Here is a 123101-nt window from a genome sequence, read left to right as displayed (position 1 = left end):
ATAACATTGGATTAGCTGTGAGTTAGGTTTACATCAACCACTTTTTATTTTACACACAGAGACTGATCATGTAGATCATATTCTGTTGTTTAATTAGTTAACCTGCATTTCCTCCTAGCAGGGATTTATTTTTACATGTTTGGGCCCTCACCAGTTTGCATCCCTGTATTTACATTGACTCGGTACTGGGACCCCCTGTATATAGCCCGTTATTGTTATTTTTGTGTTACTTTTTGTATTTTTATTACTTACATTTATTTGGTAAATATTTTCTTAACTCTTTCTTGAACTGCGCTGTTGGTTAAGGGCTTGTAAGTAAGCATTTCACTGTAAGGTCTACACGTTGTATTCGGCGCAGGTGACAAAGTTTGATTTGATACGGTGACAAGATCCTGTGCCCCATTGTTATGCCATTCATCCGCCACCATCCCCTCATGTTTCGGCATGATAATGCACAGCTCCATGTTGCAAGGCTCTGTACACAATTCCTGGAAGCTGAAAATATCCCAGTTCTTCCATGGCCTGCATACTCACCAGACATGCCACCCATTGAGCACGTTAAGGATGCTCTGGATCGACGGGTACGACAACATGTTCCAGTTCCCACCTATATCTAGCAACTTCACACAGCCATTGAAGAGGGACAACCTTCTACAGGCCACAATCAACAGCTTTATCAACTCTATGCAAAGGAGATGTGTCACGCTGCATGAGGCAAATGGTGGAGACACCAAATACTGACTGGTTTTCTGATCCACGCCCCTATCTTTTTTTAAGGTATCTGTGACCAACAGATGCATATCTGTATTCCCAGTCATGTGAAATCCATAGATTAGGGCCTAATGAAATATATTTCAATTGGCTGATTTCCTTATATGAACTGTAATTAGGTAAAATCTTTGAAATTGTTGTTACATTCATATTTTTGTTCAGTGTAGTATTCCATCATACATAACCTATTGTACTGGAGAATTGCTGACAATATTGCTGATTACTGTAATTATATTTTATTAGCTTTTCTAATGAATTTTGACTTCCTCTGCATTGACATAAAGTGAAATGTTTGCTTCTGTATCCCCAGAGCTCTGTGTAAATGCACTTCATATGTACAGGCCTAATTGCAATAGAAGAGGTGTATATAGAGTACCACAGTATGAGTCATAATACCCATAAAACCTAGCGGTCAAACAGGGAAATGGTTCCAATCGTTTTTCCACCGTTCACTTATCCCATAAGGGTTTTTTGAAACACGTAAAATAAGGGCTGTGTTTCGTGTTAGCTTACCCTGGTGTGACGTTTTGATAACTATGTAAATCTCTCTCGGACAAGGTGACTTTTATCAATATATTCTACTGTATCCCCCACAAATGAAATGCTAATTAGCTGCTAATATTGCTATCATAAATAACTACAAATGTCATGATGATCTGAATCGAGGAAAAGGTAAGAATTTCTGGATTAACTGTCTGTTATATACATTTAGTAATTAAGAAATATTGGGCAAGTTTTAAATTGACACAATACCTGTTAGCCAAGGTGTCATCTAGAGATGACGTGCAGGAGCTTGCAGGGATTTAGTACCAAGATGGTGCCGGAGAACAAGGACATTTTACATATTCCTAACCAATTGTGTTTTTTGTTTGCTTCTTTGCGTTGTTTGTAACTTATTTTTACTTATTTTGTACAAAATGTTTCTGCTACCATCTCTTATGACTGAAAATAACTTCTGGACATAAGAACTGCGATTACTCACCACGGACTGACAGAATTATTTTTTTTCTTTAACGGTTCAGACGAGCACCATGTGAACGAAATATAGTGCTTTCCCGGGAACAGGCCCAGATCCCCGTCATTTGTGTGAAGAGAAGGCGGAGAAAAAGGGGCCCGGAGGGCGGGTTGCCTTCTGAGAATTCGTAGGCGATTGAATAAACCCCCACTTCCTTCCATTCTGCTAGCAAAAGTGCAATCTTTGGAAAATTAAATCAATAACCTACTCGGAAGATTAAACTACCAACGGGACATTCAAAACTGTAATATCTTATGCTTCACGGAGTCGTGGCTGAACGACGACATTATCAACATACAGCTGGCTGGTTATACGCTGTATAGGCAGGATAGAACAGCGGCGTCTGGTAAGACAAGGGGCGGCGGACTATGTATTTTGTAAATAACAGCTGGTGCACGATATCTAAGGAAGTCTCGAGGTTTTGCTCGCCTGAGGTATAGTATCTCATGAGAAGCTGTAGACCACACTATCTACCCATAGAGTTTTCATCTGTATTTTTCGTAGCTGTCTACATACCACCATAGACTGATGCTGGCACTAGGACCGCACTGAATGAGGTGTATCCTGCCATAAGCAAACAGGAAAACACTCACCCAGAGGCGGCGCTACTAGTAGCCTGGGACTTTAATACAGGGAAACATAAATCTGTCTTACCAAATTTCTATCAGCATGTTAAATGTGCAACCAGTGGGGAAAAAACTCTGGACCATCTTTACTCCACACATAGAGACGCATACAAAGCCCTCGCTCGCCCTCCATTTGGCAAATCTGACCATAATTCTAAATTCTATCCTCTTGATTCCTGCTTACAAGCAAAAATTAAAGCAGGAAGAATCAGTGACTTGAAAAAGTGGTTAGATGAAGCAGATGCTAAACTACAGGACTGTTTTTCTAGCACAGACTGGAACATGTTCCGGGATTCCTCCGATGGCATTGCGGAGTACACCACATCAGTCATTGGCTTTATCAATAAGTGCATCGATGACGTCGTCCCCACAGTGACCGTACGTACATACCCCAACCAGGAGCCATGGATTACAGGCAACATCCGCACTGAGCTAAAGGCTAGAGCTGCCGCTTTCAAGGAGCAGGACTCTAACCAGGAAACTTATAAGAAATCCCACTATGCTCTCCGACGAACCATCAAACAGGCAAAGCGTCAATACAGGACTAAGATCGAACCGTACTACACCAGCTCTGATGCTCGTCGGATGTGGCAGGGCTTGCAAACCATTACAGACTACAAAGGGAAGCACAGCCGAGAGCTGCCCAGTGACACAAGCCTACCAGACAAGCTAAACTACTTCTATGCACGCTTCGAGGAAAATAACACTGAAACATGCTTGAGAGCACCAGACATTCCAGAAGACTGTGATTACGCTCTACGCAGCCGATCTGAATAAGACCTTTAAACAGGTCAACATTCACAAGGCCGCAGGGCCAGATGGATTACCAGGACGTGTACTGCGAGCATGCATTGACCAACTGGCAAGTGTCTTCACTGACATTTTCAATGCCTCCCTGTCTGAGTCTGTAATACCAACATGTTTTATGCAGACCACCATAGTCCTTGTGCCCAAGAACATTAAGGTAACCTGCCTAAATGACTACCGACCCGTTGCACTCACGTCTGTAGCCATGAAGTGCTTTGAAAGGCTGGTCATTGCTCACGTCAACACCATTATCCCAGATATCCTAGACCCTTGTTTGTCACATGCGCCGAATACAACAGGTGTAGACCTTACTGTGAAATTCATACTTACAAGCCCGTAACTCTATTTCTTGAACTGCATTGTTGGTTAAGATTATATTTACTAAATAAACTAAAGTAATTAAATAAAAAGTAACACAATAAAATAACAATAACGAGGCTATATAATGGGTGTACCGGTACCAAGTCAATGTACGGGTTAGTCGAGGTAATTTGTACATGTTGGTTGAGGTAAAGTGAATATGCGTAGATAATAAACAGTGAGTAGCAGCAGTGTAAACACAAAGGGGGCGGGGGAAGTCAATGTAAATAGTCCAGGTGGCCATTTGATTAATTGTTCAGCAATCTGATCGAACCCCAGGCTGTAGTGATGCCGCAACACTGTGATGCAGTGCCTTAGACTGCTGCGCCACTCGGTAGGCCAAATGTACATTTTTGAAAAGCATGAGTTAAAACACTGTCCAAGCTCTGTCCCACTCCCAAACTAATATCAACCAGGAATACACTGGGTATGACACCTCTCCTTCAGCTCTCCTCCTTTTCTTTCCTCTCTTTTCCTCTCCTCTCCCAGCTCATCCTTCACTTTAGGTCTTAACATGCCTGCCCCATCTGGGTTGTTGACATGCCTGGGTTGTTAACATGCCTGGGTTATTAACAAGCCTGCCCCATCTGGGTTGATAACATTTTACATTTACATTTAAGTCATTTAGCAGACGCTCTTATCCAGAGCGACTTACAAAATGGTGCATTCACCTTATGATATCCAGTGGAACAACCACTTTACAATAGTGCATCTAAATCTTTTAAGGGGGGGGGGGTTAGAAGGATTACTTTATCCTATCCTAGGTATTCCTTAAAGAGGTGGAGTTTCAGGTGTCTCCGGAAGGTGGTGATTGACTCCGCTGTCCTGGCGTCGTGAGGGAGCTTGTTCCACCATTGGGGTGCCAGAGCAGCGAACAGTTTTGACTGGGCTAAGCGGGAACTGTGCTTCCTCAGAGGTAGGGGGGCCAGCAGGCCAGTGGTGGATGAACGCAGTGCCCTTGTTTGGGTGTAGGGCCTGATCAGAGCCTGAAGGTATGCAGGTGCCGTTCCCTTCACAGCTCCGTAGGCAATCACCATGGTCTTGTAGCGGATGCGAGCTTCAACTGGAAGCCAGTGGAGAGAGCGGAGGAGCGGGGTGACGTGAGAGAACTTGGGAAGGTTGAACACCAGACGGGCTGCGGCGTTCTGGATGAGTTGTAGGGGTTTAATGGCACAGGCAGGGAGCCCAGCCAACAGCGAGTTGCAGTAATCCAGACGGGAGATGACAAGTGCCTGGATTAGGACCTGCGCCGCTTCCTGTGTGAGGCAGGGTCGTACTCTGCGAATGTTGTAGAGCATGAACCTACAGGATCGGGTCACCGCCTTGATGTTAGTGGAGAACGACAGGGTGTTGTCCAGGATCACGCTAACATGCCTGTGTTCTTAACATGCCTGCCCATCTGGTGGCGGGGCACTGGAACAACAACTGTGTTCCGGGCCAGACTAGGAGGTTTCTCTGGAATCCACAGGTAAATTGCGGGAAAGTCATTGGTTGGCCAGACTTCAGGTGGCCTGGGGATCAAATGCAGCTGGTTGGATGGCAGTGGTAGGAACAGTTGGCCAGGGGGTCTTGTTCTGCCCCGCCGGTCCGCACTCTGGGAGCAGCCCCCTTTAACTGGAGTTCAGGACCAGACACACTGTAATCTTAGAAATCAAGGCTCTTTACTAAAACTTTACAAATTTTAGTGAGTGAGAACTATAATAGTTTTAGTAAGTGAGACACTTACTGACTGGTGTGTTCCTCAGCAGCAGATGGCTTCTACAGGGGCTGGGTAGGGTGGTCTGGCTGGGAGCCTCTTCTACAGGGGCTGGGTAGGGTGGTCTGGCTGGGAGTCTCTTCTACATGGGCTGGGTAGGGTTGTCTGGCTGGGAGTCTCTTCTACAGGGGCTGGGCAGGGTGGTCTGGCTGGGAGTCTCTTCTACAGGGGCTGGGTAGGGTGGTCTGGCTGGGAGCCTCTTCTACAGGGTCTGGGCAGGGTGGTCTGGCTGGGAGTCTCTTCTAAAAACGGGGTCAGGTAGTGGGTTAGTGGGTTACTGCTCCTAGACAGAGGGGGCCTACAGGTAGTGGGTTAGTGTGTTACTGCTCCTAGACAGAGGGGTCTACAGGTAGTGGGTTAGTGTGTTACTGCTCCTAGACAGAGGGGGTCTACAGGTAGTGGGTTAGTGTGTTACTGCTCCTAGACAGAGGGGGTCTACAGGTAGTGGGTTAGTGGGTTACTGCTCCTAGACAGAGGGGGTCTACAGGTAGTGGGTTAGTGTGTTACTGCTCCTAGACAGAGGGGGTATACAGGTAGTGGGTTAGTGTGTGTTACTGCTCCTAGACAGAGGGGATCTACAGGTAGTGGGTTAGTGTGTTACTGCTCCTAGACAGAGGGGGTCTGCAGGTAGTGGGTTAGTGTGTGTTACTGCACCTAGACAGAGGGGGTCTACAGGTAGTGGGTTAGTGTGTGTTACTGCTCCTAGACAGAGGGGGTCTACAGGTAGTGGGTTAGTGTGTGTTACTGCTCCTAGACAGAGGGGGTCTACAGGTAGTGGGTTAGTGTGTTACTGCTCCTAGACAGAGGGGGTCTGCAGGTAGTGGGTTAGTGTGTGTTACTGCACCTAGACAGAGGGGGTCTACAGGTAGTGGGTTAGTGTGTGTTACTGCTCCTAGACAGAGGGGGTCTACAGGTAGTGGGTTAGTGTGTGTTACTGCTCCTAGACAGAGGGGGTCTGCAGGTAGTGGGTTAGTGTGTGTTACTGCACCTAGACAGAGGGGGTCTACAGGTAGTGGGTTAGTGTGTGTTACTGCACCTAGACAGAGGGGGTCTACAGGTAGTGGGTTAGTGTGTTACTGCTCCTAGACAGAGGGGGTCTGCAGGTAGTGGGTTAGTGTGTGTTACCGCTCCTAGACAGAGGGGGTCTACAGGTAGTGGGTTAGTGTGTGTTACCGCTCCTAGACAGAGAGGGGTCTACAAGTAGTGGGTTAGTGTGTGTTACTGCTCCTAGACAGAGGGGGTCTACAGGTAGTGGGTTAGTGTGTGTTACTGCTCCTAGACAGAGGGGGTCTACAGGTAGTGGGTTAGTGTGTGTTACTGCTCCTAGACAGAGGGGGTTTACAGGTACTGTCATTGAGATAATTCAAAACGAACTGATCTTTTTCAAGGTCAGTGTCGCAAAAAGAAGCATTCTTGCGTTCTAACTACCCGCTATTCAAAGTGCTCTGAACAAATTAAGGGAATCGTTCACAAACATTTGCCCATTCTAAGATCCAATGACAGTATTGGTAATGTGTTTTTCGGACCATCCCTTGGTCGTATTCTCGCGGGGCAGAAACCTCAGCGATCAACTGGTAAACTCTGATTTACCACCCCAAGATATCCTTGCACAATGTTTATTTGCGCCCCTACTAGATGGAAACTACATGTGTAATGGCTGTGCTCAATGCAATGGCACTTACAAATGTAGATCCTTCAAACACCCACAAACAGGGAAACAGATCCCAATCAAAGGTGTTATCACGTGCTCCACTAAGGGAGTTATTTATCTTATAACTTGTTCTTGTGGTAAAAATGATGTGGGTAAAACAAAGCAGAAATTAAAAGCGCGAATCTCAGAGCATCGTAGCACCATTAGGTGCAAAAACTCAACTTACCCAGTTGCGGCCCACTTTTTGGAAGCGAACCACTAGTTTTCGTCCCTACGTTATATCGGCATCGAACATTTCACCCTCCCTAGGAGAGGGGGTGACCTCGACAATTTATTGTTAAAACGAGAGGCTGCCTGCATCTTTAATTTAAAGACCCTTGCTCCCTTCAGTCTCAATGTAGACTTTGATCTGAAGCCATTCTTGTGAGTATTGTGATTTTGCTATTCATTGTAAATGTTTGTCGGCCTATGTAGCCAAATTGTTTCTATGATCGTATGCTATCATTCATGTTTTTTGTATGTTATTTTTATTTCTCCAAATTAACCAATGATATCAGGCCACACCCGGCCATGATTACAGACACCTGTGTGCGTCCTTTGACACTATATAAACTAGTGACCCGCAGTGTTTGTCATTATACCCTGATGAAGACAGCTTGTCTGTCGAAACGTTTGATATTAGGTTATTCAATTATTGCATCTGAGCTCCAGAGTGTGCGGCTCTCCTTTTCAAGTGTTCTACTCTGCTAGCCAGCACCTCGCCTAAACAGGTGTGCGTTTCTTTTGCCTCCCCTAACCCGGACGACGCTGGGCCAATTGTACGCCGACCCTATGGGACTCCCGGTCAAAGCCGGTTGTGACACAGCCTGGGATCGAGTAGACCGCTACGCCACTTGTGAGGCTGTCACGTCTGGGCTGCAGGGAGGAAATCAGGGAGGAAATCGAAGCAGTGAAAGAGGAGCGACGATACTACGAGGCTCTATATGCACCGAAAGGCAAGGCTGAGAGGCAGCCCCAAAAAATGTTTAGGGGGGGGGCACAAGGGGAGTTGGGCAGAGTCAGGTTGGAGTCCTGAGACAACTTCCCGTGCTTACTGTGGGGAGCAAGTGATGGAGCAGACACCGTACTTTGCGGTGAAGTGCACTGTGTCGTCAGGGCGCATTCAAAGGCCGGTGCGAACTGTGCCCTCACCCCGCAGTTATCGAGCGGAGTTGAGCATCCAGCCAGGGCGGGTTGTGCAGGCCGTGCGCTCCAGACCTCCAGTGCGCCTCCAAGACCCAGTGTACCCTGTGCCTGCTCCGTGCACTCTTCCTCCTGTGTGCCACCATAGCCCAGTACGTCCTGTTCCTGCTCCCCGCACTAGCCCGAAAGTGCGTGTTACTAGCCTGGCGCCTCCTATGCCAGTCCCACGTAGCAGACCTCCAGTGCGCCTCCAAGGCCCAGTGTTCCCTGTGCCTGCTCAGCGCACTCTTCCTCCAGTGCGCCTCCATAGCCCGGTAGGGCCGGTGCCTGCTTTGAGCACGCGGTCCGCAGTGCGTCTCCCCAGTCTGGTGAGATCAGTTCCAGCACCCCGTAGGAAGCCTCTAGTGATGGTCAACGGTCCGACGTCTCCAGCGATAATCCATGGCATGAAGCCTCCAGTGATGATCCATGGCCCGGAGCCTGTAGTGTTAATCCATGGCACGAAGCCTCCAGTGATGATCCATGGCCCGGAGCCTGTAGGGATGATCCAAGGCACGAAGCCTCCAGTGATGATCCATGGCCCGGAGCTTGTAGGGATGATCCATGGCACGAAGCCTCCAGTGATAATCCATGGCCTGGAGCCTCCAGTGATAATCCATGGCCCGGAGCCTCCAGTGATGATCCATGGCACAAAGCCTCCAGTGATTATCCATGACGCGGAACCAGTAATCAAATCAAATTTATTTTATATAGCCCTTCGTACATCAGCTGATATCTCAAAGTGCTGTACAGAAACCCAGCCTAAAACCCCAAACAGCAGGCAATGCATGTGAAAGAAGCACGGTGGCTAGGAAAAACTCCCTAGGAAAAACTCCCTAGAAAGGCCAAAAACCTAGAAAGAAACCTAGAGAGGAACCAGGCTATGAGGGGTGGCCAGTCCTCTTCTGGCTGTGCCGGGTGGATATTATAACAGAACATGGTCAAGATGTTAAAATGTTCATAAATGACCAGCATGGTCAAATAATAATAATCATAGTAGTTGTCGAGGGTGCAACAAGCACGTCCGGTGAACAGGTCAGGGTTCCATAGCCGCAGGCAGAACAGTTGAAACTGGAGCAGCAGCACGGCCAGGTGGACTGGGGACAGCAAGGAGTCATCATGCCAGGTAGTCCTGAGGCATGGTCCTAGGGCTCAGGTCCTCCGAGAGAAAGAAAGAAAGAGAGAAAGAGAGAATTAGAGAGAGCATATTTAAATTCACACAGGACACCGGATAAGACAAGAGAAATACTCCAGATGTAACAGACTGACCCTAGCCCCCCGACACAAACTACTGCAGCATAAATACTGGAGGCTGAAACAGAAGGGATCAGAAGACACTGTGGCCCCATCCGATGATACCCCCGGACAGGGCCAAACAGGCAGGATATAACCCCACCCACTTTGCCAAAGCACAGCCCCCACACCACTAGAGGGATGTCTCCAACCACCAACTTACCGTCCTAAGACAAGGCCGAGTATAGCCCACAAAGATCTCCGCCATGGCACAACCCAAGGGGGGGGGAGGCGCCAACCCAGACAGGATGACCACGTCAGTGACTCAACCCACTCAAGTGACGCACCCCTCCCATGGACGGCATGGAAGAACACCAGTAAGCCAGTGACTCAGCCCCTGTAATAGGGTTAGAGGCAGAGAATCCCAGTGGAGAGAGGGGAACCGGCAAGGCAGAGACAGCAAGGGCGGTTCGTTGCTCCAGCCTTTCCGTTCACCTTCACACTCCTGGGCCAGACTATACTTAATCATAGTACCTATTGAAGAGATAAGTCTTCAGTAAAGACGTAAAGGTTAAGACTGAGTCTGCGTCTCTCACATGGGTAGGCAGACCATTCCATAAAAATGGAGCTCTATAGGAGAAAGCCCTACCTCCAGCCGTTTGCTTAGAAATTCTAGGGACAATTAGGAGGCCTGCGTCTTGTGACCGTAGCGTACGTGTAGGTATGTACGGCAGGACCAAATTGGAAAGATAGGTAGGAGCAAGCCCATGTAATGCTTTGTAGGTTAGCAGTAAAACCTTGAAATCAGCCCTTGCCTTAACAGGAAGCCAGTGTAGGGAGGCTAGCACTGGAGTAATATGATCACATTTTGGGGTTCTAGTCAGGATTCTAGCAGCCGTATTTAGCACTAACTGAAGTTTGTTTAGTGCTTTATCCGGGTAGCCGGAAAGTAGAGCATTGCAGTAGTCCAGCCTAGAAGTAACAAAAGCATGGATTAATTTTTCTGCCTAATTTTTGGACAGAAAGTTTCAGATTTTTGCAATGTTACGTAGATGGAAAAAAGCTGTCCTTGAAACAGTCTTGATATGTTCTTCAAAAGAGAGATCAGGGTCCAGAGTAACGCCGAGGTCCTTCACAGTTATATTTGAGACGACTGTACAACCATCCAGATTAATTGTCAGATTCAACAGAAGATCTCTTTGTTTCTTGGGACCTAGAACAAGCATCTCTGTTTTGTCCGAGTTTAAAAGTAGAAAGTTTGCAGCCATCCACTTCTTTATGTCTGAAACACAGGCTTCTAGCGAGGGCAATTTTGGGGCTTCACCATGTTTCATTGAAATGTACAGCTGTGTGTCGTCCGCATAGCAGTGAAATTTAACATTATGTTTTCGAATGACATCCCCAAGAGGTAAAATATATAGTGAAAACAATAGTGGTCCTAAAACGGAACCTTGAGGAACACCGAAATTTACAATTGATTTGTCAGAGGACAAACCATTCACAGAGACAAACTGATATCTTTCCGACAGATAAGATCTAAACCAGGCCAGAACTTGTCCATGTAGACCAATTTGGGTTTCCAATCTCTCCAGAAGAATGTGGTGATCGATGGTATCAAAAGCAGCACTAAGATCTAGGAGCACGAGGACAGATGCAGAGCCTCGGTCTGACGTCATTAAAAGGTCGTTTACCACCTTCACAAGTGCAGTCTCAGTGCTATGATGGGGTCTAAAACCAGACTGAAGCGTTTCGTATACATTGTTTGTCTTCAGGAAGGCAGTGAGTTGCTGCGCAACAGCTTTTTCAAAATGTTTTGAGAGGAATGGAAGATTCGATATAGGCCGATTTTATTTTTTTATCATTTCTGGGTCAAGATTCGGCTTTTTCAAGAGAGGCTTTATTACTGCCACTTTTAGTGAGCTTGGTACACATCCGGTGGATAGAGAGCCGTTTATTATGTTCAACATAGGAGGGCCAAGCACAGGAAGCAGCTCTTTCAGTAGTTTAGTTGGAATAGGGTCCAGTATGCAGCTTGAGGGTTTAGAGGCCATGATTATTTTCATCATTGTGTCAAGAGATATAGTACTAAAACACTTTAGTGTCTCCCTTGATCCTAGGTCCTGGCAGAGTTGTGCAGACTCAGGACAACTGAGCTTTGGAGGAATACACAGATTTAAAGAGGAGTCCGTAATTTGCTCATCAACCAGTAGTGATGATCCATGGCACGGAGCCTGCAGTGAAGGTCCCCAGTCCGGAACCTACAGAGACGCTCTTCAGTCCGGAGCCTCCAGCGACGCTCTTCAGTCCGGAGCCTCTAGTGACGCTTCTCAGCCTGGAGCCTCCAGCGACGCCTCCCAGTCCGGAGCCTCCAGCGACGGTCTGCAGCCCCGAGCCTCCAGCGACGGCCTGCAGCCCCGAGCCTCCAGCGGCGGCCTGCAGCCCCGAGCCTCCAGCGGCGGCCTGCAGCCCCGAGCCTCCAGCGGCGGCCTGCAGCCCCGAGCCTTCAGCGGCGGCCTGCAGCCCCGAGCCTTCAGCGGCGGCCTGCAGCCCCGAGCCTTCAGCGGCGGCCTGCAGCCCCGAGTCTTCAGCGGCGGTCTTTAGCCCCAAGTTTTCAGCGGCGGTTGGTGGTCCGAAGCATCCGGCGAGGATCCATGGTCTGGTTCCTCCGGACATACAGAAGTGGGGGGATCAGCGGGGGTACCACGCCCGGAACAAAAGCCGCCGCCATAGACAGTTGTCACCCACCCTACCCTCCCTTTGTTGTTTTTTTAGGCGCGGTCGGAGTCCGCACCTTTGGGGGGGTACTGTCACGTCCTGACCATAGTGAGTGGTTATTTTCTATGGTGGAGTAGGTCAGGGCGTCACAGGGGGTGTTTGTCTGTTTTTGTATGTCTATGTTAAGTTTCTAGTTTTGCATTTCTATGTTGGTGTTTGGCATGACCTCCAATTAGAGGCAGCAGGTTGTCGTTGTCTCTAATTGGAGGTCCTATTTAAGTTGATGTTTGTTTCACATATGTTTGTGGGTGTATTTGATCCTCCTGCGTCATGGTTTGTTGTTTTGTGTATCTTTTGAAGTGTTTAATTGTTGCATTCGGTTTCACTGGTTAATTGGGGATAGAATCCCACTGGCGGGAAATTCAAAACAGCAAAAATCTAATAATTTCAATTTCTCAAACAATCAACTATTTTACACCATTTGAAAGATAAACATCTCCTTAACCTCTTACATCTAGACGTTCCGCTAGCGGAACACCTGCTCCAATATCCAATGATAGGCGTGGCGCGAATTACAAATACCTCAAAAATACAAAAACTTCAATTTTTCAAACATATGACTATTTCACAGCATTTTAAAGACAAGACTCTCCTTTATCTAACCACACTGTCCAATTTCAAAAAGGCTTTACAGCGAAAGCAAAACATTAGATTATGTCAGCAGAGTACCAAGCCAGAAATAATCAGACACCCATTTTTCAAGCTAGCATATAATGTCACAAAAAACAAAACCACAGCTAAATGCAGCACTAACCTTTGATGATCTTCATCAGATGACAACCCTAGGACATTATGTTATACAATGCATGCATGTTTTGTTCAATCAAGTTCATATTTATATCAAAAACCAGCTTTTTACATTAGCATGTGACGTTCAGAACTAGCATACCCCCCGCAAACTTCCGGTGAATTTACTAAATTACTCACGATAAACGTTCACAAAAAACATAACAATTATTTTAAGAATTATAGATACAGAACTCCTCTATGCACTCGATATGTCCGATTTTAAAATAGCTTTTCGGTGAAAGCACATTTTGCAATATTCTCAGTAGATAGCCCAGCCATCACGGCTAGCCATTTAGACACCGACCAAGTTTAGCCCTGATCAAACTCCGATTTACTATTACAAAAGTTTCATTACCTTTGTTGTCTTCGTCAGAATGCACTCCCAGGACTGCTACTTCAATAACAAATGTTGGTTTGGTCCAAAATAATCCATCGTTATATCCGAATAGTGGCGTTTTGTTCGTGTGTTCCAGACACTATCCGAAATGGTAAAGAAGGGTCGTGCGCATGGCGCAATTCGTGACAAAAAAAATCTAAATATTCCATTACCGTACTTCGAAGCATGTCAACCGCTGTTTAAAATCAATTTTTATGCCATTTTTCTTGTAGAAAAGCGATAATATTCCGACCGGGAATCTCCTTTTCGGCAAACAGAGGAAAAAAATCACAAAGACGGGGGCGGCCAGGTCACGCGCCTAAGCCCACAGTCCCTTGATCGGCCACTTGAGAAAGGCGATAATGTGTTTCAGCCTGGGGCTGGGATGACGACATTCAGGTTTTTCCCGGGCTCTGAGCGCCTATGGACGACGTAGGAAGTGTCACGTTAGAGCAGAGATCCTTAGTAAAAGATAGAGATGGCAAAGAAGTTCCAGAAATGGTCAGACAGGCCACTTCCTGTAAAGGAATCTCTCAGGTTTTGACCTGCCATTTGAGTTCTGTTATACTCACAGACACCATTCAAACAGTTTTAGAAACTTTAGGGTGTTTTCTATCCATATATAATAAGTATATGCATATTCTAGTTACTGGGTAGGATTAGTAACCAGATTAAATCGGGTACGTTTTTTATCCAGCCGTGAAAATACTGCCCCCTAGCCATAAGAGGTTAATCGAACCACATTGTCCGATTTCAAAGAGGCTTTACGGCATAAAGTTAGATTATGTTAGGAGAGTACATAGCCAAAAAAGTACACACATCCATTTTCAATTCAAGGACAGGCGTCACCAAACGCAGAAAACCAGCTAAAATTATGCACTAACCTTTGACAATCTTCATCAGATGACACTCCTAGGACATTATGTTAGACAATACATGCATTTTTTGTTCTATCAAGTTCATATTTATATCCAAAAACAGCATTTTACATCGGCGCGTGTCGTTGAGAAAATGTGTCTCCCCCAAAACTGCCAGTGAATTTACAAAAAATACTCATTATAAAACGTGGTTAAAGTATTAAACTGTTATTCAAAGGATTATAGATTAACATCTCCTGAATGCAACCGCATTGACAGATTTCAAAATAACTTTACTGGGAAAGCACACTTTGCAATAATCTGAGTACTCTGCTCAGAAAAATACACTGCGCAATACAGATAGCCGCCATGTTGGAATTATCTAAAATCATAATAACATTAGAAATATTCCCTTACCTTGAATAATCTTCATCAGAAGGCACTTCCAGGAATCTCAGGTCCACAACAATTTTTTTTTTTTTTCGATGAAATTCATAATTTATGTCCAAATAACTCCATGTTGTTCCGTGTTGTTAGCACGTTCGGTAGGCTACTCAAAATGTAGGGCGCAGGAGGGAAAAGTCACGACGAAAAGTGAAAAAAAAATCTATTTACGTTCGTTCAAACATGTCAAACGTTGTTTAGCATCAATCTTTAGGGCCATTTTTAACGTGAAACATCAGTAATATTTCAACCGGACCTTTCCTGTGTCTTGATAAACGTTTTGAAAAAGGTCTCATCTCACATAAACGCGCATGAACGCGCAATAATGAAGTGACGACATCCCAGGGACATCAACTTCCCTTCCTTCTCATCCGGTCTCTGTTCATCATAGACGCTTCAAACAACTTTATAAAGACTGTTGACATCTAGTGGAAGCCATAGGAAGTGCAAAATGAATCCTTTGTCACTGTGTGTTTTATTGGCAATGACTTGAAAATAGTACAGCCACAAGATTTTCATTTCCTGCTTGTATTTTTTCTCAGGTTTTTGCCTGCCATATGAGTTCTGTTATACTTAGAGACACCATTCAAACAGTTTTAGAAACTTCAGAGTGTTTTCTATCCAAATCTACTAATAATATGCATATTCTATTTTCTGGGCCAGAGTAGTAACCTGTTTAAATTGGGTACGTTTTTCATCCGGCTGTGAAAATACTGCCCCCTAGCCCCTAGAGGTTAAATAAATATGTGGAACTACGAAAACGCTGCATCTTGGTCCGCTCCTTCTAACAGCTGTGACAGAGGCCTATACTGAAGTCTTTTCAACCAGGTTTTGCCCACTGGGGGCGTGGTTTCATGGATGCCAAGGGAGGCCAGGCTTCCCCCAAAAAACTGACCAAGGGAAAAAAATACAATGTCTCGGTGTTTCATAATTTTCCTTCACTTTGCAAGAGGCTGAATGTACTGTATCTCACCGGAGAAAGCATCTGAGCGAGTGAAACAGCGCCCCACTGTCTCTATGTGTAGGCCATCTATCTGATGCTCCTCTGGTCAAAAATAGTATGACATTGTTGCCTCCCGTAGCATTGAATGCAAGGGAAACCAGATAGCATTTGGCCTCCCTTGATAAAACAAGTATAAAATAATAGTCAATCAGCGTTGAGCTAAACTGGGTGAGTTCAACTGAATGGTCCTGGCGGTCTCCAAAAAAGGGAAGCCAGTTTGGATATCGGTTCACTCCTATCACATGGCATTGAGAGCACATGTCATTGACAGACGCAACTTGAATTATTGCATCTCGTTGTGTTGTTGTCCCCAAGTGGCTAGCTAGCTAGCTAGCTAAAATTGGCCCTTTCCTAAATTAGCCACAGATGGAGATAGGGCTTTGGGCTTCTGGATTCTGATCTAACCATAAATTCATACATTGTGCCCCTGGCCTGAGAGGATGGAAGTTCAATATGTAGATATTGTAAATGTACTATGAGAAGGCTAATGTTAACTAGCTAACGTTGCCCATGAAAGGAAGTTAGGCTAGTAAGCAAGCATTTTAGCCAGGTAGCCGAGGACAACAGAAAATAAAAGCATGTACTGTACAACAGAGTCATAGACCGTTTCCTCAAAAATGAAAGAGAGGAGGACGGCATTGGCGTTTCTCTACAAGTAGGGTGAGTCAAAATTGTTTTTCTACTTGCAGGAATGCATACATACACACAAATAAAATAAAATGTTATTGGTTACATACACGTGATTAGCAGATGTTATTGCGGGTGTAGCGAAATGCTTGTGCATCTAGCTCCTACAGTGCAGTAATATCTAACAAGTAATATCTAACAAATTACACAACATTTACCCAATACACACACATCTAAGTAGGAATGAATTAAGACTATATACATATGGACGAGCGATATCAGAGCGGAACAGACTAAGATACAGTAGAATAGTATAGAATACAGTATATACATATGAGATGAGTAATGCAAGATATGTAAACATTATTAACTAAGATACTGTAGAATAGTATAGAAAACAGTATATACATATGAGATGAGTAATGCAAGATATATTAACATTATTAAGTGACTAAGATACTGTAAAATAGTATAGAATACAGTATATACATATGAGATGAGTAATTCCAGATATGTTAACATTATTAAAGTGACTAGGGTTCCATTTCATAAAGTGGCCAGTGATTTCTAGTCTATGCCTATAGGCAGCAGCCTCTAATGTGCTAGTGATGGCTGTTTAACAGTCTGATGGCCTTGAGATAGAAGCTGTTTTTCAGTCTCTCGGTCCCAGCTTTGATGCACCTGTACTGACCTCGCCTTCTGGATGATAACAGGGTGAACAGGCAGAGGCTCGGGTGGTTGATGTCCTTGATTATCTTTTTGGCCTTCCTGTGACATTGGGTGCTGTAGGTGTGCTGGAGGGAGGGTAGTTTGCCCCCGGTAATGTGTTGGGCAGACCGCACCACCCTCTGGAGAGCCCTGCGGTTGCGGGCTGTGTAGTTGCCGTACCAGGTGGTGATACAGCCCGACAGGATGCTTTCAATTGTGCATCTGTAAAAGTTTGTGAGGGTTTTAGGTGACAAGACAAATTTCTTTAGCCTCCTGAGATTGAAGAGGCTCTGTTGCGCCTTCTTCACCACACCATCTGTGTGGGTGGTCATTTCAGTTTGTCAGTGATGTGTACGCCAAGGATCTTGAACCTTTCCACCTTCTCCACTGCGGTCCCATCGATGTAGATAGGGGGGTACCCTCTGCTGTTTCCTAAAGTCCACGATCATCTCCTTTATTTTGTTGACGTTGAGTGAGAGGTTGTTTTCCAGACACCACAGTCCCAGAGCCCTCACCTCCTCCCTGTAGGCTGTCTCGTCATCATTGGTAATCAAGCCTACTACTACTACTATCAAGCCTACTACTGTTGTGTCATCTGCAAACTTGATGATTGAGTTGGAGGCGTGCTTGGCCACGCAGTCATGGGTAAACAGGGAGTACACAAGGCTGGGCGCGCACCGTTGTGGGGCCCCAGTGTTGAGGATCAGCGGAGTGAAGGTGATGTTTCCTACCTTCACCACCTGGGGGCGGCCCGTCAGGAAGTCCAGGACCCAGTTGCACAGGGCGGGGTTCAGACCCAGGGCCTCGAGCTTAATGATGAGCTTGGAGGGTACTATGGTGTTGAATGCTGAGCTGTAGTCAATGAACAGCATTCTTACATAGGTATTCCTCTTGTCCAGATGGGACAGGGCAGTGTGCAGAGTGATGGCGATTGCATCGTCTGTCGATCTATTGGGGCAGTAAGCAAATTGAAGTGGGTCTAGGGTGGCAGGTTAGGTAGAGGTGATATGATCCTTGACTAGTCTCTCAAAGCACTTCATGATGACAGAGATGAGTGCTACAGGGCGATAGTCATTAAGTTCAGTTACCTTTGACTTCTTGGGTACAGGAAGACTGGTGGACATCTTGAAGCATGTGGGGACAGCAGACTGGGATAGGGAGACACACACATACACACACACACAGAGAAATCAGAACCACGGACAGCCACATCATATTTAGCTTATGTTGATTGGACTAAATCGTTGTTGGTATCTTTTAGTTGTCAATGTATTAGAATAAGCAGAGGTGATTTGATGATGAAATGGTGCTGGAATAGTGGAGGCAGCTCCTGTTTTCTTTGCGACTTGCGCTAACTCTCTGTGGTTCTAAATCAATAGTTGTTTAGTGGTCTGAAAATGTGGGAAACAACTTGCTTGACCATGCTGTAGGTCATGTAACTGTTTTGTTGCATGCAATATGCTTTGACAACTTCACCAGACAGAGGTCGCTCTCCAGTTTTGTGATGAAACAAAGGTGTGGTTGATTTTATTCTTCATTGTGTCTTCTTATTGTCTCGGCCTTAGGCCCATCCTATATTTACAAAAGTATGTGGAAACCCCTTGAAATTAGTAGATTCAGCCACACTCGTTGCTAACAGGTGTGTCCGTGGAAACGCGTTCTCTGGAGTGCGTCACCATCTGGCAGTTCGACGGATGAATCTTGGTTTGGTGGATGCCAGGAGAACGCTACCTGCCCCAATGCAAAGTGGCAACTGTAAAGTTTGGTGGAGGAGGAATAATGGTCTGGGGCTGTTTTTCATGGTTTCAGCATGACATTGCCTCTGTGCACAAAGCGAGGTCCAAACAGACATGGTTTGTCGAGGTCGGTGTGGAAGAATTTGACTGGCCTGCACAGAGGCCTGACCTCAACCACATAGAACACCTTTGGGATGAATTGGAATGCCGACAGGTGTAATCTCCTAACATCAGTGCCCAACCTCACTAATGCTCTTGTGGCTGAATGGAAGCAAGTCCCCGCAGCAATTACATTTTAGTAATTTAGCAGACGCATACAGTAGCATACATTTTTTTTTTTTTTGGTACTGGCACCCCGTGGGAATCAAACCCACAACCCTGGCGTTGCACACACCATGCTCTACCACTGAGCCACAGGGAAGACCCCCCAAGCAATGTTCCAACATCTAGTAGACAGCCTTCCAGAAGAGTGGAGACTGCTTTTTTTGGAGCAAAGGGGGGACCAACTCCATATTAATGCCCATGATTTTGGAAGAGATGTTCGAAGAGCAGGTGTGCACATACTTTTGGTCATGTAGTGTATATATCACGGTCACAAGGCATAGGGTTATAGAGCAAACAAGGCAATTATCACAACACATAGGTTGTTGTAATATGGCTTTTTGGGGGGGCATCCCTACTGCTCTATAGTAACTGATCCGTCGTCAGCATTGTGAAATATATATTTTTTTATATAGAAAGGTTTTAATATAGAAAACTTATCTGAGAGCAGCGCTGGCTTTCTTTCGATCCTATCAGTATCGACACATGCTCCAAAGACGCACTTAGCAAACGCTCTCTCTCCGTGGTGTTTTGGAAAACGCATGTTACATCTTCGGCTGTTGTTGGAACGACGTGTTTAAAACACTCGTAAGCAAGTTCCGTCGCTATCGCGAAAGGGCCATGGTCTACCTGAAGGCCTATAATGATGAGAGGGATGCCAAGCTAAACTAAGCCTTGACACCAAACACATTGCATATGATCTAACAACAGACAGACAAATTGCCATTGCTTGTAGGCTAAGACGTTTTTCCTTATAGCCTACATGATACAAATCTATCCGTATTTTCCTAAATCTTCAAGAGTTCCTATCAAATTTCTTGTTCATTTCATTCCCAGTCCTCTAGAGGGAGTTTCATTGGAATGTCGAAAGGAGGGGCTATTCTCATGCATCCGCGGACAGATGTTACAACGAGCAGGGAAAGCGGTGTCCGCCGATATAGAGCGCAATCCGAGGCTCATAACCGGGGCAAATTAACCCAATTCCGTTATTTTGTGATGAGAGACTGCAACGAACAAAAATAATACCACGTTTTTACGTGTTTTATTTGGACACATCTGTCCGCAGTTGGCGTCGTGCAGGGTCCGCCTCACGACGTCGAGCGAAGAGTTGACAACAGCCGGGAAACAGGCTAGAGGAGACACTGTGGAATATCCAGCGCCAGGAAAGGAGAGAGCGGACACGGGGCTGGATGTAACCGGATTTACCCTCCCCAGCGGTTCGCCATGGGGGAGACCAAAATTATCTATCATTTGGACGACCAGGAAACTCCGTACCTGGTCAAGTTGCCCATCGCTGCCGACAGGGTTACTCTTGCCGACTTCAAAAATGCCCTCAATAAACCCAACTATACATTTTTCTTCAAATCTATGGACGATGATTTCGGGTAAGACCATTGTGCAAAGTAACTTACTTTGCTGCTCTTCCATATAAATATGGGGCGTAGAAGGGGTGTATTTATCTTTCCTGTTATTGATACTGTTCGGTAGATACTGAGATTTTACATTCTCGTACTCATTCTCTGCGCCCCGCCTCTCCTGTCAATGTCACTTGATAGCCTAGACTTTTAGAGCGCCTTTACGCATAGCTAAAATACAGTAAATAGCTTTCCCACCAGGGTTTTGAATAGGCTACAAATATGTAATCCGATCTGATCAAATGGGATAGATTGTAGTTTATTTCATATATCAAGAGCGTCCATTTTGGAAATGGAGGACCCGGGTTATTGGCATCACTGAGGATACTGGGTGGGGGGCAGTGGTGCGGTTGGAAGTCAGATTTTTTTTATGAGGGACGGAGTTGTTCCAAACCCTTGCTTTTCTGTTAATGCCACATAGGAAGTGTTTATGGTTTCCGAGGTCTCCCCTCCCACCCCCTAAAAAACACAGACTATGCTTTGGGGAGGCTAGAGGGAAAAACGGGTCAATCGACAGCTTTTAATGGTGAGTTACTAAAGCGCACGGCTTTGCGTTTTCTCGGAAGAGCGGCCGTCCGTTGTGATCATTTTCGAGCATAAAAAGGATTTTACGAAATAACGAAACTTTGTGCTTGGAATGTTCCTAAATTCGATAGTTTACAGGGCAACTCCATCATGCGCACGAGACAGTAGTCCTCGGTTGTCACTAGTTACCACAGCCACAAAGTCATAAACACCGCCTATTCTACAATTGATCTTGTTAAAATGTGATTGTAAACCTAACCTTAACCACAGTGCTAACCTTATGCATAAGCCTAACCTTAATACTAAAAAGCAGATTTTTGTTTTCATTAAGTTTTAAGAATTTTGACTTTGACTGTGCCATCTAGTGGAAATCCTAGTTCTCCCCACACTCTGATTTACTGAGGGTATTGTCTGAGTCTGAGTTTGTGGATTTTACTGTTCCGTGCTCTGTAGAGACTGATTTAACAGTAGTAAAAAAAAATGCTTGGAAGAGGATGAACTTGATATTGTCCATTCCCACTGCCTTAGTTTTTCTTGAAAATTGAGGCTCCATTCTTGAAAATGGAGACTGGAAAGGGACCATGGAGAAGGTTTCTCTTTTGTGATCAATATAAAATTAGGTTTAATCTCCTTGCCCTCATAAATTCAACCGACATTGCAATGTGTGTGTGAGAGAGACAGAGCTTAGCTTGAATGTGTTGGAGAAAGATAAAATACATTTTGTGATCTGTGCTTATGGCTACTTTGTAGCATCTAGAAAGTTAGACTTGGAAATATTGTGGACAGGGATTGGGATTACCCTATTCATGGTTGATACCAAGACACAGACATACACACAGGCTAGACAAAGTGTGGTCAGCAAGTGGTATGGTTTCATCCTACTTCTGCCCAGCAGTGTACAGTGCCTTCGGAAAGTATTCAGACCCCTTGACTTTTTCCACATTTTGTTACATTACAGCCTTATTCTAAAGTGGATTAAATAAATAAAAAATCCTCATCAATCTACACACAATACCCCATAATGACAAAGCAAAAACAGGTTTTAAGACTTTTTGGAAATGTAAAACAGATACCTTTCTTACATACCTTTTCCGACCCTTTGCTATGAGGCTCAAAATTGAGCTCAGGTGCATCCTGTTTCCATTGTTTCCATTGATCATCATTGAGATGTTTCTACAGCTTGATTGTAGTCCTCTTGTGGTAAATTCAATTGATTGGACATGATTTGGAAAGGCACACACCTGTCTATATAATGTTCCACAGTTGACATTGCATGTCAGAGCAAAAACCAAGCCATGACGTCGAAGGAATTGTCCGTAGAGCTCCGAGACCGGATTGTGTTGAGGCACAGATCTGGGGAAGGGTAAACGTTTCTGCAGCATTGAAGGTCCCCAAGAACACAGTGGCCTCCATCATTCTTAAATGGAACTAAGTTTGGAACCACCAAGACTCTTCCTAGAGCTGACCACCTGGCCAAACGCCAAACTGAGCAATCGGGGGAGAAGGGTCTTGGTCAAGGAGGTGACCAAGAACCCAATGGTCACTCTGACAGAGCTCCAGAGTTCCTCTGTGGAGATGGAAGAATCTTCCAGAGGGACGACCATCTCTGCAGCACTTCACTAATCAGGCCTTTATGGTAGAGTGGCTAGACGGAAGCAACTCCTCAGTAAAAGGCACATGACAGCCCGCTTGGAGTTAGCCAAAAGGCACCTAAAGTATTCAGACCATGAGAAACAAGATTGAACTCTTTGGCCTGAAATGCCAAGTGTCACGTCTGAAGGAAACCTGGAACCATTCCTACGATGAAGCATGGTGGTGGCAGCATCATGCTGTGGGGATGTTTTTCAGTGACAGGGACTGGGAGACTAGTCAGGATCGAGGGAAAGATGAATGGAGCAAAGTACAGAGAGATCCTTGATGAAAACCTGCTCCCGAGCAGTCAGAACCTCTGACTGGGGCAAAGGTTTACCTTCAAACAGGACAATGACCCAAAGCACACAGCCTAGACAATGCAGGACTGGCTTCGGGACAAGTCTCTAAATGTCCTTGAGGGGCCCAGCCAGAGCTCGGACTTGAACCTGATCGAACATCTCTGGAGAGACCTGAAAATAGCTGTACAGTAACGCTCCCGATCCAACCTGACAGAGCTCGAGAGGATCTTTAGAGAATAATGTGAGAAACTCCCCAAATACAGGTGTGCCAAGCATGTAGCGTCATACCCAAGAAGACTCAAGGCTGTAATCGCTGCCAAAGGTGCTTCAGCAAAGTACTGAGCAAAGGGTCTGAATACTTATGTAAATATAATATTTCAGTTTTTATTTTTATAAATTTGCTTTGTCATTATGGGGTATTGTGTGTAGATTGATGAGGGGGAAAAACTATTTGATCCATTTTAGAGTAAGGCTGTAACATAATAAAATGTGGAAAAAGTCAAGGGGTCTGATTACTTTCTGAATGCACTGTATGTGTATATCAATTAGAGGTCGACCGATTAATCGGAATGGCCGATTAATTAGGGACGATTTCAAGTTTTCATAACAATCGGTAATCGGTATTTTTGGCCATTGATTTGCCGAATTTTGAATTTAAATAAATTATTTTTTATTTTATTTTTTATTTAAAAATAAATAATTTTTTTACACCTTTATTTAACTAGGCAAGTCAGATTAAGAACACATTCTTATTTTCAATGACGGCCTGGGAACGGAGGTTAACTGCCTTGTTCAGGGGCAGAACAACAGATTTTTACCTTGTCACCTCGGGGATTCGTTTTTGCAACCTTCCGGTTACTAGTCCAACGCTCTATCCACCTGCCTTACATTGCACTCCACGAGGAGCCTGCATGCTAGGCTGACTACTTGTTACGTGAGGGCAGCAAGAAGCCAAGGTAAGTTGCTAGCTAGCATTAAACTTATCTTATAAAAAACTGTCAATCTTAACATAATCACTAGTTAACTACACATGGTTGATGATATTACTAGTTTATCTAACGTGTCCTGCGTTGCATATAATCGATGCGGTGCCTTTTAATTTCTCATCGAATCACAGCCAACTTCGACAAACGGGTAATGATTTAACAAGCACATTTGCGAAAAAAGCACTGTCGTTGCACCAATGTACCTAACCATAAACATCAATGCCTTTCTTTAAAATCAATACACAAGTATATATTTTTAAACCTGCATATTTAGTTAATATTGCCTGCTAAGATGAATTTGTGTCACTTCTCTTGCGTTCCGTGCAAGCAGTCAGGGTATATACAGCAGTTTGGGCCGCCTGGCTCATTGCGAACATTTATTCCTAACAAAGGCCGTAATTAATTTGCCAGAATTGTACATAATTATGACATATAACATTGAAGGTTGTGCAATGTAACAGGAATATTTAGACTTAGGGATGCCACCCGTTAGATAAAATACGGAACGGTCCCGTATTTCACTGAAATAATAAACGTTTCGTTTTCGAAATGATAGTTTCCGGATTCGACCATATTAATTACCCAAGGCTCGTATTTCTGTGTGTTATTATGTTATAATTAAGTCTATGATTTGATATTTGATAGAGCAGTCTGACTGAGCGATGGTAGGCAGCAGGCTCGCAGGCTCGTAACCATTCATTCAAACAGCACCTTCGTGCCTTTGCCAGCAGCACTTCGCAATTCTTCAAGCATTGCGCTGTTTATGACTTCAACCCCCGAGATTAGGCTGGTGTAATCGATGTGAAATGGCTAGCTAGTTAGTGGGTGCACGCTCATAGCGTTTCAAACGTCACTCGCTCTGAGACTTGGGAGTGGTTGTTCCCCTTGCTCTACATGGGTAACGCTGCTTCGAGGGTGGCTGTTGTCGATGTGTTCCTGGTTCGAGCCCAGGTAGGAGCGAGGAGAGGGACGGAAGCTATACTGTTACACTGGCAATACTAAAGTGCATATAAGAACATCCAATAGTCAAAGGTATATGAAATACAAATTGTATAGAGAGAAATAGTCCTATAATTCCTATAATAACTACAACCTAAAACTTCTTACCTAGGAATATTGAAGACTCATGTTAAAAGGAACCACCAGCTTTCATATGTTCTCATGTTCTGAGCAAGGAACTTAAACGTTCGCTTTTTTACATGGCACATATTGCACTTTTACTTTCTTCTCCAACACTTTGTTTTTGCATTATTTAAACCAAATTGAACATGTTTCATTATTTATTTGAGGCTAAATTGATAGTATTTATGTATTATATTAAGTTAAAATAAGTGTTCATTCAGTATTGTTGTAATTGTCATTATTACAAATAAATAAATAAAAATCGGCCGATTAATCGGTATCGGCCTTTTGCGGGTCCTCAAATAATCGGTATCGGCGGCGAAAAAAATCATAATCGGTCGACCTTTAATATCAATGTAACACCATGGAGGAGTAAAATAATAATGAAGTGGATGGCTCAGAAATAAAAATAATGCACATGTATATCAATGTAATACCATGGAGGAGTAAAATAACAATGAAGTGGATGGCTCAGAAATAAAAATAATGCACTTGAATTATTATACTCAGGTAAAAAGTAACCTTTTTACAGAATGGCATTAAAGAATTGCAGTTCCACATGTTTTTATTTATTTTTATTTCACCTTTATTTAACCAGGTAGGCTAGTTGAGAACAAGTTCTCATTTACAACTGCGACCTGGCCAAGATAAAGCATAGCAATTTGACACATACAACAACACAAAGTTACACATGGAATAAACAAAACATACAGTCAATAATACAGTAGAACAAAAGAAAACAAAAAGTTTATATACAGTGAGTGCAAATGAGGTAAGTTAAGGCAATAAATAGGCCATGGTGGCGAAGTAATTACAATATAGCAATTAAACACTGGAATGGTAGATGTGCAGAAGATGAATGTGCAAGTAGAGATACTGGGGTGCAAAGGAGCAAGATGATAAAAAAATAAATACAGTATGGGGATGGGGTAGGTAGATAGACTGGCTGTTTACAGATGGGCTATGTACAGGTGCAGTGATCTGTGAGCTGCTCTGTGGGAACATTGCTACTGCAACATGTTTACACAACCTTTTCACATGTGAGGAGCATAACACTATTTCACCCCCACATGTGAACTTACAATTCCACATTTGAAAGTTAGATTTTCACATGTCAATGTTTTTCACATGTGAACTTGTGATTTCACAGGTCAAACTACAATTCACGTTTGAGGTGAAAACAAGATGTTATTCTCCTCACATGAGAAAAGGTGGTGTTAACTCTATTTAATACATGTGAAAATATGGTTTCACGTTCAATTAAAGCTCAACATGTGAAAACAGCCATTTCACATTTGAAACCGCACATTTCAAGGTTTTTTTGTAAATGCAGGTCCTGCTTCTGCTGCAGACCTGTAGCTGATCAGGCAGAATTATTTGATGTGCTATTCCTCCCTTCCTTGCAGTAATCACTGATCTTACGGGCTTGAGCGGATTGGAAGCTATGGAGTGATATCCTTGCGCTCACCTATCCAATCGTTTTAGATTAGTGATTACTTTAAGGACTGAAGGATGCATTGGAGGATGGTATGTTAAATAAATACAAAAATGTATGTAAACAGAAGCCTGGTGTGGACCACTAGATCCTCACCATACCGCTCTAGACCCCCAACCAGGTACATCTATTTCTATAGTAGTGGATATTGTTTGTGTGTGTGTGTAGTGGAACAGAGTGCTCGCTCTCTCGCTCTGTCTCTCAGGAAGCTGACCTACTTTCCTCCCTTCTTCCTGTTTTATTTTCCTGTCTTCCCCTCTTCTCTGTCGACTTGAGACTATTTGCATATCAGATGTGTGCGCATGTACTGGGGAATAGGTTAGCTGTCTTTGTCTCTGTGTTTGTGTCTGGCCTCCTGTGGATTTTTAATCGTCTCTCGGTCCTATTTGTGTTGTTTATGGCTGGGAAGAAAAAAGGATGCCGACTCTGAACCTCAGAGATTATTACCCTCCCTTCCCCCCCTTTCACCTCTGTCCCTTCCCTCCTGCTCTCTTTTCCATCCTCCCTATTTTTCATAGCCCCTCCCTCCCTCCCTCCATCCGTGTGTGTCCAGAGCAGCATCCTTCTTATTTGTCCGTAGTAAATCTGATCAGGGAGTGCTTCACTGCTTTGCCACATCAGTGGAGTAGTCTGCACCTGCAGGCCTGGATAGATTAACCAGTCAAACAACCCATATCATGCTGTCCTGTGAGGCTTAGTTGGTAGAGCATGGCGCTTGCAAAGCCAGGATCGTATTTTCGATTCCTGCTGGGGCCACCCAATACAAAAAAGGATGCATGCACTACTGTAGGTCACTTTGGAACAAGGATGCATGCACTACTGTAGGTGTCTTTGGAACAAGGATGCATGCACTACTGTAGGTGTCTTTGGAACAAGGATGCATGCACTACTGTAAGTGTCTTTGGAACAAGGATGCATGCACTACTGTAGGTTTCTTTGGAATAAGGATGCATGCACTACTGTAGGTGTCTTTGGAACAAGGATGAATGCACTACTGTAGGTTTCTTTGGAACAAGGATGCATGCACTACTGTAGGTGTCTTTGGAACAATGATGCATGCACTACTGTAGGTGTCTTTGGAAAACAGTTGCTATATTATTATTATGTTTTAACCAACTCACAGCACAGGCAAAGAGGTACACATTGGTAATAGCTAAAAACTGCTTGATTCAGAATGACAAACAATCATCATTGCAATGAGGTTACAACAAAACATTTTGGGGAGAGAGTCCATAAAGTGCTAATGTAATAAACCACAACTTCATGTGTCCTCTCCTTGTCTTAGAATGCACGCCAATACATTACCTAATTTTAAGAAGTATGCTAGTGTTCATATTGACCACCCATGGGTTGTCAATGTGTCATTCACAGAATGACCCAGCAGAGTCGAGGTAAAAATGTATTGTAGATATTTTTTTTTAACCAGTTAGGCCAGTTCAGAACAAGTTCTCATTTACAACTGCGACCTGGCCAAGATAAAGCAAAGCAGTGCGACACAAAAAACAACACAGAGTTACACATGGAATAAACAAGCGTACAGTCAATAACACAATAGGAAAAAAAAGGAAGTCTATATACAGTGTGTGCAAATGGTGTGAGGAGGTAAGGCAATAAAATGGCCATAGTAGCAAGTAATTACAAGGAAAGGCAGCCAAAGGAGGAATTGGCTTTGGGGGTGACCAGTGAGATATACCTGCTGGAGCGTGTGCTACTGGTGGGTGCTGCTATGGTGACGAGCGAGCTGAGACAAGTCGGGGCTTTACCCAGCAAACACTTGTAGATGACCTGGAGCCAGTGGGTTTGACGACGAGTATGAAGCAAGGGCCAGCCAACAAGAGCGTACAGGTCGCAGTGGTGGGTAGTATATGGGGCTTTGGTGACAAAATGGATGGCACTATGATAGACTGCATCCAGTTTGCTGAGTAGAGTGTTGGAGGCTATTTTGTAAATGACATCGCTGAAGTCAAGGATCGGTAGGATGGTCAGTTTTACGAGGGTATGTTTGGCAGCATGAGTGAAGGAAGCTTTGTTTGTGAAATAGGAAGCCGATTCTAGATGTCATTTTGGATAGGAGATGCTTAATGTGAGTCTGGAAGGAGAGTTTACAATCTAGCCAGACACCTAGGTATTTGTAGTTGTCCACATATTCTAGGTCAGAACCGTCCAGAGTAGTGATGCTGGTCGGGCGGGAGGATGCAGGCAGCAATCGGTTGAAGAGCATGCACTTAGTTTTACTAGCATTTAAAAGCAGTCGGAGGCTGGGGGGGCAAGATGTTGGCCGGGGTAGGGGTAGCCATGTGGAAAGCATGGCCAACCGTGGAATAATGCTTATTGAAATTTTCGAATATCGTAGATCTATCGGTGGTGACAGTGTTTTTCCGATCCTCAGTGTAGTGGGCAGTTTGGAGGACGTGTTCTTATTCTCCATGGACTTTACAGTGTCCCAAAATGTTTTGGAATTAGTGCTACAGGAAGCAAATTTCTGTTTGAAAAAGCTAGCCTTAGCTTTCCTAACTGACTGAGTGTATTGGTTCCTGACTTCCCTGAAAGGATGCATATCGCGGAGGCTATTCGATGCTAATGCAGAACGCCACAGGATAGTTTTTGTGCTGGTCAAGGGCAGTCAAGTCTGGGGTGAACCAAGGGCTACATCTGTTCTTAGTTCTACATTTTTTGAATGGGGCATGCTTATTTAAAATGGTGAGGAAAGCACTTTTAAAGAACAACCAGGCATCCTCTACTGACGGGATGAGGTCAATATCCTTCCAGGATACTCGGGCCAGGTCGATTAGAAAGGCCTGAACAATGGTAAATCCTGTGCTGCTGGTGGATTAGTGCTCACTCAGTGCTAGAACAATGGTAAATCCTGTGCTGCTGGTGGATTATTGCTCACTCTGTGCTAGAACAATGGTAAATCCTGTGCTGCTGCTGGATTAGTGCTCACTCAGTGCTAGAACAATGGTAAATCCTGTGCTGCTGCTGGATTAGTGCTCACTCAGTGCTAGAACAATGGTAAATCCTGTGCTGCTGCTGGATTAGTGCTCACTCAGTGCTAGAACAATGGTAAATCCTGTGCTGCTGCTGGATTAGTGCTCACTCAGTGCTAGAACAATGGTAAATCCTGTGCTGCTGGTGGATTAGTGCTCACTCTGTGCTAGAACAATGGTAAATCCTGTGCTGCTGCTGGATTAGTGCTCACTCAGTGCTAGAACAATGGTAAATCCTGTGCTGCTGCTGGATTAGTGCTCACTCAGTGCTAGAACAATGGTAAATCCTGTGCTGCTGCTGGATTAGTGCTCACTCTGTGCTAGAACAATGGTAAATCCTGTGCTGCTGGATTAGTGCTCACTCAGTGCTAGAACAATGGTAAATCCTGTGCTGCTGCTGGATTAGTGCTCACTCAGTGCTAGAACAATGGTAAATCCTGTGCTGCTGGATTAGTGCTCACTCAGTGCTAGAACAATGGTAAATCCTGTGCTGCTGGATTAGTGCTCACTCAGTGCTAGAACAATGGTAAATCCTGTGCTGCTGGTGCTTCTGACCTCTTTTACAACGACATGGAGACCCTAAACCTCCCAGCTTGGCAGTGGGTTCAGAGGCTGAGTCAATGTCAATCACCACCACACTATGGAGAGTTAATATCCCTCACCGCTGCTGCTGTTAACTTGGAATCCCATGGACACACACATTAACGCACAGTTTGCTGTTCTGTTCTTATTCTGGAAATAGGAGAAAGGGAGCGAGTGAGTGTCAAAAAAGGTAGCATGAGATAGAGAGGAGAATATAGACCAGAGATAGAGGGGGAGAAACTGAGGGAGGGAGAATGAGATCACAGCTTGCTCAGGCCCGGGGGTCTCAGAGAAGTGAGTAAAAAGATTTTCGATGGGGGATAATCAGTTCTTAAGCATTTCATTTGCCTGCCCTGCGTGACTTAGGTAGCAGTCTGTGTGTGTATCCATTTGTATATCGAAAACCCTGCTGAGGCACTTTGTAGTTAATTAAAACACAACATTTCATGTCATTGTGTGGCCTCACAGCCCAAATAAGTTATTCACAGTGTTCAATTAACAGACACATCTCAACATCAGTTGTTCAGAGGAGACTGTATGAATCAGGCCTTCATGGTCGAATTGCTGAAAATAAACCACTATTAAAGGACACCAATAAGAAGAAGAGACTTGCGTGGGCCAAGAAACACAAGCAATGGACATTGAGATTTTTGGTTACAACCGCCGTGTCTTTGTGAGATGCAGAGTAGGTGAATGGATGGTCTCCGTATGTGTGGTTCCCACTGTGAAGCATGGAGGAGGTGGTGTGGGAGTGCTTTTCTGGTGACACTGTCTGTGATTTATTTAGAATTCAAGGCACGCTTAACCAGCATGTCTACCACAGCATTCTGCAGCGATACGCCATACCATCTGGTTTGCGATTAGTGGGACTATCATTTCGTTTTTCAACAGGACAATGACCCAACACACCTCCAGGCTGTATAAGGGCTATTTTACCAAGAAGGAGAGTGATGGAGTGCTGCATCAGATGACCTGGCCTCCACAATCACCTGACCTCAACCCAATTGATGTGGTTTGGGATGAATTGGACCGCAGAGTGAAGGAAAAGCAGCCAACAAGTGCTCAGTATATGTGGGAACTCCTTCAAGACTGTTGAAAAAGCATTCCAGGTGAAGCTGGTTGAGAGAATACCAAGAGTGCAAAGCTGTCATCAAGGCGAAGGGTGGCTACTTTGAAGAATCTAAAATATATTTTGATTTGTTCAACACTTTTTTTGCTTACTACATGATTCCATATGTGTTATTTCATAGTTTTGATGTCTTCACTATTATTCTATATTGTATAAAATAGCAAAAATATAGAAAAACCCTTGAATGAGTAGGTGTGTCCAAACTTTTGACTGGTACTTATCGCTCTCTCTCTCTCTATCTCTCTCTCTATCTATCTATCGCAGGTCTATGATTTTAAAGTTCTCCCTCTCTTTCTGTAGGACAGTGTGGTGGACTGTCAGCTCTCAGACCTTCGTGAGGACACTGTAGAAGCTGTCCCCGCGGTGACAAGGATAGGCAGAGACTGGACAACATGCTGATGCTGAAGAAAGGGCTGAGGGACAATCACACCCTCACAGGACACACCCTCACTGCCCAAGTGAGCACAATACAATAAGCCAGGGTAACAGAACACACACACAGGACAGGACAGAAAGTTGAACATTGACTGGCAGAGAATCATCTGTTTATCCTATTGTATGAATGTTGTCATGCCATGTTACCATCGAAGTTGGCTATACATAGGAGTTGGCTAAATGGCACCATCTGATAGTTGGCTAAATGGCACCATCTGATAGTTGGCTAAATGGCACCATCTGATAGTTGGCTATATGGCACCACACTAACATTTGGCTGATAGTCAGAACAGAAAGAGTGAAACTTCAATGTACTGGAGGACTACTCTAGAAATTGTTGGCGTTGTTACAAGATAGATAGAAAGGAGAATAGGATGTGGTTTGTTTGAGTAGCACCTGAATGCGAGGGCAAGGGGTTATGCATAGCAGAGGACCGAAATTGTTTTAGGTTGAGGCACTCCAGGTAGTATTTTTTTATTTCACCTTTATTTAACCAGGTAGGCTAGTTGAGAACAAGTTCTCATTTACAACTGCGACCTGGCCAAGATAAAGCATAGCAATTTGACACATACAACAACACAAAGTTACACATGGAATAAACAAAACATACAGTCAATAATACAGTAGAACAAAAGAAAACAAAAAGTCTATATACAGTGAGTGCAAATGAGGTAAGTTAAGGCAATAAATAGGCCATGGTGGTGAAGTAATTACAATATAGCAATTAAACACTGGAATGGTAGATGTGCAGAAGATGAATGTGCAAGTAGAGATACTGGGGTGCAAAGGAGCAAGATAAATAAATAAATACAGTATGGGGATGAGGTAGGTAGATAGATGGGCTGTTTACAGATGGGCTATGTACAGGTGCAGTGATCTGTGAGCTGCTCTGACAGCTGGTGCTTAAAGCTAGTGAGGGAGATATGAGTCTCCAGCTTCAGTGATTTTTGCAGTTCGTTCCAGTCATTGGCAGCACAGAACTGGAAGGAGAGACGACCAAAGGAGGAATTGGCTTTGGGGTTGACCAGTGAGATATACCTGCTGGAGTGCGTGCTGCTATGGTGACCAGTGAGCTGAGATAAGGCGGGGCTTTACCTAGCAGAGACTTGTAGATAACCTGTAGCAAGTGGGTTTGGCGATGAGTATGAAGCGAGGGCCAGCCAACGAGAGCGTACAGGTCGCAATGGTGGGTAGTGTATGGGGCTTTGGTGACAAAACGGATGGCACTGTGATAGACTGCATCCAGTTTGTTGAGTAGAGTGTTGGAGGCTATTTTATAGATGACCGAAGACGAGGATCGGTAGGATGGTCAGTTTTACGAGGGTATGTTTGGCAGCATGAGTGAAGGATGCTTTGTTGCGATATAGGAAGCCAAACCTAGATTTCATTTTGGATTGGAGATGCTTAATGTTAGTCTGGAAGGAGAGTTTACAGTCTAACCAGACACCCAGGTATTTGTAGTTGTCCACGTATTCTAAGTCAGAGCCGTCCAGAGTAGTGATGCTGGACGGGCGAGCAGGTGCGGGCAGTGATCGATTGAATATCATGCATTTAGTTTTACTTGCGTTTAAGAGCAGTTGAAGGCCACGGAAGGAGAGTTGTATGGCATTGAAGCTCGTATGGAGGTTAGTTAACACAGTGTCCAAAGAGGGGCCAGAAGTATACAGAATGGTGTCGTCTGCGTAGAGGTGGATCAGAGAATCACCAGCAGCAAGAGCAACATCATTGATGTATACAGAGAAGAGAGTCGGCCCGAGAATTGAACCCTGTGGCACACCCATAGAGACTGCCAGAGGTCCGGATAACAGGCCCTCCGATTTGACACACTGAACTCTATCAGAGAAGTAGTTGGTAAACCAGGCGAGGCAATCATTTGAGAAACCAAGGCTGTCGAGTCTGCCAATAAGAATGTGGTGCTTGACAGAGTCGAAAGCCTTGGCCAGGTTGATGAATACGGCTGCACAGTAATGTCTCTTATCGATGGCGGTTATGATGTCATTTAGGACCTTGAGTGTGGCTGAGGTGCACCCATGACCAGCTCTGAAACCAGATTGCATAGCGGAGAAGGTACGGTGGGATTCGAAATGGTCGGTAATCTGTTTGTTAACTTGGCTTTCGAAGACCTTAGAAAGACAGGGTAGGATAGATAAAGGTCTGTAGCAGTTTGGGTCTAGAGTGTCACCCCCTTTGAAGAGGGGGATGACCGCGGCAGCTTTCTAATCTTTGGGAATCTCAGATGACACAAAAGAGAGGTTGAACAGGCTAGTAATAGGGGTTGCAATGATTTCGGCAGATAATTTTAGAAAGAGAGGGTCCAGATTGTCTAGCCCGGCTGATTTGTAGGGGTCCAGATTTTGCAGCTCTTTCAGAACATCAGCTATCTGGATTTGGATGAAGTAGAAATGGTGGGGGCTTTGGCGGAGGGTGCCGGGCAGTTGACCGGGGTAGGGGTAGCCAGGTGGAAAGCATGGCCAGCCGTAGAGAAATGCTTATTGAAATTCTCAATTATAGTGGGTTTATCGGTGGTAACAGTGTTTCCTAGCCTCAGAGCAGTGGGCAGCTGGGAGGAGGTGCTCTTATTCTCCATGGACTTTACAGTGTTCCAGAACTTTTTTGAGTTAGTACTACAGGATGCAAATTTCTGTTTGAAAAAGCTAGCCCTAGCTTTTCTAACTGCCTGTGTATACAGTGAGGGGAAAAAAGTATTTGATCCCCTGCTGATTTTGTACGTTTGCCCACTGACAAAGAAATGATCAGTCTATAATTTTAATGGTAGGTTTATTTGAACAGTGAGAGACAGAATAACAAACAAAAAAATCCAGAAAAACGCATGTAAAAAATGTTATAAATTGATTTGCATTTTAATGAGGGAAATAAGTGTTTGACCCCTCTGCAAAACATGACTTAGTACTTGGTGGCAAAACCCTTGTTGGCAATCACAGAGGTCAGACGTTTCTTGTAGTTGGCCACCAGGTTTGCACACATCTCAGGAGGGATTTTGTCCTACTCCTCTTTGCAGATCTTCTCCAAGTCATTAAGGTTTCGAGGCTGACGTTTGGCAACTCGAACCTTCAGCAGCCCCACAGATTTTCTATGGGATTAAGGTCTGGAGACTGGCTAGGCCACTCCAGGACCTTAATGTGCTTCTTGTCATGCTGGAATACCCATCCACGACCCATTTTCAATGCCCTGGCTGAGGGAAGGAGGTTCTAACCCAAGATTTGACGGTACATGGCCCCGTCCATCGTCCCTTTGATGCGGTGAAGTTGGCCTGTCCCCTTAGCAGAAAAACACCCCCAAAGCATAATGTTTCCACCTCCATGTTTGACGGTGGGGATGTTGTTCTTGGGGTCATAGGCAGCATTCCTCCTCCTCCAAACACGGCGAGTTGAGTTGATGCCAAAGAGCTCCATTTTGGTCTCATCTGACCACAACACTTTCACCCAGTTGTCCTCTGAATCATTCAGATGTTCATTGGCAAACTTCAGACGGGCATGTATATGTGCTTTCTTGAGCAGGGGGACCTTGCGGGCGCTGCAGGATTTCAGTCCTTCATGGCGTAGTGTGTTACCATTTGTTTTCTTGGTGACTATGGTCCCAGCTGCCTTGAGATCATTGACAAGATCCTTCCATGTAGTTCTGGGCTGATTCCTCACCGTTCTCATGATCATTGCAACTCCACGAGGTGAGATCTTGCATGGAGCCCCAGGCCGAGGGAGATTGACAGTTCTTTTGTGTTTCTTGCATTTGCGAATAATCGCACCAACTGTTGTCACCTTCTCACCAAGCTGCTTGGCGATGGTCTTGTAGCCCATTCCAGCCTTGTGTAGGTCTACAATCTTGTCCCTGACATCCTTGGAGAGCTCTTTGGTCTTGGCCATGCTGGAGAGTTTGGAATCTGATTGATTGATTGCTTCTGTGGACAGGTGTCTTTTATACAGGTAACAAGCTGAGATTAGGAGCACTCCCTTTAACCTGTCTGGGCCAGTGGGATGCTTGCGTCCCACCCTAATCAACAGCCAGTGGAATCACGTCGCGCTAAATGCAAAACCTCATAAATGCTATAACTTCAATTTCTCAAACATATGACTATTTTACACCGTTTTATAGATACACCTCTCCTGAATCGAACCACGTTGTCCGATTTCAAAAAGGCTTTACAGCAAAAGCAAAACATTAGATTATGTCAGCAGAGTACCCAGCCAGAAATAATCACACAGCCATTTTCAAAGCAACTAGCATGCATCACAAATACCCAAAACACAGCTAAATGCAGCACTAACCTTTGACAACCTTCATCAGATGACACTCCTAGGACATCATGTTACACAACACATGCATTTTTTGTTCGATAAAGTTTATATTTATGTATAAAAACAGCATTTTACATCGGCGCATGACGTTCAGAAAATCTTTTCCCTCAAATGCTTCCGATGATCAGCGCTACAATTTACAAAATTACTATTCGAAAACCTTGTTAAAATGTAATATTGTCATTCAAACACTTATAGATTAACATGTCTTGAATGCCATCTCTTTGCCAGATTTAAAAATAACTTTACTGGGAAATCACACTTTGCAATAAACGACGTGGTATGCCCAGAAAAATAGTCTAGGCTATACATGTTTTGAGCCATCTTGGAACGATCAACCATCAACAATACTATTGTAAATAATCCCTTACCTTTGATTATCTTTATCAGAAGGCACTTCTAGGCATCCCAGGTCCATAACAAATGTAGTTTTGTTCAAAAAAGTTAATAATTTATGTCCCAATAGTGTTAGCGCGCTCCGAAGGCTAGTAAAAATGTACCGTGTGCGTCTGACTTGTCGTCAGGAATGAGCAAAAAAAATATATTTAAGTTCGTTCAAACGTTGTATAACAAATCTTTAGGGGCTTTTTCAACCAGGGCTTCAATAATATTCCATTGGGACGGTTGCATTGTCTTTCAAAACGTTTCGAAAAGGGAGAGTACCCATGGGCGCCGACGTCACAATGGTAATGGCCCATCCCCTGCGACCAAGGTAAACATCCTCTCTTTCAGTCAATTTTGATGGTAGGAGGCTCAAACCACTTTGTAAAGACTGGGGACATCTAGTGGAAGCCATAGGAAGTGCTAAATGAATTGCAAGCCCCTGTGTGTTTCAATGGCAAATGTTTGAAGTGATATCCACACATCAGATTTCAGTTTCCTGTCAGGATTTGTCTCAGGGTTTTGACTGCCATATGAGTTCTGTTATACTCACAGACACCATTCAAACAGTTTTAGAAACTTTAGGGTGTTTTCTATCCAAATCAAACAATTATATGCATATTCTAGTTACTGGGCAGGAGTAGTAACCAGATTAAATCGGGTACGTTTTTTTATCCGGCTGTGCAAATACTGCCCCCTAGCCCTAACAGGTTTTAAGAGTGTGCTCCTAATCTCAGCTCGTTACCTGTATAAAAGAACCCTGGTAGCCAGACATTTTTCTGATTGAGCGGGGGTCAAATACTTATTTCCCTCATTAAAATGCAAATCAATCTATAACATTTTTGACATGCGTTTTTCTGTTTTTTGTTGTTGTTGTTATTCTGTCTCTCACTGTTCAAATAAACCTACCATTAAAATTATAGACTGATCATTTCTTTGTCAGTGAGCAAACGTACAAAATCAGCAGGGGATCAAATACTTTTTTCCCTCACTGTATTTGTTCCTAACTTCCCTGAAAAGTTGCATATCACGGGGGCTATTCGATGCTAATGCAGATCAGGTTACTATTAGAGATGTCTACACTGATGCCCCATCTAAGAAATAGGGTACCATTTGGAACGTATCCCTAGCATTGAAATATTATAAACTATTGTTTCTTCTGTGCAGGCTGAACCTGGCATTGGCCTACACTGAGCTAACAAAAGAGTGTATGGCAGCCCCCGAAAGTACTCATCAATTTCATGCAAGAATTTCCTCTGTGTTGCCTTAGGAATAAATCTCTCTCTACTGCAGGAGCTGGGTCATGTCAGAGGTCTGACTGTCAAGCAGACTGAGAACCTGAGGAAGGCATCCCACGAGCAGATGGCTCAGTATATCCAAACACACGATGCAAATATTAAAGATTATACTCCATATTGATGTTGAATAAAATAGATTGACCACCGTGCTCACACTGGTTTAGGGAAGTTATAGAAATACATTATGCTTGATGCCATGCCAACTGATGCCTGTCCCCCTCCCCCACCCTCCAGGTCTAAGATGCTGCCCAGCGTCACTCCCCAGCCAGATCAATTTTGATGACAATATCCCTGAGATGAATATTGTATATACTGTAACGTTATGGCTATGATGGAGATAACTTGTACCTTTTTTTTTACAGGTTTGAATGAGACAATGTATTCCCCTAACCTTATTCTTTCAATAAAGTTCATATTTTATTAATATTATAGTACTTGTTTGTCTTTCTTTGTCAAATGTAAGACTAAATGCTATTTGTAATTAATTTTGGTGCAGATTTTTGTTTAATATACTATCCAGATAAAGTGTCTGATCAAGGAACATTACATAGAAAATGCGATCGCTCACTAAAACAGCTGTAACGTGTTCACAGTAAAGGTATTTCTATTCTGATTGCAGATGTTCAATCATTACAAAACAAGGAAGACTCAATAAGGTTTTCTCTATCTTCATTAGAATGTTGTGTAAATGGCAGTTGTTTGGGAAAAAAAGTATTGATTTTCATATAAGATACATATTTTCACAGGTGTTATTTCTTGACTGATTACAATTTTATTGATGGGGATGTCATATCATTTGAAAGGGCTGTTTCTCAGCTTTCAAATTATGTATCATGTTTTCAAATATGGTTTTACACCAACAAATGATGCACGCAGAGCTCATTAATGCACGCAGGGCTCATGATCCAGCAAGAAATGGATCATTTCGCTCAGGCTGTCACACTCTGTCACATTGGCCGCTGTCTCCAAACTTTCTGCTTTAGTTGAGTCGTTATCCACTTTAGAAGTAAGCAGTGCAAGATATTCATTTATCGGATATAATTGCAAGTCGAGGGCAGAGGTAATTTCCTGATAGTAGCGGCCAACTCTTTCTGTTGTTGGGTGTTGAGAGCCGACATAACTGTGAATGGACAGATTATGCTACCTGCTGGAAGTGAAATAGAGCTACTGTGTTGCTCCTTGTAATACAGTGAATGTCCCACAACTTAATATGGTGTTAGATGTTGACAATTATTTGAAAATGTGTCAGTTGACTCATAGTTATGTTGCATGCCACCGGAACCGGAAGTTCTGTTTTCAATACCTTTCAATATGAGACCTTGCGAGGATAATGTCACTGAAAAAGTCTCAGTGCCATTATCCTCGCAAGGTGAGGTATTGAAAATAGGTGTCAATAATTTTGACTCCTTCCGTTTTGATAGGAAAAATATTTATATTACTTGGTAAACAAAGTCTCTTTCTCTGAGCAATTGTATTAGTATAAAATAATAGAATTTACCAATATAGCTCAGTATTTGAATAGTTAATTTTATACATTCCTTTTTGCTCATCTTTAACAAATGTTTCAATAGTTTCGGAGCCCACTGTATACACTCACCGGCCAGTTTATTAAGTAAGCCCATCTAGTATTGGGTTGAACCCCCCTTTGACTCCAGAACAGTCTGAATTCTTCGGGGAATTCTTCAAGGTGTCGGAAACATTCCACAGCCCGTTCCATTTCATCCCAAAGATGCTCTATTGGGTTTGAGGTCTGGGGACTGCGTAGGCTACTCAAGAAAACTGAACTCTTTGTCATGTACTGATGATAGGTTGTGGAACCCGGGGTGGTCGTCTGCTGCAGATATTGGATCTGGCGCGCCTGGCACCGACGATCATGCCACGCTCAAAGTTGCTTAGGTCACTCGTTTTGCCCATTTGTAACGTTCAATTGAACAGTAACTGAATGCCTCAACGCCTGTCTGCCTGCTTTATATAGCAAGCCACGGCCACGTGACTCACTCTCTGTAGGAGTGAACCATTTTCGTGAACGGGGTTGTGTATCTGATAAACTGGCCACTGCGTGTATATATACCCACGTTATTGAGGTTGCCTTTAATGTTGTGATGTGTGTAACCCGGTGGATTTTGACTCCCTCCTTTCTCCCCTTAGGGTGGTGAAGGAGGAGATCTCAGACGACAATGCTAAACTTCCCTGTTTCAACGGCCGGGTCGTGTCATGGGTGAGCAACGGTTCTTCATGTTTATCACCGTCATCACCTGTGCCCTCTCTCAATTCCACCGCAGTTCAGTGTTTCTCTCTATCTCTCTCTCATTTCAACCACAGCCCAGTTTTCGTTCTCTCTCCATCTGTCTCTCAGTCTCTCTTTCTCCCTCTCTCTCTCCGTATATCTGTATGACCCCTCTGTATGCAGACGTCCCTCATCAGGAGGTCGAGAAGAGGCCTGTGTATGTTAACACTCCTAACACTTCTGAAATGCATCACACCGTGGTGTTACTGTGTGTAAAAGTTACACGATGGTATAACTCACAATTATTATCAGAATTGAGCTGTAAAACACTACTTGCGTGTGTGTCTACGTCACGTATGTGTGTGTGAGTGTGTGTGTGTGACTGTTTACTAGCTAGGCAACAGCTAACAAACTTGTTTAATTGGGTTTTGGTGGGATCTGTTTTGGCTTCAGATGGTTCACTCATTTGGGAGCTGTGTCGGTGTGTCTGTTCTGCTGTGTGTTGGCAACTGTGTGTGATGATGCTTTTGTGTGTGCATTTGAGAGCTGTGTGTGTAGTTGGTTGGTTTTTGTCATTCATTTGTGTACTCTCGGTTGTGCTCTAGAAACCAAAGTCCATCGCTGTCTGATAGGTGAGATGGAATGACTCAGCCAAGACCAGCTACAGTGCATTCAGAAAGTATTCAGACCTCTTGACTTTTTCCTCATTTTGTTATGTTACAGCCTTATTCTAAAATGGATTAAATACATTTTCCCCCCCTCAGCAATCTATACACAATACCCCATAATGACAAATCAAAAACAGGTTTTTCTAAATGTTTGCAAATGTATTAAAAATAAAAAAAACAGATACCTTATTTACAGGCTGGTAACTAACTTATCCTCTGCAGCAGAAGTACATTTGAGTATTCCTTTCCTGTGGCGGTCCTCATGAGAGCCAGTTTCTTCATAGCGCTTAATGGTTTTTGCGACTGCACTTGAAGAAACTTTCAAAGTTCTTGACATTTTCCGTATTGACTGACCTTCATGTCTTAAAGTAATGTACTGTCATTTCTCTTTGCTTATTTGAGCTGTTCTTGCCATAATATGGACTTGGTCTTTTACCAAATAGGGCTGTCTCCTGTATACCACCCCTACCTTGTCACAACACAACTGTTTGGCTCAAATGCATTAAGGAAAAAAATTCCACAAATGAACTTTTAACAAGGCACACCTGTTAATTGAAATGCATTCCAGGTGACTACCTCATGAAGCTGGTTGAGAGAATGCAAAGAGTGTGCAAAGCAGTTATCAAGACAAAGGGTGGCTACTTTGAAGATATCAGCAAATTCTAAAAACCTGTTTTTGCTTTGTCATTATGGGGTAGTGTGTAGATTGATGGGAGAGAAAAAAAACATTTCATCAAATGTCAAGTGCTCTGCACTGTAGCCTAGGCAGGCTGGGCTGAAACTCAAGGAATATGATTTCAAGAGAACACTTATGTAGAAAGAACGAGACTAGCTAAATTATTTATAAACTGCTAGAATGTATCTACTCCTCTCACATTCATGAGCTAACATACAGTGCATTCGGGAAGAATTCAGACCGCTTGACTTTTTCCAATTATTTTTTACATTATAGCCTTATTCTAAAATTGATTAAATATTTGTCTCTCAAATCTACACACAATACCCCATTATGACAAAGCGAAAAGTTTTAGCATTTTTTGCAAATGTATTAAAAACAGAAATACCTTATTTACATAAGTATTCAGACCCTTTGCTATGAGACTCGAAATTGAGCTCAGATGCACCCTGTTTCCATTGATCATCCTTGATGTTTCCACAACTTGACTTACCACCTGTGGTAAATTCAATTGATTGGACATGATTTGAAAAGGCACACACTTGTCTATATAAGGTAACACAGTTGACAGTGCATGCCAGAGCAAAAACCAAGCCATGAGGTCGAAGGAATTTTCCATAGAGCTCCAAGACAGGATTGTGTCAAAGCACAAATAATTCTGCAGCATTGAAGGTCCCCAAGAACACAGTGGCCTCCATAATTCTTAAATGGAAGAAGTTTGGAACTACCAAGACTTTTCCTAGAGCTGGCCGCCCGGCCAAACTGAGCAATCGGGGGAGACGGGCCTGATGGCAACTCTGACAGAGCTCCAGAGTTCCTCTGTGGAGATGGGAGATCTTTCCAGAAGGACAACCATCTCTGCAGCACTCCACCAATCAGGCCTTTATGGTAGCGTGGCCAGACAGAAGACACTCCTCAGTAAAAGGCACATGACAGCCCACTTGGAGTTTGCCAAAAAATCACCTAAAGGACTCTCAGACCATTAGAAACAAGATTATCTGGTCTGATGAAACCAAGATGGAACTCTTTGGCCTGAATGCCAAGCATCACGTCTGGAGGAAAACTGACACCATCCCTACGGTGAAGCATGGTTGTGGCAGCATCATGCTGTGGAGTTGTTTTTCAGTGGCAGGGACTGGTTGACTAGTCAGGATCGAGGCAAAGATGAACGGAGTATAATACAGAGAGATCCTTGATGAAAATCTGCTCCAGAGTGCTCAGGACCTCAGACTGGGGCGAAGGTTCACCTTGCAACAGGACAAAAACCCTAAGCACATGGCCAAGACAATGCAGGACTGGCTTCGGGACAAGTCTTTGAATGTCCTTGACTGGCCCAGCCATAGCCCGGACTTGAACCTGATCGAACATTTCTGGAGAGACCTGAAAATAGCTGTGCAGCAACATTCCCTGTCCAACCTGACAGAGCGTGTAGCCTCATACTCAAGAAGACTCAAGGCTGTAATCACTGTCAAAAGTGCTTCAACAAAGTACTGATTAGAGGGTCTGAATACTTGTTATATTTCAGTTTTTTTATTTTTACAAATCATCAAAAATCTATAAAAAACAGATTTTGTCATTATGGGGTAGATTGATGAGGTAAAAACATTTTTTATCAATTTTAGAACAAGGCTGTAACGTTACAAAATGTGAAAAAAGTGAATGGGTCGGAATACTTTCCGAATGCACTGTATATACAAAAGTATTAGTTCCTTCAAATTAGTGGATTCGGCTATTTCAGCCACACCCATTGCTGACAGGACGTATAAAATTTAGTACACAGGCATGCAATCTCCATAGACAAACATTGCCAGTAGAATGGCCTTACTGAAGAGCTCTGTGACTTTCAACGTGGCACCGTCATAGGATGCCACCTTTCCAACAAATCAGTTCGTAAAATTTCTACCCTACTAGAGCTGCCCCGGTCAATGTAAGTGCTGTAATTGTGAAGTGGAAGCGTTTAGGAGCAACAACAGCTCAGCCACAAAATGGTAGACCACACAAGCTCACAGGATGGGACCGCCAAGTGCTGAAGCACATAGCTCGTAAAAATAATTGTGTGTCCTTAGTTACAACACTCACTACAGAGTTCCAAACTGCCTCTGGAAACAACGTCGGCACCAGAACTGTTTGTCTGGATCTTCATGAAATGGGTTTCCATGGCCGAGCAGCCGCACACAAGCCTAAGATCACCATGCATAATGCCAAACGTTGGCTGGAGTGGTTTAAAGCTCGCCGCAGTTGGACTCTAGAGTAGTGTAAATGTGTTTTCTGAAGTGATGAATCACAGTTCAACATCTGTCAGTCAGTCGGACGAATCTGGATTTGGTGGATGCCAGGAGAACGCTACCTGCCCCAATGCATAATGCCAAATATAAAGTTTGTTGTAGGAGGAATAATGGTCTGGGGCTGTTTTTCATGGTTCGGGCTAGGCCCCTTAGTTCCAGTGAAGGGAAATCTTAACGCTACAGCATACAATGACATTCTAGACGATTCTGTGCTTTCAACTTTGTGGCAACAGTGGGGAAGGCCCTTTCCTGTTTCAGCATGCCAATGCCTCCTTGCTCAAAGCGAGGTCCATACAAAAATGGTTTGTCGAGATCGGTGTGGAAGAACTTGGCTGGCCTGCACAGAGCCTTCAACCCCATCGAACACCTTTGGGATGAGTTGGAACACCGATTGAGAGCTAGGCCTAATTGCCCAACATCAGTGCCCGACCTCACTAATTCTCTTGTGGCTGAACGGAAGCAAGTCCCCGCAGCAATGTTCCAACATCTAATGGAAAGCCTTCCCAGAAGAGTGGAGGCTGTTATAGCAGTAAGGGGGGGGGGCAACTCCATATTAATGCCCATGATTTTTGGATTGAGATGTTCGACGAGCAGGTGTCCACATACTTTTGGTCATGTAGTGTATTTGTCCTGGTCTACTGACTCCTTCCCTCTTTCTGCACTCTGCCTTTCCCCTGCCCCGGGGTGAAGTTTCCCCTAGGTACAGATCTAGAATCCGTTTGCCCTCCCCCAATCATAACCTTAACCATTAGTCGGAAAAATGCAAAACTGACGCAAGATCAGCGTCAGTGCTCTCAGGCTGAATTTTTGATCGAGCTCTGGTCATGACCATCACTGAGCTGGCTAGACTCCCTATTCACGACTGAACACTGTATTTTGGGTGTGTGGTTGGACCTCATTAGCTCCCCTTGTTGGCCATAAGAGAGAAGTGCAGATGCCACTCCCCTCGCTCTACTTCCTGTCCTCCCTTCTCTTCTCTTTTCCCTTCTCCTCTTTTCTGTATAAGTGAAGCAGTGAAGCATATCAGGGAGATATGCATTTCCCAAACTTTAGAACACTGGTGTTGGTCTGAAATGTACTCTAGGTCAGTGTTTCCCAACCCTGGTTCTTGAGTACCCCAACAGTACACATTTTCATTGTAGCCCTAGACAAATCAACCTCATTCACCTTATTGAGGGCTTGATGATTAGTTGACAAGTTGAATCAGGTGTGCTTGTCCAGGGTTACACCAAAAATGTGTAGTGTTGGGTGTACTCGAGGACCGGGGTTGGGAAACACTGCTCTAGATAAAGAAAACTATTACACAGTGGTTTCGGGAGATTTGTAAGGTTTTGCCTATTGAAAAAGTGGCGCTAGGATGAAAGGGAAAAATGTATACATCTGTACTAAAGTGAGGCAGCCAATGCTGGACCATTTGCCTAGAGATTTAGTTGGCCTGTTAGATAGGCAGAGAGGCTGTAGCTTGGGGCTTGAATGGGCAACCTTAAGGGGATACAGTACTGTTTATGCCGATATGTAAGCTTATTGCATGGTGAAATGTGAGGTGTGTATCTGAACAGAAACTACAGTGCCTTCAGAAAGTATTCACACCACTTGACTTTTTCCATGTTTTCTTGCGTTACAAAGTGGGATTAAAATTGATTCAATTGTCATTTTTGGTCAGCGATCTACACTAAATACCCTAATGTCAAAGTCAGGGGAGTGGGACAAGAAATTGGCCCTGGCATTTTATCCACACCTGCCCACATCACTGTGTGCGCCAACAACTCTAAAATGTTTTATGAGATTTGAGAACACAGTGGGATTGACCTTAGACCATTCCTCCTTACATAATATTTCCAGATCCTTGATATACTTCAACTGCAATAATGGACTGCCCTCTTCAATTCTAACCTGAGGTTTTCAATGGTGTTGAAGTCCGGAGACTGAGATGGCCATTGCAAAATATTGATTAACCATTTCTTTGTGGATTTTGATATGTGCTTGGGGTTATTGTCTTGCTGGAAGATCCACTTGCGGCCAAGTAATTTTTTTTAAACCTGTTAATTGAAATGCATTCCAGGTGACTACCTCATGAAGCTGCCTGAGAGAATGTCAAGTGTGTGCAAATCTGTCATCAAGGCAAAGGGTGGCTACCTTGATGAATCTAAAATCTAAAATATATTTTTGATTTAACACTTTTTTGGTTACTACAATACATGATTCCATGTGTTATTTCATAGTTTTGATGTCTTCACTATTATTCTGCAATGTAGAAAATAGTAAAAATAAAGAAAACCCCTTGAATGAGTAGGTGTGTCCAAACTTGACTGGTACTGTATAAAATAATAATTAGGCCCGCACATAGTATAAAGCTGCTCCCCAGTGCTTTATTCCTGCACTATGTTGATGGATGCTTAGGAGGCAGACCAGAAGAGACCAGAACACTTCTCCCTACTTCCCCAGCTGATTAGATTAGCTAACTGGAATCACAGGATGCTCCACAACACTCCTGAAATATCCTGGGCTTTACTGATTGAATCTGAGAAAAATGGGATGGAAGGATGGTTGGGGGACATTCCAAATAAACAAGGGAATATGTGTGTGTGTGTGTTTATCAATGGAGGACTGTATGTGTGTCTGTCTTGTGTCCACCTAGTCAATAAGCACATTTACAATTCCGACAGACTGTCACGCATACAAACTTATACTCAAAATCATGACTGACTTTGTTATTCACTATCTGTATGTGTCTCACTGTGTCTGTGTCTCAAAGGATTCCCATTTCCTCTTATAGTGCACTACTTTTGAATAAAGCCCTAGACAGAGAATAAAGTTAGTAGTATAATGACAAACATAGGACTCTGGTATAAAGTAGTGCAATATAATAGGGAATAGGGTTTTATTTGAGGTTTGTCTAAGCCCCCTTCACCTCTCTCTCTCACTATCATTATCTCACTCACTCATTCACTTTCTTTCTCTCAATTCAATATACTTTTTGGACATGGAAAGTTAAAGCACTTACAGTGTCAAAGTAAGCACAAGCAATAATAATAATTTCTCTGTCATTCTCGCTCTATCTCCCCAGTTAGTGTCAGCAGATGGTTCTCATGGGGGTTCCGATGGGGGTTCTATGTGTGCAGACAGCCAGGCAGAGCTGCCACCCCCTTTGGAGAGGACCGGCGGAATCGGAGACTCAAGACCCCCCTCTTTTCAGTCAGTATCTGCAAAGTGTGTGTCTGTGTATGCATGTGTGTGTGTGACTCTAGTTGATCCATCTGATCTAACCCCCCTCCCTCTAGTGTGGTGTGGAAGTGGCCTTGACTTAGCTATGGTGAGGTGTAGAGCTAAATACTGTGTGTGTCACTCTAGTTGATCCATCTGACCTAACCCCCCCTCCCTCTAGTGTGGTGTGGAAGTGGCCTTGACTTAACTATGGTGAGGTGTAGAGCTAAATACTGTGTGTGTGTGTGTGTGTGTGTGTGTGTGTGTGTGTGTGTGTGTGTGTGTGTGGTGTTTCTGTGTGTTTCTGTGTGTGTGTTTCTGTGTGTGTGTTTCTGTGTGTGTGTTTCTGTGTGTGATTTTGGTATTTTATTGAAATCATATCTAGTATCTGTATGTATGTGTCTCTCTCTGCCTACCCCCTGGGAACTCAGGGTCAATATTAAATCAGCCAGCTGGGAAGGTCTTTATCAGACACCCACAACATACACACACAAAGCGAGAACACCCCTTTCCCTTTGCTGGTCAGCACTGGTTACTGCAATTTTGCCCACTGTATCTCAAATGTACACCCACATATGCTCATCCTCATGCATTATACACACACATGAACATGTGTGTCCGTGTATGCATGTGCAAACACACACGTATGCATGCATGTACGTAACCACACACACATGGTGTGCACATGCATGCAGCAGTGACAGACAGACAGACAGACAGACAGACAGACAGACAGACAGACAGACAGACAGACACACACACACACACACACACACACACACACACACACACACACACACACACACACACACACACACACACACACACACACCACACACACACACACACACACACACAGACAGGTGCTCACGTTCTCTTTGTAGCTAGCTCCCGGAATGCTCTGGTGAGGCTGACACTAAAACATACTGACATTCTGATAGCAGCACTTGACACTTAAACAGTATGGGTCTGCAACAAAGACTTGTCTGGGTCTTGCTAGTGTGTCTGTCAGACAGTTGTGTGTAGGAGAAGGGAAAACAAATATACTGCTAAAAAAAATAAAGGGAACACTTAAACGACGAGATCCTAGATCTGAATGAAAGAAATAATCTTATTAAATACTTTTTTCTTTACATAGTTGAATGTGCTGACAACAAAATCACACAAAAATAATCAATGGAAATCCAATTTATCAACCCATGGAGGTCTGGGTTTGGAGTCACACTCAAAATTAAAGTGGAAAACCACACTAAAGGCTGGTCCAACTTTGATGTAATGTCCTTAAAACAAGTCAAAATGAGGCTCAGTAGTGTGTGGCCTCCACGTGCCTGTATGACCTCCCTACAACGCCTGGGCATGCTCCTGATGAGGTGGTGGACGGTCTCCTGAGGGATCTCCTCCCAGACCTGGACTAAAGCATCCGCCAACTCCTGGACAGTCTGTGGTGCAACATGGCGTTGGTGGATGGAGCGAGACATGATGTCCCAGATGTGCTCAATTGGATTCAGGTCTGGGGAATGGGTGGGCCAGTCCATAGCATCAATGCCTTCCTCTTGCAGGAACTGCTGACACACTCCAGCCACATGAGGTCTAGCATTGTCTTGCATTAGGAGGAAACCAGGGCCAACCGCACCAGCATATGTTCTCACAAGGGGTCTGAGGATCTCATCTCGGTACCTAATGGCAGTCAGGCTACCTCTGGCGAGCACATGGAGGGCTGTGCGGCCCCCCAAAGAAATGCCACCCCACACCATGACTGACCCACCGCCAAACCGGTCATGCTGGAGGATGTTGCAGGCAGCAGAACGTTCTCCACGGCATCTCCAGACTCTGTCACGTCTGCCACGTGCTCAGTGTGAACCTGCTTTCATCTGTGAAGAGCACAGGGTACCAGTGGCGAATTTGCCAATCTTGGTGTTCTCTGGCAAATGCCAAACGTCCTGCACGGTGTTGGGCTGTAAGCACAACCCCCAACTGTGGATGTCGGGCCCTCATACCACCCTCATGGAATCTGTTTCTGACCGTTTGAGCAGACACATGCACATTTGTGGCCTGCTGGAGGTCATTTTGCAGGGCTCTGGCAGTGCTTCTCCTGCTCCTCCTTGCACAAAGGCGGAGGTAGCGGTCCTGCTGCTGGGTTGTTGCCCTCCTACGGCCTCCTCCACGTCTCCTGATGTACTGGCCTGTCTCCTGGTAGCGCCTCCATGCTCTGGACACTACGCTGACAGACACAGCAAACCTTCTTGCCACAGCTCGCATTGATGTGCCATCCTGGATGAGCTGCACTACCTGAGCCACTTGTGTGGGTTGTAGACTCCGTCTCATGCTACCACTAGAGTGAAAGCACCGCCAGCATTCAAAAGTGACCAAAACGTCAGCCAGGAAGCATAGGAACTGAGAAGTGGTCTGTGGTCCCCACCTGCAGAACCACTCCTTTATTGGGAGTGTCTTGCTAATTGCCTATAATTTCCACCTGTTGTCTATTCCATTTGCACAACAGCATGTGAAATTTATTGTCAATCTGTGTTGCTTCCTAAGTGGACAGTTTGATTTCACAGAAGTGTGATTGACTTGGAGTTACATTGTGTTGTTTAAGTGTTCCCTTTATTTTTTTGAGCAGTGTATAATCCCTTCTCTTTGAATTCATTAATTTTCTTTCTCTTTCATCTCTTTCACTCCTCCTTTTACTTTTTTTTTCACCTGCCCATCAGTGCAAACGCTGCTGGCATTCAGGACAACCTGGACAACGAGACAGAGACTGAGTCGGTCGTGTTGCTAGAGAGAGAGAGGGAGCGGGAGAGAGACCGGGGCAGGGAGAGGGAGAGGGAGAGGCCGCGAAGGAAAGAAAAAGACACTCATGACCATGGTAAGTCTTAGTGTCTGTCCATCTGCCTTCATGTCACAGCCTTTCCCACTTATAGTCCATGGGCCAGCAGAAAAATTTGTCCAATTTGGTGTGGCAAAGGTTTGATGGTATTAAATTGTACCCCACAAGCCCCTGATCAAATTGATATATGATAACCGCTTTCTATGTTTTTAACACCTTTTATATATCTTGTTGAATGGGAGTCGATGCAATAGAATGTTGACAAGTTGGGAAGTTCACATGCTTGTTGAAAATGACTGAATCAAACAACAAAAGAACATTCTATTGGGTGAATCTCATCTTAAAAACCATGCGATTTGTAAAAATTGGTATCACATATAATGATTTAACTAGACTGACTCATCAGTGAAACAACAATGTTACAAGTAGCAGAACTACATACAGCTGAAGTCTGAAGTTTACATACACCTTTACATTTAAAGTCAGTTTTTCACAATTCCTGACATCTAATCCTAGTAAAGATTCCCTGGCTTAGGTCAGTTAGGATCACCACTTTATTTAGAGAATGTGAAATGTCAGAATAATAATAGAGAGAATGATTTATTTCGGCTTTTATTTCTTTCATCACATTCCCAGTGGGTCAGAAGTTTACATACACTCAATTAGTATTTGGTAGCATTGCCTTTAAATTGTTTAACTTGGGTCAAACATTTCAGGTAGCCTTCCAAAAGCTTCCCACAATAAGTTGGGTGAATTTTGGCCCATTCCTCCTGACAGAGCTGGTGTAACTGAGTCAGGTTTGTAGGCCTCCTTGCTTGCACACGCTTCTTCAGATCTCCCCAGAAATTTTCTATAGGATTGAGGTCAGGGCTTGGCCACTCCAATACCTTGACTTTGTTGTCCTTAAGCCATTTTAACAGAACTTTGGAAGTATGCTTGGTGTCATTGTCCATTTGGAAGACCCATTTGCGACCAAGCTTTAACTTCCTGACTGATGTCTTGAAATGTTGCTTCAATATATCCACATCATTTCCCTGCCTCATGATGCCATCTATTTTGTGAAGTGCACCAGTCCCTCCTGCAGCAAAGGACCCCCACAACATGATGCTGCCACCCCCGTGCTTCACGGATGGGATGGTGTTCTTCAGCTTGCAGGCCTCCCCCTTTTACCTCCAAACATAACAATGGTCATTATGGCCAAACAGTTCTATTTTTGTTTCATCAGACCAGAGGACATTTCTCCAAAAAGTACGATATTTGTCCCCATGTGCAGTTGCAAACCGTAGTCTGGCTTTTTTATGGTGGTTTTGGAGCAGTGGCTTCTTCCTTGCTGAACGGCCTTTCAGGTTATGTCAATATTGGACTTGTTTTATTGTGGATATAGATACTTTTGTACCTGTTTCCTCCAGCATCTTCACAAGGTCCTTTGCTGTTGTTCTGGGATTGATTTGCACTTTTTGCACCAAAGTACGTTCATCTCTAGGAGACAGAACGCTTCTCCTTCCTGAGCGGTATGACGGCTGCGTGGTCCTATGGTGTTTATACCTGCGTACTATTGATTGTACAGATGAACGTGGTACCTTCAGGCATTTGGAAATTGCTCCCAAGGATAAACCAGACTTGTGGAGGTCTATAATGTTTTTTCTGTGGTCTTGGCTGATTTTTTTTGATTTTCCCATGATGTCAAGCAAAGAGGCACTGAGTTTGAAGGTAGGCCTTGAAATACATCCACAGGTACACCTTCAATTGACTCAAATGATGTCAATTAGCCTATCAGAAGCTTCTAAAGCCATGACCAAATTTTCTGGAATTGTCCAAGCTGTTTAAAGGCACAGTCAACTTAGTGTATGTAGACTTCTGACCCACTGGAATTGTGATACAGTGAATTATAAGTGAAATTATCTGTCTGTAAACAATTGGTGGAGAAATTACTTGTGTCATGCACAAATTAGATGGCCTAACCAACTTGCTAAAACTATAGTTGGTTACTAAGAAATTTGTGGAGTGGTTGAAAAACGAGTTTTAATGACTCCAACCTAAGTGTATGTAAACTTCCGACTTCAACTGTATTTGTTTTAGGGAAATTGGTCATACTGGGAAATAATAGAGGCCAAGTCCCACTCATTTATAATTCAGGACCTTCCTTCTGTGATAAAGCAGAAACTGCCTAATCTTTTATGGGATCTATTGGGGGAAAATATTTATTGACGGTTTGTTTCCAAGTCAATAATTATCTGGGCACAAATTGTAATTTTCACGAGTTATCTCCTATTTGGAATAACAATTTTATTTTATCTGGCTCTATGTCCTTTACATTCCCTCATTGGTCTATTTTTAAGGATATTTTCAACCTGCAAGGGCTTCGTTCCTTTCAAGATCTGAAAGAGTCGTATTTTCTCCCAGGTTCTTCCTGTTTTTTTTTTTTAACTCTCAGACCGTAGAAAACCTACAGGGTACCATAGGACACCAAAAGCATGCTCCCACTCTTTATTTAAATAATGTAATACATCTACCTGTTATGGAGGTCAGGGAGAATTACCTAAAAATCAATCAAATTCAATGAAATGTATTTATAAAGCCCTTCTTACATCAGCTGAAGTCACAAAGTGCTGTACAGAAACCCAGCCTAAAACCCCAAACAGCAAGCAATGCAGGTGTAAAAGCACGGTGGCGAGGAAAAACTCCCTAGAAAGGCCAGAACCTAGGAATAAACCAAGAGAGGAACCAGGCTATGAGGGGTGGTGTCACGACTTCCGCCGAAGTCGGCTCCTCTCCTTGTTCGGGCTGCGTTCGGCGTTCGACGTCACCGGCCTTCTAGCCATCGCTGCTCCATTTTTCATTGTTCCATTTGTTTTGTCTTGTTCCCTGCACACCTGGTTTACATTCCCTAATTACACTGCTGTATATTCCTCTGTTCCCCCCATGTCTTTATGTGGAATTGTTTGGTGTTACGTGTTTTATGTGACGCGCCTGGCTGGTTTTCATGATCCGTGTTTATTTCACGAAGTATGTTTATTTGGTAAACTATAGCTTTTGTGACTGTTTTTGCGCTTTGCACTTTTGCCATTTTGCTGGAGATTTTGACGCAGTTGTGTCTGTCTGCTGTTTGCTTCTGCCTAAATAAAGTGTGCGCCTGTTCACAACTCTCTGCTCTCCTGCACCTGACTTCGCTACCAGTACGCACACCCGTGACAGGTGGCCAGTCCTCTTCTGGCTGTGCCGGGTGGAGATTATAACAGAACATGGCCAAGATGTTCAAAATGTTCATAGATGACCAGCAAGGTCAAATAATAATAATCACAGTGGTTGTCGAGGGTGCAACAGGTCAGCACCTCAGGAGGAAATGTCAGTTGGCTTTTCATAGCCGATCATTCAGAGTGTCTCTACCGCTCCTGCTGTCTCTAGAGAGTTGAAAACAGCAGGTCTGGGACAGGTAGCACGTCCGGTGAAGATGTGAGGGTTCTATAGCCGCAGGCAGAACAGTTGAAACTGGAGCAGCAGTACGGCCAGGTGGACTGGGGACAGCAAGGAGTCATCAGGCCAGGTAGTCCTGAGGCATGGTCCTAGGGCTCAGGTCCTCCGAGAGAGAGAGAGAGAAAGAAAGAAAGAAAGAAAGAAAGAAAGAAAGAAAGAAAGAAAGAAAGAAAGAAAGAAAGAAGAGAGAAAAAGAGAGAAAGAGAATTAGAGAGAGCATACTTAAATTTACACAGGACACCAGATAAGACAGGAGAAATACTCGAGATATAACAGACTGACCCTAGCCCTCCGACACATAAACTACTGCAGCATAAATACTGGAGGCTGAGACAGGAGGGGTCAGGAGACACTGTGGCCCCGTCCGACGATACCCCCGGACAGGGCCAAACAGGCAGGATATAACCCCACCCACTTTACCAAAGCACAGCCCCCACACCACTAGAGGGATATCTTCAATCACCAACTTACTATCCTGAGACAAGGCTGAGTATAGCCCACAAAGATCTCCGCCACGGCACAACCCAAGGGGGGGCGCCAACCCGGACAGGAAGATCACGTCTGTGACTCAACCCACTGAAGTGATGCACCCCTCCTAGGGACGGCATGGAAGAACACCAGTAAGCCAGTGACTCAGCCCCATTTTATTGAAATTATGCAATTGGTGATTAGAAAAAATCCAATCTTTTAGCAATTGAACTATTGCTGATGTCCTCGACAACCCTCAGCAGCCACTAACCAATACAATTCAGTAGGCCCTATACCAATGGTAAGCAACTCTGTTCCTGGAGTACCACAGGTACTGCTGGACTTTGTTCCAACTAGGCACCACACCTGACCAGCTGAGCTAATTGACAGAGAGGAAGAGGCCCAAATCGATAGAAAATCTGTCTTCCTCCAGCATTTGGCGTTTCTTTCAAGGAGTTTTTGTGTGGAGGTCAAAATGAATGGCTTATTTGCTATGTGAGGTTTATTTGATAAAATTGAAGTTTTGTAATGCTTAAGTTGATACGAGTGCACTGATATAAGTAGGACACGTGACATCCCGGCAACTTTGAGAAAAAACATTTCATATCGGAGTTGTCTCAAGATGGCTATGCATATTCATGGCATGAGGCTAGTAGCATAGCATCTCTCTCCATTGAATACAGGTGGTTGACGTCAACAACCCTCATCGAATATTTAAAAAAGGATTACAATAATGAGATGCAGGGGCGCAACTTTTGTTTGAGAAACGTGTGGTGGGGGGAGGGGCATTTTGTTTTTATCCAGTCGGATAAAAACTTCAAACAGCCTACCCGACCGCTCGGAGGCGTCCGCATGGTCCTAAAGCAAACCGTTGCCTAGTTTTGTATCATATTCCAATGATAAAACTGGGGGGACAAAAAATGCAATTTCAAAATGTTGGGGGGACATGTCCTCCCCGTCCCCAGTGAAAGTTGCGCCCCTGATGAGATGTATCTACCAATCCAAAGAAAGGATAAGCGGGAGCTAGACAGACCGCCATGCCGCTTTGTGGACAATGACTCCCATTGTTACAGCGGAGAGACGTGAATCTTGTCAGTATATCCATAATCTTTCATAATTGATCAGCTCAGTGATTGCCTAAATTCAACACAACTAGTCTTCCAGGTCAGTTATATCAAAAACATGAAGTGCCAGGTCTTCTCCTCCAATGCCCTGTACGCTTCTCTCTCACACTGAGAGGCAAAGAGAGAGGATGTCAGGAATAAAAAAATATACACTGCACACACATTTACTTTTTCCACCTTTTGTTACGTTACAGCCTTATTCTAAAATGAATTAAAAAGTTTCTCCCCCTCATCAATCAAGACACAATACCCCATAATGACAAAGCAAAATAAAACACTGAAATATCACATTTACATAAGTATTCAGACCCTTTACTCAGTACTTTGTTGAAGCACCTTTGGCCGAGATTACAGCCTCAAGTCTTCTTGGGTATGACGCTACAAGCTTGGCACACCTGTCGTTGTCCTGTTGGATGGTGAACCTTCACGCCAGTCAGAGGTCCTGAGCGTTCTAGAGCAGGTTTTCATCAAGGATCTCTCTGTACTTTGCTCCGTTCATCTTTCCCTCGATCCTGACTAGTCTTCCTGCCGCTGACAAACATCCCCACAGCATGATGCTGCCACCACCATGCTTCACTGTAGGGATGGTGCTAGGTTTCCTCAAGACGTGACGCTTGGCATTCAGGCCAAAGAGTTCAATTTTGGTTTCATCACACTAGATAATCTTGTTTCTGATGGTCTGAGAGTCCTTTAGGTGCCTTTTGGCAAACTCCAAGTGGGCTCTCGTGCATTTTACTGAGGAGTGGCTTCTGTCTCAGCCACTCTACCATAAAGGCCTGATTGGTAGAGTGCTGCAGAGATGGTTGTCCTTCTGGAAGGTTCTCCCATCTCCACGGAGGAACCCTGGAGCTCTGTCAGAGTTACCATCGGGTTCTTGGTCACCTCCCTGACCAAGGCCCTTCTCCCCCGATTGACCAGTTTGGCCGGGCGGCCAGCTCTAGGAAGAGTCTTGGTGGTTCCAAGCTTCTTCCATATAAGAATGATGGAGGCCACTGTGTTCTTTGGGGCCTTCAGTGCTGCAGAAATGTTTTGGTACCCTTCCCCAGATCTGTGCCTTGACACAATCCTGTCTCGGAGCTCTACGGACAATTCCTTCGACCTCATGGCTTGGATTTTGCTCTGACATGCACTGTTAACTGTGGGACCTTATATAGACAGGTGTGTGCCTTTCCAAATCATGTCCGAACAATTGGATTTTCTCCAGGTGGACTCCAATCAAGTTGTTGAAACATCTCAAGGATGATCAATGGAAACAGGATGCACCTGAGCTCAATTTCGAGTCTCATAGCAAAGGGTCTGAATAATTATGTAAATAAGACATTTCTAAAAACCTGTTTTCGCTTTGTCATTATGTTTTTTTATTTTTTATCCATTTTAGAAGAAGTCTGTTACGTAACAAAATGTGGAAAAAGTCAAGAGGTCTGAATACACTGTATATTCTGAACCTAGCTGGGCTAAGTCAAGCCAAGCTATACTGAAGTTGCCTGGTTACGCAACCACCGTAGTTGAACTGTGCTGAAAAGCACAGTGGGAAATGAAAATATCGGAACCAGCACAGTTCGGTTGGGTTGGCACATAGTATGAAAAGGCAATTATGAAGTATTCATAATGATTAGTATTCATCCTCTTATTAGGGCATACCATAGCAAAACATTTTTCTTACAAAAAACTGGTGTTTTGAAAATGAAAATTTGCATTCAGGTATTCCCTTCCCATTTGTGTTTTTTCTTCCAATTTGTTTCTACTGAACGCTACCCGGTTTACTTTTACTCTCTTCTGCTTGCCTGGCGCCCTCCTCAGGTGGCAGGTTGAATGGTCACACGCGTCCAGAGCGGGAGACGCGGCGACCGGAGCTGGCGGGGTACGAGAGCTCATCCACGCTGATGAGTTCTGAGCTGGAGACGACAAGCTTTTTCAACTCTGAAGACGATGACGCATCTAGTCGGTGAGCACCACACACACACACACACACACCACACACACACACACACACACACACACACACACACACACACACACACTGATGGATCAACAAAAAATTGCTTTTAATTATGTCAGTGAGGGGACTAAAGTGAAGGGACTAAATATCCCAAAACAACTACAGCCACAATGATAAGTGGAACATCCATTAAATATGAAGAGATCACCTCAAGGTTGTTCATTGCTGCCAGTGTTGGTTGCAATAGGCCTTGACGGGTTAGGACCAAAGGGAAGCGGTAAGGAGCGAATTGACTATCCATTCATTTACACTCACACTCACGTACACTGTATATACAAAAATATGTGGACACCCCTTCAAATTAGTGGATTCGTCTATTTCAGCCACACCCATTGCTGACAGGTACAAAAGCAAGCACACAGCCATGTGATCTCTATAGACAAATATTGACAGTAGAATGGCCTTACTGAAGAGCTCAGTTACTTTCAACGTGGCACCGTCATAGGATGCCACCTTTCCAACGAGTCAGTTCGTCAAATTTCTGCCTTGCTAGAGCTGCCCCAGTCAAATGTAGGTGCTGTTATTGTGAAGTGGAAATGTCTAGGAGCAACAACGGCTCAGCTGTGAATTGGTTGGCCACACAATCTCACAAAACAGGACCAGCGAGTGCTGAAGCGCATAGCGTGTAAATAAATCGTCTGTCCTCGGTTGCAACACTCACTACCGAATTCCAAACTGCCTCTGAAAGCAATGTCGGCACAAGAACTGTTCACTGCTTCATGAAATGTGTTCATTGGGATCACCATGTGCAATGCCAAGCGTCGACTGGACTCGGGAGTAGTAGAAACACGTTCTCTGGATTGATGAATCATGCTTCACCATCTGGCAGTCCGACGGATGAATCTGGGTTTGGCGGATGCCAGGAGAACACTACCTGCCCCAATGCATATTGCCAACTGTAAAGTTTGGTGGAGGAGAAATAATGATTTGGGCTAGGCCCCTTAGTTCCAGTGAAGGGAAATCTTAATGCTACAGCATACACTGACATTCTAGACGATTCTGTGCTTTCAACTTTGTGGTCACAGTTTGGGGAAGGCCCTTTCCTGTTTCAGCATGACTATGGCCCCTTGCATAAAGCGAGGTCCGTACAGAAATTGTTTGTCGAGATCGGTGTGGAAGAACTTAACTGGCCTGCACAGAACCCTGACCTCAACCCCATCGAACACCTGAATTGGAATGCCGACTGTGAGCCAGGCCTAATCGCCCAACATCAGTGCCCGACCTCACTAATGCTCTTGTGGCTGAATGAAAGCAAATCCCCGCAGCAATGTTCCAACATCTAGTGGAAAGCCTTCCCAGAAGAGTGGAGGCTGTTATAAAGCTGCAAAGGCGGGACCAACTCCATATTAATGCCCATGATTTTGGAATGAGATGTTTGATGAGCATGTGGCCGAATACTTTTGGTCATGTAGTGTACATTTACCCAAGACACTAAAAATGTGTCCTATCACATGAAAACATTACATAAACCACTTGACCAACTTACACATCCACTTGATGTACAGTGAGGGAAAAAAGTATTTGATCCCCTGCTGATTTTGTATGTTTGCCCACTGACAAAGAAATGATCAGTCTATAATTTTAATGGTAGGTTTATTTGAACAGTGAGAGACAGAATAACAACAAAAGAATCCAGAAAAACACATGTCAAAAATGTTATAAATTGATTTGCATTTTAATGAGGGAAATAAGTATTTGACCCCCTCTCAATCAGAAAGATTTCTGGCTCCCAAGTGTCTTTTATACAGGTAACGAGCTGAGATTAGGAGCACACTCTTAACCTGTTGGGGCTAGGGGGCAGTATTTTCACGGCTGGATAAAAAAACGTACCCGATTTAATCTGGTTACTAATCCTACCCAGTAACTAGAATATGCATATACTTATTATATATGGATAGAAAACACCCTAAAGTTTCTAAAACTGTTTGAATGGTGTCTGTGAGTATAACAGAACTCATTTGGCAGGCAAAACCCTGAGACAGATTCTGACAGGAAGTGGATATCTGATGTGTTGTATTACCTTTAAACCTATGCCATTGAAAAACACAGGGGCTGAGGAATATTTTGGCACTTCCTATTGCTTCCACTAGATGTCACCAGCCTTTACAAAGTGTTTTGAGTCTTTTACTGTGAGATCTGACCGAACAAGAGCCATGGAACGGTGATGGTCGATTAGACTCTGGCGCGCGAGTTCATGTTGGGTACCCTCGTTCCAATACGTTATAAAAGAGAATGCATTCGTCCACCTTGAATATTATTCATGTTCTGGTTAAAAAAGGCCCTAATGATTTATGCTATACAACGTTTGACATGTTTGAACGAACGTAAATATATTTTTTCCCCTCGTTCATGAAGTGAAGTCCGGCGGGCTTAGATCATGTGCTAACAAGACGTAGATTTTTGGACATAAATGATGAGCTTTTTTGAACAAAACTACATTCGTTATGGACCTGTGATACCTGGAAGTGACATCTGATGAAGAGAATCAAAGGTAATGGATTATTTACATAGTATTTTCGATTTTAGATCTCCCCAACATGGCGGCTAGTCTGTATCGCAACGCGTATTTTTCTGGGCGCAGTGCTCAGATTATTGCAAAGTGTGATTTCCCAGTAAGGTTATTTTTAAATCTGGCAAGTTGATTGCGTTCAAGAGATGTAAATCTATAATTCTTTAAATGACAATATAATATTTTACCAATGTTTTCTAATTTTAATTATTTAATTTGTGGTGCTGACTTGACTGCCGGTTATTGGAGGGAAACGATTTCCTCAACATCAATGCCATAGTAAAACGCTGTTTTTGGATATAAATATGAACTTGATAGAACTAAAAATGCATGCATTGTCTAACATAATGTCCTAGGAGTGTCATCTGATGGAGATTGTAAAAGGTTAGTGCATCATTTTAGCTGGTTTTATGGTTTTGGTGACCCTGTCTTTGAATTGACAAAACATTACACACAGCTATTGTCAATGTACTGTCCTAACATACTCTAACTTTATGCTTTCGCCGTAAAACCTTTTTGAAATCGGACAACGTGGTTAGATTAAGGACATGTTTATCTTTCAAAGGGTGTAAGATAGTTGTATGTTTGAAAAATTTGAATTTGGACATTTATTTGGTTTCAAATTTGCCGCTCTTGAAATGCACCTGCTGTTGATGGAGTGCACCACGGGGGGGACGCTAGCGTCCCACCTAGCCCATAGAGGTTAAAGGGAGTGCTCCTAATCTCAGTTTGTTACCTGTATAAAAGACACCTGTCCACAGAAGCAATCAATCAATCAGATTCCAAACTCTCCAGCATGGCCAAGACCAAAGAGCTCTCCAAGGATGTCAGGGACAAGATTGTAGACCTACACAAGGCTGGAATGGGCTACAAGACCATCGCCAAGCAGCTTGGTGAGAAGGTGACAACAGTTGGGACCATAGTCACTGTCTTGACGTTGGCCTCTTTGAGTACAGGGAGGACAGTTGACCCCCTCCCCCCTGGCACCATCCCCCAACCTACCTTCCCCGCCCAGTCCCTGTGTGAAGGAGTGGTAAAATTCCAGAGAAGAGTCTCTGGCCACATGGCCCATAGAGAGACACAGGAAATTCTTCCAACTCACAGAATTGGGGAACCGAGTGACATTTGTGTTCTGGAGAAGGTATGGAAGATTGGTGAAGAATCCAGCTACGAACTGGTCCGCTTGGTACAATTTTGTCATACTCAGAAGAGACAATATAGCCATATTACCATAAAACGGTTTATATAATAGCCTCAGCCTTGAGACTTGCATACACATGGTTGTATAGAATGTATTAATAAGGATAAAGCTATTTGTAATACATTGAGATGCTATGTACTGATGTTAATGTGATAGAATTATATTTCTGTACCAAGCTTAACTCAGTCATCGGCACGCCCCCAGGGACACAGACAGGACCAGGCGTCATGTGACATGTTCACTATAAAACTATACTCTGATCTACTTTCTTCAGACCCGGCCTCCACTCCATTGCGAGTTGGTCAATAGGTTTGACCATCCAAGTACTCTACTGAAAGTGAACTATACCACGTGGTTAACTTTTAGACTATCGATTCCAACAGAATAAGAACAAGTCTTTGATATTAATTATTAGTCTGCAGCTAAGTAAATTATATCATTGAACGCGAAGACCAATGAAACATCCATTCTATGACGACATTAATGAATGTCGCTTTGAAAGAACCATTCTAAGAGAGAGAGAGAGAGAGAGAGAGAGAGAGAGAGAGAGAGAGAGAGAGAGAGAGAGAGAGAGAGAGAGAGAGAGAGAGAGAGAGAGAGAGAGAGAGAGAGAGAGAGAGAGAGAGAGAGAGAGAGAGAGAGAGAGAGAGAGAGAACTCTCAAACAGAACGACGCTCCAACAAGGATCCCGACGACACACTGAGCGTAAATATATATTGATTGCAATTGTTCCCGAATGAGTGAGCGTTCAATTGTTAATATTAATGAACTCTGTGTACCTCCTCAGCTGAACAGTTTATGACCCATTGTTAACAAGACACCAGCCATGCCTGTTTTAGCCCACTAGGGCACATTACTCTACCAATTCTTTGTGACGATAATTACTGTTTGTATACTTTATGTGAATTAATTGGTTTAGTAAATAAATGATTTTAAGACAATTGATGTATGGATGACTCTTAGTAAAGACTGGGTTCGTGCAGATACAACAATTTACGACGTTTGGAATGAGACTGGACGCGAGGTAAAATACACCATTTAAACCAGAAGATAATCGGCCTATACTATAATAGAATATAATATATAATGTTATAATATAGGAAAGTTATATTAGGAAAATTATAACTTTGTAATCTGAATATTTTCCTTGGTGCCCCGATCTCCTAGTTAATTACAATTAAACGATGAATCAGTTTAATCGTGTGATAATAATTACAGGGAGTTAATTGATAAACATGTCTTCAGTTTAATGGTACCCCAAAGACACGGCAGTCACCAAGAAAACAATTGGTAACACACTACGCCGTGAAGGACTGAAATCCTGCAGCGCCCGCAAGGTCCCCCTGCTCAAGGAAGCACATATACATGCCCATCTGAAGTTTGCCAGTGAACATCTGAATGATTCAGAGGACAACTGGTTGAAAGTGTTGTGGTCAGATGAGACCAAAATGGAGTTCTTTGGCATCAACTCAACTCGCCGTGTCTGGAGGAGGAGGAATGCTGCCTATGACCCCAAGAACACCATCCCCACCGTCAAACATGGAGGTGGAAACATTATGCTTTGGGCGTGTTTTTCTGCTAAGGGGACATGACAACTTCACCACATCAAAGGGACGATGGACGGGGCCAAGTACCGTCAAATCTTGGGTGAGAACCTCCTTCCCTCAGCCAGGGCATTGAAAATTGGTCGTGCATGGGTATTCCAGCATGACAATGACCCAAAACACACGGCCAAGGCAACATAGGAGTTGCTCAAGAAGAAGCACATTAAGGTCCTGGAGTGGCCTAGCCAGTCTCCAGACCTTAATCCCATAGAAAATCTGTGGAGGGAGCAGAAGGTTCGAGTTGCCAAATGTCAGCCTCAAAACCTTAATGACTTGGAGAAGATCTGCAAAGAGGAGTGGGACAAAATCCCTCCTGAGATCTGTGCAAACCTGGTGGCCAACTACAAGAAACGTCTGACCTCTGTGATTGCCAACAAGGGTTTTGGCACCAAGTATTAAGTAATGTTTTGCAGAGGGGTCAAATACTTATTTCCCTCATTAAAATGCAAATCATTTTATAACATTTGACATGTGCTTTTCTGGATTTTTGGGTTGTTATTCTGTCTCTGTTGTTATTCTGTCACTGTTCAAATAAACCTACCATTAAAATGATAGACTGATCATTTCTTTGTCAGTGGGAAAACGTACAAAATCAGCAGGGGATCAAATAATTTTTTCCCTCACTGTATACACTATGTGATCGCTATCTACTCTTATTAAAGTGCCCACAAATCATATGCTCTAGAAAACCCATACAAAAGACTGTTGCTTTTCCCTTTAAGCTCAATGGCCACGTCTAAGATTGGCTCAAATGGATGGAGTCACATGTGGCCAATCAACCACTGGCATATGAGTGTGCATTGTGTGTCATGACACAACAGTGAGTTGTGTCACCGCTGAGATGTCATCACCCGCAGGTTCAGTGGCTCCACGGAGCAGAGCACTTCGTCGAGGCTCATGAGACGACATCGGCGGCGGCGGCGGAAACTCAAAGCGCCACGGATGGAGAGGGTAAGACACACACACACAATACAAATAGAAAGAAACACTCACACACAGACCACACAGATGCCAGTTTGCTGTTAGTGTTCAGTGGTCCTTGTGCATGTCTTTCTCTTTCAATCATTCCTCTACTCCTCCCTCTCTTTCTGTCCAGTCGTCCTCTTTCAGTAGCGTCACAGATTCCACCATGTCACTGAACATCATCACTGTCACTTTAAATATGGGTGAGTAGTACTGTTCATCTATATCTGTGTAATGTATATAACTTTACGTCTATATGATATTTTATATATCATTGGGGACTTATGGATTGACTTAAAGATTCAGAGACCACCCACTGGGCACAGAAGTCAATTCAACATCTAATTTTGATTTACATTTGGTTGAGTTGTCAACTAATGTGAATTCCACCTGAAATCAACAAAACAATTCACCATGTCATTGGATTTAGGTTAAAAGTTTGGTGAAAAAAATATGAAATGCCCTTACGTTGATGACTTTTTCCAAATCCAAATAGTTTTCCATGTTGTTTCAACGCCATCACATTGTTTTTTTGGGATGAAATGATGTGGAAACAACGTTGATTCAACCAGTAGATCAGAACTTCTCTGAGACGCTTTGTGTATACGAGCCCAGAGGCCAAAGACTCCCTTTTCAAAGAGTAATTCATATTTATCCTTCACTCTGGCTATTGGTTTACATCTGTAGGGAAGGTATCCTTTTTGTTGTTCAACACTCTTTCTTTCTCTTGTCATTACTCTTCCTTCCTCTTTTCCTCCTCCCTCCCTTCATGCAGAGAAGTATAACTTCCTGGGCATCAGTATTGTGGGTCAGAGTAATGAGAAAGGAGATGGAGGAATCTACATCGGCTCTATCATGAAGGGAGGGGCAGTGGCTGCCGATGGACGCATCGAGCCTGGAGACATGCTGCTGCAGGTATTTGTTGAGTGTTCGTGTTTAACAGTGGTGGAAAAAGTACCCAATTGTCATACTTGAGTAAAAGTAAAGATACCTTAATAGAAAATGACTTACGTAAAATTGAAAGTGATCCAGTAAAATACTACTTGAGTAAAAGTCTAAAAGTATTTGGTTTAAATATACTTAAGTATCAAAAGTTAATGTAATTGCTGAAATTATATTTAAGTAACACATATGGAATCATGTAGTTACCAAAAAAGTGTTAAACAAATCCAAATATATTTTATATTTGAGATTCTTCAAATTGCCACCCTTTGTCTTGTTGACAGCTTTGCACACTCTTGGCATTCTCTCAACCAGCTTCACCTGGAATGATTTTCCAACAGTCTTGAAGGAGTTCCTACATATGCTGAGCACTTGTTGGCTGCTTTTCCTTCACTCTGCAGTCTGACTCATCCCAAACCATCTCAATTTGCTTGAGGTCGGGGGATTGTGGAGGCCAGGTCATCTGATGCAGCACTCCATCACTCATTGTCTTGTTAAAAAACAAATGATAGTCCCACTAAGCCCAAACCAGATGGGATGACGTATCACTGCAGAATGCTGTGGTAGCCATGCTGGTTAAGTGTGCCTTGAATTCTAAATAAATCACTGACAGTGTCACTAGCAAAGCACCCCCACACCATCACACCTCCTCCTCCATGCTTCATGGTGGGAACTACACATGCGGAGATCGTCCGTTCACCAACACCGCATCTCACAAAGACACGGCGGTTGGAACAAAAAAATCTCCAATTTGGACTGCAGACCAAAGGAAACATTTCCACCGGTCTAATGTCTATTGCTCGTGTTTCTTGGCCAAAGCAAGTCTCTTATTCCTTTTGTCTTTTAAAAAAACGTCACTTTTACCCCTTTTTCGTGGTATCCAATTGGTAGTTACAGTCTTGTCTCATCGCTGCAACTCCGTTATGGACTCAGACGAGGTGAAGGTCGAGAGCCGTGCGTCCTCCGAAACACAACCCAACCAAGCCGCACTGCGTCTTGACACAATGTCCACTTAATCCGGAAGCCAGCCGCGCAAATGTGTCAGAGGAAACACCGCGCACCTGGTGACCGTTTCAGTGTGCATCTGCGTCCAGCCAGAACAGGAGTCACAAGTGCACGATGGGACAAGGACATCACTGTCAGCCAAACCCTCCCCTAACCCAGATGACGTTGGGCCAATTGTGCACCGCCCCATGGGTCTCCTGGTTGCAGCCGGCTGCGACAGAGCCTGGACTCGAACCCAGAATCTCTCATGCCACAGCCTTAGACCACTGCGCCACTCAGTAGCCCCCAAGTCTCTTCTTCTTATTGGTGTCCTTTAGTAGTGGTTTCTTTGCAGCAATTTGACCATGAAGGCCTGATTCTCACAGTCTCCTCTGAACAGTTGATGTTGAGATGTGTCTGTTACTTGAACTCTGTGAAGCATTTATTTGGGCTGTAATTTCTGAGGGTGGTAACTCTAATGAACTTATCCTCTGCAGCAGAGGTAAATCTGGGTCTTCCATTCCTGTGATGGTCCTCATAAGAGCCATTTTCATCATAGCGCTTGATGTTTTTTGCGACTGCACTTGAAGAAACTTTCAAAGTTCTTGAAATGTTTCATATTGACTGACCTTCATGTCTTAAGGTAATGATGAACTGTCATTTCTCTTTGCTTATTTGAGCTGTTCTTGCCATAATATGGACTTGGTATTTTACCAAATAGGGCTGTCTTCTGTATATACCCCCCCCACACCTTGTCACAACACAACTGATTGACTCAAATGCATTAAGAAGAAAATCCACAAATTAACTTTTAAGAAGGCACACCTATTTATTGAAATGCATTCCAGGTGCATTCCTCATGAAGCTGGTTGAGAGAATGCCAAGAGTGTGCAAAGCCGTCATCAAGGCAAAGGGTGGCTATTTGAAGAATCTCAAATATAAAATATATTTGGATTTGTTTACCACTTTTTGGGTTACTACATGATTCCATATGTGTTATTTCATAGTTTTGATGTCTTCACTATTATTCTACAATGTAGAAAATACAAAAAAATTAAGAAAAAGCCTTGAATGAGTAGGTTCTAAAACTTTTGACCGGTAGTATAATTTCAAATTCCTTTCTTGTTTTTTAAATTACGGATAGCCAGTGGCACACTCCAGCACTCAGACATAATTTACAAATTAAGTGAGTCCGCCAGATCAGTGGCAGTAGGGATGAGGAGGGATGTTCTCTTGATAAGTGTGTGAATTGTACTGTTTTCCTGTCCTGCTAAGAATTCAAAATCTAATGAGTACTTTTGGGTGTCAGGGAAAATGTATGGAGTAAAAAGTACTTTCTTTAGGAATGTAGTGAAGTAAAAGTTTACAAAAATATAAATAGTGAAGTACAGATAACCCAAAAAACGACTTAAGTCGTGCTTTAAAGTATTTTTAAGTGGCAAGAAAGTGAGAATAGGAGGAATGGTTTTGGGGTCTTTAATTGGACTTGGTTGGTAGGATTTCCTGATTTCTTTCTCTCCCTTTTCTACATCACCCCGTCTCTCATCCCCTCTTCTCCAGGTGAACGACATTAACTTTGAAAACATGAGCAATGATGATGCAGTAAGAGTACTGAGGGAGATTGTGCATAAGCCAGGGTAAGGAGCAGTCTCTCACACTGAAACCTACATGCTGATACGTGCTGAGGATCACACATTGCTGCTGGTTTGTGTGTGTGTATAAACTGTGTGTAAACTGAGTGTCTGCTGTGTGTAATTGTTGACAGCCCTATTACTCTGACTGTGGCTAAGTGCTGGGATCCTAACCCTCGGGGATTCTTCACACTGCCGAGAAGTGAGTACTCACACACAGCATCATGTAATTAGACGTAATGACTTTGTAAAAACTTCCTCAGATGGATATATTTTCCTCTTGGGAGGATCAAATGTCACCTCTAAGATTTGACATTTAATTTGCTTTTATGGGGGGGAAATCGATGTAAATGTGTTTTACCATGTTCCACAGAGACAAAACAACTCTTTCTCTGTGTAGGTGAGCCGATCCGTCCCATAGACCCTGCTGCCTGGGTGTCCCACACCGCAGCAATGACGGGGACGTACCCAGTGTATGGTATGAGCCCTTCTATGACCACCATCACCTCCACCAGCTCCTCCATCACAAGCTCCATCCCTGAGACCGAGCGTAAGTCACCCCTCCCTTTCCCTCTCCACCATCCCCAGCGGGCAAAAGTTGGCATGGGACAACCCAAGGACAGAAGTTTGTGGTCGAAATCTGGTTGTGACGACATCAAGACATCTGGTAGAAAATAACATAATTTGGGTTGTTTTCTGGTCGAAGCAACGTCCAAGATTACAACCAGGCAAACACGTATTTTTCTGGTCTCTAAAAAGACGTGTAGAAAAACGTGTCCTATTTTAGTCAGTATAACCTGACCCTGATGACAGAAAAGCCTGCCATCTTGGCAATACATTTTGCCTAGTGGGATGCTGCACGACTGCCACTTCTGCTTAATTCATTTCCCGCTTGCTGCTGAATGAATGAATGAAAGGCTCCTTTGGTGTTTCCCAGTGGGCAAGACTGGGTGAAATTATTATTATTACAACCAGAAACTGGTTGAAATAATGTTGTTAGGATGTCATTTCAACCAGTTTTTTTACAGTTTTGCCTGCTGGGTTGTTTCACTACTGCAGCTATCTGACTGTTGCTCTCTTTCCTTCTTTCCATCCCAGGGCTCGATGACTTTCATTTATCCATTCACAGCGACATGGCAGCAATCGCCAAAGCGATGGCCAATCCAGAGTCTGGCCTGGAGGTGCGAGACAGGATGTGGCTCAAGATCACAATCCCCTCTGCCTTCATAGGTATTCTTTCTCTCTTTACTCTGCTCTCTTCACTCTCTCTTCTGTCTGTATTGTCTCGCTTTCATAGGGACTATTGTTAAGGTCTCTCTCTCACCCTCTCCAACTGTCTCCGTCCCAGGTTCGGACGTGGTGGACTGGCTCTACCATTACGTGGAGGGCTTCACTGACCGCCGTGAGGCCAGGAAGTATGCTAGCAACCTGCTGAAGGCCGGCTATATCCGTCACACCGTCAACAAGATCACCTTCTCCGAGCAGTGCTACTACATTTTCGGAGACCTCTGTGGCAGTGAGTCTTATTATCTCTTTCTCTTCCACAAGATAGCTTCTTTATGACTCTTCACCTCTCCATCTTCGGAGACCTCTGTGGCAATGAGTCTTATTATCTCTTTCTCTTCCACAAGATAGCTTTCTTTATGACTCTTCTACCTCTCCTTTACTCTTTCTTCTTTAACACGTTTGTCCCTTTCCACTCCTTCCCCTTCTCCTCCACTCTCTCCCTTCCCCTCCTCCCATTTTCTCTCCTCTCCTCCCCTCTCTCTCAGATATGGCTAACCTCTCACTGGGAGACCACGATGGGTCGAGTGGGGCGTCAGACCAAGACACCCTTGCTCCCCTGCCCCACCCTGGGGCTGCCCCCTGGCCCCTGGCCTTCCCTTACCAGTACCCCATCCCACAGCCCTACAACCCACACCCTCTGCATGAGCCTCCCCAAAGCCAACCTGGAAGGGGGGGGAGTGCAGGCAGCCAGCACAGCGAAGGTGAGATGCTCCGCTACACATACACGCAAACTAACAGAGAGACACACACAGAAAGGCAAACCAAATGACTGGACTGACTTTTTCCACATTTTGTTACATTACAGCCTTATTCTAAAATGGATTCAATTGTTTTTCCTCATCAATCTACACACAATAAGGACCCCATAAGGACAAAGAAAATGTGTTTTTTAGAATTTTTTGCAAATGTATAAAAACTAAATAGAAAAATGGAAATATCACATTTACATAAGTTTTCAGACCCTTTACTCAGTACATTGTTGAAGCACCTTTGGCAGTGATTACAGCCTCGAGTCTTCTTGGGTATGACGCTACAAGCTTGGCACACCTGTATTTGGGAGTTTCTCCCATTTTTCTCTGCAGATCCTCTCAAGCTCTGTCAGGTTGGATGGTGAGCGTTGCTGCACAGCTATTTTCAGGTCTCTCCAGAGATGTTAGATCGGGTTCAAGTCTATGCTCTGGGTGGGCCACTCAAGGATATTCAGAGACTTGTCCCGAAGCCACTGGTGCGTTTTCTTGGCTGTGTACTTAGGGTCGTTGTCCTATTAGAAGGTGAACCTTCACCCCAGTCTGAGGTCCTAAGCATCTTTTCATCAAGGATCTCTCTGTACTTTGCTCAGTTCATCTTTCCCACAATCCTGTGTAGTCTCCCAGTCCCTGCCGCTGAAAAACTTTCCCACAGCATGATGCTGCCACCACCATGCTTCCGTAAGGATGGTGCCAGGTTTCCTGGTCTGAGAGTCTTTAGGTGCCATTTGGCAAACTCCAAGTGGTGTCATGACTCTCTCTCCTTGGTGAGGATCAAAGGTGCCAGATCACCTGGCAGTGGCTGACAGATAGTCAGACCCCCCTCTCTCCCACAGGTTAGGAGAGAGGCAGTTGTTGGGCCGGTTTTATGACTTAACAGCCAGTCATAAATAGTTTGCAGTATGGGAAGACTGAAATCTCTTTGTACAGATCTACTTTTTTTATGATGGTGTGTATAGTGGTCGGGAACCTGAACCTGAATAATCAACCTTGAGACCACTACGAGACCAGCCAATGTACAGCACGGGCTGAACGTGACAAATGGTTTAAACTCTACAGACCAGAAAACGTGAGACGGTAGTCCATACATTTGAAATGGTGAAACTCTCAATCTCTACACAAGAAGAAGAAACTCACTAGACCATAGCATTTACCAGTCTGCAGCTGGCATGTAAAGTAGTCTAGGACATTTGACCAAAGACACAAAGGGGAAGAAAGATCCCTCTATGACAGGTATCCCCAAACGGGGGTACGCCAAATAAAAATGTGATTCACATTTAAAAAAATAAAAAGTCAAATAAAAAAATATATATATAAACTCAGCAAAAAAGAAACGTCCTCTCACTGTCAACTGCGTTTATTTTCAGCAAACTTAACATGTGTAAATATTCAACAACTGAGACATAAACTGAACAGGTTCCACAGACATGTGACTAACAGGAATGGAATAATGTTTCCCTGAACAAAGGGGGTGGGGGCTGAAAATCAAAAGTAACAGTCAGTATCTGGTGTGGCCACCAGCTGCATTAAGTACTGCAGTGCACCAGATTTGCCAGTTCTTGCTGTGAAATGTTACCCCACTCTTCCACCAAGGCACCTGCCGTTTCCCGGACATTTCTAGGGGGAATGGCCCTAGCCCTCACCCTCCGATCCTACAGGTTCCAGACGTGCTCAATGGGTTTGAGATCCGGGCTCTTCACTGGCCAGGGCAGAACACTGACATTCCTGTCTTGCAGGAAATCACGCACAGAACGAGCAGTATGGCTGGTGGCATTGTCATGCTGGGAGGTCATGTCAGGATGAGCCTGCAGGAAGGGTACCACATGAGGGAAGAGGATGTCTTCCCTGTAACGCACAGCGTTGAGATTGCCTGCAATGACGACAAGCTTAGTCCGATGATGCTGTGACACACCACCCCAGACCATGACGGCCCCTCCACCTCCAAATCAATCCCGCTCCAGAGTACAGGCCTCGGTGTAACACTCATTCCTTTGACGATAAATGTGACCATCACCCCTGGTGAGACAAAACTGCGATTCGTCAGTGAAGAGCACTTTTTGCCAGTCAGACCCATTGTAATTTATTACATAAATGCCTTGTATCATAGGATGCTGTACTTACTATGAAGTCAGATCTCTTTGTAATTTATTACATTACATATATGCCTTGTATCATAGGATGCTGTACCAACTATAAAGTCAGACAACTTTGGTAATTTATTACATAAATGCGTTGTATCATAGGACGCTGTACTTACTATAAAGTCAGACAGCTTTGGTAATTTATTACATAAATGCCTTGTATCATAGGATGCTGTACGGGACAATCTGTTTCCAATTCCTGTTCACGCGCACCAAAATCGTAGGGACCTTCAGAGTGACACATGGAATGAATAGCACTACTTCTTCATTTCTCAAAAGAAAAACATCGACCAATTTCTAAAGACTGTTGACATCTAGTGGAAGCCATAGGAACTGCAACCAGGTTCCTCATAAATAGGGTTTCCCATAGAAAACCATTGGGAAATCCTATGACCTCAAATTTCTTTTTCCCTGGATGGTTTGTCCTTGGGGTTTCACCTGCTAAATCAGTTCTGTTATACTCACAGACATTATCTTAACAGTTTTAGAAACTTTAGAGTGTCTTCTATCCAAATCTAATTATATGCATATCCTAGCTTCTGGGCCTGAGTAACAGGCAGTTTACTTTGGGCACGCTTTTCATCCGGATGTCAAAATACTGCCCCCTAGCCTTAAGAAGTTCAGAAGCCACTGCTAGATTTTTGGATAGGGCTCTGCTCAGAGTATCTTTGCCTTGGCAAATCGCGCTGTTAAGACACTGATGCCCTTTGCATCCACGTACCTATGTGAGAGTGGATTCTCGGCCCTCACTAGCATGAAAACTAAATACAGGCACAGACTGTGTGTGGAAAATGATTTAAGACTGAGACTCTCTCCAATTCAACCCAACATTGCAGAGTTGTGTGCATCCTTTTAAGCACACCCTTCTCATTAACCTGTGGTGAGTTATTCACAATTTTTGATGAACAAATAAGGTTTTATATATAAGATAGAATTATTATATTATTATTATTTGTGCCCTGGTCCTATAAGAGCTCTTCGTCACTTCCCACGAGCTGGGTTGTGACAGAAAATCACACTCATTCTTATGTTTAATAACTGTATTGTATAGTGTGTGTGTGACAGGCTTACACTGATGGCAATAAACTGTGTGTGTGGCAGGCTTACACTGATGGCAAAAAACAACATTTGAGAGTGTGCTGACCCTGGTGCTAGAGGGGTTACGCAGCTGGAGGTTGAATGTTTGGGGTACGGGACTATAAAACGTTTGGGAACCACGGCTCTATGACAACCATTGGTATATCTGATGTATCTGTCTAAAAAACACTCCACTACCAGAGAAGCTCTACAAAGGACATAGTGACCTTTAGTGGACAAACCAGAGTTTTACATCCCTCGACAACTTCACCATAGGACCCATCTAGTTCAACAGAGATAGACAGCTACGCATAAATATATATTGCATTTCTAATCCGAATGAGCGGTGGTTAGGGTGCTAAGTATTTGTATTTTGGTGAGCGTAGCTTCCAAATGTAACAACGATAGTTGACTCTCTTTGTCTCTCTCTTTCCCTCTCTTTCCTATCCCTCCATATTTTATAACCAAACAGCCATGCTTTTGTTAGTCCACTAGGGACCTGTTTTCATTGTATTACGTTAGTAATCAGTAACCGATACCGTGTGTGTGTTTATGTATTCTGTGTTATTATTTAGTTAGTTAGTAAATAAATAAATAAATAAATAAGCCAATTTGTGTATTGCTGATTCATCAATAAGGTTAGGGTTCTTGCAGATATCAAGGAGTATGCGATGTTCAGAATGAGACTGATATGAGGTAGTAATGATTAATAAGTGACTGTTATTGATGTAAAAGATATCTGTATATCTTTAGAGTTTAAGTCGGGAGATAGTAACTCGTTAAACATCTTTTCCCGTGGTGCCCCAAACTCATTAGGAATGAATTGTTACATGATTAATTTAATCGGATAACAATTAAACATAGTTAGTTGATAAAATAAATAACAGTCATCCGATTAGTGATAGTCACTTTTGCTGAGGAGTTGCTTCCGTCTGGCCACTCTACCATAAAGACCTGATTGTTGAAGTGCTGCAGAGATGGTTGTCCTTCTGGAAGGTTCTCCAATCTCCACAGACGAACTCTGGAGCTCTGTCAGAGTGACCATTGGGTTCTTGGTCACCTCCCTGACCAAGGCCCTTCGCCCCCGACTGCTAAGTTTGGCCAGGCGGCCAGCTGTAGGAAGAGTCTTGGTGGTTCCAAACTTCTTCCATTTAAGAATGATGGAGGCCACTGTGTTCTTGGGGACCTTCAATGCTGCAGAGATTTGTTGGAACCCTTCCCCAGATCTGTGCCTCGACACAATCCTGTCTTGGAGCTCTACGGACAATTCCTTCGACCTCATGGCTTGTTTTTTTTTAAACTGTGGGACCTTATATAGCCAGGTTTGTGCCTTTCCAAATCATGTCCAATCAATTGAATTTACCACAGGTGGACTCCAAGTTGTAGAAACATCTGAAGGATGATCAATGGAAAGTGGATGCATCTGAGCTCAATATCGAGTCTCATAGCAAAGGATCTGAATACTTATGTAAATAAGGTATTTCTGTTTTTTTAATTTGCAAACATTTCTAAAAAACGTTTTTCGCTTTGTCATTATGGGGTACTGTGTGTACATTGATGAAGAACAAGTAAAGGGGTCTGAATACTTTCCGAATAAAGTGTACACACCTTAATAGTCTGTGTAGACTATACACCTTTAACTCTCAACCTTTCTCTCTTTCTCTCTCTCCTTTGCAGAGAGTCGTAGCAGCGGGTCCAACTGCAGTGGCAGTAAAAAGGAAGAGGCTGCTGGGGGGGCAGGCGGTGGTGCTGGTGGTGGCGAGTCCAAGTCCACAGGGAGCGGCAGCGAATCAGAGCTGAGGAAGGAAAATGCCCCCAGTGATCGCTCAGTGGTGGTTCCCCCTAACGAGCATAGCATGCACAGCCTGATCAGCTTGGCCCACAGTGTCCACAGCACCCATTCCCACAGCAGTAGCCTGGTGTACGGACCCCCCGGCCTGCCAGCCCAGCCACCATCCTCCCTCCCCATCACGGCCCCCCCTGGGTCGCCCCCGGGCCGAGACCTAGCCTCCATGCCCCCCGAACTCACCGCCTCACGACAATCGTTCCGCATGGCCATGGGCAACCCCAGTGAGTTCTTCGTCGATGTCATGTGATGTGTGATCCAGAGGGCGGATCCTCACTGCAGGTGTTCAGGACGTCCTGGTATGGAGAGGAAGGAGGTGGTGGAGTAGGAGGAAAGGAGGTAGAGGCTAAGAGAAAGACAGGTGGTGCTGAGAGGAATATGGTTGTAACTGCATAGCTCTCCTTCTGTCTGTCTGTCGCCAGTGTTGTGGCGCCTGTACTTTCTTCAGTGAAGAAAATCGGTGTGGATGCAGCTCTCTCTCCTTGATCCCCATTAAATAGACAATTTTTTTCATATGTTCTTTTCCACATCAGTTTCAGTGTGTGTGTGTGCCTGTGTGTGTATATGAGTGAGTGAATATGTTGTTGGAATTGAATGTTTTCTTTTTGGCATTTTCTCCCTTTTCCTCTACATGTGTCCCATTCAACTATGATCGAATCTCTGTGGACCCTCCATTGCAAACCCTCTTTAAAAATCAACACAGTCCATACTAGATTGGAGAAGGCTCAGAAAGAGAGAGAGCGATAGAGAGAGACTGTGGACCATAGAGATCCTATTAAATTACTATTCTAAAAAAATTGTATTATAATTCCTAATTTTATACTGTGGACAGGGTTGTGTTCATTAGGGCATGCAACGGTTAAAAAACATTTAGCAACAGGAAACAAAAATTAGCCTTTCTTATTGGAGAAATAGGTCAGGTAATCCCTCCCTGTTTGTCTATTTTCTTCCATTTGGTGCCTAATGAACATGTCCCAGGTCCCATCAATGTGTTAAGGATGTTGGTGTTACTCTTTGTGAGTGTTCTCTGAGCTGACTCAAATTAACGTCCGAAATAAAACATAGAAAATGAAACTGTCTGAGTTATTTTTGTATCTTTCTATGTTGAGTTTCTTCACAAAAGTTATATGTAGACAGGGAGAGAGATGGAGAAGGGTAGAGAGCATAGATGAAAAGGTAATAAGAGGGATTAAATTACTTCTCATTGCTGTACACTCAGTAGCAGTCATGTTAATTGTGATCATAATCTCAGATAACGCTCTAACCAATCAGTGCAATTAATACTGGAAGATGAAGAGTATACGAGCTGAACCTTGCACCAATATATTACACGACACCAGGGTTAGAGTCAATTCCTTTTCAATTCTGAAAGTAAACTGAAATCAAATCTCCTCTGAGGAAAAAATGGGAATGGGAATTTCAATTTACTTCCTGACTTGACCCCAACACCCCAACCCTGCATGACACAGGGACATTTTGTGACATCCAGCATTTTAGTAAAGGAAAGTTGAGAAGCATGTTGCCCCAATCTCTTTCCATCTCTTTCTCCATATCTCTCTTGGTACATTGCAATATGTTATCGTCTTTTTCATCATCAACATCCATTTTGAGCCCTATTCTTACATGCTGACTAGACCAGGCACGCGCATGCGTGCACCATCGTACGCATGTTGATTTTGTCCCCCCACACCAGATGCGATCAGGACACACAGGTTGAAATATCAAAACAAACTCTGAACCAACTATATTCATTTGGGGACAGGTCGAAACACATGAAACATTGATGGCCATTTAGCTAGCTAGCCTTCTGTTGCTAGCTAATTTGTCCTGGGATATAAACATTGGGTTGTTATTTTAACTGAAATGTACAATGTCCTTTTTCCTGGATCTTTGTAGAATTTTGACCCATTTTGAGTCACAAAATCGTGTGTTCTCAAGTAATCCACAGATGAAAGGGGAAACCTAGTTAGTTCCTAGTAATTATTATTAAAAAAAAATGTTTTTATCTTGATCTCTCCTCCTTCAGTCTTCTTCTATGGACTTTATATGGCGGTTGGCAACCAACTTTAAGATGCATACCACCACCAACTGGACTGGAGTGTGGATCTCAGTTCATCTTTCAATCACCCACGTGGGTATATGCAACTAAAAACCAATGAGGAGATGGGAGAGATGGGTCTAGCAGCACGTCACGCTTCAAAAATAGAACTAATGCCTCGATCACATGTCAAAATATAACACCTAGATCACACCAACATTGTCTTTTCATTTTGGTACACCAGAAGTACATTCATTTCAAATGGAATGATGCGTTTGCCTTGCATCATTGCATTGCCATGGCAGTTGCAGTGCATTCTGTGTGGCGCATATGTTGGATTTATTGAATGTATGCGTCAAACTGTATGCACAGACGGCTTGACAGAAATGGTAGCAGAAGATGAATGTTTAACTTTTGTTGCATACATAACCAGGATAGTAACACTTGCTTATGGAAATTGGATAATTTAAGGAGAATTATATTTAGCTCAAACTTACATTTTGGGAGAAATTCAATGGCACTAACCTTTTAAAAAACAAGATTCCTATCCTGAATTTGGATGTAATTCTTGATCCATACATTTGGCACTGAATAAAGCCAATTTATCATCTGATCATATCCTGTGATATCTTTATTCTGTATCAGCGTAACCCATTTTACACCCCTGGCTCACATCACTTATTAGCAGTTCAGCACATCAGCATTTCTCCTACTGTTACACAAAATCTAAATAAACTTTACCATCAAGGTAGACATTGAACGTCTATGACCAAAGCTAAAACTCTATAACTAGCAACATGCTAACCATAAGTGCTACTACTAGCAGCAGTGAATCTAGGTATAAACAAAAACATTGGGCTACCATGATATCCTGCAAGTTATATTGGCTAATAAAGTTTAGGCAGTTCATCAAAAATAAAGACATACCTTGAAATAAACAAGGACATTAATCCGATTGGTATTTGACAATTTATTTCTGCAAAACATCCAATATTCTGTTGATGGAGTTGTTGTAGTCCCTGATCATGACTCTCAGCTCATTACATTACACATAAGAGTCACTGGACGAAGGCATCTTCTGTATCGGGGAGTTTTTTTGAGCCCAGACGCTCTGCCTGAATATTAACGCGCATCGCTTGCGTTACTGTTTTGGAAGCAAAAGGATCTTATCTTTCAAATCAGAAGGAAACAATTAACTAAGTATTAAATTGATACACACCTTTATAGGGTTGAGATTAGTGTTCCCACATGGCCATATCTCCATATTACAGCGCCTGTTTACGGAAGACAGACGGAACACAGAGGGACCACCCGTGCTAATTAGCTATCTAGCATGCTCTGAATACCTGTGTAAATAGAAGAAGGCCTTTATGTTTATAGAACCGTATCACAATTGAGAATCAATTCACGTTTAGATGGAGTATTTGGCAGTTTTGGCTGCCCAAGCCAGTCTACCACTGAAAATAACATAATAATAACACTTTCCTAATTACTCAGTGATGGACAGCTAAACCCACCATATTTTATGACAAATAACTTATATACTGTATGTCCTCTACCATTAGCAACTGTAATTTCATTTCTAGGGTAAATTAAATTAAATAGATTGAGAACAGAACTACCGCAACGTTACTTTTGTACCTGCCGGCGGGGTGCAAGTATCACAGCCTTGTGACGGAAGTAACAGCTGGCAAGGAGGGCACAATATCTGTCTTATCTCCATGTTTCTGGTTTGTAATGGTCAACAAATCTATTTCATGTTTCTGTCAATTTAAATTATTTATGCTATAGATTCTAAATTTATGAAAATGAACCATGCGTCAACATCACAACATTGCGCAACCACCCTATTTTGTCTTACAATATTAATCAGACTAAAATGCATTACATAATAGCTATATTATGCCTTCCCTGTAGCTCAGTTGGTAGAGCATGGTGTTTGCAACACCAGGGTTGTGGGTTCGATTCCCACGGGGGGCCAGCACAGAAAAAAAATCTATGAAGTGTATGCATTCACTACTGTAAGTTGCTCTGGATAAGAGCGTCTGCTAAATGACTAAAAATGTAAATGTTAAAAAATATATTAACCACAATTTTCTCATCTCACTTCCATGGGAATGTAGTAGATGTTTTTCACAATTTTCAATAACTATTCATGATTAGCCCTACCAATCAGGTGCTCCAGCTGTCCATGTCATGCGTGCTCCTCATGTCTTGATAGAATAAACATTTTTATTCTTATCATGCTTATCACATTTCCATGGCTTGACACAAGGTAATTGACCCCCAGAATCATAAAGATATGTTTTAACCACTAACCTGTTGATAAAAGCTTGTGATAAGCTGATCCATCATGTCAATTGATTAAGGCATAATTCTAATGATGTCATATGTAATTTTCAAACATTCTGTCCCTTTGATATTTTGCTAACATTAGAAAAGCAACATGAACTAGAGGATGGCATGTGCTTAAATATTTTTTACATTTTATTCCATGTCATCAATTAACATTATGTTACTTTTGTCCCACCCGTCTCTTCTGTAACTTCTCCCAGACTAACACCCAAGCCTAGCTAGTATGATACTTGAAACCTACGCTTTTATTTACAGATGGGTTAAGAAAATGAAATATTTTTAGAACCTCAAACTAAACATAACTCTACAACCCGAAAAACCATTCACAGGGTCCTTTTATTTACTTACATCGCTCAAAACCACTTTTTGTTGATAACTCGGCGAAACATGGTCTGTCTGGGCTGTTTTTTTGCAGGGAGCTTGTCCTCTGAATTAGAGGTGTGCTGACTTCACTATGGCTGTGTTCGAATACTAACTGCACTGACCGTACTATTTGTGATGTGAATTGAGTATATAGTATGCTTATTGGTCATAGTATGGATATAGTTAGTATGTCAAAAGTTCCCGGATGTCATGCTGAATTTGCCAAAATATGAAGTATACATGCAGTGGACACTATTCCCATACCTTAGGGCCCGTAATGCAATTCTTCAGAAAATGGGCGTGGCTTCACATTGTTTCCAGATTCTTCAGAAAATGGTGGAAAATATGCAGTGGAAGTCCAATGAGAGCGGATACAGATTCATTACTTTAACTATGACAAAAAATGTTGAGCAATGTAATAAAGTAATGACTTTTCAAATAAGTTAACTTACACGTTATATTGGCTGACAATTTGTTAGCTACACTGTCCTTACGAACCACATAGCATATCATTACAGCAGTATGTACCGGTATGTTGTTAGCTAGCTACCTAATGTTAGTTGGCTACTTATACATCAAATTGCCAGTATATGAACTATAGGCTAACTAACTACACAATGTTTATTGACTTGATTATTCCCGTCATTCTTAGCTTAGCTATATGGTATAGTCATTGTGCACTCTCAATGGACATTGCGAAACACTCTGAATTTACAAACGGACAATCTGACAATTCTCTGAATTTACGAGCGCACTCTGGCACTCCAGATTGAATTTAAGAACACACCCGAAGTCGTAAAATGTCTAACTAGTAATTTGTTATGCTAACTAGCTAGCAAGAGCATCAACTTCCGGTAGATATGCGAAGAGCTAGTACGCTCAACTAAAAGCATACTGTTCATTAACAGTATACTAAACTGAACTAATAGCATATAGTATGTAGTACACAGTATGTTAGTATGCGTATTCAAACACAACGTATGTCTTCTTCTTCTTTGGGATTGGGTTGGCGGATCGCATCCAACTTAAAGGTGCATACACTGCCACCTACTGTACTAGGTAGGCCTGTCCTGTGTCTAAAAAGAAAAACTTGCACCACCAATTAACCCTACACCTATTTACCACTATTTCATACAAATAAAATCACCGCCCCATTAACTCTTCTGCAGTAAAATCTCATAGACTCAGGTACAGTACTTCTCTGCAGCTGGAACCTACGCTCATTAAAAACACACTACCTCATTCCACTACTTTGACTCTATCTGCTCCTGGCCCATGCCAACGGCCTGGGAGGACGGGACACCGTCACTCAACACACCCTATAACTCTTCTGAAGTCAAATCTCATATACCCAAATACATCTCTGCTGCCACAACAAAATCTGTTCTCTGTGATTTACATCCATTTGTACGGTACAGTTGATAACCATTGCTATGAACGCTAAGAAGCCAACCTTACTGACGCATAACTCACTTGTTGCCCTATCCCTCTGTGCTGGCACAAATCTACTACTCACTGGGATCCTCTCAGGATTCCTCACCCTTGACCCTTCCTCCTCCACTTTCTTCACTGCCTCAGCATATGACACCCTCTGCACTATTCTGACTCTAGCCACATCAACCTGCCTCTCACACCGGACACTTCTAATCCCTAGCAACATGAGCACCCATACAATTGACACACACAACTGTATCCACCGAAACTACACAATCCTCTGTCCCATGCCCTCCTGCACACTTCCCACATCTTGGAATCTCCCTCCTACACACTGCTGCAACATGACCCTAAATGTTGCACCTGAAACAGTGTAGTGGATTCTGTACCAAAGCTCTAACAGGATAACTGATATATCCTAACATGACTCAAAACTCAAAAGGGCTGACAATGACTCGCTCCCCACCGGGTCTGCGTCACACCAAACGGCGGCGTCACAAACGGCAGGAATTTTCAACTTCAATTGCTCCACACAACGCTACCCCAGAAATTCCTCCTTTCAATGGTGCCCTGTTCCTAAGAGCAAAGCAAGAAACAGATCTTGACCCAAGTCGTGTGGCATGGAATGCCTGCTCCCTATTGTCAGAAGAAACACAAACAAATATCACAAGTACACTAGAGGTTACCTTCACGGATTCAACTGCCCCCAACCCCTTTCTCACCCACCCTGAAACCACAAATGGATCCGCCAAAAGGTAAGGGTCCACTTTCTCCAAAAAAGTCACTCCTACTGGTTCAGATTCTAATATAAGATAATGTTCTAGACACATTAAATGACAACATTGCAAGAGCATTGATGTGTCCAGTTTTCTGTGGGTAATGAGAATATTCCATCAACATTCCAAACATAATATAATAATATTCTAGACACATTTCATGGAATAGTTGCAAGAACATTTGTGTAATTTTTTTATATATAGTCAGGCCCTGTCCAGAAGAAACACTAACACCTCCTCCCTAGGCTCTTGTGTGGATCAGAAAAAAATTGATAGGTGTAAGCAATAGGGTGAATGCACTTTGAAGTAAATCTCAGCTCTGTTAAAGGTACACTCAAGAAAAACCTTTATTGATCGTAGTGATTCAGGAGTATAATTAAAACAGGTTAATATGTCCCACCAACATTAGACAACTATACAGAAAGCCCTTAAATTGTTGAAATAAGTCAATCAAATCAATGATGAAAGAATAGTCAAATGAACTGGTAACTGACAAAGACATGGTGGTGTAGCAGGAAGATCTGAATGCCATAAACCAAGAGGTTGTGAGTTCAAATCCCAGGTGATGAAATGCTGAATAATAGTTACTGTATAAATGAACATACGTGATGTAATCAGGTGTGTCAAATATGTAAGTTGAAAAGCACTGTGTGTGAGTATTCCTAACCTTGCCAAGAGACAAAAAGAGCTCTGAATGGATCAGCGGTTCACCAATCAGGACCTTGATGGGCTTGGCAACAGTAACAAGGTGTAATTATATTTAGGGGGGGAGAGACGTTTATTTGGGACCTATACAGGATTATTAAAGGCCCAGTGCACTACTTTTGTGAATATATATATATATTTGTTAAGGTTTTTAAATAAATAAGTATTCTCAGCACCCCTACTTCGCCTAACCCTCAGAAAACTGGACACATTAATGTTCTAGCAACTTCCCATGAAACATGTCTAGAATATTACTATATTATATTGTTGAGAACATTACATTTACATTTAGCAGATGCTCTTATCCAGAGCGACTTACAGTATTGAATACATACATTTCATTTCATGCATTTAAAAAAAAAACAATTGTACTGGCCCCCCGTGGGAATCGAACCCACAACCCTGGCGTTGCACACACCATGCTCTACCAACTGAGCCACAGGGAAGACTGGCAATCATGTTCTGTGAATGTTAGATGTGATGTTGATGGAATAGTCTCCTAACCCTCAGAAAACTGGACACTAATGTTCTTGCAACTTCCCATGAAACATGTCTGGAATATTACTATATTATATTGTGAGAACATGGCAACCATGTTCTGTGAATGTTAGATGTGATGTTGATGGAATATTCTCCTAACCCTCAGAAAACTGGACACATTAATTTTCTAACACAGAACCCAAACCAGCTGCGTGCGTGCGCCATCGTGCGCTATCGCGCATAAATGTATTTTGTCCCCCTACACCAAACGCGATCACGACACGCAGGTTAAAATATCAAAACAAACTCTGAACCAATGACATTAATTAGGGGACAGGTTGAAAAAGCATTAAACATGTATGGCAATTTAGCTAGTCAGCTTGCACTTCCTAGCTAATTTGTCCTATTTAGCTAGTGTCACGTCCTGACCAGTATAAGGGGTTATTTGTTATTGTAGTTTGGTCAGGACGTGGCAGGGGTGTGTTTGTTTAGAGTGTTTTGGGGTTTGTTGGGCTATGTTCTGTTTTAAGAGGGGTGTTTGTTTAGAGTGTTTCGGGGTTTGTTGGGCTATGTTCTGTTTTGGAGAGGGGTGTTTGTTTAGAGTGTTTCGGGGTTTGTTGGGCTATGTTCTAGTATGTCTATTTCTATGTGGTGTTTGTTGGGTTGACCTTCAATTGGAAGCAGCTGCTCCTAGTTGCTTCTAATTGAAGGTCCTATTTAAGAGGGGTGTTTTTTGTATGGGATTTTGTGGGGATTGGTTTCTTGTTTAGCTGTGTGCCTGACAAGACTGTTATCGTCGTTATTTTTGTATACGTGTGTTTTGTTTCTGTTTTCCTTCTTTCTGCCAAATAAAAGAAGATGAGTATACACATTCCCGCTGCATTTTGGTCTAATCCCTACGACACCTGTGACAGCTAGCTTGCTGTTGCTAGCTAATTTGTCCTGGAATATAAACATTGAGTTGTTATTTTACCTGAAACGCACAAGTTCCTCTACTCCGACAATTAATCCACACATAAAACGGCCAACCGAATCGTTTCTAGTCATCGCTCCTCCTTCCAGGCTTTTTCATCTTTGAACTTATATGGTGATCACTTCTACACTTTCATAGTATTACCACGACCACCGGCAAAACAGTTCGTCTTTCAATCACCCACATGGGTATAACCAATGAGGAGATGGCACGTGGGTACCTGCTTCTATAAACCAATGAGGAGATGGGAGAGGCAGGACTTCCAGCGCGATCTGCATCAGAAATAGAAAGGAGTTCTATTTTAGCCCTTGGCATCTGCGCGCGCGAGCAGTGTGGGTGCAATAATTGAATAACATGGAATTCTACATTTATTTTGCGAGACTTGTCCGGTCTGGTCAGCATGTAACAACATCACATAACAACGTCCCATAAAGTGTGTCTAGAACATTAGAGTATATTCTGAGAACATGGCAAGCATGTTCTATGTATGTTTGGTGGAACGTTGATTGAATATTCTCCTAACTCTCACATGCATGTTCCTGGCAACGTCCCGTAAAAAGCGTCTAGAACATTAATGTTGTTGTCACGACTTCTGCCGAAGTCGATGCCCCTCCTTGCTCGGGTGGTGCTCGGCGGTCGACGTCACCGGTCTTCTAGCCATCATTGATCAGTTTTTCATTTTCTATTGGTTTTGTCTTGTCTTCCTACATACCTGTTTCCAATCCCATTAATTACATGTTGTGTATTTAACCCTCTGTTTCCCCTCATGTCCTTGTCGGTGATTGTTTGTGATGTTATGTACGTGTGTATTTTGTATCGGTGTGCGACGGGTTATTTTTACCCATGTTATTTTGTGCTTTGGTTTTGAAGTTTGTTTTTTGTTATGAAATACTCCAGTTTAACCAATTTGGTTTCTCCTGCGCCTGACTTCCCTGTCACCTACATACACGATTATGACAGAATCACGACCCAAATATTGAAGTCAGCAGGAGAAGATACCCCGGACAGAGAGGTGGAGGAGCGCATCCAGGAGAATGCGGAGAAGTTACACCATCTATGCGCCGCCATGGATTGCGTTGTCCAGAATAAGGACCGCTGGGAGAGACAGGCAATTCATCCAGCGCCTCCACCAGCCCAACCGGGGTCTCTCCGAAGCGCCCCGTGTCAACCTGAACCCGGTGGCATCAGTCTAGCCATGCCTCAGGGTTACAACGGAAGAGCTGCCAACTGCCAGGGTTTCCTGCTCCAATTAGAACTTTATCTGGCCACGGTCCACCCAGTTCCAACTGACCGGGAAAAGAGTTTCGCCCTCGTCTCGTGCCTCACTGGGAGAGCCCTGGAGTGGGCCAGCGCTGTGTGTGGAGAAGGAGATGCGGCGTTGGACCAGTATGAGGAGTTCACCTGCCGTTTTCGGGCAGTTTTCGACCACCCGAGGGCAGAGCGGTGGGTGAGCGCCTCTACCATCTGAGGCAGGAGATGAGGAGCATCCAGGAATTTGCCCTGGAGTTCAGGACCCTGGCAGCCGGTATGGGATGGAATCACAGGGCCCTGATCGACCATTACTGCTGCAGTCTGCGTGAGGACGTCCATCGGGAACTGGCCTGCAGAGACACCACCCTCACCTTCGACCAGCTGGTGGATCTGTCCATCCGGCTGGACAACCTGCTGGCTGCTCATGGACGTCCAGATCGGGGTCTGGTGGTTCCATCCTCCCGCACCCCCTCTCCTCTTCCCATGGAACTGGGAAGGAGGGTGCACAGGGAGACTGGAGGGGGTTCCCGCTCGTGCACCATCGGTGGCCACAGAGGTCACACTGCTGGTCGGTGCCGGGTAGGTTCCTCTGGTAATTGAGGTAGCAGGCAGGGCGCTCTGGCGCCACCCCAGGTGAGTAGGCATCATTCTCATCCAGAGCCCTCTGTTGCACTTATATTTGTGTCTGTTACTTTTCCTGAATTTTTTTCTCCGGTTCCCAGCATAAGGCGCTAGTAGATTCAGGCGCGGCTGGGAATTTAATTGATCAAGCTCTTGCTCATAGTTTAGGGATTCCCATTGTACCCGTGGATGTGCCTTTCCCCGTTCACACCTTAGATAGTCGACCATTAGGGTCAGGGTTGATCAAGGAGGCCATAGCTCCTTTGAGTATGGTGACGCAGGGGGGTCACAAGGAAAAAATGTGTCTTTTCCTTATTGACACTCCTGCGTATCCCGTGGTGCTGGGTCTACCTTGGTTAACTAGTCATAACCCCACTTTTTCTTGGCCACAGAGGGCTCTCACGGGGTGGTCGCGAGAGTGCTCAGGTAGGTGTGTAGAGGTTTCCGTTGGTGCTACTATGGTGGAAAGTCCAGACCAGGTCTCCACCGTGCGCATTCCCCTCGAATATGCCGATTTGGCTCTCTCCTTCTGTAAAAGGAAGGCGACTCAATTACCACCCCATCGACAGGGGGATTGTGCGATAAATCTCATGGTAGACGCTGCACTTCCCAAAAGTCACGTGTATCCCCTGTCGCAAGTGGAGACGGTGGCTATGGAGACATATATCGCCGAATCCCTGCATCAGAGGTACATTAGGTCCTCCATTTCACCCGTCTCCTCGAGTTTCTTTTTTGTGAAGAAGAAGGATGGAGGTCTGCGCCTGTGCATTGATTATCGAGGTCTAAATAAAATCACGGTGGGATACAGTTACCCACTACCTCTGATCGCCACGGCGATTGAGTTAATGCACGGGGCGTGCTTCTTCACTAAACTGGATCTCAGGAGTGCATACAACTTGGTGCGTATCCGAGAGGGGGATGAGTGGAAGACAGCATTTAGTACCACCTCAGGGCATTATGAGTACCTCGTCATGCCGTACGGGTTGAAGAATGCTCCATCAGTCTTCCAATCTTTTGTATACAAGATTTTCAGGGACCTGCACGGCAGGGTGTAGTGATGTATATCGATGACATTCTGATATACTCCGCTACACGCACTGAGCATGTGTCCCTGGTGCGTAGAGTACTTGGTCGCCTGTTGGATCATGACCTGTATGTCAAGGCTGAGAAATGCCTGTTCTTTCAACAGTCCGTCTCCTTCTTAGAGTATCGCCTATCTACGTCAGGTGTGGAGATGGAGAGTGACCGCATTGCAGTCGTGTGTAATTTGCCGATTCCAACCACAGTGAAGGAGGTGCAGCGATTGTTAGGGTTTGCCAATTACTACCGGAGGTTTATCAGGGGTTTTGGTCAGGTAGCTGCTCCCATTACCTTACTATTGAAGGGGGGTCCGGTGCGGTTGCAGTGGTCGGCTAGGGCGGACAGGGCTTTAAGGAAACTGAAGGCTCTGTTTACCTCGGTTCCTGTGTTGGCTCATCCGGATCCATCTTTTGTAATGCATAGTGGAGGTGGACGCGTCTGAGGCTGGGATAGGAGCTGTGCTCTCTCAGCGCTCGGATACACCATCTAAGCTCCGCCCCTGTGCCTTCTTTTCTAAGAAGCTCAGCCCGGCGGAGCGAAACTATGATGTGGGGGACCGGGAGCTGTTGGCTGTCGTCAAGGCTTTGAAGGTGTGGAGACATTGGCTTGAGGGGGCTAAACACCCTTTTCTCATCTGGACTGACCACCGCAATCTGGAGTACATCCGGGAAGCGAGGAGACTAAATCCTCACCAGGCAAGGTGGGCCATGTTTTTCACCCGTTTTGTGTTTACCCTCTCTTACAGACCAGGTTCCCAGAACGTTAAGGCAGACGCATTGTCCTGGCTGTATGACACAGAGGAGCGGGCCATGGATCCCACTCTCATAATTCCAGCCTCTTGTTTGGTGGCACCGGTAGTGTGGGAGCTGGACGCGGACATTGAACGGGCGTCACGTGCAGAGCCCGTTCCCCATGAGTGTCCAGCTGGGCGCCGGTATGTTCCGTCTGCTGCCCGCGACCGATTGATCTACTGGGCTCACACGTCACCCTCCTCTGGTCATCCTGGAATTGATTGGACGATGCGCTGTCTTAGTGGGAGGTACTGGTGGCCCACTTTAGCTAAAGACGTGAGGGTTTATGTTTCCTCCTGCTCAGTGTGCGCTCAGTGCAAGGCTCCTAGACACCTACCCAGGGGTAAGTTACAACCGTTACCCGTTCCACAACGGCCGTGGTCGCACTTGTCGGTGGATTTTATAACCGATCTTCCACCTTCACAAGGTAACACCAGGATCCTGGTCATTGTCTCATCCTTTGCCCGGTCTCCCTACGGCCCTACAAACGGCGGAGGCTCTGTTTACACACGTCTTTCGGCACTACGGGGTGCCTGAGGATATAGTGTCTGATCGGGGTCCCCAGTTCACTTCAAGGGTCTGGAAGGCGTCCAAGGAACGTCTGGGGGTCTCCGTCAGCCTTACCTCGGGTTTTCACCCTGAGAGTAACAGGCAGGTGGAGAGAGTTAACCAGGATGTGGGTAGGTTTCTGAGGTCTTATTGCCAGGACCGGCCGGGATAGTGGGCGGAGTTTGTGCCCTGGGCAGAGATGGCTCAGAACTCGCTCCGCCACTCCGCCACTCCTCCACTAACCTCTCTCCCTTTCAGTGTGTGTTGGAGTATCAGCCGGTTTTGGCCCCTTGGCATCAGAGTCAGACCGAGGCTCCTGCGGTGGACGACTGGTTCCGGCGTGCGGAGGAAACCTGGGACACCGCTCATGGCCGTCTTCAGCACGCCTTGCGGTGCCAGAAAGTTGGCGCAGACCGTCACCGCAGTGAGGCCCCGGTGTTCGCACCGGGGGACAGGGTCTGGCTCTCGACCAGAAACCTGCCCCTCCGCCTGCCCTGCCGGAAGCTGGGTCCGCGGTTTGTGGGGCCGTTTAAAATCCTGAGAAGAGTGAACGAGGTATGTTATAGGTTAATGCTTCCCCCCCAATACTGCATTAACCCCTCGTTCCATGTGTCTCTCCTCAGGCCGGTGGTGGCTGGCCCGCTCCAGGAGTCTGAGGTGCGGGAGGTTCCTCCACCCCCTCTGGACATTGAGGGGGCCCCGGCGTACTCCGTTCGATACATCCTAGATTCAAGACGTCGGGCGATGAGCTTTCAGTACCTCGTGGACTGGGAGGGGTACGGTCCGGAGGAGAGATGCTGGGTTCCGATGGAGGATGTGTTAGATACTTCCCTGCTGCGAGAGTTCCATCGTCTCCATCCGGATCGCCCTGCACCTCGTCCTCCGGGTCGTCCCTGAGGCCGGTGTCGACGCGCTGCTGGAGCCGGGCGTCGGGGGGGGGGGGGGGGGTCGATGCCCCTCCTTGCTCGGGTGGTGCTCGGCGGTCGACGTCACCGGTCTTCTAGCCATCATTGATCAGTTTTTCATTTTCCATTGGTTTTGTCTTGTCTTCCTACACACCTGTTTCCAATCCCATTAATTACATGTTGTGTATTTAACCCTCTGTTTCCCATCATGTCCTTGTCGGTGATTGTTTGTGATGTTATGTACGTGTGTATTTTGTATCGGTGTGCGACGGGTTATTTTTACCCATGTTATTTTGTGCTTTGGTTTTGGAGTTTGTTTTTTGTTATTAAATACTCCTGTTTAACCAATTTGGTTTCTCTTGCGCCTGACTTCCCTGCCACCTACATACACGATTATGACAGTTGTATATTCATTTTTTACCCATTTATTTCTACAATAGTAAAGAAACTTTGGGTCCTTGAAAAGCACTATATAAGTCCCATGTATTATTATTAACATTGTAACCATGTTTTAATTAAGTTCTGCTTGACATGAAGGTATTTGATAACATAGATAGAATCTTCCCCTAAATAATGGTAAACTGGACACTCAAACATTAGGGTAACATCACAAAATGTTCTCTCTCCCTAGAATTGTTAGCTGGGAACACTGGTGGTGTCAGTGGACTTGGAGCATACATTGACTGTGGGCAATGAACCGGTTTTTAACCTCAGCTTCATGGTGAATCGACTCTTCCTCTGTTGGTAGCCATCATAATTGTTTGGTACAGTGTGCCCCACATATGTCTGAAGCACTTGGGGTTTCCTTGACTCAGTCTACCCACTGCATCCTCACAAAGCGGTCATCTCTTCACATTTTGGCCAAACAGGCATGTCGATAAACAGTGGTTGTAGTGCACTGCTGGCGTGCATATTTTGACTTTGCAGATAGCTAGCTGTGAGCCTGTTCTCTTCTTGACGTCAAAGCCGCAGTGGTAGGTAGAATATATGAGTTGGTATATGATATAGTTGATATATGGTATAGATGGGTTGATTGTTTAGCAACAAAACCGAGGCGTGCGCAACTCTGGGGCAAAACAGAAGGGGCTGACTTAGATTGTTGACAAAGTGTAAACTGTATTTCGTCTCGAATGTTTATTGAAAACATACATAGACTTGTACAATGAGCACTTGTCTCATCCATTACCGAAAAAACAGGCTTCTGTCACGGTTGTCGTAGGATGAAGCAGACCAAAGTGCAGCGTGATTATCGTTCCACATATTTTATTGAATTGTGAAACTATGCAATACATACAAAATAAACTGAATGAACAAAAACAACAAACCGTGACGAAGAGTATACATACACTTACTCAAAATCAATCTCCCACAAACCCAGGTGGGAAAAAAACCTACTAAAGTATGATCTCCAATTGGAGCCAACGATGACCAGCTGCCTCTAATTGGAGATCATCCCAAACAAAACCCAACATAGAAATACAAAACTAGAACATAACATAGATAATCTAAACTAGAAAAAAAACCTGTCACACCCTGACCTACTCTATAGAAAATAACAGTGACAGTACCCCCCCCAAAGGTGCGGACTCCGAACGCCCCTAAAACAACAACAAAAAAAAGAAAAAAAGGGAGGGTTAGGGTGGGTGACTAATGTCTATGGCGGCTCTGGTGCAGTACGAAGAACCTTCTCCTCCCGCGGATCCTCCAGCAGAGGAGGCGGCTCCGGTTCGGGGCGTAACACCTGCTCCGCCCGCTGATCCCTCTGCTTTTGTGCCACCGGACCGTGGATTGTCGGAGGAACCGGACCGTGGATCGTCGCCGGAGGCTCCGGACTCCGGGGCCGCCTCAGGAGGTTCCGGACTCCGGGGCCGTCGCTGCAGGCTCCATGCCATGGATTGTCACTGCAGGCTCCGCGCCATGGATCACCACTGGAGGCTCCGTGCCATGGATCATCCCTACAGGCTCTTGGCCATGGATCATCCCTACAGGCTTCTTGCCATAGATTATCACTGGAGGCTCCGGGCCATGGATTATCACTGGAGGCTTCGTGCCATGGATCATCACTACAGGCTCCGGGCCATGGATCATCACTGGAGGCTTCGTGCCATGGATCGTCACTGGAGGCTTCTTACATGGAGCCGGAACAGGTCTCACCGGACAAGGGAACGTCGCTGGAGGCTCCGGACTGGGGGACATCGCCGGAAGCTCTGGACTGGGAAGGCGCACTGGAGGCTTGATGCGTGGGGCTGGCACAGGTGGCCCAGACTGGTAACACACACCTCAGGGCAAGTGTGAGGAGCAGGAACTGGGCATACCAGGATGGATAGACTCACTGGAGGCCGGGTACGTGGAGCAGGCACAGGATATACTGGGCCGTGGAGGCGCACTGGAGGTCTCGAGCGTAGAGCTGGCACAACCCGTCTGGCTGGATGCTTACTTTCGCCCGGGCAATTGCGGGGCGCTGGCACAGGACGCACTGGGCTGTGAATACGCACTGGCGACACAGTGCGCAGAGCCGGCACAGGATATCCTGGACCGAGAATGCGAACTGGAGACCAGGAGCGCTGAGCTGGCACCACCCTTCCTGGCTGAATGCTCAACCTAGCTCGGCAAATACGGGGCGCGGGCACAGATCGCACCGGGCTGTGAATGCGCACTGGCGACACAGTGCGCATCACCACATAACACGGTGCTTGCTTAGTCACTCGCTCCCCACGGTAAGCACGGGGAGTTGGCTCAGGTCTCCACCCTGACTCTGCCAATCTCCCCGTGTGCCCCCCCAAAAAATGTTTTGGGGCAATTTGCCACAAATTTGCAGCAAGCTCATATTTTCACATCCACATTTGTTTTGTGGCAAACTGTTGCAGTACATTTGTGGCAACTAGTGAACTTCTGACAAATAATTCTGTCAAACTTGTGGCAAACATTCTTGTCATGTGTGGTAGTGCAAAACAAAGAGACAGACAAGGCAATTCCACACTCACAGGTAGCTTGGGGAATCTTCATGTCCCAAAATAATGTTCTCACAAAAAATAAGGCAAATACTCAAAATCAACAACTGGCCCTTTATGGCAGTAACTGAACGTAAACTTAAAACACTGGGGAAGATAATATTTTACCCCAGGGCAGAGAGAGAGCCTCAAACCTTCAGCATTGGGTACTTACTGGTCCAATGTTTGCGAGGAGTGTCCTCCTCACGGCTCTCTCGCTCCCTTGTCTGAATGCCAACGCCTCCCCATGTTCTGCTGCCCTAATTGCAGCCAGCTGTACAAGATGTGCAGCTGCAGTCAAGTCTCCCTATGCTTCCGGGTTTGGAGCGAGTAGTCGCACTTCGCTTCGCTCCGCAGGTAATATTACATTTCATTACATTACAACGGTTTGATTTGTTTGATCTGAGCAATTTTTTTTTTAGCTAGCTACATAGCCGTCTTTGTATCAAAGATAATTGTGTAGTTTAGAGTAATTAGAGTAATTATCGAGGTTAGCTAGCCAGCTATTTTCGTCCTCCTAACGTAGTCAACACTGTTAGCTAGCCAACTAGCCAACTTCTACCGACTAGCAGCACTGTAGAAACTATTACATTACAACGGAACGACTTGATTAGTGGAGTGTTAGCTAGCTACATAGATACAAAGACAGCAAAGACAACTAAGATAATTGTGTAATTTAGAGTAATTATCGAGGTTAGCTAGCCAGCCGCGACGCGACACCGTTGTCCAGACTCCAGCCTTAGTCAACACACCTAGTCATCATCAAACCCACTGCTAGCTAGCCAACCTTTACTGACTAGCAGCACTGTAGAAACTAATACATTACAACGGAATTGATTTGACTAGTGCAGTGTTAGCTAGCTACATAGTTGTCTTTGTCATAGTTTGATAATTGTGTAGTTTAGAGTAATTATCGAGGTTAGCTAGCCAGCTAGTTTCGTCCCCCGCGACTCCATTTTTCCAAACCTAGCCAACTATTACCGACGAGCAGCATTGTAGAAACTAAATACATTACAAAGGAACGTTTTGATTAGTGCTATGTTAGCTAGCTACATAGTTGCTTTTGTATCATGATAAGGTGTAGTACTGAAACTATCGAGGTTACCTAGCCAGCTACACGTTCAAACAAAGTCAACAACGCAGCCACTGCTAGCTAGCCTACTTCACCAGCCAGCAGTACTGTATCATTTGTCATTTTGGTCAATAAGATTTTTGCAACGTAAGCTTAACTTTCTGAACATTCGAGACGTGTAGTCCACTTGTCATTCCAATCTCCTTTGCATTAGCATAGCCTCTTCTGTAGCCTGTCAACTATGTGTCTGTCTATCCCCGTTCTCTCCCCTCTGCACAGGCCATACAAACGCTTCGCTTTCTCCCCTGACCCATCTGTCTATCTCCTCATTTGAATTCCATGCTGTCAGTTACCAGCCCTTTCAAGCTTAACATCCTTATCATTTATCGCCCTCCAGGTTCCCTTGGAGAGTTCAATGAGCTTGACGCCTTGATAAGTTCCTTTCCTGAGGATGGCTCACCTCTCACAGTTGTGGGTGACTTTAACCTCCCCACATCTACCTTTGACTCATTCCTCTCTGCCTCCTTTCCACTCCTCTCCTCTTTTGACCTCACCCTCTCACCTTCCCCCCCTACTCACAAGGCAGGCAATACGCTTGACCTCATCTTTACTAGATGCTGTTCTTCCACTAATCTCATTGCAACTCCCCTCCAAGTCTCCGACCACTACCTTGTATCCTTTTCCCTCTCGCTCTCATCCAACACTTCTCACTCTGCCCCTACTCGGATGGTAATGCGCCGTCCCAACCTTCGCTCTCTCTCCCCCGCTACTCTCTCCTCTTCCATCCTATCATCTCTTCCCTCTGCTCAAACCTTCTCCAACCTATCTCCTGATTCTGCCTCCTCAACCCTCCTCTCCTCCCTTTCTGCATCCGTTGACTCTCTATGTCCCATATCCTCCAGGCCGGCTCGGTCCTCCCCTCCTGCTCCGTGGCTCGACGACTCATTGCGAGCTCACAGAACAGGGCTCCGGGCAGCCGAGCGGAAATGGAGGAAAACTCGCCTCCCTGCGGATCTGGCATCCTTTCACTCCCTCATCTCTACATTTTCCTCTTCCGTCTCTGCTGCTAAAGCCACTTTCTACCACTAAATTCCAAGCATCTGCCTCTAACCCTAGGAAGCTCTTTGCCACCTTCTCCTCCCTCCTGAATCCTCCTCCCCCCCTCCCTCTCTGCGGATGACTTCGTCAACCATTTTGAAAAGAAGGTCGACGACATCCGATCCTCGTTTGCTAAGTCAAACGACACCGCTGGTCCTGCTCACTCTGCCCTACCCTGTGCTTTGACCTCTTTCTCCCCTCTCTCTCCAGATGAAATCTCGCGTCTTGTGACGGCCGGCCGCCCAACAACCTGCCCGCTTGACCCTATCCCCTCCTCTCTTCTCCAGACCATTTCCGGAGACCTTCTCCCTTACCTCACCCCGCTCATCAACTCATCCTTGACCGCTGGCTACGTCCCTTCCGTCTTCAAGAGAGCGAGAGTTGCACCCCTTCTGAAAAAACCTACACTCGATCCGTCCGATGTCAACAACTACAGACCAGTATCCCTTCTTTCTTTTCTCTCCAAAAGTCTTGAACGTGCCGTCCTTGGCCAGCTCTCCTGCTATCTCTCTCAGAATGACCTTCTTGATCCAAATCAGTCAGGTTTCAAGACTGGTCATTCAACTGAGACTGCTCTTCTCTGCGTCACGGAGGCTCTCCGCACTGCTAAAGCTAACTCTCTCTCCTCTGCTCTCATCCTTCTAGACCTATCTGCTGCCTTTGATACTGTGAACCATCAGATCCTCCTCTCCACCCTCTCCGAGTTGGGCATCTCCGGCGCAGCCCACGCTTGGATTGGGTCCTACCTGACAGGTCGCTCCTACCAGGTGGCGTGGCGAGAATCTGTCTCGCACCACGTGCTCTCACCACTGGTGTCCCCCAGGGCTCTGTTCTAGGCCCTCTCCTATTCTCGCTATACACCAAGTCACTTGGCTCTGTCATATCCTCACATGGTCTCTCCTATCATTGCTATGCAGACGACACACAATTAATCTTCTCCTTTCCCCCTTCTGATAACCAGGTGGCGAATCGCATCTCTGCATGTCTGGCAGACATATCAGTGTGGATGACGGATCACCACCTCAAGCTGAACCTCGGCAAGACGGAGCTGCTCTTCCTCCCGGGGAAGGACTGCCCGTTCCATGATTTCGCCATCACGGTTGACAACTCCCTTGTGTCCTCCTCCCAGAGTGCTAAGAACCTTGGCGTGACCCTGGACAACACCCTGTCGTTCTCCACTAACATCAAGGCGGTGACCCGATCCTGTAGGTTCATGCTCTACAACATTCGCAGAGTACGACCCTGCCTCACACAGGAAGCGGCGCAGGTCCTAATCCAGGCACTTGTCATCTCCCGTCTGGATTACTGCAACTCGCTGTTGGCTGGGCTCCCTGCCTGTGCCATTAAACCCCTACAACTCATCCAGAACGCCGCAGCCCGTCTGGTGTTCAACCTTCCCAAGTTCTCTCACGTCACCCCGCTCCTCCGCTCTCTCCACTGGCTTCCAGTTGAAGCTCGCATCCGCTACAAGACCATGGTGCTTGCCTACGGAGCTGTGAGGGGAACGGCACCTCCGTACCTTCAGGCTCTGATCAGGCCCTACACCCAAACAAGGGCACTGCGTTCATCCACCTCTGGCCTGCTCGCCTCCCTACCTCTGAGGAAGCACAGTTCCCGCTCAGCCCAGTCAAAACTGTTCGCTGCTCTGGCACCCCAATGGTGGAACAAGCTTCCTCACGACGCCAGGACAGCGGAGTCAATCACCACCTTCCGGAGACACCTGAAACCCCACCTCTTTAAGGAATACCTAGGATAGGATAAAGTAATCCTTCTAACCCCCCCCCCCCTTAAAAGATTTAGATGCACTATTGTAAAGTGGTTGTTCCACTGGATATCATAAGGTGAATGCACCAATTTGTAAGTCACTGCTAAATGACTTAAATGTAAATGTAAATGTAGAGAAGCCACCTTGTAATGAGTGGTTTAGCCACCAGATGAAGTCATAAGCAGGCCTTTCCCACCCCTACACCCCTCAGGTGCCCTCATCTGTTTGCTACAAACTCAGTATGAATATGGAAATTAGATCAGGTTTTTGGTTAGTGTATTAAAAATTGAAATGTATCTACATAAACATTACTTTACAGAGAACAACACTAAACATACTAAATGTAGTAAATATACTAAACAACATGTATTCATTGTCTTTAACAGATAAAAAAATAAATCAATACAACTTGAAATCAAAAGCATGGTATTGAAGAAAATAGCAAAGACTGGATATTTCCCAAATAAATAGTTTATGTAGTCTTTTATGTAGCTACAACATTTACATGGGAGAAATGTGAACACTATGGGGATGTTGACCTTAGGATGTTACAAGGGACAGCTGCACAAGTGATAAGTGAGCCATAGATTAACCAATGGAAGTTTAAATGACACTTAACAAAGTTGTAGTAATTAAAACAACAAAAACTAAATCAAACCCAGTTCAGAAATATTGCCTTTTTGGGTGATCTTTGGAGATGGCAGCCCTGTGGAAATCCTTCGTCCAAAGCTTGTTGAATGCATGCACTGAAACAATCAGAAAACAAAAACAAAATGAGGATACTGAAAACTATTTCTATTTTGGCATCTTAAAAAGGTTGAAATTGAGTTATGCCTGATATGGCAATTTATATTCTTTTAATTATTGTTAATCTAAAAAATACTGGGTTAAAAATAACCCAATTTGAGAAATTTCAACAACCCAGCGCTGGGTCAATATTGGCCGAACACAGCATTGGATTATTTCAACCCAGAGGGTTTGGGGTGTGCTTCTAACCCAGCGCCTTGGATTGAGCGCTTGACCCAACTGCTGGGTAAATTAGACGATATAGTTGTAACATAAACCCAGCACATTGGGTTGGGGGGTTGACCCAGCAGCTGGGTAATTTATGTAATCCTTGGGTTATTTTCAGTGTCATCCTAATTTAAATTTTGATTGCATATTTTCTCCTTTTCTACCATGCCACCCCCTCCCTTTCCAACACAAACACAATCAAGATACAATGTTGAACTTCAAATCATTGATATTGCCATCACTTCAGAACATACATCACATCAGAAAAGGAAAAATAATATAAATGTTTTGGTCCCGCTTTAAATGACGTTCAACTAATAAACGCTTCATAAGGCCTTCATAAGCGCTACAAAAAGTATAATTAACTGGATGTCAAGCTTTATAAAGGGTTCATGAATGTGGCATAACTGTGTGACAATCACCAATGTCAAATGTGGCATAACCCACAATGTTGAAAATGATATAAACATGTGCTTTATAGAGGGTGAAATTTTGGGTCGAAGGACTATGCTCTAAAGTGAAGTCATGTTAGTCACAATTCACCTAATCTGGTTACAATAAATTCAGACCCCTTTGGTAATAAATTACATAAAAATAAATGCCTTGTATCATAGGACGCTGTACTGACTATAAAGTCAGAAACGTTTGGTAATTTATTACATAAATGCCTTGTATCATAGGATGCTGTACTTACTATAAAGTCAGATCCCTTTGGTAATAAATTATATATACATCAATGCCTTTAATCATTGTACACTGTACTTACTATAATATCAGACCCCTTTGGTAATATATTACATATAAATAAAAGCCTTGTGTCAAAGGACGCTGTACTGACTATAAAGTCAGACCCCTTTGGTTATTTATTACATAAATGCCTTGTATCATAGGACGCTGTACTTACTATAACGTCAGACAGCTTTGGTAATTAATGACATATACATAAATGCCTTGTATTGTAGGACGCTGCACTTACTATAAAGCCAGACACGATTGGTAATTTATTACATAAATGCCTTGTATCATAGGACGCTTTAATTACTATAAAGTCAGACACCTTTGGTAATATATTACAAATACATAAATGCCTTGTATCATAGGACGCTGTACTTACTATAAAGCCAGACACGATTGGTAATTTATTACATAAATGCCTTGTATCATAGGACGCTTTAATTACTATAAAGTCAGACCCCTTTGGTAATATAATACATATACATAAATGCCTTGTATCATAGGATGCTGAACTTACTATAAAGTCAGATCCCTTTGGTAATATATTATATATACATAAATGCCTTTAATGATAGTACACTGGACTTACTATAAAGTCAGACACCTTTAGTAATTTATTACATAAATGCCTTGTATCATTTGACATTGTAATTACTATAAAGTCACACACCTTTAGTAATTTATTACATAACTGCCTTGTATCATAGGACGCTGTACTTACTATAAAGTCAGGCATGTTTGGCAATTTATTACATACATGCCTTGTATCTGTCACGGTTGTCGTCTGGAATGGAGGACCAAAACGCAGCAGGAATGTGGATGCTCATCTTGTATATTTATTTAAATAACAAGAACACCAAAAACAACAAAACGAAACGAACTCACGAACAACAAAACAGTCTTGTCAGGCACACTCAGCAAAACAAGAAACAATCTCCCACAAACACTTAACCAAACACATACCCATATATAGGACTCTCAATCAGAGGCAACGAGAAAGCACCTGCCTCCAATTGAGAGTCCAACCCCCCATTAACCTAAACATAGAAATACCACCAACTAGACTAAACATAGAAATACATAAACAAGGAACAGTGCCCAAAAACCCCGGAATACATAAATCAAATACCCTTCTCCAAAAACACCACGCCGAACCACATAAAACAAATACCCTCTGCCACGTCCTGACCAAACAACATTAACAAATAACCCTTATACTGGTCAGGACGTGACAGTATCATAGGACGCTGTACTTACTATAAAGTCAGATCCCTTTGGTAATATATTATATATACATCAATGCCTTTAAACATAGTACACTGTACTTACTATAAAGTCAGACACCTTTAGAAATGTATTACATAAATGCCTTGTATCATAGTACGCTGTACTTACTATAAAGTCAGACCCCTTTGGTAATTTAGGACGCTGAAATTACTGTAAAGTCAGACCCCTTTGGTAATATGTTACATAAATGCCTTGTATCATAGGATGCTGTACTTACTGTAAAGCTTTGGTAATTTATTACATAAATGCCTTGTATCATTGGACGCTGTAATTACTATAAAGTCACACACCTTTAGTAATTTATTACATAAATGCCTTGTATCATAGGATGCTGTACTTACTGTAAAGCTTTGGTAATTTATTACATAAATGCTTTGTATCATAGGACGCTGTACTGACTATAAAGTCAGACCCCTTTGGTAATTTATGACATAAATGCCTTGTATCATAGGACGCTGTACTTACTATAAAGTCGGACCCCTTTGGTAATTTATTACATAAATGCCTTGTATCATAGGACTCTGTACTTACTATAAAGTCAGACACCTTTAGTAATTTATTACAAATACATAAATGCTTTGTATCATAGGACGCTGTACTAACTATATAGTCAGACCCCTTTGGTAATTTATGACATATACATACATGCCTTGTATCATAGGACGCTGTACTTACTATAAAGTCAGATCCCTTTGGTAATATATTACATATACATAAATACCTTGTATCATAGGATGCTGTTCTTACTATAATGTCAGACCCCTTTGGTAATTTATTACATATATGCCTTGTATCATAGGATGCTGTACTAACTATATAGTCAGACCCCTTTTGTAATTTATTATATAAAGGCCTTGTATCATAGGACGCTGATCTTACTATAATGCCAGACCCCTTTGGTAATTTATTACATATATGCCTTGTATCATAGGATGCTGTACTAACTATATAGTCAGACCCCTTTGGTAATTTATTACATAAATTCCTTGGATCATAGGACGCTTTACTTACTATAAAGTCAGACAGCTTTGGTAATATATTACATATACATAAATGCCTCGTATCATAGGATGCTGAACTTACTATGAAGTCAGACCCCTTTGGTTATTTATTACATAAATGCCTTGTATCATAGGATGCTGTTCTTACTATGAAGTCAGACCCCTTTGGTAATTTATTACATAAATGCCTCGTATCATAAGACTCTGTGCTTACTATAAAGTCAGATATCTTTGGTAATATATTACATATACATAAATGTCTTGTATTGTAGGATGCTGAACTTACTATAAAGTCAGATCCCTTTGGTAATATATTATATATACATAAATGCCTTGTATCATAGGACGCTGTACTTACTGTGAAGTCAGATCCCTTTGGTAATGTATTACACATACATAAATGCCTTGTATTGTAGGACGCTGCACTTACTATAAAGTCAGACACCTTTGGTAATATATTACATATACATGAATGCCTTTAATCATTGTACACTGTACTTACTATATAGTCAGACAGCTTTAGTAATTTATTACATAAATGCCTTGTATCATAGGACGCTGTACTTACTATAAAGTTAGACCCCTTTGGTAATTTATTACATAAATGCCTTGTATTATAGGATGCTGTACTTACTATAAAGTCAAACCCCTTTGGTTATTTATTACATATACATAAATACCTTGTATCATAGGACTCTGTTCTTACTATAAAGCCAGACACCTTTGGTAATTTATTACATAAATGCCTTGTATTATAGGAAGCTGTCCTTACTATAAAGTCAAACCCCTTTGGTAATATATTACATATACATAAATGCCTTCTATCATAGGACGCTGTACTTACTATAATGCCAGACCCCTTTGGAAATGTATTACATAAATGCCTTGTATCATAGGACGCTGTACTTACTATAAAGTCAGACACCTTTGGTAATATATTACATATACATGAATGCCTTTAATCATTGTACACTGTACTTACTATATAGTCAGACAGCTTTAGTAATTTATTACATAAATGCCTTGTATCATAGGACGCTGTACTTACTGTAACGTCAGACAGCTTTGGTAATTTTTTACATAAGTGCCTTGTATCATAGGACGCTGTACTTACTATAAAGTCAGACCCCTTTGGTCATTTATTACATAAATGCCTCGTATCATAAGACTCTGTGCTTACTATAAAGTCAGATATCTTTGGTAATATATTACATATACATAAATGTCTTGTATTGTAGGATGCTGAACTTACTATAAAGTCAGATCCCTTTGGTAATATATTATATATACATAAATGCCTTGTATCATAGGACGCTGTACTTACTGTGAAGTCAGATCCCTTTGGTAATGTATTACACATACATAAATGCCTTGTATTGTAGGACGCTGCACTTACTATAAAGTCAGACACCTTTGGTAATATATTACATATACATGAATGCCTTTAATCATTGTACACTGTACTTACTATATAGTCAGACAGCTTTAGTAATTTATTACATAAATGCCTTGTATCATAGGACGCTGTACTTACTATAAAGTTAGACCCCTTTGGTAATTTATTACATAAATGCCTTGTATTATAGGATGCTGTACTTACTATAAAGTCAAACCCCTTTGGTTATTTATTACATATACATAAATACCTTGTATCATAGGACTCTGTTCTTACTATAAAGCCAGACACCTTTGGTAATTTATTACATAAATGCCTTGTATTATAGGAAGCTGTCCTTACTATAAAGTCAAACCCCTTTGGTAATATATTACATATACATAAATGCCTTCTATCATAGGACGCTGTACTTACTATAATGCCAGACCCCTTTGGAAATGTATTACATAAATGCCTTGTATCATAGGACGCTGTACTTACTATAAAGTCAGACACCTTTGGTAATATATTACATATACATGAATGCCTTTAATCATTGTACACTGTACTTACTATATAGTCAGACAGCTTTAGTAATTTATTACATAAATGCCTTGTATCATAGGACGCTGTACTTACTGTAACGTCAGACAGCTTTGGTAATTTTTTACATAAGTGCCTTGTATCATAGGACGCTGTACTTACTATAAAGTCAGACCCCTTTGGTCATTTATTACATAAATGCCTCGTATCATAAGACTCTGTGCTTACTATAAAGTCAGATATCTTTGGTAATATATTACATATACATAAATGTCTTGTATTGTAGGATGCTGAACTTACTATAAAGTCAGATCCCTTTGGTAATATATTATATATACATAAATGCCTTGTATCATAGGACGCTGTACTTACTGTGAAGTCAGATCCCTTTGGTAATGTATTACACATACATAAATGCCTTGTATTGTAGGACGCTGCACTTACTATAAAGTCAGACACCTTTGGTAATATATTACATATACATGAATGCCTTTAATCATTGTACACTGTACTTACTATATAGTCAGACAGCTTTAGTAATTTATTACATAAATGCCTTGTATCATAGGACGCTGTACTTACTATAAAGTTAGACCCCTTTGGTAATTTATTACATAAATGCCTTGTATTATAGGATGCTGTACTTACTATAAAGTCAAACCCCTTTGGTTATTTATTACATATACATAAATACCTTGTATCATAGGACTCTGTTCTTACTATAAAGCCAGACACCTTTGGTAATTTATTACATAAATGCCTTGTATTATAGGAAGCTGTCCTTACTATAAAGTCAAACCCCTTTGGTAATATATTACATATACATAAATGCCTTCTATCATAGGACGCTGTACTTACTATAATGCCAGACCCCTTTGGAAATGTATTACATAAATGCCTTGTATCATAGGACGCTGTACTTACTATAAAGTCAGACACCTTTGGTAATATATTACATATACATGAATGCCTTTAATCATTGTACACTGTACTTACTATATAGTCAGACAGCTTTAGTAATTTATTACATAAATGCCTTGTATCATAGGACGCTGTACTTACTGTAACGTCAGACAGCTTTGGTAATTTTTTACATAAGTGCCTTGTATCATAGGACGCTGTACTTACTATAAAGTCAGACCCCTTTGGTCATTTCTTAAATAAATGCCTTGTATCATAGGATGTTGTACTTGATATATTTTAAACAGGTCACATGATTTTAAAGAAATTCTAGAAAAACTCCTGGCCCTAGGGAGGATGAAAACCCAGTCAAACTGCAGAAACCTTGTACTTGTTAAAATGAATTATATTTTAAAACTTTCCTTTACACAGACACTTCAATTGGACAGTAGAACCCACTAGGCTGTCACGCTCTGACCTAGGAGAGCTGTGTTTTCTCTGTTTAGCTAGGCCAGGGTGTGATAGGTGGGTGGACATTCTATGTTTTTTGTTCTATGTTTTGGCCGGGTATGGTTTCCAATCAGAGGCAGGTGTCTATCGTTGTCTCTGATTGGAAGCCATACTTAGGCAGCCTGTTTTTCCTTTGGTTTTTGTGGGTAGTTGTTTTCCATTTAGTTGTGAGTACCTGACAGAAACTGTCTGCTGTCATTTTTGTTTAATTTGTAAGTGTTCATTCTTTCATTAAACATCAAGATTAACATATTCCACGCTGCACCTTGGTCTACTCACTTTGATGCCTGTGACATAGGCTGAGCTTGCTTTATGCAGGTTTGCGTCGTATTGGCCGATGCAACTGCAATTAAAAAGCAATCCAGTCTATTTATGTAATCAGTATTGTGTTTGATTTATTTCAGTGAATAATTTCAGGAGTGATGTGTTATCATGTTTACTAAATAAATACCGGAGGACAGTGGAGTTACTCGATGATGTGCTTTGTGCCCGGCCTGCGATTTCCATGAATTTGATTGGTCAAGACATAGAACAGAACGCACCGAACCTGCATCTTGCCGATATAAAGGACTGAGATGACAAATCAAGTCTCGAGTTACACAGTTCAAGTCCAATATTTTTTATTGCACCTTTATTTAACCACGTAGGCTAGTTGAGAACAAGTTCTCATTTAACACTGCAACCTGGCCAAGATAAAGCAAAGCAGTGTGACACAAACAACAACACAGTTAGACATGGAATAAACAAAACACAAAGTCAATAACACAATAGAAAAAAGTATATTTACAGTGTGTGTAAATGAGGTAAGATAAGGGAGGTAAGGCAATAAATAGGCCATAGTGGCGAAATAATTACAATTTAGCAATTTAACACTGGAGTGATAGTATTCTGCCCTTGAATTGCGTTCCCATGCAAAACTAGACAGATAGCTAACAACTAAGTCTTCAATAAAACTCCCAAGGCGTGACTTTTCTTGAATGAATATTGAAAATGTTTATGTTGTGAAACTGCAAAATACAGAAAATAATATACTTTAGTATTCAATTCAAATTGACATACTGTAGCTGTACATTATACATTTCAAGTTGAAGTTGCATGAAAATACAAAACACGTGCCGAGGGCACCATGCATCTGGCATGACGTCAAACCATGTAGCTAATTGTTACTCATATGGTAATTGGCTAACTTCTTTCATTATTCTAATAATGTACAACCATCTCTGTAGAATAACAAAGCATATTACACTAGAAACAGTAACAAAACTTCAGTATTGTATGTTTTACAATTCGTTTGCATGACGCACGAGCAAAGTAATACAGCTGACGGCATACATGAAAAGCATTGCAATTTGTGTGAGTAAATACAACCAACCAACATTGATATGTAAGCAACTCTATCAATAACAAGATTATCATCACTAGCTAAATGCTTGAATCGAACTTAAAAACAAATATTTTCCGAGGATGAAGCGTGGCAAGAAATAGCTACACTGAAATACCTGCACCGTAGCATTGTTTTTAGCTGCTTCTATGCGTGCCGAACAAATTCTTTACTTCCTGTTTGCATACAGTCTAAGTACCAGAAAGCTCCACTAGGGGGCAAATAACACCATGGAACACAATGAAAATCCATCTTAACCATTGTAACAAAATTATCTGTTATTCTCTGTTACCTAACAAACAGGATGGCAGCACAGATAGAGACTGAAGTGATAGATGTGCAGAAGATGAATGTGCAAGTAGAGATACTGGGGTGCAAAGGAGCAAAAAAAGTAAATAACAGTATGGGGATGAGGTAGTTGGATGGGCTAAAGGGCTATGCACATGTGAAGTGATCTGTGAGCTGCTCTGACAGCTGGTGCTTAAAGTTAGTGAGGGAGATATGAGTCTCCAGCTTCAGTGATTTTTGCAATTCGTTCCAGTCATTGGCAGCAGGGAACTGGAAGGAAAAGCGGACAAAGCAGGAAATTGGCTTTGGGGGTGACCAGTGAAATATACCTGCTAGAGTGCATGCTACGGGTGGGTGCTGCGATGGTGACCAGTGAGCTGAGATAAGGCGGGGCTTTACCTAGCAAAGACTTATAGATGACCTGGAGCCAGTGGGTTTGGCGACGAATACGAAGCGATGGCTAGCAAACGAGAGCATACAGGTCGCAGTGGTGGGTAGTACAGTTGTGGCCAAAAGTTTTGAGAATGACACAAATATTAATTTTCACAAAGTCTGCTGCCTCAGTTTGTGTGATGGCAATTTGCATATACTCCAGAATGTTATGAAGAGTGATCAGATGAATTGCAATTAATTGCAAAGTCCCTCTTTGCCATGCAAATGAACTGAATCCCCCAAAAACATTTCCACTGCATTTCAGCCCTGCCACAAAAGGACCAGCTGACATTAGGTCAGTGATTCTCTCGTTAACACAGGTGTGAGTGTTGACGAGGACAAGGCTGGAGATCACTCTGTCATGCTGATTGAGTTTGAATAACCTCTACGGGCTAAGGGGCAGTATTGAGAATTTTGAAAAAAATATGTGCCCATTTTTAACTGCCTCCTACACCAACTCAGAAGCTAGGATATGCATATTATTAACAGATTTGGATAGAAAACGCTCTGAATTTTCTAAAACAGTTTGAATGGTGTCTATAAGTATAACAAAACTCATATGGCAGGCAAAAACCTGAGAAAAATACAACCAGGAAATGAGAATTTTGTGGCTGTACTATTTTCGAGTCATTGCTAATAGATCACACAGTGACAAAGGATTCATTTTGCACTTCCTACGGCTTCCACTAGATGTCAACGATCTTTATAAAGTTGTTTGAAGCGTCTATGATGAACAGAGACCGAATTAGAATGCAGGGAAGTTGACGTCCCTGGGATGTCGTCACTTCATTATTGTGCGCACCTGCGCGTGCATGTGAGGCGAGACATTTTTCAAAAACGTTTTTCAAGACACAGGAGAGGTCGGGTTGAAATATTACTGATGTTTCACGTTAAAAATGGCCCTAAAGATTGATGCTAAACAACGTTTGACATGTTTGAACGAACGTAAATAGATTTTTTTTTAAACTTTTCGTAGTGACTTCACCCCCCCCCCCCCCCCCCCCGCCCTACATTTTGAAGAGCCTAACAACATGGAACAACTTGGAGTTATTTTGACATAAATTATGAACTTTGTCGAAAGAAACCACATTTGTTGTGGACCTGGGAATCCTGGAAGTGCCTTCTGATGAAGATAATCAAAGGTAAGGTTTTATTACAATAGTATTATTGATATTAGATGGTGCTAACCTGTATATCCTAGCCTATTGTTCTTAGCATAGCACCCCGTTTATTGCAAAGTGTGATTTCCCAGTAAAGTTATTTTGAAATCTGGCAATGCGGTAGCATTTACGAGATGTTAATCTATAATTCGTTGAATGACAATATTATAATTTACCAATGTTTTCGAATAGTAATTTTGTAAATTGTAACGCTGATTCACCGGAAGCATTTGAGGGAGAAAAAAAATTCTGAATTTCACCGCTACTGTAAAATGCTGTTTTTGGATATAAATATGAACTTGATGGAACAAAAAATGCATGTATTGTATAACATAATGTCCTAGGAGTGTCATCTGATGAAGATTGTCAAAGGTTAGTGCATAATTTTAGCTGGTTATCTGCTTTTGGTGACGCCTGTCTTTGAATTGACAAAACATTACACACAGCTATTTTCAATGTACTCTCCTAACTTTATGCTTTCGCCTTAAAGCCTCTTTGAAATCGGACAATGTGGTTGGATTTAGGAGATGTTTATCTTTCAAATGGTGAAAAATAGTTGATTGTTTGAGAAATTGAAATTATTAGATTCTTGCAGTTTTGAATTTCCCGCCATGGTCTCTTGACAATAAATCCCAATACCGGGATCAGGTCCTCAACAGGATAACAGACTGGAAGCTTCAAAAGGAGGGTGGTGCTTGGAATCATTGTTCTTCTTCTATCAACCGTGGTATCCCTGCAAGGAAACATGTGCCGTCATCATTGCTTTGCACAAAAAGGGCTTCACAGGCAAGGATATTGCTGCCAGTAAGACTGCACCTAAATCAACCATTCATCGGATCATCAAGAACTTCAAGGAGAGCAGTTCAATTGTTGTGAAGAAGGCTTCAGGGCACCCAAGAAAGTCCAGCAAGCGCCAGGACCGTCTCCTAAAGTTGATTCAGCTGCGGGATCGGGGCACCACCAGTACAGAGCTTGCTCAGGAATGGCAGCAGGCAGGTAGGTGTGAATGCATCTGCACGCACAGTGAGGCAAAGACTTTTGGATGATGGCCTGGTGTCAAGAAGGGCAGCAAAGAAGCCACTTCTCTCCAGGAAAAACATCAGGGACAGACTGACGTTCTGCAAAAGGTACAGGGATTGGACTGCTGAGGGCTGGGGTAAAGTCATTTTCTCTGATGAATCCCCTTTCCGATTGTTTGGGGCATCCAGAAAAATGCTTGTACGGAGAAGACAAGGTGAGCGCTACCATCAGTCCTGTGTCATGCCAACAGTAAAGCATCCTGAGACCATTCATGTGTGGGGTTGCTTCTCAGCCAAGGGAGTGGGCTCACTCACAATTTTGCCTAAGAACACAGCCATGAATAAAAAATGGTACCAACACATCCTCTGAGAGCAACTTCTCCCAACCATCCAAGAACAGTTTGGTGACGAACAATGCCTTTTCCAGCATGATGGAGCAGCTTGCCATAAGGCAAAAGTGATAACTAAGTGGCTCGGGGAACAAAACATCGATATTTTGGGTCCATGTGTCACATCCTGACCAGTCAAAGGGGTTATTTGTCATTGTAGTATGGTCAGGGTGTGGCAGGGGGTTTTTGTTTTGGGTGTTTTTGTTCTATATTTCTATGTATATTCTAGTTCTATGTTTGTTTTTGGCAATGACCTCCAATTACATTTTTTTATTTCTTTTTAAAAAAATTGTCATTTAGCGGACACTCTTATCCAGAGCGACTTACAGTAGTGAACGCATACATTTAATTTCATACATTTTTTTTCTAAGCTGGCCCCCCCGTGGGAATTGAACCCACAACCCTGGCGTTGCAAACACCATGCGTTGCAAACACCATGCTCTACCAACTGAGCTACAGGGAAGGCAGCTAGTTGTTGTTGTCTCTAATTGGAGGCCATATTTAGCAGTGTTCGTTTCACTTGTGTTTTGTGGGTGGTTGCTTTCTGTATAGTTGGGTTATCTTACAGAACTGTTGGTTGAGGTGGAGAGGCAAACCGGCTTGGGGGGGCATAAGGGGAGTGTTGCTAGGTCAGGGGGGAACCCTGACCCAACTTCCCGGGCTATTCGGAGGGAGCCGTGGAGCAAACCGGAGCCGAGAAGGGAGTCGAGCGCCGAGTTTGACACAAGATTCCGGAAGGAGGTACTGGCAGAGAGGGCACGACTGAGCAGGCGTGCGGAGGGGCGAGCGATGCATTACGGGGTGATGCGCACTATTTCGCCCATCCGCACGCACAGTCCGGTGCGGTCGGTACGGGCTCCGCAGCATTGCCGTGCTAGAAATGGCACTCAGCCAGGAAGGAGTGTGCCTGCTCAGCGCATCTGGCCGCCAGTCCGTCTCCTCGGTCCAGCTTACCCTCCGCCTGCTCTACACACGGCAGCCCTCACTCTCCACTACAGCCCAGTTCGCCCTGTGCCAGCGCTCCGCCCGTGCCGGGCTACAGTCACCATTCAGCCAGGACGGAGTGTGCCAGCTATAAGCTCCAGACCTCCAGAGCGCCTGTCCAGTCCAGTACGTCCTGTTCCTACTCCCCGCACTCGCCCTGAGGTACGTGTCACCAGTCTGGCACCTCCTATGCCAGCCCCACGCATCAGGCCTCCAGTGCGCATTCCCAGTCCAGAGCTTCCGGTGACAGTTCCCCGTCCAGAGCCTCCGGCGACAGTTCCCCGTCCAGAGTTTCCGGCGACAGTTCCCTGTCCAGAGCTTCCGGCGACAGTTCCCTGTCCAGAGCTTCCGGCGTCAGTTCCCCGTCCAGAGCTTCCGGCGACAGATCCCCCTCCAGAACCTACTGAGACGGCCTACAGTCCGGAGCCTACAGAGACGGCCTACAGTCCGGAGCCTACAGAGACGGCCTACAGTCCGGGGCCTCCAGCGACGCCTCTCAGCCCGGGGCCTCCAGCGATGCCGCGCAGCCCAGAGTCTGCTGAATGGGAGCTACGGCCAGAGCCAGAGCCACCTCCGTGGTGGGAGGATTGGAAAAGGGGGTGTAGCACAGGAACTGTCGTTGACGATGGCCACCCTCCCTTCCCTCCCTTTAGGTTTGGGGTTGTTTTTGTGGGTTTTGTTTTGAGGTGCATTCGGGGTCTGCACCTTTGGGGGGGGTACTGTCACATCCTGACCAGTAAAAGGGGTTATTTGTCATTGTAGTATGGTCAGGGCGTGGCAGGGGGTGTTTGTTTTGGGTGTTTTTATGTTTTGGGGGTTTTGTTCTATGTTTTATATTTCTATGTTTATTCTAGTTCTATGTTGGTTTTTGGCAATGACCTCCAATTAGAGGCAGCTGGTTGTTGTTGTCTCTAATTGGAGGCCATATTTAGTAGTGTTCGTTTCACTTGTGTTTGGTGGGTGGTTGCTTTCTGTATAGTTGGGTTACCTTACAGAACTGTTGGTTGTCGTTTATTGTTTTTGTTTAAGTGTTCACCTTAGTAAGTAAATAAAGAAGATGATCACTATACCCGCTGCGTTTTGGTCCTATCCTTATGACGATTATGACACCATGGCCAGGAAACTCCCCAGACTTTAATCCCATTGAGAACTTGTGGTCAATCCTCAAGAGGCGGGTGGAAAAACAAAAACCCACAACTCCAAGCATTGATTATGCAAGAATGGGCTCCCATCAGTCAGGATGTGGCCCAGAAGTTAATTGACAGCATGCCAGGGCGGATTGCAGAGGTCTTGAAAAAGAAGGGTCAACACTGCAAATATTGACTCTTTGCATCAACTTCATGTAATTGTCAATAAAAGCCTTTGACACTTATGAAATGCTTGTAATTATACTTCAGTATTCCATAGTAACATCTGACAAAAATATCTGAAGACATTGAAGCAGCAAACTTTGTGGAAATTAATATCTGTGTCATTCTCAAAACTTTTGGCCACGACTGTATATGGGGCTTTGGTGACAAACGAATGGCACTGTGATAGACTGCATTCATTTTGCTGAGTAGAGTGTTGGAGGCTATTTTATAAATTACATTGTAAATTACATTGTATGGTATTGAAGCTCATCAAGTTAGTCACAAGTCATTGATGCTGAAGTTGAGTGGCAAGTGTTTTTTCTTTTTGCCAAGTCAAGTCTCAAGTCGCAAAATTTGCAACCTGAGTAGTACTTGAGTCCAAGTCACGTGACTGGAGTCCACATCTCTGGTAAATGCACAATATTGTTTTAATGCAGATCTTAGAATATTTGCATAAAGATCTGTCTCAAATTGGATGGAAACCTTCCTAATGTCTTGGAGTGTGCAGTTTGGCATAACAGATTCTGAAATGCTGTTCCTTTCATTCAAGGTTTACAAAATGCCATCATCTAATTTCCCCATCAATCTCCCTATGCATATCCACTATTTAAAATTACAGGCTGCAAGTCAATTTACTTTCTGGTCTCATTGAAGCTGGGTCGGAATGTCTTCCTGCCCATCTAGACTGGTGTTTGGAGGACTACTTGTTACGCGGAGAGGAACAGGGGAACCCAAGAACAGACTCAGGTGAGGAGCCTTCGATGAAGTAACCAAGGTATTTATTGAAACACAGGGGGAAGATGGAGTGCAGGTCAGGGGGAGCTCGGGTGGGTTGCAGGAAACCAGGTGCGGAGGCTGAGGATGGAGCGAGAGGGGTTGGGACAGGGTAAGCAGGTCCAGCGGGGAATCCAAGGGAGTAGTAGAGTGGGGAATCCAGGACAGAGTAGCAGGATGACGAGACGTGGGACTGGAGACAGGGACCAGAGTCAGAGCGGGCAGAACTGTAGCAGAGAGGAAAACAGCATCAGGCAAGGAAAACAGGCACAACAGGATCTAAATAGTAACAAACGACTAGAACCGTAGACTGACTGAGCAGAGATTACGATCTGGCGTGGAAGTGGCAGGGCTGAGGATTTGTAGAGGTCTTGATTATGGAACAGGTTGCAGCTGGTGGGGATCTGTTCTGACTCCAGCACACCTGTCCCTGCGCACGCACACACACACACACACACACACCACACACACACACACACACACACACACACACACACACACACACACACACACACACACAGCGAGAGAGGGAGAGAGTAGTGGCAGGTCAAGGAGACACAGGATGAGCAGCAGAGGACGTTGCAGGAGCAGATGTGACACCACTGGCACAAGCCTTAAAGCAACGTCCCCTTGCGTATCTGGAGAGAAGAATGTTTAGTGAATAACTTTATTATTATTAAAAATACAACTTTGAAGAGAAGATTTTGGGCCTACTTTTCTCTGGGCTGGCGAAGCAAAGTTTTGTCCTTGAAGACCTCTATCCAGTTATCAGTGAGTTTCACCGAGCAGTCTGGGTTTAAAATGTAGAAGTCCTGGGCAATCTGTAGTAAAGCAGACATTTATTTATTTATTTTATATATATATATATATATATATATTTTTTTTGGACAAACAAAAACATACATTGACAAAAACAATAGTCAACTTAACATGTCCATACAGTACCAGTCAAAAGTTTGGACATGGCCTCCCGAGGGGTGCAGTGGTCTAAGGCACTGCATTGCAGTGCTAGCTGTGCCACTAGAGATTCTGGGTTCAAGTCCAGGCTTTGTCGCCGCGACCGGGAGACCCATGGGGCGGTGCATAATTGGCCCAGCGTCGTCTGTGTTAGGGGAGGGTTTGGCCGGCAGGGACGTCCTTGTCCCATTACACTAGCAACTCCTATGGTGGCCCGGGAGCAGTGCATGCTGACACGGTCGCCAGATGTATGGTGCTTCCTCTGACACATTGGTGCCGCTGGCTTCTGGGTTAAGTGCGGCTTGGTTGGGTTGTGTTTCCTATCTTGTCATATTAGCATTGACATGAAATCATTCAAAACACCTCAAAACAAGACATGGTATCAATAACGAGCTGAAACGAGCTACTTTCGGAAAATATTCAGACCCCTTGACTTTTTCCACAAATGTTGTGACGTTACAGCCTTATTGCAAAATTAATTAAATAGTTTTTTTCCCGTCATCAATCTACACACAATACCCCATAATGACAAAGCTAAATATAAGCACATTTATAAAAAAATTAAATGGAAATATCACATTTACATAAGTATTCAGACCCTTTACTCAGCACTTTGTTGAAGCACCTTTGGCATTGATTACAGCTTCAAATCTTCTTGGGCATGACGGCACAAGCTTGGCACACTTGTATTTGGGGAGTTTCTCCCATTCTTCTCTGCAAATCCTCTCAAGCACTGTCAGGTTGGATGGGGAGCATCACTTTTTATCCAGAGATGTTCAATTGGATTCAAGTCCGGACTGGGCTGGGCTACTGATAAGGGAGTTTATCTGTTTAAAGTAATGATACGAGAATCTGAATGACATTAAGAGTAATGACTAAAGTATTTCACCCTAATAGTTACAGAAGCTTAGACAATGTGTTGACATGATACTAGAATATTGTGAGACAGTGGGAACATTGTGTTTGTGTGTGATAAAGAGGAACTGACAACAGACATGTTTTGGTACTGTAAGACCAAGGACAGGAGATAAAGTTCCTCCACCCAGGGAGGAACAGATGCGCTTGTAGACTTGTAGGCGCTTGTAGGAGTTATATAAAAGGCTGTGCGCATTATATGACTTTAGAACGTTCTCGTGAATAAACAGCCAACCTTTTGCATAAGCTGAGTCTTTGCCTAATTATTATTAAACCCAGGGTCTTACAAACCTCGGGGATTGGTCAAAGCTTAAGTAATTGTTAATTATCGTCATTGGGATTGAAAATTCTCGTGACAGCTACTCAAGGACATTCAGAGACTTGTCCCGAAGCCAGTCCTGCGTTGTCTTGGCTGTATGCTTAAGGTTTTTGTCCTGTTAGAAGGTGAACTGTCGCCCCAGTCTGAGGTCCTGAGCGTTCTGGAGTAGGTTTTTATCAAGCAATTCTCGGTACTTTGCTCCGTACATATTTCCCTCGATCCTGACTAGTCTCCAAGTCCCTGCCGCTGAAAAACATCCCCACAGCATGATGCGGCCACCCCCATGCTTCACCGTAGGGATGGTGCCAGGTTTCCTCCAGACGTGACGCTTGGCATTCAGGCCAAAGAGTTCAATCTTGGTATCATCAGACCAGAGAATCTTGTTAGTTATTGTCTGAGAGTCCTTTAGGTGTCAAGCGGGCTGTCATGTGCCTTTTACTGAGGAGTGGCTTCCGTCTGGTCACTCTACCATGAAGGCCTGATTGGTGGCGTGCTGCAGAGATGGTTATCCTTCTGGAAGTTTTTCCCATCTCCACAGAGGAACTCTGGATACAGCCGGGAAGATATTAGAGCGGCGGTAACTCACCAGAACTACCAGCATTAATGTTTACATATCTTGTATTACTCATCTTATATGTATATACTGTATTCTATACTATTCTACTGTATCTTAGTCCATATCGCTCTGACATCGCTCGTCCGTATATCTATCTATCTATCTATCTATCTATCTATCTATCTATCTATCTATCTATCTATCTATCTATCTATCTATCTATCTATCTATCTATCTATCTATCTATCTATCTATCTATCTATCTATCTATCTATCTATCTATCTATCTATCTATCTATCTATCTATCTATCTATATAAAACAGTGCAGTAACATCTAACAAGTAATATCTAACAAATTACACAACACTGTATATATATATATATATATATATATATATATATATATATATATATATATATATATATATATATATAGATAGTCTTCACTCATTTCTACTTAGATTTGTGTGTATTGGGTATATGTTGTGTAATTTGTTAGATATTACTTGTTAGATGTTACTGCACTGTTAGAGCTAGAAGCACAAGCATTTCGCTACACCTGCAATAACATCTGCTAAACACATGTATGTGACCAATAAAATTTGATTTGATTTGGAGCTCTGTCACAGTGACCATCGGGTCCTCGGTCACCTCCCTGACCAAGGCCCTTCTCCCCTGATTGCTCAGTTTGCCCGGGCTTCCAGCTCTAGGAAGAGTCTTGGTGGTTTCAAACTTCTTCCATTTAAGAATGATGGAGGCCACTGTGTTCTTGCGGATGTTCAATGCTACAAAATTGTTTTGGAACCCTCCCCCACATCTGTGCCTCGACACAATCCTGTCTCAGAGCTCTACTGTAAGGGCTGTTGTCGGAAGAAGACCAAGGTGCAGCGGAGTTAGTGCTCATCTTGACATTTAATTCAAACAAAGAGAACACTATACAAAAAAACATGAAAACCGACAGCCAAACAGTACTGACAGGAAACACACTGAACAGAAACAATTACCCACAAAACCCAAAGGAAAAAATGCTCCTTATGTGTGACTCCCAATCAGCAACAACGACCTTCAGCTGTGCCTGATTGGGAGCCACACACGGCCCAAAACAAAGAAATACAAAAACATAGAAAAAGGAACATAGAACGCCCACCCAATGTAACACCCTGGCCTAACCAAAATAAAGAACAAAAACCCCTCTCTATGGCCAGGGCGTTACAGTACCCCCCCCCCCCCCAAGGTGCGGACTCCGGCCGCAAAACCTGACACTGAAGGGTCGGGGTGGACCTTCTTACGGCGGCGGCTCAGGTGCGGGACGTGGCCTCTGTTCCACCCTTGGCGTCGCCCTCTTAGGTGGTGGCTCCTGACTGGCGGGCGGCTCTGGCGGCTCATGACTGGCGGGCGGTTCTAGCGGCTCATGACTGGCGGGCAGCTCTGGCGGCTCCGGACTGGCGGGCAGCTCTGGCGGCTCCGGACTGGTGGGCAGCTCTGGTGGCTCCGGACTGGCGGGCAGCTCTGGCGGCTCCGGACTGGCGAGACCCACTGGAGGCTTAGTCCTAGGAGGCGGCACAGGACGGACCAGGATGGGGAGACCCACTGGACGCCTAGTCCTGGGAGGTGGCACAGGACAGACCAGGATGGGGAGACCCACTGGAGACCTGGTCCGTGGAGCAGGCACAGGACTGACCAGGATGGGGAGACCCACTGGAGACCTGGTCCGTGGAGCAGGCACAGGACTGACCAGGATGGGGAGACCCACTGGAGACCTGGTCCGAGGAGGAGGCACAGGATAAACCGGGCTGTGGGGGAGCACTGGAGTTCTGGTATGGACGCTCTTTACCCACACTCCAGGCTGAATGCCCACTTTGGCCCGGCACGGGCGGAGAGCAGGCATTGGGCGAACTGGACCCTCCCAGCGCTCTGGAGACACAGTGCGCAATGCCGGCGCAGGATAACCTGGACCGAGGAGGCGCACTGGAGACCAGACGCGCTGAGCTGGCATCATCTGCCCTGGCTCGATGCCTGCACTCGCATGGCACTTGCGGGGGGCTGGTATGTAGCGCACCGGGCTTTGAATGCGCACTGGGGACACCGTGCGCTCCACAGCATAACACGGTGTCTTACCAGTACCACGCTGCTTCCGGTAAGCACGGGGAGTTGGCTCAGGTCTACCGCCGGACTCCGCCAATCTCCCTGTGTGCCCCAAAAAAAGGCTGCCTCTCGTGTCTGCTGCGCTCCCTTTCCTCATACCAGCGCCTCTCAGCTCTCGCCGCCTCGTTCTCCCACTGCGGGCGGCGATAATCCCCAGCTTGAGCCCATGGTCCACCTTCGTCCAGTAATTCCTCCCATCTCCAGGAATCCTGAACGATCCTCTCCATTTTCTCCAAAGTCCATGAGTCCTTCTCCTGGTGCCTCTCCTTCCTCCGCTGCTTGGTCCGTTTTTGGTGGGTAATTCTGTAAGGGCTGTCGTCGGAAGAAGACCAAGGTGCAGCGGAGTTAGTGTTCATCTTGACATTTAATTCAAACAAAGAGAACACTATACAAAAAAAACATGAAAACCGACAGCCAAACAGTACTGACAGGAAACACACTGAACAGAAACAATTACCCACAAAACCCAAAGGAAAAACATGCTCCTTATGTGTGACTCCCAATCAGCAACAACGACCTTCAGCTGTGCCTGATTGGGAGCCACACACGGCCCAAAACAAAGAAATACAAAAACATAGAAAAAGGAACATAGAACGCCCACCCAATGTAACACCCTGGCCTAACCAAAATAAAGAACAAAAACCCCTCTCTATGGCCAGGGCGTTACATCTACGGACAATTCCTTCGACATCATGGCTTGGTTTTTCATCTGACATGCATTTCTTCTTCTTCCATGATATCATGGCGGTCCGCAAACAAACGTTTAAAGTGCATGCCAAATCAAATCAAATTGTATTTGTCACACGTGCCAAATACAACAGTTGTAGACCTTACAGTGAAATGCTTACTTACAAGCCCTTAACCAGCAATGCAGTTCAAGAGATGGAGTGAAGAAAATATTTACTAAATAAACTTTCCAAGTAAACAAATGTTATGAAATCAAAAGTAACAAGACAATTACGTAACAAAACAAGGCTAAATACGGGGGGGGGGGGGGGGGGGGGGGGGTGTAATGGTCCGGGTGGCCATTTGATTAATTGTTTAGCAGTCTTATGGCTACGGGGTAGAAGCTGTTAAAGAGCCTTTTGGTCCTAGACTTGGTGCTCCGGTACCGCTTGCCGTGCACTAGCAAATAAATATAGTCTATGACTTGGGTGACTGGAGCCTTTGACATTTTTTTGGGCCTTCCTCTGACACCACCTAGTATATAGGTCCTGGATGTCAGGAAGCTTGGCCCCAGTGATGTAGTGGGCCGTACGCATTACCCTCTGTAGTGCCTTACGGTCAGATGCCGAGCAGTTGCCAAACCGATGGTGCAGCTGTAGAACTTTTTGAGGATCTGGGGACCATTGCCAAATCTTTTCAGTGTCCTGAGGGGGAAAATGTGTTGTTGTGTTGTTGTCCCACTTCACAATAGTCTTGATGTATAGGCTGTCTCATCGTTGTCAGTGATCAGGCCTACCACAGTTGTGTCGTCAGCAAACTTAATGATGGTGTTGGAGTCGTGCTTGGCCACACAGTCTTGGGTGAACAGGGAGTACAGGAGGGGACTAAGCACACACCCCCCAGTGTTGAGGATCAGTGTGGCAGATGTGTTGTTGCCTACCCTTATCACCTGGGGTGGACCGTCAGGAAGTCTAGGATCCAGTTGCGGAAGGAGGTGTTTAGTCTCAGGGTCCTTAGCTTAGTGATGAGCTGTGTGGCTACAATGGTGTTGAACGCTGAGCTGTAGTCAATGAACAGAATTCTCACATACATTACTGTTCAAATGTTTGGGGTCATTTGGAAATGTCCTTGTTTTTGAAAGAAAAGCAAATTGTTTGCCTATTAAAATGACATCAAATTGATTAGAAATACAGTGTAGACATTGTTAATGTTGTAAATGACTATTGTAGCTGGAAACGGCTTATTTATTTTATGGAATATCTACATACGCATACAGAGGCCCATTATCAGCAACCATCACTCCTGTGTTCCAATGGCACGTTGTGTTAGTTAATCCAAGTTGATCATTTTAAAAGGCTAATTGATCATTAGAAAATCCTTTTGCAATTATGTTAGCACAGCTGAAAACTGGCCTGCAGTAGACTAATTAAGTATCAGGAGCATCAGCATTTTATGGGTGCAATTACAGGCTCAAAATGGCCAGAAACAAATAACTTTCTTCTGAAATTCGTCAGTCTATTCTTGTTCTGAGAAATGATGGCTATTCCATGCGAGAAATTGCCAAGAAATTGAAGATCTCGTACAACGCAGTGTTCTACTCCCTTCACAGAACAGCGCAAACTGGCTCTAACCAGAATAGAAAGAGGAGTGGGAGGCCCCGGTGCACAACTGAGCAAGAGGACAAGCACATTAGAGTATCTAGTTTGAGAAACAGATGGCTCACAAGTCCTCAACTGGCAGTTCCATTAAATAGTACCCGCAAAACACTACTTGCCTAGAGAGTTTTCAGCTATACTTTTTGTGGCTGTTTATTTACCACCACAGACAGATGCTGGCACTAAGACCGCACTCTGTCAGCTGTATAAGGAAATGGGCAAACAGGAAATCACTCACCCAGAGGCGGCGCTCCTAGTGGCCGGAGACTTTAATGCAGGGAAACTTAAATCAGTTCTACCAAATTTATGTCAACATGATAAATGTGCAACCAGAGAGAAAAAAATTCTAGATCCCCTGTACTCCACACAGAAACGCGTACAAAGCTCTCCCTCGCCCTCCATTTGGTAAATCCGACCACAACCCTATACCCCTGATTCCTGCTTACAAGCTAAAATTAAAGCAGGAAGCAACAGTGACTCGGTCTATAAAAAAGTGGTCAGATGAAGCAGATGCTAAACTACAGGACTGTTTAGCTATCACAGACTGGAACATGCTTTTTTTGTCCTATCCTCAGTTAGCCTCATCCTGCAAAGGAATGACCTGATCCTCCCCCAAGCCACGTCAGAGTTGAGGAAGTCAGTGACCAGACTAGAAGCACTAAATCTTAGGGCAAAGGCAGGAGGCATGCTGGAGAAAATCCAGACCATGCTTGCTCAGCAGCAGGGTGACGAGAGGAGATTCCAGGTGTGTTAGGATAAGACCTTGTTAGGATGTAAGAGAAATCGATGATTAAAATTGATGATTAAGACAGATTCTCAGTGTGAAAATCAATGTTGTTTAACACTTTTTTGGTTACTACATGAATCCATATGTGTTATTTCATAGTTTTGATGTCTTCACTATTATTCTACAATGTAGAAAATAGTAGAAATAAAGAAAAACCCTTGAATGAGTAGGTATGTCCAAACTTTTGACTGGTACTGTATATAGGAAACATTGATTGTGTGTGTGTGTGTTTGAGTTTGAGAGACAGTAAGCTAGCCTAATTCTTGAAACATGTACCCTGCAATATGGAAGTGACGATTTTATTGATTGATCAAAGATCCTTGTATTTTTGTTTATTTTGTATTTGACAATACAATACATTTTGCCTATCCCTCCTCAACACTCATTCAAATGTTACACCTAACATTACACCTCTCAACTGCCTTTTTCAATTCTTGATTCTGTTTTTTTGCAGGAATCTTCTAGTTTGGATGGAATGATGGAGGAGGGAACAAAGGGAAGGAGTATATATGTTCTCCAGCCTGCTGACTAATACATGTAAATAGCTTATGCTTTGCTGTCTCTCTCTCTCCATTCCTGAAAGTTCCTGAAACATGTCAATGACCTGATGCATGGCCTCTACAGCAGTGCTTGGCCACCCACTCAGTTACTAGTGTCATGACGTTGGCCTCTTTTGGTACAGGGAGGACAGTTGACCCCCCCCCTCCCGTTTGCACCACCACCCAACCTACCTTCCCCCAATCCACCCTGTGTGTAAAGGGTCGTAAAAACTCTAAAATTCCAGGAGAGTCTCTGGCCACATGGCCCATAGAGAGACACAGGAAATTCTTCCAACTCATAGAATTGGAGAGCCAAGCGACATTTTGTGTTCTGGAGAAGGTATGGAAGATTGGTGAAGAATCCAGATACGAACTGATCCGCTTGGTACAATTTGGTGATACTCAGAAGAGACAATATAGCCATATTACCATAAAACTGTTTATATAATAGACTCAGTTTAAGACTTGCATCATATGGGTGTATGGAATGTATTAATAATGTATTAATAAGGATAAAGCTTTTGTAAGACATTGAGATGCTATGTACTGATGTAATGTGATAGAATTGTATTTCTGTAACCAAATCTAACTCAGTCATAGGCACGCCCCCAGGGACCCATACAGGACCAGGCGTCATTTTGACAAGCTGTTCTATGGGCACTATAAAACACCTCCTGATTTACATTTCCCCAGACCAGGCCTACACTCCGTTGGCTAATAGGTTTTACCTTCCAATTCCTCTACTGAAAGTGAAACATACCACGTGGTTAACTTTTAGACTATCGATACTGACAGAATAAGAACAAGTCTTTGATATTAATTATTAGTCTGCAGCTAAGTAAATTATATCATTGAACGCGAAGACCAACGAAACAACCATTCGATGACGACATTAACGAATGTCGCTCTGAAAGATCCATTCTAACCGAGAGAGAGAGAGAGAGAGAACGCGGACAAAACTTCCCAACAGAACCGAACTCTCCAACAAAGAACGACGACACACTGAGCGTAAATATATATTGATTGCAATTGTTCCCGAATGAGTGAGCCTTCAATTGTCAATTGTTAATATTAATGAACTCTGTGTAACTTCTGAGCCTGACCGTTTATGATCCATTGTTCAACAGGCCGACCTGCCTGTTTAGCCCACAAGGGCACATTCCGATACCAATCCTTTGTGACGATAATTACTGTTTGTATGTTTTTCTGTTAATTACTTAGTGTAGTAAATAAATGATTTTAAGACAATTGATGTATGGATGATTTTACTAAAGACTGGGTTCGTGCAGATACAACAATTTATGACGTTTGGGATGAGACTGGACTAGAGGTAAATACACCATTGAAACTAGAAGATAATCGGCCTATACTGTAATAGAATATAATATTATAGTACAGGAAAGTTATATTAGGAAAATTATAGCTTTGTAATCTGAATATTCTCCGTGGTGCCCCGATCTCCTAGTTAATTACAATTAAACGATTAATCAGTTTAATCGCGTGATAATAATCACAGGGAGCTAATTGATAAACATATCTTCCGTTTAATGGTACCCCCAAAGACACGACACTAGTGATCTATTCTGTCACATCCCAGGGAAAGGAGAGCACAGAACCACCCCTCCCTAAATCCATAGTAATTGACAGCAAGTTGTGTGCAAAATGTCGTTTTTTTCTGTTTGATACTCTGATCTTCAATGTGTATTGATTCCTACTATCCAGCTTTGTACTAGTTATGCGGATGTAAGTAAGTAAGTAGCCAAGGCTTGTGCGAGCCGGAACAGCTCATAGGGAAGGAGCCTATCTCCTGTTTCTGTAGCGTGAGGCAGCTTTATGTACAACTACACCCCCTGTACAGGATGCTAGTCATCTCCTTAATGCTGAGTGCCAGACAGAGAAGCATCAGGTCCCATTTTTACAGTCTTTTTAATAACTCGGCCGGGGACTGAACTCACAACCTTCCAATCTCAGGGCGGACACTCCAACCACAACCTCAATCTATGCTGATGATCATAAACTTTTTGTCTCTGCATCTCACTGAGACTGGATTCCCCAAGAGACATGCTATTCAGCTGCCCATGATTGCCTGATCTTTTACTCTTAGAAAAAAGGTGGTATCTAGAACCTAAAAGGTTTCATCGACTGTCCAATATGAAATCCCTTTGAATAACCCTTTTTGGTTCCAGGTAGAACCACAAAGGGTTCTACCAAGAACCAAAAAGGGTTTACCTATGGGGACAGTAGAATAACCCTTTTTGAAACCTTTTTTCTAAGAGTGTAGTGTACTAAAGTAAGTGGATCCAATTGAAATAGCATCGCTTCTCATAATATGTTTGTAAAGCAGGTGCAAAATCCTTGTGTCCTGATTCAACAAACACCTCCCTTGGTGAGTCATGTAAAGTTTATCCCATTTCTCTCTTGCTCATTCTCCCTGTCACTCACTCAAACTCACACACATGTGCAGTTGCAGAGAAGACGAACAGATTTGCCAATTACACCCATTTAAAAAAATGTTTGTTGCAGGAATTATATGACAGACATATAACTTTTGAACAAGATAATATTTTGTTTCTTTTTTTTGCCTCTTTACACATACTTACATTTTTGCATTTAGCTTTCTTTTTTTAAGACTGCCAGGCTGTCCTCAATTGGGGGAAGCTCTGTCCGGGACAATGTCCTCAGGATTATGGAGCGGTGTGTATATAAAAAGTTGTTTGAATATTACAACATGTATTAGGATTAAGTAGAACTTTACTATTTAGAGTTAAAAATGGTCATTATCCAACTACTGTCTAATTTTGAGATCCTCTTTCTTAAAATGTTTCAGATTTCATTACCAATGAATTAATGTCCGACTTCAATATGAAGGGACAGAGGAGCAAACATGCCTTTGCTACCACTTTTAGTAGATTCTGACTGTTCAAGATATTTTACTGTGCGTTATTGTTCTGTCGTATCCTGCATGTTCACCTTTTGCCAAAAGTTAATTTATGTACTTCTCTTTTTATTCTTACAGTAAGTGTCATGAAAAGCCAGAAAACTCAGGAGGTTGATGTGTTGCGGGACCTCTGGAAAGTCCTGAAATATTCCCGACCGGTGTGGTGGAGGACGCAAAGTATTTATATGAGCAAGTTGCTCTTTTTTGAAGCTATAACTGCCACACAATTCTTCAACTAGTACCATGAAAATACTTTTAGCCAGCTGAGTCCACAAAGCTTCTTCAGGAATGTTCTTTTCTAGTTTTCTTTCAAATCTCAAATTGATAAAGTTGTAATGCCCTGATTCTCTTCACTGCAGATCTGACCAATCACACCACTCTTTAAGAGGGCCACTACGCTACAGATCGATCGCCTTCTGTGGTCAGAGGTCCTTGATGAGGATCTACCCCATCACACCACTTGTATTAATCATTAATAAAATAAAACAAGGGGGCTTTATATACTCTGTCTCCCAATCTTTCTATGAATGTAATTATGAGTGAGTGAATTATGAAAGAATTACTGAATGCAGATGTGCGAAGAATTGTGATTTATATATGTTTTAACCATTGCTTGATCTATTTTAAATGTAAGAATATGTTGCAGATTAACTTTAAGTGGTGACTATGTAAACAAATAGAAAAGTAATGAACAACGTTTTCAATATCCAATGTTATCCTGTGCAATAACTTTTACAGTACACTCTTAGGACAATTACAGGTAACATCTGCACTGAGCTAAAGGCTAGAGCTACCGCTTTCAAGCAGCGGGACTCTAACCAGGAAGCATATAAGAAATCCCGCTATGCCCTCCGATGAACCATCAAACAGGCAAAGCGTCAATACAGGACTTAGATTGAATCGTACTACACCGGCTCTGACGCTCGTCGGATGTGGCAGGGCTTGCAAACCGTTACAGACTAGAAGCACAGCCGAGAGCTGCCCAGAGACAATGGCCTACCAGATGAGCTAAACTACTTCTATGCTCGCTTCGAGACAAATAACACTGAAACATGCATGAGAGCACTAGCTGTTCCGGAAGACTATGTGATCACGCTCTCTGCAGCCAATGTGAGTAAGACCTTTAAGCAGGTCAACATTCACAAGGCCGCAGGGCCAGACGGATTACCAGGATGTGTACTGCGAGCATGCGCTGACCAACTGACCGTTTTCAACGTCTCCCTGTCCGAGTCTGTAATACCAATATGTTTTATGTAGACCACCATAGACCCTGTGCCCAAGAACACTAAGGTAACCTGCCTAAATGACTACCGACCCATAGCACTCACGTATGTAGCCATGAAGTGCTTTGAAAGGCTGGTAATGGCTCACATCAACACCATTATCCCAGAAACCCTAGACCCACTCCAATTTGCATACCGCCCTAACAGATCCACAGATGATGCAATCTCTACTGCACTCCACACCGCCCTTTCCCACCTGGACAAAAGGAACACCCGTGAGAATGCTATTCATTGACTACAGCTCAGCGTTCAACACCATAGTGCCCTCAAAGCTCATTAATAAGCTAAGGACCCTGGGACTAAACACCTCCCTCTGCAACTGGATCCTGGACTTCTTGACGGGCCGACCCCAGGTGGTAAGGGTAGGTAACAACACATCCGCCACGCTGATC

General features: G+C 43.7%; 1 protein-coding gene and 1 long non-coding RNA gene across 4 annotated transcripts; one reads left to right on the top strand and one right to left on the bottom strand.

The window, feature by feature from the left end:
* Positions 1-15137: 15137 nt before the first annotated feature.
* Positions 15138-19875, bottom strand: LOC145858059 (uncharacterized). The gene is made up of 2 exons (XR_014378850.1): positions 18108-19875; positions 15138-17967 (listed from the first exon to the last, which is right to left on the bottom strand). It is a non-coding gene; the product is annotated as an uncharacterized LOC145858059 (long non-coding RNA).
* A 65-nt stretch (positions 19876-19940) lies between these two features.
* Positions 19941-74632, top strand: LOC106612406 (segment polarity protein dishevelled homolog DVL-3). 3 transcript variants are annotated; one of them, XM_014213506.3, is made up of 16 exons: positions 20333-20461; positions 31549-31730; positions 39824-39893; positions 46599-46726; positions 49447-49601; positions 56429-56573; positions 62799-62892; positions 63038-63107; positions 63680-63819; positions 66391-66467; positions 66596-66663; positions 66862-67011; positions 67560-67691; positions 67810-67977; positions 68234-68449; positions 73390-74632. In XM_014213506.3, exons 4-16 carry the CDS (start codon positions 46644-46646, stop codon positions 73806-73808), a joined length of 1917 nt encoding a protein of 638 aa, XP_014068981.1. In that variant the 5' UTR covers positions 20333-20461; positions 31549-31730; positions 39824-39893; positions 46599-46643; the 3' UTR covers positions 73809-74632. The 3 variants fall into 3 exon arrangements, with proteins under 3 accessions (XP_014068980.1, XP_014068979.1, XP_014068981.1); XM_014213505.3 differs by lacking the exon at positions 31549-31730 and having other exon boundaries at positions 19941-20461; positions 66862-66939; XM_014213504.3 differs by lacking the exon at positions 31549-31730 and having other exon boundaries at positions 19941-20461.
* Positions 74633-123101: the final 48469 nt, after the last annotated feature.

This window comes from Salmo salar, chromosome 09 (assembly GCF_965601325.2).
Source record: "Salmo salar chromosome 09, fSalSal1, whole genome shotgun sequence".
Lineage (NCBI taxonomy): Eukaryota > Metazoa > Chordata > Actinopteri > Salmoniformes > Salmonidae > Salmo > Salmo salar.
This window is presented reverse-complemented; position numbering and strand designations above follow the sequence as displayed.

Bases quoted from the DNA above. Each gene is read 5' to 3' on its own strand.
- LOC106612406 (XM_014213504.3), top strand. From the start codon at position 20,301: ATGGGGGAGACCAAAATTATCTATCATTTGGACGACCAGGAAACTCCG. The intron at 20,462-39,823 runs GTAAGACCATTG...TTCTCCCCTTAG, and splicing joins TCTATGGACGATGATTTCGG to GGTGGTGAAGGAGGAGATCT. The intron at 62,893-63,037 runs GTAAGACACACA...CTTTCTGTCCAG, and splicing joins AAGCGCCACGGATGGAGAGG to TCGTCCTCTTTCAGTAGCGT.